Genomic DNA, 144,179 nt, shown 5'->3' with positions numbered 1-144,179 from the left:
ATTAGATCATCCATATTTCTTTAATATCCACTGAGCAAGATAACACATATCACAAAGACATTGGGATGGTTGTTTATCATTTCTGTGTTTGTAATCTGCCCATAATTTTCAATTCTTAGCAAAACTGAAAAAAACAAATACAATCGAAAGCCAAATATTGTCTATCATGTCATGCACGTGCTCCCCATTTACATTTTTTTTTTCTTTTAACTTTCTACCTGCCAGCATTAGCCAATTTCTGGGTCATTATAACTTCAATTGGGGACAATTAAAACCACTGTATTCTTATACCATGTTGTAGTAAATCCTTGGTCATGTAATGGACTGGTAACCAGAAACATGTTACTCAATTACCTAACCTAACATACACATCATGGTAAAAAGGGGATGTTACCTGGAAAGGCTTGCAGTGACTGGTCGAGCTACAGGCTGGTGAGAGCGAAGAGCAGAGCTAGAGATTCCTCGTCGCTTGGCCTCCAACAGCGATGTCATGCGGGCCTGCTGCTCCTCCTCCTCACTGGTCAAATAAATACCGTAAAGTAGCTTAGTAATTAACATTTTATGCTCAGATACTTACTTTTATTGCAAAAAACAATTTGTATCACACATCCATGCTGTATAGCATCAAAGCATGCTCACATTATGCGGAAAGAATTTCAGTGTATAGGTAATATGCACAAGTTATCTTACCGATCCACAAATGGATCCAGGTCAAATGGATCTCCATAAATAGAGAGGGATGCAGCTCCTATGTCAGATCGCATGTTGCTTAGCGTATTCTCTGATGGCCGATATACTGTGGGAAGCGAAGAGCTCTTCTTGTCCTTTACAATTCCTAGATTATTAGCAATACGGCCTCGAGGAGTGACTGTCTTTTTCAACACCTAGTGGGAAAAATACAGGTATAGATTTTATCTTGAGAGAAAAGCATCTTATGACTACAAGACAAATAATACAAAGTAAATATTTATGATTCATATCAATTCATTATTAGAATATAAATTAATTATTTGTGGCTCAAATTCATTGTTAGATACATCTTATGCAACTTTTACAACCAATCATTTAAATGTCATGACTGATGTTTATGACACACTCACCAGCTTTTTTCTGGATTTTGTCCTCCTCCTCACTCTCCGCTTCCTCCTCTTCACTCCTGTACTTGCTACTTGACCAGTTTTACCTTTAGCAGAAGATGTCTTCTTGCTTCTGACCTTTCTGTGCTTTCCTGTTCAATCAAAAAAGTCACTCCTAATCACAAACACATCAGGATATCCTTCTCATAGCTATCTCTTGTTTTTCCTTTGACTAGATATGTTCGGGTGTGTGCTTGTGATTATGTTAACCTCCTGTGTTGAATTTGTATGTGTGTGCTTACTTACGGGTCTTGCGCCTGCGGCTAGGTGGGACACGAGATGTGAAGTTCCGTATATACACAGCCGTGTTGAGTCCAGCCACCACAGCATTAATAGTCTCATCCAGCCAAGTGGACTGAATCATATACGTGGGAGCCAACTAATAAGAAAAAAATTGCCTTACTCCATTGGTTCACTTCAACAAATCACTGTTTCCTAAGTGCATGCACTGCTCGTTAACACAAGCACTTCAATCACAAATCACACAATAAAAAAAAATACATGCCATCATTTCTCAGTAACACTCGAGTAACGTAAATTTACCCAAACCTGCGACTAATTGAGTCAGAAATGTTGCTGAGTAAATCTAATCTACACGATAAGACATTTCTGCAAGATCCAGCCTGCCTAAATTAGAAAGTAAGCCAAGACTGAAGCGTCACGCCTCATGCCAAACCTGTGATGTGCGTGCCGTGCGTGCCGTGCGTGCCTGTGTGATGCGATGCCGGTTGACATTAGCTCGAACCCTCTCGCTCTGCTGAGTTCGGGCGATAGCTCTGGTGGGACCTGCAGCACCGAACTGGGAGCGACTGGTGGCAGAATAGGCAGTAGAAGGTAGGCTCTCTGTATCACTTACTTCTTCAGCTGGACGTCCTGGGTCAAAAAGAGTTAAATGTCTGACTTTTAAAAAGATGCTAATGAGTGCAAACTAATCTTAAAACATGGCCACTTGTAATACAATGAAGTGAGTTAAAGGCAAATATGTAGATTTGTAAGAGTCAAAAAAATGAGGAGCAAATCCACAAAGAAAAAATATAAATCAAAACAAAACAAAAACCATGGTAACATTTTCAAATTACATCAACTTAGTGAAATGAGTAAAATACTGTATATGAGCTGAAGGAACATTCAGAGTCCTGTCTGTACTCGATTACCAAGTCCAAAATATTGTTGAGCAAGTAGAAATTTAGGCAAATAACGTAAAGGCTTACTGGATTGACGGTTGTTAGCTTCACACTCAGGGCAGAACCACTCCTCCACAGGAACAGAGTCAAGAGGTGGTGTGAGACACTCCATGTGATACCTATGGCACATAAAGGCTTACAGTTTTGTATCTGATGATTTAAGGCTGTAATAAAGGCAAAAAATTTCTTTCAACACACTAACAGGGTTCCTACACATTTTCCATTTCAAAATTCCATACTTTTCAAGACTCAAATTTCCAGATTTCTGAGGATTTTTCAGTCAGCATTAAACATCTGAATAACAATTGTTAGATGTTCATATGTAAATAAATGCTTTTAAAATCCAACTTTTAAGACGCATATTAAATTCTGACTGTGTATGCAATTATGTTGCCAAGTAATTAGAGACATTTTTACCAACGTATTGTAGGTCATAGTGCCAATACAGTCAAGTGAATGAACAAACCGAGACATGTTCAATGCACAGCATTTTATTCAAGCTAAATGCCAAAAGAGTAAAATGAATAACTGTGTACGTAAAAGAACACATAAGTCTTTTCTTGGCTATCAGAAACATACAGTATTTGTAAATAAATAGAAGTAAAATAAATCATGAATAAAATGTATGGAAAAAAAATCAATAAATGAGAATCGCAGTCACATGGTGAACGGTAACCATGGTAACCCAACACCATTCTACAGCCAGCTTGATTAGTTTCATATCATCTACAGGTCGGCTATGTTGTGTTAGTAAACTTGTTTTGATTTGTACATATTAATATATTTCATTTTAGAAAGTGAGATTAATAGTCTGGAAACTAAACAAACATTTTTCCAAACTCTTTTCCCTTTTTTCATACTGATCCAGACCTGGAAAATTCTCCAATTAAATTCCACACTTTTCCATACTCCGTAGGAACCCTGCACTGAGAAAGATTATTTCAAACATAAACATCCATCTCACCCTGCATCACAGCCATCGCAGAGCAAGAGGCGGTCCTCACGGTCACTACCCCCACACACCTCACAGCTGGTCTGTTCCAGGTCCAAATCTACTGTTTCCTCGACCCCTTCCTTCACAGGCTTTTGTACTGTGATCTGAATGAAGGAGACATCACGAAAATGCCACATAATAAAATTTAGTCCACACAACATAAATGTATATAGAGTAAACTGGGTTAATAAATGTTCCGGAAGTAATTCTACAGAAAACTACCACACTCACCATTTTCTTCACTTTGCCTCCGAAACATTTTCTTAGGTATATGCTGTTGAAGGCAATGCGGTCTACAGGACAGGAGTTTGCATTCTAACCAGCAGAGAACAAAAACGTAGGAAATTAGCCATTCATTTTCCTCTACTACTGATGCTTTTTAGAGCATATACAGATGATCAGAGGATATAGCATGCTCTCTAAGAAAGTGCTTTGTGTTCACACAACATGAAGTCGGACCCACCTTTGCCCATGCAAGGATGCAGTCGAGACAGAAGTAGTGCTCACAGTTCTCTGGTGTGGCAACAGGCTGGCTGCTGAATGAGTTCAGACAGATGGGACACTTCTCTGCATCCTCATCCGAGCTCATTACTGTGAGGTCAGTAGAGGTCGTCCCAAAAGCTCCATCCTTGGCTTTAGCATCTCCCTCCTCTTCCTCATCTGACCAAAGTGGGTGGAACTCTAATGAGTGAATATACTATACATACTATATTTATGCAGGATAGTGCAGAATAACAAAAAGTAAAAGGCAAATCATTTTAAACTCATTTCATGCCATACGTGTGTAGTGCAGGGCAGAAGCTTATATTAACTCTTTCAACTCTACAGGATAACTAAGACTTCTTAAATGATAAAAAAAAGTCCAGTTTTATGTAGGTTGGATTCGAGCATTTAAAAGTGACAGACTACAGCATTTTTTTTGTAATTAAACAAACCTCAAATCAGATAAGTTGAGCAAAGAATGATTCTACGATAATCTTGTAAAGTCAGTCACTATTACCATCCTCTTCATTCCCTTCTTCTTCTTCTTCTTCCTCATCCCCCTCCTCTTCCTCCTCCTCCTCTCCATTTAGGTGATCCTCCTCTTCTCCCTCACCACTGTCAGATTCTCCTTCCTCAGACTCCGCTTCAACACTGTCTGAGTCATCTATGAGGAACACAAATGCATGAGGCGTTACAAGCTTTTAGGTATGTTTTGTACTATACTCTCATTGAGGAGAATGCAAATTGCTGAAAAAAAATTACTCATTCATTCGTCAGCTTATGATCTTATAATCATAGATCATAAACATATTAAACAGGCTACCTGAGATGGCCCACAACGCCGGTCTTTTCCCTTTGCTGTGGGATGCGCTGCGGTTGATCAGCTCATCTTGGCTGTCATCTTCATCCATGGTTGACCATCAGAAAAACCGCTGAACAATATCTCTGACAGCTTTTCTCTAAAGGAGTCGTTAGAGGATAGACCAGAATTGCAGATGGCGTTTGAATAACAAAATCTCCAGAATTTTATTGTACACAAGTTGAAACAATGACACAATTGATTCGACAGACTGAATAACTGAGTGTGGTGGTGGCATGTGAGCCTCGATGATGTAAACCAATCTACTCACTGAGGACAGGACATGAATGAAAGGTATTCAACCAACTTTATGTAATGACATGGTGATATGTTTGCCTCCTTAAGCAGATAGGGATATTGATGATCAAGCAGGTGCTCTTGGTCCATATGTGATGTAGCAATGACTAACGTCACCGTGAACAGAGCAAGACTGTCTTAACTAACCACAGTGACATTTTGGACGTCGCGAATCTTTCAAAACCTACAATACAGCAGATTTAAATAAACCGAAGTTGTTCTTTTACTTGTTTTGTTTGCAGACAAACTGTAAAAGCTTGACTTACATTAGCTTTGCTGGCTAACAGCAGCCTGCAGTCTATGTTGCGGCTACATTTGTAAACAAAGAAGGAAGCTCGGCACCAAACAGAGTGTTTCGTCTACGCCTCAGGTCAAATATGCACGCACCGTATATGTCCATATATAGATTCAATGTGTATGCACTGACAATACTATGGGACTAGCCTGTTATGCTGTTCTAGATGAACAAATGACGCTAGTAACATTAGCTTCAGTGTAGCGTGTTAGCTAGCCTCAGCAGAGCTACATTTAGCCAACGTCAAATAACGAGACACGCTTCTTCAGACTCTGCACTGAAACACACACACACACACACAGTCAGCGAGGGAATTAACAAAAATTCCTCCTTTAATCCTATTGACTGCAATGTCATATTCGAATATTTAGTAGTTGTTTCAAACCTACCCTATTCAGTAGTGTGAGGTATTTTTTGAAGTACTATCAAGTCCCCACGATTGTTGACTGACACCACCGGCTGGCGAGAGACGGAAAAGGCAGAGTGCACTCAGGCAGCCATGACTCTTAAAGTGACAGTACTCCTTTATTTACTTGTATCAGTTAACATGCATAGGCGTGTATAATATTAATATTAATATTAATATTAATATACTACCAATATCCATCTCTGCTCAAGGAATAACAAACACATCACCTTGTCATTCCAAAATGTAATTAATAATATAACTATAGAATAAAAAGGCCAGACTTGCCTTTTCTGAGGAGCATGTTGTGTGGACAGAGAACTGCTCCAGAGGGACTTCAATGATGAGAGTATGTTCAATTTATTTGTGTCTGATGGGAAACATTGTGACCAGCGTAGGACTGGGAAAAGACTGAATCCAAAGTGTTTAAAGAAGTGTCATGGTTTGGGGGATATTTTCTGCAGCAGGAGTTGGGCCTCTAGTACAGCTACATGGCAGGGTGAATGCAAAGGTTTGTGTGAACCTCCTTCAGCAACATGCAAAACCTCCACTGCACATGTCTCCCAATCAGCTGCAATTTTCATGCAAGAAAAGGCTCCCTGTCACACTGCAAAACTGGTTAAGCAGTTTTTTGAAGCTAAGAATATTGAAACAATGAAATGTCCAGAACTAAACCCCATAGAGAATCTCTGGAAAATCCTTGGCAACAAAGTAATGTGTAAGAAACCCACTACAGTTACTGAACTGTGGAAGAGACTGAAGAAGAACGGACCAAGATCAAAGCAGACCAGTGTGAGAAACTAGTGATGTCCTGTGGGCGCAGATGTGCTGAAGTCATTCAAAGCTGTGGCCTCTACACTTCCTTTTTTTTTTTAATCCTATAGCCTGAAGAAAACACTGTTTTAATCTTCTCTTCTGACACAATGGTTACTGTTCTCCAATTTTGATCACTGTTTTTTTTTCTCAAAATAAAGGTTTTTGTTTATTCTCTCATTTTTATCACACACACACACACACACACTCTCACACACACGCATGCACACACACACACACCCACACATACACACACACACACACACTGATGACCAGTCCATTCTGTTTATTTATCACTTTTTGTTTTTTACTGTCACTTTACCTTTTTTATTCTCTTTTTACAGTTTTTAACTGTTAATTGTTTTTTGCTGTGTGCATAGGCTTTTATTAGATCTTGTATTTTGCATTTGTTGTTGATGCTTTTGATATTTGCACTATCCTCTTTTGCTGCTGTATCCCCCACTGTGGGACTAATAAAGGATTTTAAAAAAAATCTTAACTTGTTTCATCTTATTCATGTCTATTAGATCATGTCTAATTGAGGTATTCAAACACACGGTCTAGCACGAGATAGAAACACGAACTAATCAAATGTTTTGTGGTGCTATTGTTTTTAGTTAGGTCAATATTTTCTATACTAAAATTATATATTTTTTCTAGCTGATTAACATTTCAACTTTATAGTGAATATAGGCCAAATATGATATGGTCGGAAAAATACTGAAGGAAATTACTGAAGTTTGAATAAAGTGCCCTCTGAGACGCATGTGATCGTGAATATTAATGTGCTAATGAGGCTATTTATGACATGACAATATTTCACATTCAGTACCAATCATAACATCAAAACACAACCAAAAATCTCAGTAGGTTCACAAGGGAATAACACTTATTCCCTTGTAACAGGCACCTGTCACAAGCCACAAGCAGCCACACAGTAAACACAGGGTCACTATCGCCCCCTGGTGGTAACTGACTAAATTGGCCAAAAAAACAGCTGTTACATAATCAAATGTAATCCTGATTTGTTACTTTATGTCATGGGGTTATGTGTATCCTGGCTGAGAATAATCTGACAGGGCTTTGTCAGTCTATAAACTAATCAGAAGAAATCTATATAAAGCCTCCCTTAACTCTTAAAGTTTGATAATATCCAAGACACAAAGAAAGAACATCATGTTCCAGCTGACAGATTCAAATAAAAAGGGGGGTGGTGTGGAGGGACAATTCAATAAGGTGATTTTTGTTCATGGTGCAGCGTCTTTTATGATTAATCTTAATGAAAATTGTTAATAATAATAATAATATATACATGGTGTTGCTATTTACTATGATAAGGTTGCAAACTGCAATTATATAATCGAGAATTGCATGCTTCTGAATTGATGGTTTTCCATATGATGTTGAAATTTAAAGGGTAAACACACTCAAACCCAAATTGTAGTTTTACAACTTGACACTCTACAATGTATTAATATTGCCCTGGAGTCCTAAACTCTCACTTCGTTAATAATAGAGTGTGCATCATCATCATCATCATCATCATCATCGCCCAACTCTTCCTCCTCCACCTCCTCGCCGTCATCATCAGATCAGCCTGTCATGCTGCATCCTTGGTACGTGCACAGCCACACTCTGCTCATGGCAACACTGTACACAAGTGAGCCGAGTGCAACCACTTCACACTGTAGGGGTAGGGGCGTCCCTGGCCCGCCAAACCGCCTTAACGCACCCTTATCTCACCTCCAGCAGCGGCCGTCGCATCACGCAACGTCTATTTAAAGGTCAACACATTTATGTCGCGTTAATGTTTGCAAAAAAAATGGGCCAGGAAGGGAAGCAGTTAACAAGTGAATGGTTTATCCCTAATGTACGACGTGCAGAACTGAACGCGCCGCACCCCAACTATAACTCTCGTAGTCAACTGAACGTGCTGACCTCACAAAACCCACCTCAAACACATTTTGATTGGTCAATAAGCCATAATGGGCGGGGCCTTAGACTTCAATTTGGCATCCCATTGGTTGCGCACCATGTCAGTTCGTTTGAAATTTGCATAACCAGGTCGGGTTGCAGATGCAGGGGAGTGGGCAGGGTAGGGGTAGTACAAGTGAACTGAACTTCTGCGTCGGTGTAAGCTACTATATCTATAAAATGCACCTAACTTTCACCATGCACAGGGATTTATTTTAGAGGAAAAAAACACAAGGATAGTTGGAGTGATGGTTGGTAGGGTCCTGTCAGGGACATTTAAATCTGTTTTTCTTTTAAAATTAATCCAAAAGAAAACTTGGAGACTGGTAAGTAGAGCTCCCTTTATCTGCCACTATTCTTCATTCTTTATTCTATATGGTGTGGGTGGGTGGGTCGCATACGACGTGTGATTCAATGTCCTTTTTCTAGATATTTTTTGACAGTTGTCAGATGTATTTATTTTATTTCTAGAACTTTTTCATGACAATTGAAATTGTAAGCATTTCAATAAAGGCGCAATAACGTTCTCTTTTTTTTTTACTCTGCAGTACACTTTGTTACAGCGTTGGGACGAAAGGGGATTTAAGAGATTTGTCGATTTATTTGAATTTCTATCTATTTAATTTAATTATGTGCGCATTCATTGAAATAACGGAAAGTGATGTGAACAGAATAAACACCACTAATCCCCACTGTCCACGTTGACTATGTCTAATGTATGTATTTGTTACACACTCTTTGTCTGTTACTCCACAGATTGTGTTCATGGATGCCAGTGTAATAATCGAGGTCTAAAAGCAGGTAAGCCACTGACTAACGCACATTGCGCCAGTTGTCAATTCCACTGTGCGTGTGACAGCGGCTAACCTGGTTTTGGGAACACTTCATATCTATTTCTCTTTGGCTCGTCCAAAGGCCAGCCACTCCCGGACCAGACAAACACCCACAGATCTACACGCAGTCTTTTGATCGTGTCCTGTGCACATTGCTGGGACAGGCCTGCTCAACACGACCGCCCTCCCAGCGGTGTCCATGTGCACTGTAGCCTACTTCCTCCTCACTTCACATAGTGTTCCTTATTTAGGGCCAGTGGCTTTTGCATGACCTCCTATAGAGCCGATCCCTCTAGCCCCACTGTCAAGACTATTGGTGAGTTTTTTCTTTCAGTTTCTGTTTTATCTGGGAAGTTCATCATCATCTTCATCATCATCATCATCATACTGGTTCCCATTTTGAGGTCAGGGCGGCCCTCCAGGGACTCCTGAAGAGGCTCATTAGGGGCCCTCCATTAACAATGAGCATTAAAGACACTGAACTTGTTTTGGGTTTTTTTTAGAGCTAAATGGATAGAGAGAAAAAAAGAAAGTAATGTGTCCACCCATTTACACTGGTAGAAGCAGATTTTCCTTATTTCTTATTTACAAGTTTGTTCCCAAGTAAGAAAATCTAAATCTAAAGTCCATATTGTGTACCATGTGTGTTTGTAAAAAAAGGTATCCCTTAAGTGAGAAGTAAAGTTTGTACCCAAATCAATTGTGGCATCATGTATCTTACTTTCTGTTTTACTATATAATGTGTTTCTTGGTACCGGTGAGGATGTTCCATTCCCGTCAGTGCATAATGACTAATTATGTGACACAGCTGAATAGATAAGTGCAGTATGTCAGACTCATTAACTCGTGGCCCACATTCATCATCATAATGTGGACCTGCGGACGGTCACTCTCGTCCAACAACAAGGAGATTCTTTCATTGCCTGTTGTAAATGTGCAGCGATCAGTTTTCATGCAAAAGTGGTCAAACGCTGAGCTTCGCAAACCTCCTTTTACAGTCATCCCACGCCTTCCTAAGTAGATTTGGAATGAGTTCATGTGGAGTGCCATTGTACGAGCAATAATAATTCCCCTCGGCGTGGTGTCCTAAAACATTATCATAATCTGTTAATGTCCCGTTTATGGGATCCAAGTCCTCTGGGTTTAGATTTGAAGTGGGCGAGGTTGGATATATTTCACTTTGCATGAAGAATAATTGGGATTATACAACAATGTCCTGAGGTCAACTGAAAATAAGACCTTAGATCTTTAGATCTAATCCTTAGATTTAATGATTTTCTGAAATATAACTTTTTTTTCCCCTTCACTATGAGAGGTCATTATGTCCAGCGTGATGGTAATATGTGGGAAATACAAATATTTAGTATTTTGACTTTAGGTGTACATACAGTAGCCTTCATGTCCACAGATAGGTGTCAGCTTTGCACCATGCACTGGGCTTGTCCAGACAGTGGGAACTAAACAAGGATTTGCAGCTTATCTAACCCCTGCCAAGCCAGACAGCTCTAAATCTGTTCAGTAATATCTAATTTGACATAATATGCAAACTGGGCATCTCACGTACTTGAGCGTGAACAACAATGACAAAAAGTGGAAATGATTGTTGAAAAATGATATTTTTGATTCTTTTTCATATCAGAATGTGTGTATTTCTTGAAATAAAAGAAAATATGCGCATTCTTGGGATAATACCTACAAGGCCGACCAGATAAGAGTATTTATAGAAATCCATAGGGTTTCGGTCAGGGGTTAGCCAAAGCACAAGAGAAGCTCACGTCACTCTCTCTGTGTGTGTGTGTGTGTGTGTGTCTCAGCCAGAATATTTACTCTCCAGGGTAAACAAACAGGAAAGGGGTGGAGGATAACATTGTTGTGCAGAAGCCTGTGGTGGAAAATAACAAAATACATATACTCAAGTATACTGAAGTACAATTTTGAGGTACTTGTATTTATGCTACTTAATACTCAACTATATTTAGGAGGCACATATTATACTTGTTTAACTCCTCTAGGGTAAGAACATTGATGCTGAATGTAGATAGCTCATACATTAGTATGTAGTATTAGAGGTTAAGATATAGATGATTAGAATTACCTTTACCAGCAGCTGCAACATTACATCGATGAACACATTAATGCATCACTTATTATATCCAATAATATACTGAAATGGGTAATTTTGCTTAATGAGTACTTTTACTGTTGGTACTTAAGGTATATTTTAATGCTAATTCTTGTGTACTTTTATTTAAGTAAGAGGTTTGATGCAGGACTTACAGTATACTTGTAACAGTATTGTTATACAATGTAGTATTGCTTTACTTCTACTACTGGCAGAAGCCATCTTAATCCAACTGAGTGTTTATCCTACCATGCCAGGGTTTGATTTGTAAAAACAAAGGATAGAATATAACAAAATAAGGAGTTGTTTTGCTGTCAGCAAATTGAAGAGATTGCGAGAACATTTATCAACTTTAAGGAAAGACCACAATGTTCTCAGATTTCCTCTGGTGCTAATAAAATAAGACACTATTCCTTACTTGTAACATAAACACACAATGAACTATCAATAAGGTACTTAGAGCTAAATAGACTGATAGTCATCTCTTGCGAATGATCTCAGCTCTGTAGTGCCCTCGTGCCTTTATGGTCACATGTCTTGTAGATACACTGTGTTACATCATCCATATCAGCAGAGGTTGTGATACCAGGATGTTTGCCACATTTCCCTCTGGAGCCAAGGATGCACTTCTTGAACTTTCAATCAGCCACCTGTGAATACCGCCTTTTAAGCGCCCAGAAATTATGCGTGCATCATAGGACCCATGTACCACAAGGCATGAGTAGAGCATGCATATTTCAGTACCTATAACATATTCATAATGCATTTCACATGAGCTTCATTGCAGTGTAATTTTTAGAAAGTGCACACTGGTGTGTTAATTATTTACGGCAGGGTATTCCAGATGCACTTCACCTCCACTCCTGGTTACTGTAGTTGCTAGGATGATTAGAATAAAATGTAACTCCATAAACAGGCCATAAAAAAACATTCACTCAACAAAAAAATGTATCTAAAACACAATGCACATTTTATTATATTTAAATACACAATAATAGTAATCATTGCTCTAAGTAAAATGTTTCTAAATTATTTTTACATTTCATACAGATACTTTGCAGTGTTTACAGTAGCAAAACTCTGTAAATATATTTGTCTTATGTATATACAGTATGTATATCATGGTCGATTAAATAAGGAATTATAAAGACGGGTTAAATAAAAGGTGACGGTGACAGAACAGTGTACAACTTTTCCTTTGGCCCTGCGGTCCGTGTTTTATCTCCATGACGACTCTCGGGATGTCAGGACTGCAAGACACACAAAAATAAGTGGGGATGATGATCCCTTTGTTTTGAAAAAACAGTTTTCAGCTAAGACACAGCAGAAGAGACCGGGGTCAATCCAGATATTCACACATGCCTATGACAAGCACTAGCTGACACAAGACCAGTTATTGGGTTAATTAATTTACCCATAGAAGGTTATGGACTATGACTGAAGTCTTGCAGTCAGAGTAACAGTTTGGGGCAGAAGTGGTTTCTCTAACAAGCACTGAGATAATTGTAGTTTCCCAAGCAGTTGTATAATCCCACAAAGAAAACACCACACAGAGAGAGTGCACACTCAAACACACACCACTTTGACCTGTCAGCATAAAAGAGATACATAATAAGATGCTAAGTGCTGTAATAAAGTACATATTGGTTTAGGTGGTTTGGATGGTCATATGTGGATAACAGAAATGAAGACAGCCAAAGCACTGAAATACAAAAACTTCCCTTGTTCGCTTGATGTTTGTTATTGGGCCTTAGGTAAGTAAGCTCATCCTGAATTTACAGTACAAGTTATGACAGGTCAAATGTTAGGTGTGATGACAGCAAAACAACTTGGCACATCCATCCCAATGGAGGAAAAGAAAGATATGTTAACAAACCATGGCCTTGTTGCGCTACTTTTTAAATGTATCCATTATTTTAGCATGGAGCTTGACAAAAATAGCAATGAAGAGGCTATAGGCTTCTAAAAGAAATTGTTTTTAAACCGAAACATACATTTCTCTGTAGGCAAACCAGGGCCAAGGCTTCACACAGGAAGAGAATGGGACAGTGCAATACATTTTGCAGAGCCCTTCTGTGAAAGGCTCTTGCTCTTTGGAAGTCAAGCGTCACCAAAGTACAAGGCATTGTATAGATTCCCCCCACTTCACCTAACATATAAATAGTATCCATACATGAAAGCCAAACTGAAATGGCATCGGTTTCATATCTTTCCATGTCACAGTATAAAAACAGCGCTACAATCAGAATGTCTGCTACAGTCATTCCCAGTGCGATCAATGTGTTACATGGAGATATGGTGAAAAGCAGCTGTCGGTAGACGACTGTGGACTTGAGGGTGGGAAGGCTGTTCTGTATCACAGGGGGGCGTTCCCATATGTATTAAAGTATTATGAAAGCAGCTAATGTTAGTCCAGAAGCAAACAGTGAGAGAGGAGGAGGACGGGGAGTAGAGACAACAGGACAGGATAGACTAGACCCACAGAATTAAATTAGGGATACGTTAGAAAGGGGAGGAAGGAATGTGTTAAGTAAGCTGCAAAAAGTTAGAGACAGGAATCAGCGGAAGATTGAGAGTAAGGCGCAGGAGAGAAGTCTTTCAGCCTTTTAAAGGTAGAACACAGGGAAGCTGCTGAGAAGTAGCCAGGACCTCCACCATACAGATGATCTCACCAACCAACACCAAATAACAGCAGCTGTAGCCTTAAACCCAATCAAGCTGGGGAAGAAAGTAATGGGGGGGGGGCAAGGGGCTCTGGGACCAGGGAGGAGAGGAGCAGAGCGGGATGGACTTGGGAAGCAGCAGGGTCTCACACATACACACCCTCAGGGTTGAGACTGGACACTAGAGGGTTTTGCAGGTTGCGTGGATGTCCCAGGAACTGTTTGGCAGTGGGGCGAGGCGGTGATTCCACTTGAGTTAGACTGTGGCCTAATGGAGAGAACAAGACATGTTTAGAGGGCAAGTCATCTAAGTTTTTACAACCGAGCATACAATGTCGAGTTTGAATATTTATTTTTGTTTCCATACTTCCATTCTTGTATCCATCCTGCAGAAGATGCGCAAGTTCTAACTGCTCCAGTTGCTCCTGAAGATCTGTGCGTGAGTGTGTGTGCGCCGGCAGGACACCGGTCTGTTGGATAAACTGCTGCAGGTTACACTGCCTCAGCTCCTTATTCAACTCCTCCAGCTCCTCCTGTTTCGACTGCGATGGAAAAAGAACACGGATCAGTGAGGAAAGCAATGGACGACTGAAAGCTCACATCAGTCAGTGTAGACTCACTGAAAACTGACACCTTGTTTGCTTGTAAATGGGCGCAGCAAACATGAGATTAGTTAAACATGCCTGTCAATCAGTAGATTCTGTTCTGCATGATTTGATGAGAACTGTAATAATAACACACGGCAGAATGTATTATTGTATCCATACGGCAGGACTGCTGTATTTGGCCTTCAGGCCACTTTACTTCTACTGTACTGTAAATGCCAAACAATGTTTCACCATAGGGGGGCAGCAGAGTCTACAAGTTTAGTCAGTCACCTATCACCCATCATCAGACCATTCAGCTGCAATGGATCATTAAAGTCCCACAACTACCATAAGCATGTTTTCCAGATTCTATCAGATTCTAGCAGCCTGAGGCATACACTTCTACAGACGGACCGTTAACAATGCTCATTTGCCTGCTGCTCCAGTTATTGAAAATGTGGAGTTCATAGATGCTCAATCGAGACAGTGGCACCACCTTTGCGCCCACAAATTAAACTGTGATGCACGCACACACACAGGCCAGTCAATCAGTCTTAATCGACTATGCATTTGTGCTTAGTCAGGGTCTGCACACAGTACAGGAAGCAGCAGAATGCCATAGTCCCCAACCCCAGCGCCTGTGAGGGTGTGTATACCCGTAATTGATGTTTGACTGAGGCAGCGGGCTGAGGCAGTTCACACCTGCAGGTCTGCCTCCATTAGCCTGATCATCACCAACACTTAAACACTCGGCTGGCAGCCTCAACCTGTCAGCTGACTGATAATTGACACGGCCAGACGTGCACACCTTTACATTACTATGGACTGAGCTTTATTATAGGGTATTAAGTTGCCCGTATTATGTTATCTAGAGGAAATAATGGCATCCTCCAGGTGATAATTGCCCCGAACTGCAAAATGTCTCTGTAGTTACATTACACATTACATTACACTCTTGCAGTCCTGTTATGAAATGGTGGTTCATAATTTACCAGTATGTATGAAAAACACAACAGCCTAATACCTCTGTTATGCAGCAGGATGCTTTGTATATAATTGGCAAATTGATCATGACACACTGCCTCTCTGTTCCATCAGTTGGGCACTTCATCAGACATATCCCCAGGAGGATGACTGAGTGAAAGACTGAATGAGCTCATCCTTATGTTTGAATCCGTTGTGCAGCTAGTTTGCTAGTTATTACTTGTAGCCCAGTGGATTGAGAATGGGACACAAAGTCTGTCATTCTGGCTGGTCTTTTCTAATGAAGACATGGAAACACGAGACTACAAATGTTTTCAGTATGCTCCATTTCCTTGTGGCATAACATTCAAAATGCCATCTACCCTACTACAATAAAAGAGGAATTTCATTCTTCACTCCCCCGGCTGGAACTATTTTGAATGAGCTCCATGAAGTGGATGGTTCAGCTCTGGGGTTTCATGTGGATTACGAGGAAACTTGAGTTCCGCATGAAACTGGGTTAGGCTTTTATTGATACAGGTGCATCTATGACAACCACCAAGTAAACACACAATGACACCACAAACTACCTGAAGTTGAGGCTGAGTTGATCCAATAAAATGGGCTTTTGTTCTAATGAATCCTCTTTAATCTCATTATCAATACAAAAAGTACAAGAATATGTAGATACTGGTAATGTAATATAAACACCATTAGTAACCACGTGTTCAGAACATGCATACAAGATGATACTTGCCGAACCAGTTCAGCTAGACTGTAAATAGTTCTTCAAGCAATACAACATTTTCATACAAGGTAGGATGAGTGTACAGCATTCATGTTTTGTAATTTCTTGAATAATTATTTGTATATAAAAAAATGCCACAATAAATCATGTGTTCCAGTGTCTCTGCACTCGTTTGTCTGCTGCAGTATGCAGGTAGGAGAGGGATACAGTTTTACAGTGCGGCTAGAAGAGGGTCTGTGCTGCACCCCTCAAACGACAACACACGGGCTGCTGTGGATTTATAGCCCTTTCTCCTGAACCGTCACCTCTCTCCTTACCTGCATCAGAGCCTCTGCCTTCCCCAGAGCCTTGTCAGTCTCAGATAGCCGCACCTCCAGCTCTGTCCCGTGATCCTCTCGGTTCTGGAGCTCTGCCTTCACGACATCGAGGGATTCTTCGGGTCTGTTGGCTTGCCCTTCTGTCTGGCTTTCCCGCTGGATCTCTTGCTCCAGATGAGCAGAGCGGACAGAGAACTCATGGAGCCGCCGTCCGCAATCGTCGAGCTTGGTGTGGAGTTCCCCCAGCTTCCTCCTCATTCCTAACTCCCTCTCCACCTCTGCCTGAAGCTCCTCCTCCCAATACTTCTCGTGGGCAAGCTCCGCCTGGTTCTTCCGGAATGCGAGATCCAGAGTGTCCATCTCTTCTTGTATGTGGGCGTCGGAAACTGGTGAAGGACATGGAGATGGATGGGGACGCTCCGAGGTATGTGACTCCCTCTCTAGGGCTTCCAGCTGGGCCTCCATCGCCTTCAGTCTCTCTTGTTGCTGAAGAACCTTCCTAAAGACCTCCTCTTTGGATGGGCCTATAGGTGGTGATGGAGAAGGGGATGGCACATGAGAGGATACAGGGCTGGGAGAAGGGGAGGGGGAGGATCTTTGCTCTGGAGAGTCCCGAGGAGACCTTTTTAACTGTTTGGTTCTAGGAGAAGTGGATGGCCCCAGGTTAAAGGTAAGTGCTTTCTTAGGCTGGCTTCGTTTTGAAGGCTCTGGCTCAGGATGCCTGGGCAGTGGGGGTGGAGTTGGTCTGTCCTGTTTTGAGCTGGGTCCGTCACTGCTACTGGGGCCAGTACGGCGCAGGAAGAACTGAACTTCGCCACCATGTTGGCCTAACTTAGCCAGAGACTCCAGAGGCTTCTCTGTGGCCAACAGCTGCCTCTCTGTATCCCTAAGACGCTGGATGAGAACATAACGGCCTGTCTGACCTGGGGACAGAGAGAAATAGAGAGTAAGTATAAAGAAATACACCTACAAACTGAAAGACAACACAAACTAACTTGCCTAAAGCACCAAAGTGAAGAGGCTGCATGACACTCATAACTCAAAACATATATCACAAAAATCAGTCATGACATTTCTTCTCCTTCAGTGCAATTAAAGTAGTTGGTTTGACTCCTCCCACTGCTTCTATGCAAGCCGTGCTAAGCGAACACATGACATCAGAGGCATTGTGATGATGCCCATACCTTTAAATCTCCGCCTCTGAGGATTGGAATAAAAGGCTAAGACTCACACAACATATAAAAAATGTTCTGAAGTTTCCACAAGGACCTTGAAATTAGGACAAGCCCTCCCCGATGACTTGGCAGGCAGCTCACTCATGGAAGGAGGAGAGTGCTAAATCTGGATTTATGTTGTTCAACGCTGCTGCAGCGTAAGACTTGAATAAAGCCGGAGGATACAGGGACAGGGAGCCGGCTCAAATCCAATCCAAATGGACACCCTGACAATCCAATACTCAATTTGGGTCAGTGGAGAATGAAAAGGTGAGTGCAGAACCAGATTGCTGCCACCTTAGCATGTACAAGTACGCTTGTTTTGTCTGCATCGAAATCTCATTGCAGGGCTTTTATCTAATCACTTAAAGGCCATAAGATAAACTGAGGTGCCAAGCAACAACAGCTTGGAAGCCGGCGCAAAAGAGTTTGATATACTCACCGATGGCCTGGGCCAGAGCAATGACTACATCCTGACAGGACGTCTCCTCGGACAGGCCACACACGACCCGCACCACTCCGTCCACCCACACTTTGAGCTCCATCTGGGACCAGGCAGGACGGGGTGAAGGGTAAGATGGTTTTCAAACCAGATCACTTCAGCTTGGCTTGACTTAACACTGCATGGCACTGAATCTAAAAGACAAGAACAGAGAGACATATTAGAAGTGTGTTGATATGATTGATGAGACACACACACACACACACACACACACACACACACACACACACACACACACACACACACACACACACACACACACACACACACACACACACACACACACACACACACACACACACACACACACACACACACACACACACACACACACACACACACACACACGCACACGCACACGCGCACACACGCACACAGGCACACACGCACACGCGCGCGCACACGCACACGCGCGCGCACACGCACGCACACACGCACACACGCACACACGCCATTCTGTTGAAAAACCAGTTTCTACACAAAACACTTGTATGTATGATTGAGTATGATTGGATTGTGAATTTCAAGACCAGCAGCTGAGGGGTAGAGCAGTGTAGCATTTTGTTAAGTTCCTAGTGGTTAGTTAAGAGCCCCGGCAGTATCTTGTGGACCTGGAAGCAAAAAATGCCAATCTGTAACCCAATTAAACGCTCTGCTGCCCTCCTTCAAAGCCGTTATGATAGCTTACTGCCGAGGGGAACGGACAGGGAAAGTGGAGCAACTCAAGTGTGTCTATGTTTGGTAGAGGGTGTTTGTGCGGGTGGAAATACATAGAAACATGGAAGGAGAAAACAAGTGTGCGTGTCCCTCAGTTTGATCCCCCTCAGCAGGACCAGAAGTGGGCCTTGTCGGACTTCAGAGAGAAGATCAGCAGGTTGCCTAGCATGGGTCTGGGAAGCAGGTTTAACCTAAATGAATATTATGTTCAGTCCTTCCCCTGTACTTTTACAGCTAAGCTTCAAAACAAGGTAATAAAATACCGCAGTGCTCATAAAAAGTGAAACGCCTCGGGCGGTAGTGGGATTATCTATAGAACTTGGCACAGTAAATGAAACTTTGTAGCCTAGGTGGTTTAAAGACAACTCTTCACCCAGAGTCAGACAGATGGCGTTCTCTTTCTGTCTGTCTCTCTGGTTCTAAATGGGAGATGTTTAATTCTGAGCCCCACCATTATCTTGCCCCTCATTCAGTGCTTGGCTCTGCTCCACTGGTTGCCTATAGGGAGCTGCTTTGGAGGAATGCACTGACTTCACATGCCAGCCGGAAGAATTCCTGCTTTCCTTAACAAAGCCCTAACCCCTTCACCCCTGCCCCTCCTCTGTCGCTGACCTGGCTGCCCTGCACCACCATTACTTCTCCGCTGTTTAGATAGCAAACACAGACTCTGTTGGGGAGCAACAGCCTATCTGATGTGGCAACAGCATCACACAGAACGGCTCAACATGACGCCGCATACGGGAGGGACTGACAGCGCAGCTCAGAGATTGAACCCGCGGATCGAGATCACAGAAGAAAAAAAAAGCGGTGCAAGATGGATGATCACATGTGGTAGGAATTCTTTTTGAGCTGTGCAAGCATGGTGATTTCTTCTGGAGAGAGCGCTGATATGAAAAAGGGAGTGCTTACCGAAATAAAAAAAAATGAATTATTTTTCTTCAAGAGGGCACAGTGTGCTGTGTTGCAATACATAATTAACCCTGGTTGAGTCAGAGTCGGTAGACAATCCCTTCAGCTGTGAGGGTTTTTTAAAACATTCACAATTGAACAAGAAGAAACATCTGAAGTCTTCAAGCCTTGTGAAGTGGAATGCTACCTTTCAGGACAGGGCCGAACTTTCCTCTATGTTAACGCACTGTGAGAAAAAGTCTTTACAAAGCTCAAACAGAGGTTGACACAACTTGCCTGCAACAGGGAAAATAGGTCATACCTAACTGGATTTGGTGTAATCTACATGTTTTCAGAATAACAAACTTGCAGGCTGTACATCACCTGGAGGTTTTCAATATTTGTCCAAGATTTCTATGAACTGTTAACAATCTCATTAAAATGGAACACAGACATCTCCCAGGATGTCACTCTCCCATGATGCTCAGTTCTCATCCCTCCTGGCTGGTGAAATGTGATAATCTGCACTAACAGGAAACAAACAGGCCTGGGAGTCTCAGGTTGCTGTCTATTCTCTTTGTCACAGGAACAACAACACTGAGAACCAGACATCCGCCTGACCCAGCTCTTTCTCACCGCGCAACTCCGGAGTCCTGTGTCAGTTCTCATTGAAACACAAACGGACGAGAGGCACTTTTTCAGTGTTTGGGACATTTAGTCTGCAAATCATTAAAACTAAAGATAGGGGCTGAAATAATGTTCTGCAGAAGCCAAACAGTCTGTCAATCCAAAAAGAAGTGTGACTCTAAGCCTACTGTAGACAGGCCGCAGACTGCTTTGCATATATTCACAGTCACTATGCCCAGTAGGGATGTTGGGATTAACCGATTTTGCCATAACAGCGGTTACATCAAGTCACGGTTTCATAACTGTAAGAATTGTAGAACCTACTATATTTATACTGTTCTGCATTGATGTTCTGGGAAAACAAATCTCGCGAGTCACGTTGTTTGTGTGTACGGGGAAACCTCCTCTTGCAAGTGTGTGAGCCGGCTTGTTTTGTGCGCGGTATAGTCATCATGCCACTAACCTAAAGCCTTAAAGAGCTATAAAAAAAATGTCAGAGGGAACTGATATTCCATTTTTAAATCTGCCAAAAATCCCCTTAAATTGGCAGCATGGGAGCATTTTGGATATCTACAGAGTGATGTTCCAACATCTTCAAGATAATCTTTCACCACTTTATCCTCAATTTAAGGTAAAAAAAAACAAAAAAAACTGAACTAGCGAATGTAATGTTAGTAAGCTGGACCGAAACAGTTTAAACTCACACAGCGTGTTTCTGTTGTTATATGTAGTAGTTACCTGCATGTAATTCCAGTTATATGAGTACGTGGGAAACCCTCTGTTTTCAATGTTACATTTTTTATTTGCAGGAAATAAAAATTAAATAAAATAATGCTTGTGTGCTGTTTTCTTCTTTAGTGTAAAATAATAAATTCCCAGATAAAGCATTGTGAAAACCGTGATATTTCCTCTGACAATAATCATAATATCAGAAACTCATATTGTGACATCCCTACTGCACACACACCCATTCTAATCTAAGGAACTTCAGTTATCTGAAACGCATAATTGCATCCATATGACAACACTCACACTTCCAGACCCCTCCCTTTAAATCAGGTCACCCGGAAAGCTGATAAAAACATCCCAGCTCCCACCTCAACCTTCATTCCAGCCCCACCCACCCCCATCACAACAGGACACAGTTTCAGTTGAAACTCTGAGCTAAAGCAAGTCGCATGTTTTCTCTGAGGAAGAACGTGTACAATTACAAAATATCGCACTTCAGGCTCAGACACAAGCAAAAGAAGTCATTTGAGGATCTTAAATTGAATGAACAAAATAGACTAGCCATACAGTATGATAATAGGCAGAGAGACAGTGAAGAAGATAGACAATGAGCAAATGAGAAAGGGAGAGAGTAAATGTGGGGGACCAAAATAAAAACATCTGACAGATACAGCGATTAAGAGCGGTAGAGAAAAGAGCAGTGATTGGAGCCATGTGCCATTCCCTCCTCTCCCCTCTCATCTTCACTCACCCATCCAGCTAACCCGCTTTGCGTCTTTCATCACCCTGTCTGTGCCTCTGCCTGTCTTTCTTCAATAACAGCCTTCCGGCTCCTTGCTGAATTTGACTCAAGGCAGAAGTGGTTAGCATCACAGCCCTGGGCATGATTCGGCTCGTCTGTGTGCCATCCTGGGTGAGCAACAGTGCTGGGCTGCGAATCGATGGGCCTTTTTGGACAAGCTGTGCACACAAAAGTGTCCATAAACCAAAAACTACAGCAACGCAGACACCCAATCTCCACTAACCCCCCTGTGTGTGGGCGGTGTGCGTGTGTGCGTGTGTGCGCGTGTGTGTGTGTGTGTGTGTGTGTGTGTGTGTGTGTGTGTGTGTGTGTGTGTGTGTGTGTGTGTGTGTGTGTGTGTGCATGAGTCATATAAGTCAAATGGTCAAAGGGTGGGTGTGCTTGCGTTCATGTACAAGCCTGTAAGTGTATTTGCAAGCACACATGCCATTTAGGCCTATCTTTATGAGATGCTGCTCTATCTCTGAAGCAACAGAAGTCCAGGGAACAATGGCAGGAGCAAAGGGCAGAGTGCACATAATGCACTTCTTCAGATCTGAGCCACAGACGGATACGCAAGCACACGTTGATACAACAAGTGTAGACAAACAGTTATCCCTATCAGTATCAACAGAGATAATAAGACCCTGGCCCTGGGCTGGTTAAAGTGTACATAATAGGTTAGACACCGCTGTTACAAAAAGGACAATGAACAGTGCAGAGAGAAGCTGCGTCCTCTGTGCCACTCTGGTCCAGGTTGGCAGAGACACACAAACACTCAAAGAGCCAGTAACACACTGGCACCGAGCAGCCTGGTCTCATCTGTAATGCAGAGACACTATTGTTGTTCTGGTTTCGCACTCAGCAGACAGTGTTGCTTCTTTTGTGGTCCCTGGCATCGCTGGGTCGTCTGCCGTGCCACACCAAGCTTTCAGTGCCATTCTGCTGTGTCCACATGTTCCCACAGATAAAACTAGTAAAGGGGAGAACAGATACTTTCTTTTGTCCTCCCTCGCCTCCTGTTTTGCATTCTTTATTCCTCCCCCTTCTTCGTCATCCAGCGTTTCAACACAGTGTAAGTGCTCAAAGACCGATGAGACCGAAAACAAACAGAATAGTCCACAACATTGAGTTGAGTACAGCACAATGATTATTCATAAAGGCAGAAAATTATCCTTTTGCTTCAGCAACTAGAACTGGTTCTCTGCGTTAATCTTGTGATGAATCACATGGGTATTCTCAGTGGCTGCTTCATTACACAGCAGCAAGAAAAATGTCAGCTTACACACTACAAATGTGTGTACCTTGCAGGAGTTTAGACTGCCTTTTATCATTTCAAAATGCATATAAACGCCACCTGTTTCTTAGGGTTCTATCATTGCCTATGTGACAATTTGGATACGTATCGAGGTGGTGCTGGAAGCAAAAAAAAAACATTATCATCATTATTAACAATGAGCAAGTTTTTACAGTCACAGCCCTAGGGTTCTGGAAAGCTTCACTTCATTGCACTTTAATGAACAAGGCTTTTTGTCACTTTGTTCATTTTATATTTCCCATTCTCTTTTCTTACATCTGAACTATTTTATATGCAGTTTGCATTGTTTTCTTTTTAAATTCACCAGTATTTCCAAAAAGTATTAAAAGATCATATTTTTTTCTAAAAGGTATAAGTTCATTTTAAAGTGTTGAATGCGCTAATCCCTGTACAAAACATTTGCACAACTTAGCCCTTGGGCAAATATAAAATATATTTGGAGTGAGGCTTTACATTCCATGATAACACTGACAGGCCTAGCCTAGCCTTATGCCTTTACCTGCTCCTGACTGTATTTCAACACCATAACTCCCATGTGCAAGTCAGTATCAGCAGGGCTCCGGTGCCTGCGATCTGAGAGTAGGGAGTGGTCCACTGGGCACATGAGGAAACCAGATCCAACATTTAAGGGCTTCGATTGGGAAATAATAATACTTGCAACTTTCCAATTTAGACATACCTCTCGTGCAGGAGATGATTTGCTTTTATGGTGTGACAAGATAGTAGAATGATGGGAAAATAACAAAGTCTGAGCTAGATGCTTTAGTTTGTCTAGGAGGTGTTTACAAAATATCAAAGGACATTCTGTTCTCTTTGTGGTTTGTGTAACTCGCTCTACTTTTGAAAAGAAAACTGGGTTATGTTGTTTATTTAGGATAACATTTAATTTGTTTGCAGGCATTACCGCGTATGTGTACATTTGTGTATTTTATTATGACAGTGACTGTGTTGCTTCTTCTTCCTCACAGTAGAGGGTCAGGCTGCAGCAGGCTCTCCAGACAAGCTGCTCGTTAATTAGACTGAACGGTTGCCTGGTTCCCCGCTAACGGAGCTTCACCGTAGCATCACAACGCCTAATGAATAATGCATTTTTTTCACATCGCATTCATTTGGCGAATATTTCTCGGAGCGAAATCCAAATGCTTGTGACCGACCTAGTCTTTGAAAATGTCCCCCGTCCGCCTGTGTCTCTCCTCTATTGACATGCTAATGACTCAGCGCAAAAGGAATCAGAAACAGCACTAATAAGCTTTAGTCGTCATATTTCCACACAGGGATATATTGCTGCAGCTTTCAGTGTTCTCCATTATAATGATTGGCTCGTCAAAGTGTGAAATCTCAATGAGAGTGGATCGCTGGTTCATTAATGCAGGGGCACCTTTGCCTCCAAATCAAGGGCAAAAATAAGCAGCGCTACCAAGTATTTACAAAAGCAGACTGGCTAGAAAAAAGATTGCAAACTCAAATCCCAGATCAGCTGGACAAATGGGATTGTTCAACTCTTTGCTGCTACATCTATTATCATACATCTACATGTAAAGTCTGTGATGATTGAGGAGGGTTTAAAGGTTGAGGTCATATACTCCTGTTGATCTGAAGCGGGCCTCATCTGGCCATCACCTGTGGCCATCACTACCACTACAGTCACACAGTGTAAAACAGCACTTAGTGTGAAATCCCAGTCATCATGAATCACGAAAAGCACTCGCACACAGACAGATGGAAACCTGGCCTGAACCACAAGCGAGAAGGAAACAGAGGTGTGAGGGAAAAACATTTTTTTTATTTAACTTAAATTCTTGAAAATGCTTTGAAAGTAGATTTTGTTATTCTAACTTTGGAAATATAAAGACACACTGGCACACTCACTGAAAGGCAAAACACTATCGCGCAATAGTTTACACAGCCCTGGCCACAACAAAACACTTCTACATTATTCATCTCACCGAGTGAAAGACTGACTCATACCTGGTTCGGCTGTAGTCATTCACTTGCTCCCTTCAATACCGGAAACAGAGCGGAGGCGAGCGTGTTAGAGACCAGGAATTTGTTTGCGCTGACTCATGGATCCAACCACAGGACAGCAGCTAATAATGAGAATGATAATACGGGATTGCACATAGCCTGTCGAAGCCCGGGTAGAGCCGGCCTCCACCGAGAGCTCAGCTCAGTGACGAGTGGTGTGGCTTCCTAAGAGTACAGGACTTTGTATTGTTGGTTGAGCCAGAGAAGAAGGCTCGTAGACTGCTGATGGGCACCCATGTGTAATTATATACTCTCGGCCTGACTCAGCAATGCTTGCCAGGGAAGGAGGACATCACTGTGTTCCCAGCCAAACTCATATGTACACAGCGCACACACTAGAGAACACAACACACACACACACACACACATGCATATAGGCTGTGCAGTGAGTACATGCACTTATCATATAGCCAAAATAATATGTTACATAGATAGACGGCAGACAGGCTGACTCAAACCTAAAGATGATACTTCATTTGGGATTCAAGTTACACATCACTGTAAAAGTGAACCCACTCATTCAAAGGATGCAATTTACACTGGATGTGAGTGGAAATTAGTAGCCTTAAAATTACCAACACATGCAATTTATGGTCGAGTTTTTTGCAGGTACATGCGTGGGTGCTCCACGCTCACTTTCCGCATATGTGTGTGTGTGATTGAGGAGATAGGAAATCCATGACCTCCAGTGTCACAAGTTTGAAGCTTAACTCATTAGTAATTTAAAGGTCGCTTCCATGTCTGCTTATATCAATTATTCACTGTTTTTTTTTTTAGTTTTCTATTTTTGCCATCTTACATTCCTGACGCACAATCCAAAATAAGGCCTCATAATATGTACACGAAAACATCATTGGGTCAATCTAAGAAACAGAATGTCATTTAAGTCGTAAAATAGAAACGACTGCGGAGTTACTGAAAAAAGGCTATTTTGACAGTGACTGAGACTGCCGTTAGTCGTTCACCATAACTAATTCCATGCAATCCATGATGCAATATACACTTGCCAGTCCTAATCTGAGTTGAAGGGAATATTGCCATTATCATGCCTGAAGAAACAAATATCTATGTGTGTAATGTAAAGACAATGGCGAGAGAGAGTTCAAACGTCTTTTACACACAGCTCAGTCTGTCACGTGCTGCAGAGATATACAAGACTTAAAGGTCACATGTTATGCTCATTTCCAGGTTCACTCTTGTATTTTGAGGTTCTACTAGATAATGTTTACATGCATTTGCACTTTATGCACCATTATTGCAGCCAGTTCGTTTCTCTGTGAAGTGATTGTTTTGATCCTTTCATAGTATATAGTACCTGCTTTATAATCGAGTCACGGACATCTCACTTTCTATAATATGGGATCTTTGAGTTCAGTCTTAGCTGCAGCAATTATCAATCGAGGACAGAGCAGGTGCACATTCTTGTGCAGGGTTGGAACGGTACTATTACAACAAAAATATATGACTCCAACAGAAGGAAAACACAGATCCATCTGCTGAATGAATGTTTTCACAGATGAAAGTGTAGGATTCAACCCAGTGTCCCCCCAAAGACATCAATCTGAGGTCACGCACATTACACAGGCAGTTCACAAACTACTACTATGGCTAATGCAATCCATTCACCGCTGTTTTTTATTAGATCCCTCTGAAACTGAAACTGAAAGCCAGAGTTTCTGACTGTGACGTTTTATGAACAACTGTGGGGAAAGTTTCAGAGAAACCCACAAGTTGTACAGATTAAGATATTACTTCAATGGGAAGGTCAGTCTGCTATGTAAAAAAATCTCTTCTCACACACCTCCCAATATTTACCTAGGGAGTTCCAACATACCTGGCTCTTGGAGAGAGGGATACTGGTAAACACAGCCATGGAGCAAAAGAGTCAGCGTGTGTGTTTGTTAGACCTTCAGGTAACCTATCGCAGCATCTCAAATCCTGCCACAAACTGATAGGATGTTGTCTTTCGTTAGCATAAGGGAGATTCATTCCACAAAAATGTTGTTGTGTGTGCTGAGATAAGGAGGCGAGTTTCGAACAGAAATACACTGTGGAATGTAGGATGTGTCATCAAACTCAATGTTTCGACTTCAGTTAATAAGAAAGCTTTTGTACTTTGATCACACTTCCAAACATTCCAAATCACACTGCTCACGCATTGGTATGGCTTTATAGTCATATTCTGAATGAACAACTCCTTTTAAGTGAAACTTATCAGAAGAGATACTGGAAAGGTTAGTTCATGCAAAAATAGCAGGAAGAAAACAAGTTATAAGTCATCATTGTATAAGGAGGCACAAAGGGACTGTTACCAAAGGTGTTCAGGCAGAGAACATCTTTTCCCCACAGTGTTTTGTTTTCTGAAGGGTGCAGAGTTTTCACCAATCAAGAATAATTACAGCATCAGTGCCAAGAATCTTGTGGGGGTTGTTTAATGTGGTTGGAAGAGGATAAAACCCTTTTAACAATGTTGTAAATGCATATGAATGCAGATATTATTTACAATCATGTAAACAATAAACCATGCCATGATAAAAAAAACTTTAATATCTTATGTTAATTAATATCATCATGTTTTTCTACATTTGACAAAAGAAGCAACAGGAACGTTGCCTCAAGAAAATACTAAAGCTAGCGAACTCTGTATTTAAATAACAATGTATCTGACCAAAGGGTGATCAAACGATCAAAGTGCTTGGTCAGTACCAAAACTAAACTAAGTGTGCTCACAGAAAGTAAAGGGTGGAATCTGTTTATGTTGCATGTGGATCACAAGGCTTAGGGTGGGCCTCTCAATAAGCCTGATTTATAGTCTGATGGGGAGGTGTCACACACAACTCTCTCTCCCTGTCATTACTCTGGGGAAGGAGCAATGATCATGCCTATCAGAGCAGTGTGTGTGTATGTGTATGTGTATGTGTACGTGTACGTGTACGTGTACGTGTACGTGTGCGTGTGCGTGTGTGTGTGTGTGTGTGTGTGTTTGTGTGTTGGGGGGTGGGGTGGGGGTGGGGGGGCAAGATGAGTAAGGAAAAGATAGGAGGGAAGGGTGCAGATTTATGGCAGATTCCCAGTACCCTAGGCTCACCTTTGGGACCATGACAGTATATCTGTCTGAGGTGCTCCTTTACTCCCAGAAAACGGCATTTCACCCCTCTGACTTAAGATCACCGTGGTGATCTTTGGCATGGATACACACATGCATATACACACAGCTTAATACTGACGAGGCTGTTGCTGTTCAGTTTACATATGAGAGATAAGTCGGCTACCCCCCGGGAACGACAAAGAGAGAGGAGGGGGAGTGATAAAAGGCGAGGCTAGACATGAAGACAGCACAAAGACGAGTGTTTGTTAAAAGGGGGAATATTCAACAGTGGGCAGACAGACACAAACACCAAGTCTGAAATATGTCCAAATGAAAGCAACCAGACAAGGCTCCGTGGTCAGTTTCACAGCGATAACTGAGGCCTATCACAAAGGACCTGTTTCATGAAGCAAATTTACCGTACTATCTGGATAACTTTGCAATGTAAGACCTGGAGCAGTTCATGTTCCACTTTTAAGATGGATCCAGGTTTTACTCTGCCAAGGCACCCAGGCAACTCAGTGAACCGGCATCTTGGAACAGGTCCCAGGTCTTAGTCAAATATTGCACCTTAAACCACAGAGAAGCGAGTAACCTGACGCTGACAGTATGTCTTATCTGCTCATCTCTACGGATGAAAAACACTGTGCACTTTGGTCATTTTGTGACTTTGTTGTGGGAAACATAGCAGTCTAATGTATATCACTCATATATATATATATATATATATATATATATATATATATATATATATATATATATGAGGTTACTTGATGAGAGCTTTTCCTGGGTGCTTCTAAGACTTGTTTCGAAAAAAAGAAAATCTTTAATACCGTCACATGCCTTCCACTCATCATGCCTTGGTTATACATCTACATTGAAAAGCTTTAATATTTGGGATATTTATAATATGACATGATATAATATTTTAGGAAATCCTATAATGTAATCTTAAAGTTATCAGAGAGACTCTAGGGAAGATTGTTATTTTGGAAATGTTCATTTATTTACTTAGGTCTACTGCATACTTCTGCTCACCTATGTGCTTTCGTGCACCAGTAACTGCCATCGAGTCATTGGTTTGTTTGGCTTCTAATGTGCTTGATCAAACACATCTGCATTCGCTGACAGGTCTAACGTCAAGCCTCTCACCGTGAGGGACGAGTCTGTCAAATCCACCTGCCTCTCCCGTCTACTGTCTGTTGATTTAGTATCTCCGAGCCCTGAGGCAGACATTTTCCCTTTTCTTGCTGGCGTCTTGACCCCCCCTTTTGGACCTGTCCTGGGCCCTTGGCTGGGGCACCATGTTATTTACTGCCCAGAGAGCTCTGTGTGCAGATAGTCAACACAGCATGGCTGGTTGAGCAAGGGAGCAACCTGCTGCTCACTCTCCCTCTCACGCACACACACCACATCCACAGATGCGCACAAATGCACAAAGTCACATGTCCGTCCCAGGGGGCTGGCAGAGATGTTTACCCACGCTACAATCACTACACATGGTAGAAGTGAGAGTCATGGAGAGAGAGACAAACATACACAGACGTCCATAACCCCAGCAACTATAACCTGCCAGTGTTTTCAAGCTGTTAGAATTGAACAGTACATGTGAAACTAGGGGATTGATGATGAGACAAACAAACACCCATGTAGGCTACAAAACCATGACAGGAAATGACAGCGTTCACTCTGTTGAACTTTACAGTCTGCTGGATTCATTTGGGAACATATCCTTAGGTGGACGAAGTTGTGCAAGGACATTCTGAGTGCAGGTGGTTTAATCTAACCTATGACCTGCACATGCTGGCTGGATGAAGAGAGATTCAGGCTAAGAATGTTTGTGCCACTCAATGACCTGAAAATATTTTAGCAAAATTGCCAAAAAAGGTTGACTGAAGACAAAAACAAGTACAATGGCCTGCAGTTGGCAACAAACCATTCCCTTAGGGGTATGTTTCTCATAACTCCAGCTAGGATCAGAAGACGTGTACATTTGTTTCTGATCGGTCCAAAAATGTGTTTTCAAATTCTCTTGAACTGCTCATGTCTTAAGATCAAAAAGCAGAGCCGCAGTGAAATTCCTTCTCCGAATCCCCCTCCTTCCTCTGAGTAATTATAGCCTCCCAGCTGACAAACTACAGGTTTGTTGTGTTTGTCTTTACCTCCTCAGATACAACAGGTGAAGTAAGGACTGTGTATGCTGGGCCGGATGCCAGTCTCTTACTGGTTCTGCTAGCCAAGTACATAATACCCTTTCCTGGTACAACAAAAACAGCTGGGGAGTGAAAGAGGAACAGTCATATTTCTTAAAGAAAATGTACTGTCCAAATAAGACTTTTTCTTTGCGTCACTAAGAACTTGTAATCTTACAACAGGCCGAGTAAAGCAAGAAAAAATCTTTATGAAACCCTGTGAGGAAAGTATGCCACATTAAACTTGGTGAGGATGATTTATTTAGACAGAAGTGCAGCTGATTTAATAAATTGAAAACTGGGTTGACTTTGGATTGGAAATAGGGGTGCGAGGGAGGATGAGGGAGCAGGGTGTGAGGGATGTGAATGTGTTGCGAGGAGGACCGGGATCAATCTTTTATCACTGCAGTGTGCTTTCATCCCTAATGGATCCGACTTGAGCGGAGCATGCACTACCTTCCGTCACATTGCACAGGCGGAGGGGGGGCGCACGGAAGAGAACTAGAGGGGAGCAAGAGAGGTAGATGGAGCAACACGTGAGAAAGAAAGACAGAGGGGAGGGAGGGAGAAAGTGGTTCAAAAACCACCTTACCATAAATAATCACAACCCTAAACATGCAAACATATTATTTCGACGACATGCTGTCATAGCGTTTCCAATTACCTCCGGCCCTGAATGCATCTGCAGGAGTCGAGAAACACTCCTGATAAGAACGGCGGGAAATTAAGTCCCTTCACAGCATGAAGAATGACTTTGAAAATTCCCATCAAGAGTCCCAAGAGATATCTCTGCGTGCATGGGTGGACTTACTTTCCTGGCCATGCGAGCTCAGTGACAGACAGACAGACAGACAGACAGACTATTCTAGAAGAAGAGGAGAGTCCATCTGTGTATTTCAGCAGTGAAAGAGCAGTAAAAATAACATTGCGGAAAACAAGGCACGACGACTCTCAGAGGACACTCTGCTCTCTCCATGCTGAGCAGGCTCATTCATGTGATAGAAAAGAAGAAATATCTAGGCAGTGAGAGAGACACAAAGGGAAGGAGAGACAAAAGAAGTGCTAACTAAACAAGGCTGGGGAGAAAGCTGAAAGTTTTATAATGTGTTCAGACTGCTGGCAACCACGTCATTATCCTGCCATCTGATAGTTGCTTTAAGTAGAATAACTTCAGTGCTTTAGAGAGAGGAGACATTCAGAAGTACATTATATCACAACTTCTCTGCTCTGTCCATCAAGTTGCCGAAGAAAACAAGCTCTACTTTCTACATTTCATTGGTTCCAAATGTACTATAAGCTAGTTAAGAAAAGAGATGTTCAAAAAATGTTTTAATTATTAATTAATGATTCCTGAACTTGTGTATTGGCCAATCTGACACCAGTGTAAATATATCTTTTATCTGCTGTATACTACTAACTGTATGCATGGGGTATGATTGCTATTGTTGAATGCTGGCTCAGGTTAAATCCTTTGTAAAACATGAACAAATACATACAGATAATGAATGCCACAGAACTTATTTTTATTATCTAGTTTGTCAGTCATAAAAGGAAAAAGAACACTACATTTTAGGGGCTAAATTACACGGTACTGGATCTGTGCACAGACTCACTTATTCACTGATACCAAAACCAGCATTTTAGTCAGTTTCTGAGGCATTTCCGATTGAAACAAATCTACTCAGGATGACTGCTTTCTTCGGGTGCATGCGGTGTGTAGAGTCAGTACCAGCACCTGACACAGTTAAAGAAGCACAAATAAAGTGGGGCTAATAAGTTTGAGCAAGGCTTACAAAGTGCGGGTACATATAACTGAAACTGAACTAGAACTAAAATAAACGAATGGGAGCCAAGTTAAAGCTCTGATAAATGTTTAAGTCCAAGTTGTCCATTTGGTTCTACAACCATTTACTATGACGACATTATCTCTGTGGAACCAAGTTCACCGTGTGAAATGCACAAACAGAGATAACACTTGAGGTATAACTGTGTAACTCCCACAGTCTGTCAGGAACAAAAATAATAGCCTCCCGTGGGGAGAGTGAGGGGTTCACAATCGATGGCCCTGATTGGACAACAAATACAGCCTGCTAATGAGCTCCAAGTTCCACTATCTGACACATACCATGCTTGCAAATGTTAAATAAGATGCTAGCCATGCATTAGTATGAGTCAATGTTTAAATAGGCTTAGAGTGGTTTTGTGCATTAGTGTTGGCATTTGAGATATCTAGCACGTTAACAGTTAAATGAGGTAAGAACATGCTGCGAGTGAGCTGAACTCTGCTCATGCCCTCCATAAATTAATCTTTAATCCTACAGCAGTAAAAGGAGCAGTCTGAGTGACGGGAAGCCTGTGCAAGAGATAGCATGCACTCGTCTCATAGTTCCAACACAGTTGCACGCAGAATAAACGTGCACATAGAGACCGGCTGGCTCTCTGACTCACACTGGGAGTACTCCAAACACAAAAAGAAAAACACAGAAGAAAGCAGAAAAAAAAAGGAAATCCAGAAGAGTGGAGTTTCACCCAAACAGGTTTGGGTCCTTTTGGAGTACTTGGGTGGCGGGTCTAGTGTCAACAGGTACATGTAACAACACAGCTTAGTTCCCCAAAGACACAAGACGAGATTCTCTTTGTTTCTCTGCCACTAACAAAAAATACACACTTAACATTAGACACACATTAATAATAATAGCTCTCTTCACCTGCAGGCTGGAACATACAGCATAGCCACAGACAGATCGGCTGACTTCAGAGAAACTTCCTGACGCTGACATTTTAAACAGGCAAGGACACATTCAAACAATCTCTGAGAGAAAGCCCTTACACTCACCGAGTGAGAGGATGATCTCCTTCTCTTCTGTGGCTTTATTTCCTGCTTTATATTCTCTCCTGTCTCTTTTCTTCACTCGGGGTTGGGGATCCTTTACTTCCACAGAGCAGCGGAGCAGGTTGTGCGGCTGGTGTGAGAGGCAGTGAGCGAGTCCTTGTGTGAGGAGCGTGCGAGTCCAGAGTCCGGAGGTCAGAGGCGGTCAGACGTGCTCGCAGAGAATTTAAAAGGATGTTGCGACTTCTCCGCTCTATCTTACTGCCTTCTCCTCACTTGCTGCCTCAGGAATGCACTTTTCCTTGGTGTCCTCACCACAGCCAAGATCTGAGAGCCTGCTATGGTTCTCTCTCTCTACACCCCTCCTCCTTCTCTCTCACCCACACAGAAACACACCCTCCCAGTCACTCCTCTATCTCTCTCTCTCTCTCTCTCTTTCTATCCCCTCCCTTGCTTGCTGTGCTGACAGATCAGGTACCTCCCCCTTTTCAGGTAGTTGAAAGTGTGCTTTTTCGGCTTTGTCGTTCTCTCTCTGTATCAATTACCCAAGTTATTCCCTTTGTATTCTACATTCCTTGATGACGCAAATGGATGTTTGTAAGACAGCTCAGAGATAAGAGCAGAATAAACTGGAAACTCTTTGCATGCATGTGTATTTACATACAGGTCTCTGCTGTTTGTACGATGTATAACCTGAGGCATTAGACATCCTGCCTCTAGCCTCCAGTCACATGAACAGCTGATTACACAAATGAGTCTGTCAGGTGATTTTCTTCCTTTTCCTGGAATGAGGTCATAGTCCAGCGGACCAGGTGCGATTGGAGAGCCAGTGTGTGTGTGTGTGTGTGTGTGTGTGTGTGTGTGTGTGTGTGTGTGTGTGTGTGTGTGTGTGTGTGTGTGTGTGTGTGTGTGTGTGTGTGTGTGTGTGTGTGTGTGTGTGTGTGTGTGTGTGTGTGTGTGTGTGTGTGTGTTAAAGCTGGACAACGCCCTGTGGGAAAATGAGAGAATGACGCAACCCAAAACTTACCCCCCCTGGTCCAGAGAGCAACACATATACAAAACAAAAGCCTAATCAATTATCACTACTTGACATTCATTTATTAAACAATGCCAAAATCCTGAACCTTTTCTCCCCCACAGCCCCCTCTCGCACACAAACACAGAGACAAGACATGCGTGACCAAAGAGTCAGGGGGAATGTCTGGGAGCCCCTCAGCATGAGGCGACCCCTTTTTTTCTATCGACACCTATCCTCTCTTTATCATCACATCTCCCTAAATCTTAAATTTGAACCATTATAAGCCTTTTTTTCTCCCTTACCATTCTTACCTAAACCTGAAACTAAGCGCTGGCCAATACAAATGGACCTGATACCAAAAAGACGCCCTAAATGTAAATACAAAGTCAGACTTTACCGTCTCACATGACGGAAAAACATAACAAATTTGAACCGGATACAGCCTAGAGTACAAACCTATACATTACAACATGTTAGCCTTCAGGCTATGTGCTTATGATAATGAATAATAAAATCATATTAATTACCTGTTATCAGCTGAAAGATTACAATGCATCCGCCATACTGTCTGTGTACAAAATGAACATGTTCATGGGAAGAAGAAACTATGATAAAGCTTTTAGTAGGTACAAGCATGTTTAATTTAGTTATAAAGTGCTTGTTAACTTGGACTTTTTTAAGCCAATCCCAACTCTGATAACCTCTGTGGATATTCTTTTTTTTTTACATAAACCTTTAACATAAACAAGCCTGTTTGATATGGATGCTCTAAACACAAGCTGACACACAAGCTACTGCATTTTCTAAACAGGACATTTTACAGCTAAGAAAGTTGTCGCTGCTCTCTGGTTGATAAACTTAAACTATGACGTCACTGTTTCTGAACTACCGCAAAAATATCTTTGGCACTCTTGTACTGCTTTTTCCTGTCACTTATCAGTCAATATATAGGCCACTGCCATATACTGAACCTGTGATAAGTAAATATTGGCTGATATATCAGTCAGGTTATTTCAAATCCAAATGTTACGTGTTGTTTGTTCTATCAACATGGCTTCTACCTAAAAGAATTGTACACAACATTCAGAGCATTAGCAGCAAACAAATATTTGCTATGTAAAGAAATCGTGAAATAATGGCGTCCTGAGAAGGAAGTCACTGTTGTTTATTTTGATAGCCGGTCTGGCAACATGTGCACTTTAGTGTATGTATGCCGTGAAAAAAACATCAGCATTTCATGTATTGGGGAAGAGACGAGTGGCTACCACAATTAAGGCCGCAACTAACCATTCATTTCATTTTCGATTAATAGAAGAAGAAGAAGAATTCCTTTTATTTATCCCACAAGGGAAATTCAAATTTTTTCACTCTGTTATTATTATTATACAGGTTACACACACACAGGCCCGAAATACACACATGCACAAACAGGACCTATATACATGCAATTAATGGAGATATGTCAGAGCGAGGGGGCTGCCAATGGCTCAGCACCCCGAGCAGTTGGGGGTTCGGAGCCTTGCTCAACAGCATCTCGGCAGTGCCCAGGAGATGAACCGGCACCTCTCCAGCCACCAGTCCACGCTCCATTCATGGCCCTCTCAGGGACTCGAACCGGCGACCCTCCGGTTCCCAGCCGAGTCACGGACTGAGCTACTGCCGCCCCTGTCTGTCATTTATTTATTTATTTGATTAATAGATGAGTTGTGTATATACATAACTGGATAACATGTCAATTTATGATGACCAAAACATTGACCCATGTGCGAGCAATGGGGATATAAGGCCATTGACAGGTAAGAGAAAGTAAACAGCACGCACATCCAAGAGGATAAGCACTGGGTGCTGGACAAAAAAAGTAGTACAAGGTATAAACAGTGAGTCTGCTCCAAATAGTGTTTAATGCTATATCACACCATGTACATGTAACGTTTCGAGCCCTTCATCATGCCCTGTTTATGCCAATGACATGTATGTCATTGTAAACAAATGTAACAGCTACCTTTAATCAAATTAGATTTCTGTTGGTTTGAACATTTTTGGAAACATTTGAGATAATGCGAGAACACACCTCAATGAAATATACAGTATAGCCTAAAATATATTTTAATGCGGAGACGTTACATATGATACCTACAGTATAATGTCCCTGAATTTTGTTCTATCATTTTGACCTTACGGTGTGTGAGCTGGGGACATTAGATAATAAATATTGAAACAAATGCTTGTCACAAAATGCGTCCAGGCAGGATATTTAAAAAATGCAAAACCCAGTCAGACAAAGGTCAAAAGAAAACGTGATACCAGCTTTAAAATCCACCAGAATTCTACTTCCTACTCAGCAGCAGAGGGCCATCAACAATACCTAGTTCATCCTTGTGTTTACTTTTCTTTTTCCTTTTTTTATCTGACGTCAGATTGTATTCTGATCAGACTAATGAGGACATGCAGTCACAGCGCCTAATAACCAGTGTGCACATTATATCAAGCAGATGTTCCAAAAATAGACGTCTTGGATTAATTGCATTAATTTGATGAATTAAATCATGCAAACAAAAGACCACTGTGAAGAATGCAGTAGCTTTTAGCCAGGCTGAGTCACAGAGGCCTGCAGAGAGTCAGTTAACATCCATGTGAACTGTTTCACTGTTCTGCCTATCGAGCAAAGCTTTTGGCACATCTAAGAGCTGTGGTATCTGACAAATCACTTGAACTACAGTGGTGGTGGTGGTGGGAGGGGGGTCCTCCTGAGGCATTGCTTAGGAACTAAAGGATACAGTGAGAAAAGGCTGAGGTGCCGAGGAGGAGTGACATTTTTAAAGCAGCAGAGAAGTAAGTACACTTTATGGATTTTGACAGACTATTAATTCAGAGTTTGTGTGCTTGTCCATTGTCGGACCCACACCACGTTTATCTACGAATTTCTTTTGTAAGACATGACTTAGCAATGCTTAACAGGCGGTGAGTCCTCCTTATCTGTTTGAGAGTCTGAAGATGGAAAGACGACAGGGCTGAAATCAGAGTGGTGGGTGAGGGTATTGTAATGTGATGTGGAGGATTATCAGTCCAAAGCCTCCCAGACTTCTCTGACACCTTCCAGGCATTCCTCAGGGCACCTCCCACTGCTCTGCCCGCCTCATCCCACCCTCCCCTGTCAAACCCCACATATCATCCTTCTTTTTCTGTGTGACTCAAACATTCTTGCAACCCCCCTTTCACGCCCCCCCCCCACACACACACACACACACACACACACACACACACACACACACACATACACACATTCAGCAAAGAAAGCTAAAGAAAAGAATAACGAGGTCCAAAAAGCTTTAAAGAAATCCTCCCCAATTTTGTACTTTTTATCCCCGTTACACAAAGGCTGAAAATGCACTCAACTTCACACTCCAAATAGCTGTCTTTTATAGCTTTCTATCACCACCTACTACAAAGTTAATACCTCGACAAGTGATCCTAGGTATCAATTGGTCCAAAGAGTGGCGACCCAGCCATAACTCAGCTCAGATGTGACAGGAAGATGGCTCTCAGGAAGAGAAATAGACTGGTTGGGTCTGGCAGCAGTTCAATAGGTTCTGTGGAGGGGAGCAGGGTGAGGGGAATACATGCTGATAGTGTCTTTGTTGGCCATTATTCACCAAGAATGAATAGCATTAAGTTGCTGCCATGGCTCACCCCTTCCCGTCTTCCCTGAGGAAACCCCCCACTCCCTCTCCTCTATTTATTCAGCCTTTCACTAAAAACAGCCTTCAACAGGTGGACAACAGGTTGGCCAAGCCTAAACCCTGGACAGTGAATGGAATGAGAGCAGACTACATTAGCTCTATTTTCAGAAGTTACAAAAATCCTGACCTTTTGTTGACACAGGTTTTCATACTCACGGTGAGCAACGCAAGGCAGTGATGCTCGGATTTTGCCAAACATGCCTAAGTATAGCATTGCTGTCTCATTATGGTCAGGCCAGTGCTGTTGCTCCAGAAATGCAGCCATGTCTTGTGTATCATTATGACAAGCGAGATTACTTTCACCAGCGAAGGTAATTGCACTGTTGAGATGTAAATATAGCACATCCCACACAAAGAACACACAAAGACTTTTGTTTTCTTCCCAGAAAACCTGCCTCAGAAGATGAATCATGTTTTGGAAGCAAAGCATGTTGCTATATCATCTCCTTAACAACAACAGCTGTACTGAAAATACATTGCTAAGGTTAACCTGAGGACAAACAGATGACTGTGGGCATACGAAGACAGGAAACGACGGTCAATCCGATCAACATATATACTGCTGATACACAAACTTTGCAATCCCCCAAACACAGAAAAAAAATACCTTAGCCTTATTGCTTTTTCTCTTTGAACACTTTTCAGATCGCACTAACGAACACACATAAAAGAATCTCAGTTGGCTTTTAGCAGCTTCCAAGTTGTCAGGACTTTGGCCGGACTCCGCAGTGTTACTTTCTCTCCCTTTTTATCCGGAACCAGTCCAGACTGGCTCAGGACTAAGTAACCACTATTCAAAAAGCACTTCTATCTATCACATGGCCTTGTGTTTCACTTTTGAGGGGCTATATGAAAAGCTAGAGGAAATCAATTTGGACCTAAATCAAAAGCTGAAACATTGTCCTTCAGTGCTTTAAAGTGGTCATGTTGGAAGGAGCCTCCGAATGTCTCATCTCCTCCCTTCATCCGCTCTAGTGAAGCCAATTTGTTTTCATCCTACTTCTTGATGTATAGTCATTTTCTGTCTCTTAAGATAAAACCGCACCATTGTTGTCACACTGTGCTGCTTTGTGCTGTTCCTATCAGTAAATGCAAATAGGCTACAGCCGGCCTGATTGGTACTGGGAGTTGGTACTGGCAGTCGCTGTGCCCTCAACTTTTCACTCATGCACAAAGTTGAACGGGACGTTGACGGTGGGCCTTTGCATAAGAAGTGCGAGTGAGCCAGGAAAAACAAAAGAGAGTCAAAGTCAACAAGACGCTACTGCCAGTGACCCCCTCCGTACAAGCTTCAGGTCCTGGATAAGCTGAAGGATTTTTCAGGACGGAAGGGGGACCCAACCCACAGGCTACAAACAAAAGCGGGTGGATGCACAGGAAATGCTAGTTAGTGACAGGGGAGCCATCAGGTAGGTGCAAGTCAGGGGTCGGAGGTGAACAAAAGCTGTGAAAGCCCCACATAGAGAGAGGGAGAGGCCCCCGGAGCCACTCACTGACGCCCAGTCTGTCTGTCTACATGCCTTTGCCTGTAATTTGTTTGTCTGACAATGTTTTCTTACATCTGTTTGTCGAGTCTAAACGCTTTTCCATTTGTCCTCCATATAGACTTAAATGCCCCCCCCTCACTTTTCTGCCCATTTATTCGAAACACTGTTAGCAATACTGGTCTGTTCCACTCAGCGTCTGGGGGAAAGGGCTATCCAAACACCTGCAGGAAAAAAACAGCATTTAAGAGCTTTCACTGCACCAGGCCTGTCATCTCTTTCCTTCAGTGGCTTTCCCGGATCAAAGGAAAGCTGTAGCTGTGTTATATTAAGAAAGTCTTTTGTAGCTACAATTATGACTTCTAAGCACACACACAAACAGAGAAATGTATGCACGCATGAGCATGCATAATCATACCATTCTAAACAGACATTTTAGTCCCAAGCAGAGGATATATGCAACCAGAACTTCAAGTACAGACACTTGAAGACCTGTTGAATTTTAACGAGGCTGGTAAGACTGCCATCACCATCTTTATAGGGGTGGTAGAGGGTCTGACTGTGTGCTGGAGTGGGTATATGCATGAGACTGAATTAATGACGTATGTGTGTGTGTGTGTGTGTGTGTGTGTGTGTGTGTGTGTGTGTGTGTGTGTGTGTGTGTGTGTGTGTGTGTGTGTGTGTGTGTGTGTGTGTGTGTGTGTGTGTGTGTGTTGGTGGATATTCCAGATTACTAATCAGCGCTTAGACAAAGACCATATGTGTGCAGATCTGTCCATCTCTCCCACATACTACCCTCCACGTCTGCTTAAAACCCTATCAGCAGGAATGTTAGGATTGTCGGGTCAGCAGTGGTGACATCATGGCAGCCCGTCAGAAGCAACAACAAGGCCTGAGCGTCAGTTTTTTCACTCGGTTGCATCAGCTGCGCAATACTAGGCTGTCTATCAATGACACACACTCCAGCCCTGCTTCCTGCTTGCTTTATGAGTCTTCAAACATTCAATACAGACGAGCAACTGGGATATCTACAAACATCACATGGTTTGATTTCCACACCATCTGCCCGTGCAGCCTTGGATAATATATATATATATATATATATACCTGCAGAGAACAAGAGACTTGAAATGGTAAATTTATGGCCTAACAAGCCCTGATGCATAACCTTACACAAAGCATGGGCTTCAATGAGATTCAAGACTCTTCACCTGCTTAAGGTTGTCTAAAGTTAACAGCCAGACATAAATGGCTTCATTGTTTACAAAAAGACAAGAGTATAGCCTGAGGGCAGGATAATTTGGTGGGAAAATGTATGGATAGCTTTTAACATTCTGCGGTTATATAAGCAGCAGAAATCAGCGAACCTAACCAGCCCAGCATGTATGACTGACTACATTATTCTTACTAGAAATCAGCCACTTCTGCTACTGACAAACTCTTCTTTCATGTGTCCCTTGTCTCTGTGAGGGGTCAAGTGTCAGCCAACAGATGCTAGTGTGTGTTTGTGTATGGTAGTGTGAGTGTGTATGTGCAAAGGACCCTTCAGGTCATCAGATAAAGTGCACCTGAGGGAGGGGCAGGGAGCCTGTTTTCAGTGTTGCCACGGTAACCCAATACAGACGCGACCACCTGGTTGGTGGAGCCCAAAAAGGGGTGCAGAGAGGGCACCCCTTCAGGACGGTAACCATGCCAGAAAATCCTCACAAAGTGGCCCGATTTACTAACACAACCCACACTGCTTCTGTGCCATGATGAGCCGAGCAGAGGGCGCACACAGCTGTTGAATCTTTCATGGAACATAAAAAAGGAACTAAGCCTACTGTGCAGCTCTTGTTACAGCAGAGAAATAACTTTGGCCCATCTTGACGGAGTTATCTACACATTGTTTTGGTCAGAAATGCAGAAATCAGTCCTAAAACGGGTTTTTTGAATGGGTTTTTGGTTAGATGCCTGAAATAAGGTCTGTCATTAACAGAAGCTAAAGAGATTTTAACGTTTTACTCCATCATAAAACATATGTCTTAAAAAATGCGGCTGCTAACAAGTGGCTTATGACGTATCATAAATCTTTGTTTGCCACAGATGTTATTTTTTTGCAATAATCCAGAATCCAATGAAAACCAGGGTGATGCTAACTTCTGGGTCGGCCAAAAATGCGCCATACCTGCAGCGCTCCTGATGGACATTGAGAAAGCCATGCCAAGCCAACCGTGGTTGTTTGAGTGCCTTACCGTAACAAATGTTTAAAATTTGTCCTGGACACACAGTCTGTTACTGATAGTAATTATAGAACACAATCATACTGGTGCTGAAAAAGATTTGTGAATGATTCATCACCAGTTAAATTCACTTAATCTTTTAACATATGGACACAGGGCTGAGCATGCCATATGATGTTACCATGGTTACTAATACTAATGATAAGAGCATTTGTCACATAAACAAAGACTTATTTATGTTTAACTTTAAAACAATAAGTCAATGCATAATAGAAGGCAAGTTCAGCCATGTGTTCCACTAGAAAAGGAACAAAAAAAGTGTTTGAAAAAAACAACAAAACAATGTCAACAAACAATGTCATTTGTTTCACTCACCTCCTGCAGTCTAATGGTCTCTGTGACTGCCTGATGCGAAAAGGAGAAGAGGGAGAGGAGGAAGAGCTACACAACCCTGTCACTGTTTGCGTGCGTCGTGCTCACGGGCTACCTGATCCAGCACAGCCTGTGGAAGAGACAGAGTGACAGCGAGAGACTCAGAGCAATGCAGAGGGGAGGAGGGGGGGCAGCTGCAGAGAAAAGTGAAGTGGTGCCGCCATTCCCCCGTCACCCGGGAAACCAACGCTCTTTCAAAGAAAATCGGCCAATGGCAAACACCGGCAATTGTGTTCGGACAAAAAGTCACATGACCGCCAAAACACCACTCCCTATGCAAGGAATGAGAGAGGAAGAAAATAAAAGAAGTATGGTGTTGGGGGGTGGGATAAAAAGGCGTGGACAGAAAGAAAAAGAGAGTAAAAGAAGTGAAGTAAAGTATTATGGAATTTGAGCAGGGAACAGGTCACTGTGGCTCACTTCATCCCGTAACTGTAACAGAAGGAACAAACTACTTCCTCACTGTCCCATCCTCACAGCAGCTTTCTACCGAACAGGTTGGCTGGAGCCTATTTCTGTTTGCTAAGAGGAACAATGCTGAGCAACACAGTATGACACTAATGGTACAGCTCTGTCTCCAGCTGGCACACTCAGACATTACAGTACCTATCTTCCATATTAGGCTATTTATGAACAGAGTGTACAAAGCATTCAAAGTTCTTTCCTACGCTGTGCTCAAACCCATACAGTATTGACTATCACTCGATAGCCAAAAGAATTTTTAAAAGTTACCTCCTCACCTTTGTCACAAGCTCTCTTTCATCACTGAAGTGGATTTGTTAGGTCAAATCATGTAGGTTGTTGTTACAGTGTTACCTCTACCAAGGAGGTTGTGTTTTAATTTTCTTGATAGTAGGGACAATTTTTAACCTTAGGGTGATAATAGAAATTCAATTCAATTCAATTCAAAAAACTTTATTTGTCCCCGGGGGGCAATTCAGGGCACACAGAGCAGCAAATAACGACAGTGCAACTATACAAAAACATTTTAACCTAACAACAAGAATAAAGTGTAAGAGAAGAATAAGTGTCAGGATGTTAGTGTGTTAGTGCAGGAAGAATAAGTGTCAGGATGTTAGTGTGTTAGTACAGGTTAGATACAGAGAACATCGTCGGCGTGAGATGTAGAAAGACATGTGTGTATCAGATGTAAGCAGACATGTGAACGGGTGTATATGATGTAAACAATGTAAACATGCCGTAGACAGTTAAGTAGACAGTAGACAGTAAAGATATATATACTTCTACAACAGACGTACTGAACAAGGAGTAGGGAGTGCCGTTTATGTACACTGTGGAAACGAAAAGCACCTATTGACTCTTGCAATACTGGCTTATGTGGTCTAACACATTTACAGAGGTGGTTGTCAACCTGCGAGTATAGGGGATGCTCCTGTCAACTCGTCAGAAGGTTGGAGGGTATTCATTACAAATACCTTGACTGATAAGTCTTTGAATTCAACAGCTAGAAAAAAATAAAAGTAAAATAGGTTTGGCAAATTAACTGTTCTGTTTCTTAGTATTGTAGCCACCGGAAGAGAGAGAGAGAAAAACTTGTAACAAACAGTGCCAACCACCATGGTGCGTGATGAAAATGAATAATGGGAAGTACAGTGCAGATTTTGATCTACATGGAAAGGCACATACGGCAAATAATATTATTGTGCGGGAGGTTATGAGTTATAACGTGAGAGTGCTATTAAATCAAGTCAATCAAGTCACCACAGACGCGGCATATCTGTGTGTCAATTAAACGGTCCATCTTACATTCACTCAAGACAGGAACCAGAGATACTTTAACTCTTTTATTTAGGGCAATGCCTTACTTAAAAGGGAACAATCCATTTTTATGCTTTCGATTTAGAGGGGCTGCCCTTCATTTCAAACGCCTGGCTTCAAACAACTCCTCTGCACAGCAGAGGTCAGAGCTCAATGAAGCCAGCAGAGGAAGCGATGCAGAAGTCCCTTTTCAGTTTGACTAATTTGATTCAATATTAGCAGACGGCTGAAGAGAGAACTGAAAATGCATGAAAATACATTTGTGTAATTATTTTCTGATCTATCTATTAATCATCCCGCCCCTAAAGTCACTCTACGACACTCAGACTGGTAAACAGTTTGAGAACCGTTAGTATGCAAGTTAGTGTCATTTCATCCTTAACAAGGCAACGAAGGACTTCATCTTCCACCTTAAGCAAAGTGATGCAAAGTCATTGCCCATTATAGACCGACACAGTTGTCATTTTTATGCCCAGCGCCCACATTGTGTAGGAGCGAATGTTCTTGCGCTCATCTGTGTGCCCATGGGTGTGTGTGGGTATTAAAATTAGGTAGAGTCAGGCAAAAACAAAAACCTGGTCTAAAGTCAAAGGCGCAGTCGTTTTATTGCTATCTAAAGGGCGCTTTATTCAGAGAGTAAGATTAGTGAATCTCGGACAGCAGTTATATCCCTGTGGTTAATCCACGGATCGGATGAACATGCTGATTAACAGTGGATGTGTGAAATAATACCGCTTTAATGAAGAAAATATCAATCACATTCTCTAAAATGTGGACAGAGCAAAACTGCTGCTCCCCTGTGTGTATTCACATACGAGGAACACTTACTTCATTATTACGGAAGCTTAAAGTTTAGTTCCGTTTCCTCTGGCAAGTTTATACCAGTTTTAATTTTGCTGCTTAAATGTCCCGCAATATTTGCTGCTGTGACTTTATTGTGCGCATGGCAACGTTTATAATAACTGAAAGCAGAATCTCTGATCATTAAAGTTAATCGCTCAAGAAAATACTCAATCATACAATACATTTAAAAAGCTAGAGGGGGAGTGAAAATAATTAATTCAGGTAAGTGGCAGGTGGACGATTTAAGCGTAAAAGTGGATTTGGATGGCGTCAGATACGATCAGCGTGTCGTGCGTCCACACAGGGACGCAGCAGTGCTCCTCCTTCTCAGTTAAAAAGGTTATCAGTGTGCATTCATTCATATGCAGTCAAATTGAGTTTTTAATGGAACAGAGGACTTTGAGACGGTGGAAGGGTTCTACAGCTTCATGCATGAGCAGATCCGTTTCCTTAACAGAAAACTACTTGTTTATTTCCCAAATCTGCCATTGAAAAACAATGCATCAACTGCAGGCGCAACAGGCATTTAAAGGGAATGGGAGAAGACAGTTGGTTTTTGTTCATGGTTACTCCCATGATTACTGAAGAGCCTAAATATAACCCCTTTGCGCTTTACTGGGCACCCAGAATAGGCGCCATCCAGTAAAAGTGGAGTTGTGCCTCGCACTTTAAACCATGCCCCGTCTAAACTTGAGTTAGGCCAACATCTTCCAAAGTCACAAAACCACAATCTCTATGAATGTGCAGTGCATCATGTTTTTACAAGTATGCACACTTGCATCTGCCCAGGCTAGTAACTAAATTACAGTGAGGCTCTCCAGCGTAAATTCCCGCCTGAACAGTGAGACAATACAGTCTCTACAAATAACAGGTAACAGTTTTATTACCCGGACTGAAATCACTCATCTATCACTTTCTCAGCAATGTTCTGCGCACTTGAACACAATCATCCGCCTTGTAATACATCGTCTGTAATAATGCCAGTAATTTGCCTTCCTTGAGCAGTGGCAGGCAGATCACATTCTCAGAAAAGCATTTACCAAGTGAAAAGAGGCCCAATTACCTCTCCACAGTGTAAATGTGACAGGATAGCTGATGAGCCAGGTCAAGAGAAAGTGACAAAGCAGACGTTATAGAATTCATGGACTGGACAGAAATGACAGGTCTAAGCCTCCATCATTGATTTTTTTTTTCCAGGTAATTGAGAGGACTACCTTAGGATTAACAATCCTATATCAGCAGCTTCTCAATAGATAATAGGCCCATTCTGGCTCCGGGCTTACTGCGGATATTTGGGATATTCTTGCAGATGGAAAATGCAACCTGAAGATTAGACCTGATCATGAAATATAACTGAAGTGAGTCTGCTTCACAAGCTTAGAGAACAATAACTTACAGTATGCAAACTGCTTTATTCACTTAACTACACTTGGCTATCCCTTCTGCTTAAGACTATCTTTATTATTTAACTGATAGAAAAAAATCAAAACAGAGCATGTGGAAATATATTTACACTCACATTATGCTAAGTCAAGACTTGATATTGAAAGACAGCTGGTTGTCTAGATGTAGTTTTTTGGCTCGTGAATCCTAAAGGGCAGATCTGGCAGCTATATTAAAAGGGCACAGTCTAAGTATGCTCGTTTGATCTATAGTGGATCTAAACTATCCTAATGTTCCTAAAAGTCACTACATTAGCATAACAGGGGTAGAAGAGGGTGGTTTTGCAACAACCTACTGTCTGCGAGAATTGTGTGTGTGTGTGTGTGTGTGTGTGTGTGTGTGTGTGTGTGTGTGTGTGTGTGTGTGTGTGTGTGTGTGTGTGTGTGTGTGTGTGTGTGCTTTTCTCAGCTGGTAGACAAGCCTTTATGTTCTCTAGTGCTGAGCAGCTGGGCAGATGAGTCACCGTGGAGGGATTTCATAGTGTGGAGGGGAGAAAGAGGTCAAGCAACTAAACACTCAACTGTTTGTCCAACTTTTCATTGTATTCTAGCATTACAACCAGAGTGAGCTGCAAATGTATTATGGGAAAACACTATAAGAAAATATAATAAAAAAATTCCGCCCGCAGAACACTAAGCCTAAATCAGTTCCCAGAATCAGACATTTTTGGCTGTTTAAATCATAGATATTTATGGTTTAAATAGTGTTTCCCCTACGTATCACCAGGCTCATTTCCAGTAGGAGTTCTTGCAAGAATTATTAGTTTGAATGGATTAAAGGAGATTTTGTTGACCAAAACAAAAATACTGCAGGACAGCATCCTTTATCCTCATTCTCAAACATTTACTCGTGTAAAATCTATCTATCTGACTTCCAAAGACACAAATAAAATATGTATGAATTGCTAATAGCTCAGACATGAAGAGGCCACAACCATTTACAAAGTAATGCTATTCACTTGTGGTCAATCTCTCACATGGAAAAGATAAAGAAAAGGGAAGAAAATAACATGATATAAAAAAAGGAAGTTAAGGTGAAGAGGTACAAACAACAGAAAAGTGGAAGAAGTATCAACAACAGACAGACAATAGTTCCACAGGGACGACCAAGGAAGGAAGAGACAAATACATGTGTTGTCAGACCAAAAACTGACCAACAGAACAGCTAGACAGACAGGTAAACAGAGACAGATATAAGATAGGCCTATAGGGTAAACAAATTGATAAATGTTCTAATGATAATGTTCTGAATGTACCAATACAAAAAGTGTTTATACTTATACGTATTTGTGAATAGAGTAAATGTATGGTAAATGAATACTCCACCCAAAAGGATGCTGCTTGAGGTGTTTTTGGGTAGAGGACAAGATCTTCAGGTTAGTCAGGGTTTATATATATATATATATATATATATATATATATACTGTATATATATATATATATATATATATATATATATATATAAACCTGACTAACTATATATATATATATATATATATATATATAGTTAGTCTGGTTTTATATATATAAACAAATATATACTTGTTAAGCTAAAATAGTAACTTTATATATATAAACAAATATATACATGTAAAGCTAAAATAGTAACTCTATCTATATGTCGATCAACAGACAAATGAATCGCTAATTATCAATTCATCATTTCAATAAACATATGTGAGGATGAACTGATGGATTTATGTTATAACGAAGTGGTAAATAAACCAATCATTAAAATAATGGGTTGTATTAAAAAAACTGTATAAAATGTTGCAGCCTTACAGTAAAACTGAAAATAATTCTTCCTCAATGTGCCAACACTCTCAGTTTGCAGTAAGGATTATGGGTGTGTTATTTAAACTGCATTGAAAAAAACAACTATTGAATTGGCAATGCAAATATCCTTGCACGGTTTGTGTTGTGGTGGTGGTGGTGGTGGTTGTTGTTGTTGTTGTTGTTGTTGTTGTTGTTGTTGTTGTTGTTGATGACATATTGCTGTGATTAAGTATTATTGTCACTTTCATTTAACTTTAGCATGATATTAGTGTCTTAAAAACTGATGCTAACCTACTAAAGTGAGTTATTAACGACAGAGTTAACAGGTTACGTTAGCACAACGTGAACGGGATTTTGAACATGTTTTTGTGTAAAGTCACTAACTGTTAAGCTCAATCAGTCATTCCCTATTTGACCAAATCAAGTTCGTCGACTAACTTGAGCTAATTTGTGTGAGTTACACAACAGTCAGAGGGAAAAGTTGTGTTCGTTTCTCGTTCGCCTCTCCTCACCCTGCAGGTGCAGCGGTCAGAGCACTCTACCACCACTTGTTGCATCCTTTACCAATGTTCAAAAACATTTACATGCCGCATTGCTCTGGCACAACATGAAACACAAGATGAAAACTACTTACAGGCGATTTACTAGTCGATAGTGATACGACGGACAGGCGGCTGCTGCATCCTCTAGTCCCCTCGTAAGAAGCGAAGTCCACCGGCGTCAAGTGAAAGTAGGAAATAGAAATGACAGCATTTCCGGTCAGCAGTTTCAAATTAAAGGCATTAGCGAGAATATTATCAAAGAGGTTATAGTTGTAAAGAAAAATGTATATAACCATGAGAGAAATGTTCACTTTTTTAAAATGTCATACAAAATTCGACGAACTGAGCGCAGGGGTCTTCAACGTTTTTAGGCCAAGGACCCCTTGGCTGAAAGAAAGACAAAACACAGACACACGAAACAGCTATGGTGCCCTAAAGCCTGTACACACAGCTTTTTATGCTGCATACAGTACTAAGATATTACAATGATGATTATATTAACATATTCATATATTCATACATCATATGTTAATGGTAATGTTAATGTTAAACATACATTTGGAAGGCACATTGAATCAGCTCAATTGTATCTGTGCATGGCTACCTTAGTGGCTACCTTGCCGTTAAGCCAGTAGGCCTATCATCGAGGTTGTGTAAATGTATTTATTTCATCTTCCACAAATTTATCTTTGCTAATAAAACGCTTAATATTTATGCAGACCCACTGCAAATACTCTGAGGACCCCCGGGGATCCCCAGACCCCCTGTTGAATGCCATAACTTTAGAGGGACAGTGACTTGGGAACTATAGGCTCTTAACATTAACTTCTATGGAAAATAAATAGGTCCCTAGGATGCAAGCAGATCGATTACACAATGTTGCATTGTTGGATTATCTATTGGCTATGTAACTAGTTACAAGAGATTACATTTGAAATCAACACTTCTTGCAGTTCCCAAATTAAATCGGATATTATCTGAGATTGGGGCGGTTGAGATCATTCATAGAGGCCAAGAGGAGATAGAGTCTGACAAAACTGATGCAGGGAGTGGTCTCTTTAAAATGTACAACATGTTGCCGCATGTGTTTCAGCTATGAGGGCTAAGTGTTAGAAGCGGAAGGTTGTTGCTTCTGTAATGATTTCTTCATCACATAAAACTGTCATTGATAAAGTTTATGCTGTTCCCTAAACAAGAGGAAGAGAACCTATCCATGTGTTAACCCTCACCGGCCTTCTCTGATCCCTTTTTTGTTGGTGTTATTGTTGAATTAAACATGTGCTGGCCAAAACGTTCTATAATAAAGCACTGAAAAGCTAAATGATTCAAAAATATTCTATATAGTATAAAAAGCTTAAAGCATATGCCCCTCAAGGATGAATTTGAAAAATGAAAATGAATGCTGCCTCAAATGTTTCACTTGTATCTTTCGGTGCCAAACTGTCCCTAAATCACTGCAACATGCGTAAAGAGTGACATGTGGCATCGCTATATTCATAAAACAAAAATAAATGCTGTATTCTTCCCACAAACTAGAACCACTGCTCTAAGACGAGAACAAACAAACAACAAAAAGGAATAACAAAGCTGAAAAAGTCAACAGCTGTTGTTCTTCTGAAATATATAAAACAAATTATTAAACCCTCAACTTTTTTCTTAAAAACAGGCCAAGATAGTTTAATATATAAATAGATGTATGCAAAATTAGCAGGCGAGAAAATCGTTTTCTCCCCTAGTCCCAAAGCATTTCTTCTCTTCCTCTTGAACAACTGGTAATCCCCAGCGCTGCTCAAAGTAACTGAACAACACATGACCTTGAGACGGATTGAGCAGAAAATGCAGAATTAGCCGCAGGACATGAGTGCTCGGAAGACTAGAAAGACGATATATGAATGTGAGTCAATTTACCAAATTACAAAACAATGTCAGAGGACGTATTGCTGATATAACCTCTCCATACTGTGTGACTTTTCGTTTGTATTTCTTTCATCTCTATCAACTCTGATTGTTTTATGTAAAAGATCCCAAAAGCACAAAGGTTCATTGTTATGTTGGTTTTTAGTTAAAAAAAAGATCCTCTTACATGTGCTTGAAGCTGCTAAAGGGGCCTCACCATGTTGAAAGTAAACCAACAGTGACAGTGGAACTCAAGCCGGTATTTGATATAAATACAAAGACAATGAAAGAAGCTACATTAAATGTATGTCTTGCATACAGATTTATCACCCTGTGTCATAGATTTAATTAAGAAAGCGGTGAATATGAAGCCGTAGTAGTCATTACATTTATGCCTTTTGTATACCATTATGGGCTGCATGTCTGCACGTGGTTGGAAAGGTGTACACAGAAAATGAGCTATGGAGCCTAAATATCCTGAATTGAATGGAATGTTCCTTCCGGCGGTATCTTGTGGTCTTATGTACTGCACTATACAGGCAGCTCCTCCCAGGCCTGTCTGGACTCATACTGTAGGTATTTCCAGGTACAAAGCCTGCTAGGAAAAGTGACCTGTCGCAAGTCAAAACAAGAAGGAAGCTTCCCATGATAACACAAAGGCAATCCCTTTTAGTCAAACAGTTATGTAATTTTGGTGTGTGCTTTATGGACATTGTGTTTCCTGTCATTTATTTACACCCACTCTGCTAGCTTCAGTTAAACACGAAGGGACCGCAGTATTGCATACAGATATTATATATAAACATTATTATATGAATGTCCTGTCGCTGATGGTTTCGAGAGTCATTTGGGGAACACAGCTACTTACTTGACATGATCGAGAATTCAGTTTAATCACATCAACCACATCTGATATTTGTTGTAGTCGTATTCACAGCATGTGTTGACATAGTTTTCTCCACTTCAATCTGACGGAAATATAGTGTTTTTACCCATGTGTGTGACAGAGAGGGGCTTATTTTGCTGTCTTATACTCTATTATCCTCATATTTGCCTTAATAACATTATCTTTCTTCTGTTTTTTATAATCATCTCTGGGGAAAAGGTTTCACAAAGCAAATCTGTGACGTGGTGGCACTGCAGCGCTATAACTGTCTTTTTAATTCGATTTTTGAATAAAAGGCCACCTCCATGGACCCTGGCTTCCCTAAACACAATGGTGTTTTATTAGATGAAGACAGAGAGACAGAGGCATGTTTTTTTTTTAGAAGAAACCATTTCCTCTATGATAAATGTGGTAACTCAAAATGCTATCAAGAAAATAAATTGTTGCTGAAAAATCACAACTATACCAAAACTTTAGTTTCACTCCATATCAGTCCTATTAGAGGAAATTTTGATTTGAAGCTTTTCTCATAGTGTTCTATCTCAAAGCCTCAAGGAAAAAACAGGCCCTTCTGGGTTATCACATCATCTGGTAATAACTTGGGAGTGGAAGAAAGCTCCTCCTATAGGCCAGATTAGGTCCCCAGTCTCGGCCTGCTGTGAGAATGAGATATTCAGAGAGAGTAGGTGGACACTATCCTACTTTTCCACCATAAAAGGCCTCTCCTTTCATTCCACTCTCCTCCATCTGTGTTTCAGCACCAATGAGATGAGAGCGTGGATGAAAACACCTGACAGGGAGCGAAGGGGCCAAGCAATGTCACAAATGAAGCAGCGCTGCATGAGGGGACAATCGAAGGTGATACAGTTACGTGATGGAAAGAGTTGTTAGAAGGTAAGAAATGCATTAACATGTTACATAAGAGCTGTCTCATGGTTGAGAGGATATACACACACTACACATTCCTGTGTCTGACATGTACATCTCTTAATCCAACACTGGGGTAAGGAGTATTAACAGTGCTTTCAAGGTTTAATGACCGCCTTGTTGCTTCGACTCGTTTATTTACATCCTGTTTCTGTGGAAATATGTGAAGCAGCATTGACAGAAATATGGGAAGTGTTTTTAATGTGTCTGCACTCACTTCAAGTATTGATACATAAATCCCGGCAAGTTTGGAAATGTTTGTGTCGAGATCAGTGTGACATCTTCAAAACAAACTACTACTCTCTGCATAATATGAACTCATAAGGTATTAGATGAGGCTGCCTCTCTGGTCCTCATCTTCCCAAATACCAACTCACAGTGACTACTAAAAAAATACTTTTGTACTACTAATACTTTTTCTCAGGACAAAATCGGTTTGAGAGTGAGTGTCCTTCATGGTGCAATGGATGGGTAATTTCCCATAGCTCTAGGAGAACAACAGTATATGTCACAGTTAGAACATATCAGCTCTAAATGGACTTGATTTGTTCCACTCCATTACTCATGTTGTGTGTCATCAGTCAATACACGATGAAACATTATCTCCTGTATTACCAGGGTCAAAGCTTGCACGCTTACTGCTTGCACATTATAAAATGCACTCTCTATGATGTAAATGTTACCTTAGATGTGGACAAACAGGAAACAGAAGGAATGAATCTCGAGTTTCAAGGTGGCATATTTGAAGGATTTTTGGTTAAAGCAATGAAATGAGTTTAATGCTTACAGATAGTGCCCTCGGGTGGCAACATGTCAGTATTACACCATGGATGTCAGGACTGTCACTGCAGGAAACCTTAGCTGACATTAGCCGTAACATTTTATTAACCATCTAGCTCAGTTTTAAACAAAGAGATTCTAAAATTGATTTAAGTTTTTTTATTGGGTAAAACACAAGGTAGAATTTTAGTTATCACATTTCAATGTTTCAACCTTAGAAATGCAGATGTGAGGTCACATCCTCTGTTTTCTATCCAGCTCAAAAAATAACCATTAGAAAACCAGCAACTCAGTGGCAATATAGGGACGATCTCAGTGCGGCAAGTCCTCTAACTACCCTGGTACTCATGTTGATTACTCAGTTACTCACACTAAAGCACTGTGAATTCATTGGATGTTGGTTTGTCCCAATATTCCTGGGAATGCTTTCAATATCTCCTGGATCTTTTTTTTCCCATCCTACTGCTCTGTTATGAAGGGTATGGAGCAGTCACGCTAATCATACTCATCACTGGACAGACAGCTAAACATCTGCCCATTCTGGTGTCAGTCTGGGTGTGAGCTCCCTCTGCAGGGCTGGTGTATGTGGTGCTGGTGATGTTTCTGCAGAGCTGCCCTGGCTGTGTGAGGACGAGTAATCGCTGGTCTGTCCAGGAGTTTGGACATCTGAGGAGTTTGAAGATGCTTGTTGCCAGACTGTGAACTGGATAATTCCATCCCTGCACTGAAAGATGGAGAACCTTTCTTTAGTCACACCCTATATGTACAATTAAGTTCAACTCAAGAACTAATCAATCATTTGAAGACTTTAATTCTAATTTTATCCCATCAAGCATTTGGAAAAACACATGGTCATGTTTCTCAAACATTCACTGATGAATTAAATCTAACTCACCTGTTTAATTCAAAATCCAATTCAGTTTTTTTTTTCTAAAAAAATGCATAGCATTTTCGAAATTAAGAACTGCATGAATTCAAACCATACAGGACCTTTAAACAGTAGAAACAGAGTAAAATCTAAAAAATCTGTTGTTTTTATAAATACATGCACACTGATATATAAAAGTATTAATAATGCCATACCATGAATCCATGAGCCCTTTACCCAAGGCACTTGCTGGAGGCGGGCGAGGTATGTGTACAGGCAGGGGCAACAGAGGCACATCGTTTCTGGCCAACTGCTGGACCCTCTGGAGTTTGAGGTCAGCGTCTCCTGCAGTTATCCCAGGGGAGCGCCCTACTCTGCCGAAATCAGGTAAATGTTCTGAGTTGCTCTGGCTGAGTCGTAGCCTACGTGCGCGGATCCCTGGTGGTTTACGGTTACCAGTTGTTAGTGTGGCACTGATCGGGGGAGAATGACACAGCGTAGTGTCTGGGGACAGGGGCGGTGGAGCCATCTCAGGGGAAAAAGCTTCTCTGTCTGAAAACAAAACAAAATCATTATGAAAGCTTTATAGCTGCCATTATACATTTGTACATATACTGTATAATATACATATTGTGGTTGTTTTTAATTTCAATATTATTATGGACCGATCATTTTCAGTTTTTAAATCCTCTCAGTCTCTCAGTCTCTTTATAAGGATCAGGAAGTAGGTTCATACAGTGAGTATTCACCTGGGGAAAGAGACTGGAAAGAGGAATATGCTGAAGCAGTATCGAGGCTGTCATCTTGCTTCTCAACTCCATGTTCTTCATCACTACTGTCATTCCTTACACAACCGAAGGCTTCTTCCTCATCGTCATCATCATCACATCCCACCGCTTCATCATCACTATGCCGGATAGCCAGGACCTGTGGTGATCTTTCGGTCCCTATTGCCTGGAGGCGCCTGAAAAGCAATGTAGAAAGATGTTAAGTTTCACTCCCCTTTATAAGGTCTGCAGAGGAAACCAGGTTTTCAGAACATTCAGCTTCAGAAAAAAAGGAGTACCTGCTATGCTGCTCCCTCCAAGCTCTAAGCTCAGCAAACACATCAAAACGTTCTCTAACATCGGGCTCCTCCAGGTCGTACGTGTGTTCTGGTACATGGATGGGCAGGTCTCGGGGGGTGAAAGTAGACCTGGTCGGTGCTGTCTGTGAGACCGAAGAGGAATGAGCATTAGGGTTAGTAGATGAAGCTAGGAAACATAACAGAATAGGGGCCTAAGAGCTGAGTACATTAATTATGGATAGACTCTGGAGCGATGGCCAGACAGAGAGGGAGAGCAAACACAAGGAGCAGACGGAACAGGAAGGCAAAGAGTGACAGCACAGCAGCGGTGTGTATACATGCCAGTATGACAGATAACATGGCGTTGGCAGTGAGAAATCCATCTGTCAAGTCGCTCTGACACTGTTGCACCCTTCACACATCCCCATCCCCATGCCCTCTCAGGTTTCTGTCCTGCTAATAATTAGCTCCTTCTGTTTATACTGACATGACATTTAAGAGATGAGCAGGTGGTGTCAGACGCCCGCCAAAGCCCATAAATCGTTATTTCTTTCAGTCAATACTGCATGCTCTACTTTATGAGAAAATAGCATGCAAGAAATGATAGGTTGGTGTGGAATAATTTGTTATTTGATGATCAGGGACCTGTATTTCCAGAAATAAGATGTTATTTCACTGATTTGAAGGAATTTTGTTGTTTCTCCTCCCGACACACACCACGTACCCTCATCTTTTCTCTTCTTGCACGAATAGCCTGGACTGGGTTTCCGCAGAACAGGATCTTGCCAGCTCCTTCAAAAAGGAACGGACAAGAGAAGGATTTCAGTGAATAATGAAACTGTTATCTGACACTAAAAGGCCTCTTGGTGGCACTGTTGAGAAAAGTGAACAGAGTGATTCTCATGAAAAGAAACAAAAGAACAGGCACTAAAATAAAATCTTGGAAGTTGGACAGAAACTTCAGGGAGAAAAACAGCAACTGGTGTGCCTAACCATGTGTCAGGATGCTGGTTTCTGCTTCCACTGTTGCTAGATCTGAGTCTGCAGAACCAGGTCTGGATCCGGGAGGGGAGAGAACCCCCGCCCTGGTCGCTGAAATAGGTCTGGAGCCAGTGAGGGGTCTGAAGCCTGCTGAAGAGAGGGGCCAGACGCAGGAGCGGCTAGAAGCAGGGCGCCTGGCCGAGCAGGGTCTGCTGTAAGGAAATGCACCGTCTGCTGTTTCCTCTACAAAGACAAAAGCGAGCGTCCCATTAAACACACAGCTGTAATTACGTGGTCTGCATTGAATCACTCAAAAAAACACATTCATGCACCGTCTTCTGTAGCTGTCTGAGAGGAGTTGCAGTCTCTGATGGAGTTTAGGAGAATGGCCCAGTCCTCTCCCATGGTGCTGCTGCAGCTCAGCCCATCCTCCTCCACTCTTAAATCGTCTAGGTAACGCAACTGAGGGACCAACTCCCTCACTGCAGCCCGATAACTATAGTCTGCTGTCTGGGTAGAAGGGAGGGAGCATAGGAAAGAGAGAGGCATGGTGAATGTAGAGGGCAAAAAGCCATGAGCGCATTATATAACACTGTTTTTTTTCTGTTAGAAAAACATCACTAATACACATATTCCTGCTGTGACCATTCTGTGGTTTCACTTTATGTGCCAGTGATAATTATGTAAAAGATTCCTTTAATGAACAGACTGCTCAGATCTGTGCTTGACAGGCTGATCCACTTAATGATGTTTAGTACTCCTGTCGGCTCCAGAAATGGAACTGTTACACTTGTAATTCAAATTATACTCCATTGTAGCTACAGAACACTGTACTTACTGCACTAGCTATATTACGTGATGCATAATACTTATTATGAATTGATGCCCCAAAGATAATAAAGAACCAGGAAATGTTGTAAAGGAGATGTCAGGTTTGGTACACGCATCACATTAGTAAAATGCGTATTAACTAACCTTCATTAATGAATCTGGGGGACTTCATTTCTTTGTGAGAGAGAGTGAGTGAGAGTCCAGTAACTCACTGAGCTACCGAGCGATCACATTAGAGCTCGGCACCCCTGCCCTTCACCAAACCACACAGATGCAGTGAATGAAAAAGAGAGTGAAGGGCTGGCAGGGAGGAAACGGAAGAGAAAAGAGGAGGAGAATGAGGGTTGGGTGAGAGGAAGTCAGCGGATGTGTGTGTCCGATGGAAAGAGAGAGCGCAAGAGGAGTGATAGTTTGGCAAGAGAGCAAACCCAAGAACCCCTCAGTCACTACAAAGCGCAGGCCTATTGCATATTCAGCTCAGCATCTTCCCTCATTGCCCTAGTTTCCTAATTAATGCTCTGGCGGTGGGTGTAAATAAACACATTCACAGTCGCCCAAAAAACTCACAGTACACTGTGCCTCGAATCAGCAGAAGGTAGAAAAGCAGCTTCTACCTTGTATATCCAGCTACACTCTATAGCCGAATAATTAGGTCCAAAGTGAGCAGGTGTATTCACTAAATAAAAATGTATTGGCAAGTTTTCAAAGAGATCAAATAGCTCTGCAAAGTAGTAATAAAACATTCTGTGTCATGATGACTTATGTTTGCTCTTTTCGATGACTCCTCCACCAGTGTCCTATCTGGTGTGTTGAAGACCCAGATACAGAGCAGTGAGATCACACAGATACTTTCATGTCTCAGCGCATGCTAATTACATTTCAGTCATTATCTGACAAAGCCATGAGGGCTGACAGCCTGCTAGCACAGGAGAGACAATAACTGAATGATACCTACATCAGAACCACAAGTCGCATTTGCAAGTTACTCTTACAACATCAACTGAATACAACACTTTCTTTTGAGGAACTCTGCCCAGCGCCTTGCTCAAGCTTTTATTCAGATTCAACCGTTCTCTATTTCTGAGATCAAGAGACAGGCACTAAACAGAGTGTTTCAGACAGGGGGTGAATGCAGGTATATTCAGACAGACAGAATAAGAGAAAAATAAAATGTTTTTTTAACATTTAAGATATAATCTGTAAGATTTTCATCTAGTTAATTGTTTGCTAAATTAGTATCTATCGAAGAGTGAGTTAAAACAATGTTCACTGATCATATGACCCACTAAAGAAAGCGCTTCTTCTTGCCTTTTTGCAAAGTATTCTAATCTGAGTTTCCTAGGCGACATTACCTCCCTATATTTAAAAAGGCCGCCATGTTAGTGACGTTGCTGACAGTGGTTGGTCTGTGGTCATTGTAATCGGAAATCGGGAACTTCCAACTTCTGAGTCAGGCTTGGAGTAAGGGCAGAAGTGTAGGAACATGGAACATGTGTGTGTGTACTGTATATGTTTAATAGGGTACCAAATAGAGGGAAGGACTAGAAGTAGAGAGGTTAATGTGTGTCAATAAAGTTAAAAAAAAAAATTAAAAACACAAATAGCGAACGTGAACCTGACAGGAGACAGGCTTGCCTGCAAATACATCTTACCGTCCAAGAGGCCGCTTGAAACAAGGTATTGCAGATCTTACGGATTATGACTTTAAAGCATATAAACATGTAATAATAATATTAATAGATCAATTTCAACAAACATTATCCTTGCATTATCATCAAAGCATCATTGTGCTTGGATGGGACACAATTGCTGATCAGAAACGATTGTTTGTCTTAAGCACAGTACAGGCAGATGCATGACTTTTCTAGCTAATTTTGGCTCTCCCTGATGTCTCCAATTCCACTGCACTCCCTTTGGAACAATGCTTATTTGTCGAATATCTGCGTCCCCTGAAAAAAAGACAAACAAGGAGCCTGACAAGAACAGGAAGATAGGTCTGGTGAAGTGAAAATTCAGCATTTGGAGTTAAATCTGATTTTTGTCACCTTATTCGAGTGCTATCTCTTTTTTTCTGGTGATGATAAATTTAATAATATTTTGTTTTGTACACACTTAGCAGAACATTTCCCTACCAGGATGGTAGTGGGGTGTGGGTGCACACACACAGGGTTTCCCTCCAGGGTGAGTGTCTGGAGATTGCCGCACAACCCGAGATACTGAATCTGGACTAGGTCATCCACATCATTTCCTTCCAGATCTAACAGCTGCAGGTTCTCCAGCATGCCAACCGGACTCAGGTCTGACACATTGTTATAGGCCACATACAACTCCTGAAACAGAAAGAGGGTGTACATACAGCATCCTGTAGTAAAGATTGGTAGAGGGGAAGAAAGGGTGTCCAAGAGCTTTTGATCTATATACAGTCAAAACCTTTAATAAAGATAATGTTAGGAAAGCATGCCACTCGTGATTTTTACCCCAAAACAATTTGTTGAACAGTCCCTCCACATATCCATTAGTAACCTATAAACTCTACCTTGAGAAAGGTGAAAGTAGAAATGCCATCCAGGTCTTGTAAGGAGCAGCGAGACATCCACAGCACACGCAGGTGGGAAAGGGTGGTCCCCAGGTCTCTAAGGGGACAAAATAGCACAAACTGAATCATGGGGTAGGCTATCCAGTCCCTTGGCCACTTGTCTCTACAGCACACCCCTGCTCTGACCTTCCCAGCTGAGTCTCAGTGTCTCAGAGTCAGTGAATCTAAAACCCCCTACCACCCTCTCCACTAGAGCTCCCACAGCCCAGGGCAGACAGCTCCCTATCTTTCTGTTTGTACTCTTGTATCCCTCTCTCTGGTAAAAATTCTCTCTACCTGTCCTCTTACCGTATAAGGTCAATTCACAATGTGTGTGTCTGTGTGTGTGTGTGTGTGTGTGTGTGTGTGTGTGTGTGTGTATGTGTGTGTGTGTGTGTGTGTGTGTGTGTGTGTGTGTGTGTGTGTGTGTGTGTGTGTGTGTGTGTGTGTGTGTGTGTGTGTGTGTGTGTGTGTGTGTGTGTGTGTGTGTGTGTGTGTGTGTCTTATCCTGGAGGTTTATTGGGGTTTTTTCTATCCGATTTTGACAACACAGCTGTGGCTGCAAACAAACTGGTAGCATTCCTCTCAAAACTGTACATATTTCCTCTCAAAACTGATACCTGAACCTGTTCTCTATGTGTATCTATCTCTAAGACTGTAGCAGCACATCTGTTGGTGTCTGGTTTACAAGTAGCAACATGCATCTCCAATGCAGAAACATTGTATCACAAGTCTTTGTTGGACAACCTTGGCAGAGCAGAGCCCTACACCTGCACTGCAACTACGCTACACTTCCCCGTGACTATTCTGCTTCAAAGCACTTCTTTTTATGGCCTCCAAGGCCCCTCCTAGACTCTTTTCGCACACATGACCAGTGTCAAGCATGACAGTAATCCCCATGTGTCCATTACTGCTCTAGGTCAAAAGACCTTCACCTGCTTGCATTGTTTCTAAACACAAGGTGAACATAAAATGGGTCATACAGCGACAAGAAGCTAGCATCAGTAGCACAAATTCAATTTTGTTTAAAGGTCCCATATTGTAAAAAGTGAGATTTCCATGTATTTTTGGATTACGAAGCAAATCTAGGTGTTATATAAAGACTGTGAAAGTATCAAAACACTCAATCCACAGAGAAATACACACAGCCTGTATTCAGAAACTGTGCCCTTAAATGAGCTGTCAGGACTTTGTTTCATCGTGATGTCACAACTATACTATATACTTGTAGAAAGGCTAGCTAAAGTGCTGTTACAATAATTCCCCGACTGCAATGACTGTACAGAGAGCACAGATGTGAAACACCCAGAGACGCTGCCCAATCAGAGCAGATTGTCTTTTTTTTTCTGAAATGCTCAGACAGAGGGTAAATACAGGTATATTTAGACAGACTGTAAGAGGAAAACAAGTGAGTTTTTTGAACATTAAAGAATGTAAACATGTTCTAATAGAAACCGAAAATACAAAAGTGTGAACCTAAAAATGAGCATGGGACCTTAAACGCTGTGTTTGATTTTAGGTTTAAGGATTAGCAGCTTCTTGAGAATCTGTAGTATGCCATGAGGTAATCGGTCAACATGATATGGGTGTGATGATGTTTCACCAGTCTGCTTTTCAAGAATACAAAACAGGAAGAAAAGAAGAAGATAGTATGTATATAACAGTAGTATTCATGCTTACCTTACTGACATAATTGTGCTATTGTTCATTTTGAGCTGCACCAACTTGGGCAAGTAGGCACCTGCAAGATGATCAGATAAGAAAGTTATAATTTCCTTAATGTAACAGTGGGGTGATTATTTTATATGCTGGCCTACTAATTCAATTCAAAATTCACCTAATTAGGCGTTTGACCTCAATTAAAACTAAGAGTACCTACCAGGCATGACTCACACATGTGCAGACACTGCTCTGTTGTGCCTCATGGCATGTGCCTACACCACTATCAGCTCAGTCATCGTGCCTTGCGGTTGGCACACCTGAGAGGAAATCTCGTACGGATACGTTGTGTACGTCATAGCAATGTCTTTATTTGTCTCTTATCTAGTTCCGGTATGTGATTGTCTATGTGGTCATTGTACAGTAAGCATCTGTTATGAATCATCATCCTCACTGTACACATTATAAAAATATTTAGTTTGAATTTAAATAAAATTACTGAGTTCTGAGTGTGTGGCCATGTTAGCACAAGTAACCCTAGTGATAATGAGTAATACCAATACAAACAACATACATTGAGCAATATTGTTACATATTGTTATTTGATTTGTGTTTGTAAAAGCCTTGATGCACTGTATATCTTACCAAAGTTACCCAGTGTGTTTTCCTGTGTGTCAATGCAGATCTCCAGCGAGGTGACGTGAGAGAGGTCCTGAGTTCCACACAGCGATTCCTGTGTGGGATGGAAATTAAGAGCATATACTAAACAGGATTTTGTCTTTACACTACATAGTGTCACCATTCAATATTTACTTTTAGTGTTCATAGAGCAGTTCATCAGGCACAGAAGAAGGCAATAACAAAAATACTTAATTGCAATAATGCACACTTAATAATATGGGATGGATGCTTACAGTAGCCTAGATGTTAAGTATTATCTCCATGTTGACATGTGCAAGGTTATCCCTCAACCCCAGCCTCCACAGACATCTTGGAATCCAGCTACATTAATGCCTCTACTGCGGCTGTTAAGCACACTACAATGAAATTGTACAATATTTCAGATAATGGAGGTTTACTTAATGCTAGCCTATTATGCACTAGTCACTAGACTAACCACATGTTTCAGACAAAGGCAATGGAGAACTGAGTGTACCAGTGGGATGAACACTTCTGCAAACTCACCAGCTTCTCTGGAGAGAGGTAAAGCTGGACCGCTGTTGCTGTTTCAGAGTCCTCACACAGTTTGGTGGCCGGGGTTGGGTTGATGTGTCCTGATCCACTCAGCTCAGTCACCAGAACTCGTGCTGTGCCAGGCCGGACGTCCTGGGCCACAGACCCATGACAGCAGCTCATCTCTCAGGGCTGCCTGAAATAATATGGACGTGTCTTACCTTAATGGCTTTTTAACAAAGAGGAAATACTCAGTAGTAACCTACCTATATCGAGCTTAAAACTAGCGTTACATTAGCTAACAAATTAGCGTTGTTGACCTAAGTAAATGCAGGAGGCAAATTAATTAATATTCCACTGTAAGCTAATTACAAAGATATGTGCTGTTACGGAAAAGTATTATTATAGTACTTTTAAATAGAATTACTATCTATCCGTTGCAGGAAACTGCAGACTAAAAGACCTATACATTTTCAGACTGAGAGCACTTTGCTTACAAGCAAAAGTTTGCTTGACAACCACATACAACTTCCTGGATACGACACTGAGAGCCCCGTTGCTCCCTGGGACATGTAGTTCACATTTAGTTAGCGCTTCAGTGGAACACTTGAGGTTACTACCACAGCTATTACAACTAACATATTATCATTATTATTATGATCAAAGATCGATTTGTAGGCATCTGTTTCTACTACCATGACCCTAACCCGCCTACGCTGGTCTGATGCTGCCTTCAAATGCCCGTTGTAAGCTCTGCCTTTGGAAATGCCATGTTAATGTCTATTGTCCATAGGCATAATTCATGCTTCCACATTATGAAGCCTATAAGGGAGAAATATAAATCGATAACTGGTTTATTAAGTTTACACAAAGAGTGAAAATGGAAACATACAACATATTCTAATAATTATAGCTATGGCATACTAAGTAATAACAAGGCAATATAACTGCTTCTCAAGCCCCAGCCATCAGGGAGGACACTGTATTGTATTTATTTAATATTTTTTGGATTACATTTCGCAATATAAGACCTCACGAACATCATATATGCTGATTCTGATTTATTTTACAAACTAAGTAAAATAAAATGAGACAAAAGTGAATAAAATGGGAACAACAAAGATAAAATACATTTTATTTGAAAGGGATTTAATATTCTCCACCAGATTTACACGTGAAGCGAGGACTGTATTACACAACAATCAGGTCATAATGAGCATTTAGGGGAAATAACATTAAGGGGAAATTTCACATTGAAAGGTAGTTTTTGTGATTTCTTAGCGAAAATGTGATTTTTTTTAAATCAGGCCACTGCTGGTTCTATAGCCAAATAATACTTCATCAGTGATCGATATCACTGCATTCAAATGTTTGCAGGGATGTATTGTCTGTCACGTTTAAGTGACGCTTTGTAAACTTTAATTTACTAGTAAACACTGGGAGTCGCCTGGTCTTCACCGCTGAGTGTCCATATTTCCGACAGGATATGAACGCAGCAGTAACATGCACGGTAACCGGGGCGGTTCTATGTTTGATAGAGCTGGGCGTGGGCTCGACACTCCTCAGCCCCTCTGCTCTGTGGAAGCACATTGTTCAACGCGGGCTCATTTTTACCCCGAACCAATGAATGCCTTTGGTGCATTTTAGCTGCTGAAAATTAAACACTTTATCGGACAGAATAAGGTGCAGTTATCTGAAGACGGCGGGAAGCGGACCAAGAACATTTTGTTTCCATCCTATTACAGCTGAGAGGCAACAGAGTTGAAAGATTTTTTCCTTCTCCTGCAGACGAAACGTCTCTCTTGTCGTTAATTAGACCTCTGCTTGTTGTAAGTATGCAGTGCACATTCCTGTGTCCGAAATGTGTCGCCAGTGGCTGCTTTTTGTCTAACGATAACCGCTTTAAAATGCTTCCACTGCTCTGGGCACCGCTGGAGATTGCGGTCCACAGTTGAAACATGTTAGCTCCAATAGCTATCCCTAACATTTACATTCACGCCGGCGAGCTTTAATGCTATCTGTCGAGCTCAACTCATGCTTGCTTTTAGTCTTGGCTACATGTATGAGTAATTACATAGGTTGTTTAGCTTACACCTCAGGTTTTTCAACAGTAATGCATTTTGATAAACAGTCTCCCTTGAGTTCGGGTGTTGCAACTTGGTCACGGAGGAATAACATTAGACTGTCGTGGATTTCCCCATCTTCTAAATTTGAAAAAAGAAACCGAAGGCGTTCAAGTGAACATAGAAATAGAATATTGGGGAATTTACTTTCTGGCGTCTGTATTTGAAGCTAATGCAAAGACATTGTTGAGTATGAGGGCTGCGCTGCCACTAGTAGCCAACAGACAAGTAACGTTGGGGTGACGCCCCGTCACACAGTGTAAAAACGGAATGTATCACTGCGGAAGTTAGATTCCACTACAAGGCATTTAGAAAGCTGACATTGAATTATTTCTACTATGGGCGCTCTATTCGAGCTGTTCAGTAAGTTTAAAAGGGAAAAGATGGCAAAGACAGTACTAGTGTTTAACTGACTATCGCTCAAATTATGGATATAGGGGCTGTTAGACTAGAGGAGAACAATGTACCCATCCCAAACTGATGTCAATCTTTGGAAGAATTCATTATACAGAGTATACATTTAAGGCAGTGCTCTCATAGAAAAGAAAAGAAAATAGTTTACTTTTGGTTTTATTGTTGGCCTTTTGGCAAATGATTGTAACTGACTCCTTATCTTTTTATTCACCACAACATCACTGCTGCTGACCAAAGCATCACAGGAGCAACATGTAACAGCCATTTATATACAGTCTATGCCAACAACCATGTAGTTTGTCCATGATCATCTACTGTATGTTGCAGTATATTGGACTACATGGGTTTTATTAAGGAGGTCCAGTAGTTGTGTCAATTTGACATCAGCGTCTGTAGTGTTCAGAGTGAAGGCAAGAATTCAGGCAGCTGGAAAACAGCTGGAGATAGTCCAGCCAGTGATAGAGGTGTGATGTTAATCTCTTGTCCCTTTCTCTGAACAGCTGTGTAGCCTTGGTGGTGCCCAGCTGCCTGCCAAAATAATTGTGACCCTTTGGATACCAAGAATTAACAAATGACAACTTTTCATACAGCTTTCATCTGGAGGTTTTTAATGAGTTAAATGTGTCAGTTTGAGACTGACAGATGGCTCAGGATATGTTCTTGTGTATACATTTGTATGCATATTTGAGCGTTGCTTTTAATGTTAAGCTCTTTCATACTCTTGACCTGATATTGTTATTTAACTTGTCTTCCTGAGTCTTTGGATCAGGGAGATTGATTCGGATTATTGTTTTCTTTAGAGAAATGACTAAACATTTGGTTGGATCTTCTACAGGTTGACTGACCCACAATATGCTTTCTTCGCAGAGTGTTTTCACGTGCAATCAGAAAGTTAAATAACTAGACAAGATTCGCTCATTCCTCTTCTTTGCAAAAAAAAGACCATTGATGAGTTTGGGTGTGTTTTGTTTGTTGTTTGTTTTTGTTTGATGATAAACCCTATGGCTCCTCTAACTGACAGGCCTTTGTGTGGAGGTCAGCTGGCCTTTTCATCTCTGCTTCTGCCTCCATCGTCTCACCCTACCCGACAAGCTGAAAGGATGACCCAGTGGGGAAAAGGTCACTGGCACTCCAGTTCCTTGAAGAGCAACTTGTTTAAGCATGCACACAGATGCACGTTGTAACTCTTGGTATAAACGTTAGTAAGTAAGAACATGTGAATAGGAATTGTTTATCAAAGAGTCTCTTTGAGCAAAGTAGTAGTTTAATTCATGTTTTGGTAGTTTCTCTTGACTTCCTACCCTAGAAGAGAACTTGCATGCATTGGGCTTTTTATAATGGTTATAGTCTAACAACTACATTTATCTTTGAATTGATATACTTCATAAAACCGCTTAAAGTCCTTAAAGTGTTCCATTGACCTCAGACAGCAGAATAGTGACTCCTCAGATGCCAGTCAACACTTATGTTTGGATGCCGTTTAGGAGGATGATGTCATTGGAGAGCAGTGGGAGGGTGCGGTGGGCTATCGAGGCTCTAAGATGGGTCTTGGAGTCTCAGTATTCGACCGTGATACCTCCCTAGAGAGGGTCTCCTTACCATCATCGCTCCATTAAAAATCTATTATCTCTGCTGTGAGCTTGTGGCTCTGCCAGTATGGATTCTTTAACCAATTAAAAACTTTAATGGAGAGAATGCATGTTGAGGTAGATGGCCATTCGTGTGCCCTCCTTGCATCATGTGTTTCTAATGATGGAATCATTTTCCAGGTTATATAAAAAGTATAAAGATGTTTATTGGCTGTAGTTATCATAGCCATGCAGCGACTGGAGGCTGAAGAATGTTGAGAGTCACTATTGATTTCTTTATACATTTTCCAGTTTCCAGGTTGACCCCTCTAGCATGTGGTTTTGTATGCCCTTGGCACATAGTAGAGTAGCCCTCTCCCTCCTTCACCCTCAGCCACTCTCCTCCCATCACCCCTCTCGCTGCTCTCTACTCGCACCCTCCGTAAACTGTCATGTAAGATTATCCTCCTGGTCCAGGCAGGGCTCTAGGGTTTCAAAACGAACTGTTAATTTCCCAGACTGGAGGTGGCAAGCTATAAATAACCCTAAACACAGACATACTGTATAGTGGTCTCTGATCAAAAAAGGAACAGCTATGCAAAGATTTGGGGGACTTGGAATAAAATGGGTCAGCAACTTGTAGATGACACAGCAGCTATAGCCTGTCTCAGAGTCATGCATATGAACAGTGGTAGCAGGAAGGTTACTCTGTTCAATTTTGATGAGTTGATGTTAGTACACGTCACATTGCTGTGGGATTATGACTTGTGTCAGACATTGTATGAAAAGTGGAACATTGTATGACATCAGAGGTTGTATGCGTGTTCTTACAGGTGTACTCTTGTGAGTGTGCAAATGTGGCTAACTGTTGCACTTCTAGGGCAAATTAGAAGATGCACTGGCAGTAATTATTGTACAATGTGGAAATCAGGATGGTAGACCAGGGCATAAAAACCACTATAGGGGCAGGATTACCATTTGTGTGTACAGAACTAAAAAAAAACTTGGGCAAAAAGTTATCATGCTTCATACCCATGTGTAGATGAAATGTATACAAAAACGTTGATGCTTGCCCTCATCTCTCCTCTATCTGCAGAAAGACCAGCTCTGTATGAGCCCCCAATGACAACAAGTGGCTCTGAGAAAGACAGAATCACTATCAATGATTAATTTTGCCATTCATCTCCATATGTATGTGTGGATTATTAATCAGCTGCTGACTTGGCCTAGTTTGAGAAGAGATGGTACGGCTGTCTGTTTTCCTTCTTCCAGTCTCCCGGTAGCGGTGTGTTGATTTTGCATTTTAGAATGTAAATTTCAATCATTTGGTAGGTGTACACTTGAGATACGGTTATGTAGAAGAAAAGCTGCAACCAACTGTGTCAGAGTCTGGAGAGCTGTGGTTGTGTGAGCGAGAGCAGGTGTCAATCTCTCTTTATTTTGTGTGACTACCTTTTCTTCTTCTGTCTTTTCTCCATATCAGTTCAGTTTAGTGCACTTTATTGGCATGAAAGTTAATAAGCGATATAGAAAAGGCTTCTGTTTAGGATTACGTTTTTATACATTAGTTATTAAACTTAGGAGTGCTGACATTGGATATTGGGTGTATACTGACTCAAATAGCTGGATCTAGTATCTTAAAGGAACTTTCCACCCCTTTGCATTAAGCTTTGTGTCGTTAGAAACCCAGTCATATTTTGAATGGTCATGCATCATTCCCTCATTTTCCCCTGAGACGGGAGAGAGCCGTATCTACCTCTCACACACCTGCTTTAACTGCCATCAAAATCATAATTTTTGTGTCATTTAAAGCAGGAAGTGTTAGAGAGACATGCTCTGGTGAAACTACAAGAACTAGTTCATAATTTTTCAAACCTGCATATGGAGGTGGGACCCACTAACGTTACAGACCTATTACAGATCAGTGGGTGGGACTTTACTTGCCGAAACTAACATTTGCCATCTTACTTGGAAGCTAAGCTAAGATACCAGGCGCTGTAGAGAAAGCTGGTGAAGTAACGATAATGGTGGAAGTTACTCAGTCTGGTATGGAAGAAGGGGATTTTAAAGATCTGATGCTCCAATCAGATGTTCTTGGCTACCCTTACGAGCCGCAATATAGTGATGAGGAGCTGAAGCTGATGAGGGGAATGGGAGGCGTCTACTGCGGCTGCTACAACCGAGGCAGAAGCTGTGCCTGTAGCTGACGAGGACGAGATGTATTATGGGAGTAGTTGTTTCCGATCCACAAGTGCCATAAAGCCTGTGTCTGCCTTTTCTCGGCCAAGATGGCGCAAAATTAGAAATTGATGTTACATTTCGACTACATATATGGCCCTCTTTCCATACAGATTAATGTTTCCACTGGTGAAGTATTCCTTGAAGTTCTTAAAGGAGCTGTATTCAACATTCAGGGCATTAATACAGCACCAAACAAATATTTACTATGTAAAGATATAATGGAGTGATGGCGTCCTAAGAAGAGAATAAAGTCGCTCTCCCTCTGTGTGTCTTGTAATGCAAGTTTCTCTGTTATGATAGGCGGTTTCGCAATTTGTGCATGTTAGTGCAAAGGCCTGTGAAAAATGTTGGTATTTCACCTATTTGGATGAGAGCCATTTGGAGGCAATCCCAACCCACATTTTTTTCAGTATTTCTAGAGCACCCCTAAGGACATTTCATTATGTCAATACGTCAAGCCAACCATTTTTTTTTTATAAAAGTCATAATCAAAAATTTGCGATAACTTGTTAACACTTAAATATGTCAACCTGAAATTCAAGACACATGTTCCGGGGTGTTTGCTATGCTTACGTTTTAAAGCACACAGCCCTTCACCTCTAGCGGGCGCCACAATTGTGAAAAGTTTATATCTTGTAATTAGCTGCATAGATTCGTACAAAATTTAGTTCCCACAATCTAGGATCATGTCTCAGTTGATGCAACAAAATTGGTAATGATTTATAAGTGTGGGCAGGACAACTAATCTAAACTCCTACAATAATACAAACGTTTGCTTCACTGCAACCCATGGTCAATCAGAAGAGTCTGCAGTGACATTCAGTGTCTAACTGCAATAGGACTGTATGCACAATATTTTTCTATCTCACCAAATGTTTGATCAAACTTCACAGAAGTATTTGACAATATGGCAGTCATACCAGGCCTGTCATACAGCTTATTAATTAAACACTGGTATCGGATCGGGACTGAAAATGTTGGATCAGTGTATCACTTATTAAAATGCACGTGTTTGTGTGCATAAATGTATCACGCTGAGCATTTGTCATTGCACTGATTTAATAGTGAAGCAGGAGCTGTAATTTCTTGTTTTTTATCATCTGAAATATCTGCCAGTGCTTATGTGTCTGTGCTAATATTAAGTGATAATGGAAATAAGTGTTAGCTGTTGCACTGCAGTCTATAATTTAACATATTTTACATTTATTTTTTGTCAATGCTGTTTCCATCACATTAAACTAGCCCGGATGTGAGTCGTCTTGAGCTTGTAGCCTACAATAACCAAAGGTGTTTGAGGACCTGTCTGCTCTGCACAAGTTTCACCGCACAGCTGCTGTTTATTTGGTTAAAGGAGGCTGTGAAGAGCGAGGCTGGCCCTGCCACAGTCTGTGTACTCCAGCCAGGGCGGCCTGCACTGTGTACCAGGTTGATTTATTTACAGTGAGGGAAAAGGAAGCTAAATGTTTGGCCACAAGATTCAGGATTCAGGATAATTCCCTTCCTGTTGTGCTTGAGAATTGAGGGTGAAGGTGTTTTTATAAGGAGGCCATTGTTGATATTAGTGACGGTGTTCAGAGCTACCTGTTCCATTAAGGCGAGCAATGGCTTACAGGATCAAGGATGCGTTGCAGGAACATGTGTGCGTCTGTGTGATTGAATGAGAGCAGTTAAATGGCTGTGTCTTCAGTTAGCAAGTCTGCCTTTCTGTCAATCATTAACATCAGTGAGCCAGTCTTGGCTAATATTAGTCTGCCCCCACATCAGCACAGTCACACACATCTCAGACCCAAATAACACAACAGAGGTGCATGCAGGTTCCACTAATACACCACCACACCCAGAGACAAATATAGTAGGTGCATGTCTGTTACTTTTGACTCCCCCACCATGAATTGACTTTATACATTTGGATACCTTTTGGTGCTTTGCATGTTGCCTTTTCATTAGACTGCCCAGATGCTGTGTTCATGTCACCTGTTACTTCTCTCTTTCTACACGTGGTGTTTAAGATTCACTCCAGCTGTGTGTGTGTGTGTTTGTGTTAGTGTGTGTGTGTGTGTGTGTGTGTGTGTGTGTGTGTGTGTGCGTGCGTGTTCCCTTGGGAGATAAACACAAGAAAGAGGGTGTGTATGTGTTCTGCTTAGGCTGGCTGTGTGAAGCGCTGATGTTCAACGCTCTGTAGTGAGCAAGGAGATGCGTAACAGAGCAGCATTGAGTGCATTTTATGTTTGGGATGTCAGTTGGTGCCCTGAAGAAGGTAAAACGGCATATGTGACCCTTGGTGCTCATGAAATCCTGACAGATTGATAACACTCTCTAGCCGGTGAGGCAGGTTAGTGATTTACTTCTTGAGCTCACTTATGGAACGTTCAGCAAAGTGAGACACTGTCGATGAAGAGGCAGAGATGTCTAACCCTGTGTGACCTTATTTTACTCTAAACTATAAGACACGAGGGGCTACTTTTGAGGAAGGATAATTTAAGTCTGCTTTGGTTCAGGGTTATGTAGATATCTTTGTCTGATGGTATATTATAGGTCCGGGCATATTGATTATGCATGACACAATAATAAATAAATAAAAAACTTATATAACTGTTTACATTAAGTGTTCTTAAGCACAATTTTAAGTATCACATTAGAAAAGCTGTGTGGAAATGGCAAAGTTGGATGAAACTTTTTCAGTTGCGCAGTTTTTAACTTAGACGCCTGTTTAAATTCTGGGTATCCCCTCCAATACTGAAGAATTTCTACTCTTGCACCATCGAGAGCATCCTGACAGGGAACATCCAGGCTTTGTATGGAAAACTACAGTAAGGCCTTGCAAAGAGTGGTTAGTTAGGCTAAACATAAAATAGGAGGTACCCTACCCTGGTCTCTGCTAAAAGTATATTTACACCAGGTGCTGCAAAAATAAGGCTAGGAGAATCATTAATGATCCAAACCACCCGGGTAACAGCCTTTTCTCTCTGTTGAGGTCAGGAAGAAGGTACTTGAGAAGAGCTTTTACCAGCCACTAGGATCCTAAATAATACCATTTAATTCACATGAACGATCAGCTGTTTCTGGTGTCTTCCCAGTCACTCCCATAATATGTCTTCATCTCTGGACAGCATGAAACATGGCCAATACTAGCTGACAAAAAAGAACAATTAAAACTTGCCCAATTGAATCCCCAAAGACCTTATTCCATTTTACTCTTGTAAATGGGTTAGACGGCCGAAGTGACTTGTTTTATTCCAGTCAGCAATCTCTACTTCTACTCCGTTTACTGCCTATTGTGCCAACCTCTAATGGCACTACGCTGTAGCCAACTGCTCCAAAACAGTTGATGCAAACGTGCCTAATTTGCATTTCTTTTTTGTCACATTTCCAAAGTAAGCTTTAAGTTTGAAAAGAATTGAATGGAAACACGGGTAATGATACTGTTCAATGAAATTCCAAGAATAAATGTGTAGTTGAGTCTTTGGTCACTAGTGTCAAACAGAAAGTGATGGTACAGAAATTCTAGTGATTTTCCACTGAGCACTGATGACATCGCTGTTTTGACATGACCGGACGACTCATTGTTGTCTTTAAGAGGCTCCTGTGGTTGCTATGGGCCTCCAGAAGACTTGTGGTTTGCCGTAGGTTTGGTCACACTAGCCCTAGCTTTTATTTTGTTTCATCCAGCAATGTATCCATGATAGCTTAGTGTCTTTCTAACTCTGACTCATCATGTACCATCATGTCTACTACAGGGGCTGCTATCAGTTCATTTCCAGGTCATAGATCTGGTAACTTTGTTGTAAAATTACATTTCAAGGCGAGTCACACACTGCCACTATGTGTTGTGGAAACACCCATATGACTACTTTTGCTACCCGAAGACTTAATATGTCTGGAATTTCACTTGCGTGTGCGTGTGCGTGTGCGCGTGCGCGTGCGCGTGTGTGTGTGTGTGTGTGTGTGTGTGTGTGTGTGTGAGAATTGGGAGTTTTTGCTATGTCCCAAGTTATGATCAGTCTTATCTGGATTCAAATCTGTATTAGTTGCTCTTCACTGCTAACCTCAACCACTTTCCAGCATCTCCAAATTGAGTTATGGGAAATGTTCGTTACAACTGAATGATTTTAAAACATCCTGTAAATAAACAATATCTTAGATGTTTAGCTATGTGAATCTCAAATGTGCATCCAAAGGCATAAAGGGTTTCTTCAGACAGAATTGTACTTTGATTTTTTTTTTTTTACCTGTCCATTTTGGAACAACTTTATTTTTCCTATTATGCTCTAAGATACACTGTACGGCCATACATTCAGGTAAAATGGATGCGTACCTGTGTTGTGTAAGTTTTAGCCTACAGAGAATGTAATATCCCCTATGTTTTCCTCAAGAGACCAACATGTTTTTTTAATAACATGCATTGATTTATAGACAGGGCAGCCCTATTACATCGACTAGACCTCTTAAGTGGGTTCAGGGTGTCCATAGGGGAAAACTGCAGGCACACCTGGAGTCATAAAATTCTCTATTAGGCCTCTCATTCTGTTGCTATGGATTGATCCCTGTGGAAGAAACGAGGCAAACCAACACATAGTTCATAGCTATAAAGCCTAGCTTTGTTAGCAAAAGTGATCGTTAAAGCTAAAAATGGTGCAGCTCATTTTGAAAGATATTAAACTTTTTACACCATTTTTTTGTTCAGTGTGTTTTTCTCATTGCTAAATTTTTATTTATTTATTTTTTTTAATTTGCGAATTTTTGCTCTGGTATCTGTCACTACAGGTTCAAAGGTAGGTATCAGTAATGTGAAGACTGAGTGATGAGGACCAGTCTGCTAGTGTTCTGCCCCTTCTTTTTCTCTCTCGCTGTCTCCCTAGCTCACCCTTTCATACACACTCTCTGCTGCTCACACACTGAGCGGGAGAGCATTGGAACATAGAGTACCTTCAGCACATTTTTCACATTCCCCTTTGAGGGTCTCAACCTTAGCCTGCACTGCATGCACACACACACACACACACACACACACACACACACACACACACACACACACTGTAAAACACAAACACTCACCCACTGGGCAATGGTTGTTGACTGCATCATGGCAATCTAGTAGCAGAAAATAGCTTGTCAAAGCTCTGTGTATGTCTCTTGTTTCATCCAAACTCAGTAATGTGTATGTTTGTCAGAGTGCTAACCTGCACCGTTCTTTCTCCCTTTCTTCTTTCCGACAGCGGTGTGTGTGGTGAGCAGCAGCGGCAAAAATGACGGAGTATAAGCTGGTGGTGGTGGGAGCTGGAGGCGTGGGCAAGAGTGCACTTACCATCCAGCTCATCCAGAACCACTTTGTGGATGAATATGACCCAACCATAGAGGTATGACTCTCTTTTACATATTACAATTGTGGGAGGCATCTTATGTAGACTCCCCTTGGTATTGTTGTGTGGTCATACCACTTTCACACCTGTGTGGTAGAAGTGCATCAATTGACATGTTTTATACGTATGTACAGTCCCATAGTCGCTGCTGAACAATGTTGTCTGGACCATACTGAGACAACAGCTCAGCCTAAATCAAGTAAATTCAATTTAATTAATCGAATGTCTGTGGCAATTCTTCAAACAATCAGGCTTGGAAAAAATTCCTAATTTTCTTTTAAGAAGAAACATTTACTCCGCCCCTCTGTAATTCTTGTATTTTCATGAAAACAAGACAAAAAGATTGCAAAGAGGAGAGGGAACCCAGTGAGAATGTTTTCTCCTCTCTTTTCTCCACTCTCTCCCTCTCTTTCTCACCACGCCTGCCTCTGGCCAGACAATGTCCTTTTTGTGTATTTGCATTCCTGGCCCCTATGCTCTAACAAACAAAGGGACTGCACTCCATGTTTTTGTGGCTGTGTGTTGGAAGGCTAAACATTGGCTCCGATACCCTTCTCCTCTGATCTCTAGATGTGCATTTGACCCGGAAGTGGACAGGGAATTAATGACAGATACCAGATGATACACATTCAGTCAACATCATATCTCTGTGTGTTTGTATATGGGTGTGCTGCTTAGCACTTGGTGGCCGACGATGTAACAACCCCAGTGACCCGTAGTTGCCTCAAATTCCACCTGAACCATCTATTTTGTGTCTGACTTTTGTTACATTTTGCTCACTTGCACATTTTTACCGCCTCTCTAACTGTTGGACTCTCTCCCTGTTTTTCAGGACTCGTACAGAAAACAAGTTGTGATTGACGGGGAGACCTGTCTGTTGGACATCCTGGACACTGCAGGTCAGGAGGAATATAGCGCCATGAGGGATCAGTACATGAGGACAGGGGAGGGTTTCCTCTGTGTCTTCGCCATCAACAACACCAAGTCTTTTGAGGACATTCATCAGTACAGGTGTGTGTAAGAGTGGGGCAAAAAAGGAGGACTTGGGTTAGGGGCGGCAGGGGCACCGCAAATCATGACATTGCTATTGAGTATTTTGAAATCTGTTGTTGCAGATGTGAGCCTGTGTATTTACTTGCCAGTCAGGGTGGAGTTCAGACATAAAATCATGTCTGTCAGTTCTCTCCTAAGGTTCTGCAGTATGTGTGTTTGTATATACAGTGTGTTGCAGGAACTACTCCCATTGGGGTCTGGATAGAGAGGGGTGTGTATACGTATGAGTGCCAGCTCTCTGCAGTAGATGGGTGATGTCATGCTGTAGTGTTTAACACGGCTAAAGAAAGCTTAGCCCACAACTGGAGGATTACAGCACGATGCCAATGAAATCGATCCTGACTCAATTAGAGGAGCGGGGAGAGGTAGCACTTTCAAGGACAGGGAAGGAGAAAAGGAGGGAGGGGGAGAGACATTCAGCTGGAGATGACAGTGTTTTCTCTCTTTGCCACATTTTGTCTTTCTCATCACATTAGACACCCACTTGCCAGTGGCTGCATTTTAACTTTCCCACCTCCTCTACAGATTTGCTGTTTTTTTTTCTTGTTTCATACACACATTTGTTTGGCTTGCTGCCATTGCAACCCAGCCTTTTGGGGGGCTGGCTTTTACACTGCTGGTATCACTGTAAAACCATTGTGCAACTTATGAAAGCATGCATGGTTCTTTAGTTGGATGTAAGAATTGGTGGTGGTGAGTTATTTTAACATCTGTTATCTACAGTAAAAATTGTGTAAAACTGCTGCCCCCCTGTTTGCACTTACAGACATGGTACCTGCTTAAGACTGTGCAGTGCATCTTGATCCCCCCAAGCACTAAGTTGATTCATGCCTCTTAGACTTGACACCTGCCTCACCAGCATATAACAAAGCGATGGTCTAAACAGGGTAACGTGTCTGGTGTGACATCAAGAAGACACCATTAGCATCGTTGACTGCAGATGGGCAGGGCTGACTGTAGCAGATGCATCCTGCTGCACTGTGGCTTGGGGAGAAGAAGGGCTGAGCTAATAGATTGATCTGACCCACTCCTCTCATTCAGTTCCCCCTGGCTGCCTGGCGTTTGGCGCTGGCTGCTGTAGTGATGAGGTAATGCTGTTTGCCGACTGCCTGTTGTCCATCCCTCTTCCTCTCCTCCTCCCTCCTTCAGCAGTGCAGCACAGCCCAGCACCAACGGGCCCTGGCTCTTCCTCAGGGTCCTAGAGCTCCCTGGGTGGTTAGCCTTCCATTGGTGGAGCTGCTGATGTTTATGAAGCAAGGAGGATCCCAGACAAGATATATGTCACTGACTAAATGCAGTGCTAGAATAGGTTAAGAAAACAGCTCAAGTTTTGCAATTAAATGTTAACTATGGTGTTTTTTTGTTTTGTTCTGCAATTCACAGGGAACAGATTAAGCGTGTAAAGGACTCAGATGATGTTCCCATGGTTCTCGTGGGAAACAAATGTGACCTCCCGGCACGCACGGTGGACACAAGGCAAGCCCAGGAACTCGCCCGCTCTTACGGCATCCCTTACATTGAGACCTCTGCCAAAACACGACAGGTAGGTAGTGAACAAGAAGTACACATGCACAATACCATAAATGCACTTGCATCATAATGTAACAAGTTATGACATTGTTCTGGTATGGGCTCTGTAGTTTTACATTTTGCACGTGTATTCAAGAACATGAAGTGAATGGCCCGCGGTATGATTTGTGTTGCTAGAAACATTTTATTATGCCGCAGGCAATGACTCATAGCCAGGTTACCTTGGCTTGAGAACAGAGCTACAGTATTTAAAAGGTTTCATAAGGACAAGTTGCTGCACAGCTCCCACTGTCTCTGACTCACTGTCACATTATGTAGGTACGTACTAGGGCTAAGGGCGAACTCGGTATGATAATTTAATTTCTTTCGATGAAATCCTTTCGATGGAATCTTATCAAGATTGAATCATATATCAAGATATCGTGATATACAACTACGCTGTTTAAATCCATTATAACAAGCACATTCTAACTCAGATTCCTCAGAATATCTGGTGTGAAGTATTCTGAGGAAACATCATTTAAAGGTTGCAGTTTTGTTTTTATATATTAGGAACGTAACGATACTCCGCAAGACAGTAAATCTGCGATACAAATGTCGGATGATTCATATGTGTAAAAATTTAAAATTAATTGCGTTACTTCACAATTTCATTTCATTATAAAAAAGGAAAGAGAAAATATATTTTGTAGATATAGGTATATATATATATATATATACCTGTATATTGTTATGGAGATATGAAAGGACCTATATCAGGATAGAAGGTATTGGCAATATCACCCAGCCCAAATTCATCCAGACCCTCACATTCATCGTTGAACTCTCAGAAAGTCTGTCAGTCAAGTAGAAGAATATGCAAAGATGTTTTTTTAGTCATCATCATTTCTTGATTAACGTTGTCTGAAATATCGGGGTTGCCATGGTGATGTTGCCAGGCCTCTGAATGGTGAGTACACCTGAGAGGTTTGCTGTCAGTTATATAGTGCATGTAGTGTACTCTACTTATGATTGACTGTTGTGTGTTTACAGGGAGTAGAGGACGCCTTCTACACACTGGTTAGGGAGATCAGACAGCATAAGCTGAGGAAGCTGAACCCACCTGATGAGAGTGGTCAGGACTGTATGAGCTGTCGCTGTGTGGTATCGTGATACAGGTGAGACTTTTCCCTAGAAATTATTTTTTCTTTTTTGACAGCTACATAGTAGTAATAATAATATTAGGAAAGTCTCTAAAAATCGGTAAGCGAAATTAAATGTGAAACCTCAGTTTAACTTCTCACAAACAATACAATGGCACTAACCTATGCCTCTCTTTTGTGTCATTTCATTCCCAGCTGACTGTTGCACGTTGAGGAGAATTGCTACATTGCGTAGTGGCAGCATGGACTTAATGATAGAAAGATAAAAACAACTCAATGATGAAATATTAACTTTTTCAAAAAGAGGATGATTGAAGCAAAAGCTCTCACGGAAACCACCAGAGCTGACTGAACCATAGACCTTCATGGAAAGGAGGATTTGGACTGTTGCCTAATTGGCTACCTGAACTAGCCCGGTCCGGCCCACTTTTTTTTTGGTCCACGCGTCGACCTGTGAGCAACGCCACTAACGACTCTTTGTCAACTCCAATGTGGTCTTGCTGGGTAGCTCAACAAGTTTCCTGCTAACTTATTGTTTTCAGTCTCAACACTGGTCTTAAAGGGGGTGTCTCTGACCTCCTCCCACCTTGAAAGCCTAATTCCATCCCCCTGCCCGCCCACTGGAATGACTGACTGACTTAAATGGAAAGGACTGAAATGGACGTTTAGTTGCCCAAACACCCCCCTCCCCGCCTTTGGTTTCTTTCAAATGGCTGTGTAGTCCCTTCATCATACTGGATACAGGGGGTGGAGGCTGACATCGGAATTACTATAATTTTGTTGTTGTGTTTGTTGTTGTTTAACACTTAGCCTAGCTGTACAAAATCTTTGATTTAGTTTTTTAATATGGAAGATTTTGTTGATGATTGCAGAATTTGAAAGTCACAGAGCAATATGTGAGCAAGGTTGTTTATGACAGATGGCACCTGGTTTGACATTTTTCACGAACTGCCTGACATAGTTGGAATTCTATTTGGCATAGAAATGTTGAACGGAGAATATAAAGATAGATGAATTTCCAGATTACAGCTGCTTTCAATTCTTACAGATGTTTTCTTTGCTAAAGTAAGAGTTGTCTTTGTGGAATAATAGTAGTAATGGCTAGTGTATGTAGGTTCTGGTGCATTAGGATTCTTAACTGTCCAATTTACACAGAGTATTTGGAATAAACCAACTCTTATTGCTAATTGTTTTTCTGGGGGGTACTGTGCATGAAAATGTAGTTGTTGTCATCTCTCAGCAGCTTCTAAAGCTGGAGAGGTGGCCTGTAGAAATAGGAGGAAGACCCCGCACTTGTACAGTTATACAATTACAGCTTATGGTTTCAGACAAAATGACCATTTGATTTTTTTCAGATTTTTCTGTATTTCATTTCAATAACTGTATGCTGTACAACTCTTATTTACTACACGGTAATAACAGCTATGTTTTAGTTTGCCAAGAATCGTTCCTTGTGGATAATAAGGCTCAGGAATTAGGGTCCAGGAAAGTTTCACCTAACAGTCCTGGAAACCAGGGTTAAGGATGTCACCTGGAAGCTTTGCAGAGTGTAACGCACAAGTCCTGCCTCAGAGTAGAAAGAGTTTTTCCACACACACACACCATACTATCCTCAAACTGCTTCTTTTTTTCTGCCACCTCAGCTCTTCAATGGAACAATAGCAGGTCAGGTGCTAATCATGTCAGAACCATATTTACTGTATATGTGGGAATATTGTGTAATAGGTGATGGATATTGGGTTATGGGAGTGCATCACTTTTTATTTCTTAATACTGGCTAGCTTGTTCTCTCCACAACTGCATTCATTTGCTGCCTGAATGAAAAAAGACTGCTTTAGGTTTGCCTTAACTGTTAGCTAGTTTGTACCTCATGTATGCAGCAAGCTCTACCTGAGACGATTGTGTTCTGTCGGCTACATTGTTTGGTTTATCTTTGATTATGTGTGCGACTTAAAAAAAAAAAATACAAGTGTGTTGAGTTTAGACATGCGCTGTAAAGACTCTGAAAGACAAGGCAAGTCCCTGAAAACACTACACTGATTAAAAAACAAAAGGGGGGGGGGGTCTGTAACGTGCGCCTGAATGTGATTCGGTTTAACAAGACTGAAAAAACAACACAGTTTTAAGAGCCCAGTATAAACCAAGTTGTTCATATGAAGTTTCATTCCCATTACGTTGGAACATGTGATGGTGATTACCAGAAATTGCTGTGTCTAAATTATACTAGAGCTCTTCAAAGAATTTGTCAAGTATGATAATGTATGGAGTTTCAGACACTACAGGCAGGTTTCAGCAGCACGCTTCAGATGCAAACCTCAAACACATCTCAGACCTCTTCCACGAAAGATGTCAAATGTTTTTTTGCCAAGGGAAACAAACTGTTTATTTCTGTCCTAATGCATTTTGTACAGTTAAAAAAATATGTTCAGTCTAGTTACTGTGTGGATGGTAGCGGTCAAGTTGTTTTTATCAGTTAAGTCTTCATGTCTCTGCCCAGAGGAAGGATATGAACTGTGAATGTGTTTGAGTCTTTAGATATTGTTTAAAAGAAGCCTCATGTTTAAAAAAAAAAATGACAATATTGAAATAATACAGGAGTTGATCCTTGGTCCCACTTTAGGGTGTGTTGTTCCTAACTTTTATTTTTCACCCATTGTACTCAAACCTTTTTAATGGAGGAAAAAAAAAGTGTGGCGTTTATAACCTGTAATTACAGTCCTGATATTATGCTTGTCCTCTACCCTGTCAATCTTTACACAGAACATCCACGATAATAATACATTGAATTCCACAAATCTGTGTATTCAAATTCCCGTTTCATTAGAATATTGACATTATGTTGCCACAGGGATACTCCAGCCAGCAAACCACAAGTATACATGTTTGAAAACCTGGCGAACATGACAAAGACTGTACGGACCATTGGGAGTTTTGCACAAGGATACAGTGGGCTCAAGGGCTTGTTTCTCCCTTGCAAACTGTTGATGGCGGTGTGGAAGGAATTTATGAAAATGTCAACTGTTTAGCTATTTAAGATGTATTTACTCTTTGAAAATGTGGCAAATGCATTGAAGGACAGGAATAAAGATGTCAAGATGAAACTGTGTCTTTGGTCTTTCAGCCATCACATTCATCAAATTTGAGATCTGCTGCCACCTACGGGCTGCTTGGTGTTTCATACGTGAGAGTGACATACAGAAGGGGGCTACTTTTTTTTTTAAACATTATATAATTTGCTGTTATTTAGCTAGCATAAACTCAGCTGTTCTTGAAAAATATTTTCCCTGTTTGATGGGAAGGATGATAATGTACGATATTGTCTGGTTTACACAATGTAGGAGAGTACAGATGAGACGAAGGTTCAAAGGACGGTCATAAATGTTGTTTACACAAGAGTCTTACCATCAGCCGTGCCATTTATGAGACATTTTAGGTCACACAGGATTTAATGAAGTGTTTCAAAGCCCAGAGCAAAATAATAAATCATTCTCGATTCATAGATAAAGTTTCTAAAGTGGTTAAGTTCTGGTAAATCCGAGTCTTGGTATCAATTCTCATATCTGCCATATTCTTTTGGTAGATATTTGCCTCACTATACAACTGATGACTGATTATTCAACTGAAAAGGGAGGAGGAGGCATGCAAGAAATACTGTCTAGTGGACTGAAAGAGAAGAGCTCAATGAACCATGGCGTAAGAATATTACTACAGTAATTTGTAATTTTACTCTCTAATTATATATACAAATATATACTGTATGTAATATATATAAATGTTGAATGCAATAACAAGTCGGACTCAGACTGAACTAAATGTGAAGATATCAGAGAACGGCTAAATCTACTGATTAATACTATGTTTATGTGCAGTATGCATTTTCAAGACTGATCATTTTCAAGGTCTTTGTATTTTATTACTGCTGGTATAGATGTTGATATTATTATGTTAACCATATGGTACCACTGGAATGACACTGGTCACAGGTCAGTATAATAATCATTATTGATACAGACCACTTTGCAAATATGAAGTGCTGACTAGATGCAAATAGAGTGATAAAGCAAGACACATGTATCAGTACAGTTGCAGGGGGTAAACTCAGTATGATGTAATGTCCTATTAAGAATCCAATAGATTTGACAGTTTCACCATCTAAACAACAACCAAAGCTGCCCTACCAATCAAAAATGATCAGTATAAATATTATGAATACATGCATCATTTTGTTAGATCACTGTTGTATTCCTGTTTTTGACTGATCAAGACATGTAGCTTAGTTACTATTTTTAGGGCAGATGATTTGCATAATTGTGGGGCTGTCCTGTCACTGGCTTTCAAGGGTCATAAAAGATAGAAGGTTATCCATTAACCAAAGACAGACAGGAAGACGATGGTTGGTGAGTGTTGGTGATCGAAGAATAGACACAGAAACGTGATATTTTCCTTTTTTATAAACCGTAATCATGCCACATTCTGAGGATATGATTAAGAAAATGCTCCCCAAGGTAAGAATTATCAACAATTGAAAGAAGAATGTATTTGCTCTTAATCGTATGTATAGAATCCATGTATATTCTTTCAGTGGTTGTTTTGTATCCTTTCCTTTGAAGAACTATCTTCGCAAACATGTGGCCAATGAAATGTACGTTGCACTGACTCACTTCAAAAGCCTTGTGCCCATGATGGATAGATACGGTAAGAGGCAAAATCGTTATTTTTAATTAGATTATTCAACATGTGGAACATTTCAACAATTGCTCTAAATGATGCAGTCATTGTTTCATTTTTTTTTACAGTTTACAATGATGGAACAACAAAGGATTTGATGAGTCTAACTGGAACCATTCCTGTCATGTTTCAAGGTGACAATGACTTTTGACGTTTGATAACCCTATCAAACTACTTAATCATTATTAGAAGTTGACTTTGAAGGGAATTATTATCAATTTGATTTAAAAATAAGAAAGATAAAGCCAATAATCTCTCAGAATATGCTAAATATGTCCTAATTTCCATGCGGGAGTCATCCCAAAGGATCAGTAAAGAGAAGTCTAAGTCTAAGTCTGAGATAGATGATGCTGAGGATGCTTCCTAATAATTGAAAGGGGAGAACCCCCCCCCCCCCTTCTTTTTTTCTTTAATTACTTTATTCACTTTTATTATTATTTACTTATTTTGTCTCATTGTACGTTAATCATTTACTTATGTTATATTTAGTTAGATTAGTTAGTTAATTACCTAGTTATTTACTGTGACTACGTCTGACATGGGTTGTTGGCAGGGATAGTGGGATTTTTGTTTTTCCTTTTCACTTTAAAGCAGCTGCTCCGACTCAGTATGCAACTGTTGTCATTTTATTTGCTTGTCTGCAAAAACTCAATAAAGAAATATGCTAGATAAGATATATTTCCCCTTTTTCTTATGCAAGACAAGACCTTCAACATCCCTGTATGCCTGTGGATTGAGGAAAGCTACCCCAGAACTGCTCCCATCTGCTATGTCAGACCCACACGTGAGATGATGGTCCTCACTGGAAAGTATATCTCCAGCGATGGTGAAGTCATGCTGCCTTACCTGGAGGAGTGGAAGAATGTGGGTATTGGAGTTGTATCTTTTATTCTTTGAAAAGGCTGCATGCTAGAGATACACAATGACCTCAGGGCAGTTACTGATGCTGGTGTACATCATGCTGATGTGGTTTACGCTGCTGTGACTTTGCCTTTCTCCTATCAGGGCGAATGTGACCTCGTGAGCCTTCTGCAGGTGATGGTTGTCATGTTTGGAGACTTTCCTCCTGTATGCATGCAGCCTCATCCAGAGCCTGAACAAGCGCCTTGTAAGTAACGCACACTCACACAGGCAGGTAGCAAGCCTACAAGTTTCGAAACAGCACTATCTCTGCCCCAGGTACATGCTGATGTTGATAACACAGATCAGAGATTAAAATGTAGGCAACAACTGATTTAGTTTGAATCTAGGTTCATCACTCATAAACCGAGGGTGAAAACACGTCTCCCCCTGTTAACATGTTTATGAATTTGTTGTGGCTGATAAGAAATCTCTCAAAATGAAAAATATATGCTTGTAGGTTGGCTGCAGTTCCACCGACAAGCAGAGGTGCTTTCGAAGACTGACGGAAGTTTGTATCTGCATTTAGCCAGCGAAGAGGACCTACCTTTCCAACAAGAAAATGAGACCAACTGTTAGTATTTTGTGGAATTCAACTGTGATTTTTGATCGTTTGTGTGTTGCCTGTGATAAAGTGTTTAATCCTGTGTACAGCGTCAGATGGTACCAATTGATTAGTGTATTAATTAATTCAATTAGGTAAATTAATTCATAATTTAGATAGACTGGCGTCCTGTCCAGGGTGTACCCCGCCTCACGCCCGATGTCAGCTGGGATCGGCTCCAGCCCCCCCCCCCCCCCGCGACCCCGACACCGGGATAAGCGGTTGAAGATGAATGAATGAATGAAAATGAATTCATAATTTATAGACAAATAACAACATGATCAATATCTATTTTTCAAATGGATTTAGACTGTCAATGCTGCGAAAATATTGACTGTGTTTGGTGTGTGAATGTGTTGTATTCTTAGTACATACATAAATACATACATATATACATATGTATACATATGTATACATATATATATATATATATATATATATATATATATATATATATACTGTATATATCAATGTTTTTCATAGGTATGTATCAGTGTTTTCATATGAATATAAACTAATCTTGAATTGCCTCACAAGCTCATAAAGCTGCACCCAAAGGCATTTGTTGTGTTCTTATCCACAAATGTTTGGACTTTTGACCAGTGAAGAGAAACGTTAGTAATTTGAATTACACACACACACACACACAGCCAGGTGCAGCCCAGTTAAGCATGGTAAATTATAGAAGGTTTATGATTCATTTAATTTTGACAGATAATATAGAACTGACATTCTGACAACTCTTTGGTTAAGATAAAAACCTACTACTTGTGTTGCATCAGACTTATTTCATTAAATGTTTCAGTGGAAGCAAAAACTTGACTTTTTGAAAATTCCCAAAGACAGGACTATTAATAAATATAACCTTTTGTTAAAAATTACTTATTCATTCTGGTATTATAAATAAAAAGTCAAAATAAACAAGTTTGTCAGTATTTTTTGTGGAAAACTTTCAATAGAATTGTACAACATAGTGTTTTGTGTAAATACTACGTACACTTTTATTATTAACATAATATTATTTTTCTTTTTTTCTTCCTTTTTGTCTTTTATTATTTTTATTATCTCTGTTTTTTTCTTTGTATAATATTTGTGCTGTTGATGTTTCTTGTCTTACCATTGTATTATGTTATGTGTTTGTATACTATCTGTCTGTATTAATAAAAAATAAAATACAGAAAATGTGTGAAAATGGGGGAAAATATTATTATTATTATTATTATTATTAATAATTATAAATAAATAAATAATATTTGTAGAGAAAAGAAAAAACTCGTCTAACTGGGACCACGCCTTCTGCACTGAACACTACTGACGTCACATGCGTACCGGAAGCAGTCAGGTGGAATACCGGAAATTCCTTTTGTTGACCATCGGATATTTGTTTTTCGGCCCCTTTTTACAACTATTATTAACTGTTTTCTATTGTAACTAAATGTATTGAATCTCGGCCCGTTAACAACAGATACATTACTCGTGTTGGACAGTGGGGCTCATAGACGCCGAACCATTGTCTTAATTGTAACGTCAGTCGGGCCCAAGGCTGGGCTAACTTTAGCCTAGCATTCAGTTAGCTTGTGTTAGCTGTCAGTGTAGCTGGCTTAAAAGTCAGCCGTTCACAAACTTAACTCATATATAAACGCGGTGAAAACAACACGTCAAAAACCATGGCAGTTGTCAACGAAGGTGTCCTAAAGAAAATGCTGAAGGTAAGTGTTGCGGCACTTGTTTGCTGACGGTAGTACGTTAGCTGACGTGAATGTTACCGATACTAAACATGACTGTCGGTAAGTGGACGTTTCCTGATATGAGAACTGCCCATTTTAGTTTCAGATTTAGTAACTTTACTTTCAACATATTGTTTTTGTAATAAAGGATCACTAATGCGTTGTACTTATCTGAAATCCTGTAGACCAAATCTTCGTGTTAACATAGGCTAATTACGTCTTACATTTAGCAAAGCTACCTAGCTAACATCTTTAATATATTAACTATAAACATGTTTTAAAACCTCAATTTTTAGTTTAATATTTGGCTGCAGGGTGTTTTTTTGGAAACAATGATTCGACATGCTAGTTACAACAGGCCACAGAGATAAAGGGGTTTGATTATCATTGTTTGTTTATTTGTTATTTATTTATTTAGATTATTTGTTTTTTCCTAAGTTCCCTTCTTTCTTTCTATTCTAAAAATCTTTTCTTTTTATTTATTTTAAGTTTTTATATTTTTAAATTGTGAATTTTTATTTGGATACTAAATATATTTAATGAATAACCCAGATTTAGGAATAAATCTCACATCTTAACCAATCTGTCTCGATCTGGGAGTAATAGCAAGTTCCAGTCATGCCTTTTTACCTTAGTGTTGAGGCTACAATTTTCACATTCAAAACACAAATTGTGCCTTTAGGACCTGATTTAAACATTATTGTATATAAGCAGACACAGAGGAGACAACTGCAAACTGGGATACACTAAAATTACTTCCTTAGTGACTTGTTTCATAGGTTGTATAATTTCTGTCTAAAATGTGTAACCTGAGTGTCAGTGATTGTGTCTAAACTTTCAATATACTGACATACAGTACATTACTTTTTCATCTTTTGTTGTCATTGTCCAGCAATACAAATACAGAGATCTGACTGTTCGGGAGATAACCAATGTCATCTCCCAGTACAAAGACTTGAAGCCAGTTATGGATGCTTACGGTAAATTGAATAATACTGATATCCTGTTTTTTTAACTGCCTTGTGTCAGTTATATATTTATGCTCATATGTTGGTAGATACTTGTTTTGCTAGTTGACATGAGAGCTTCTGTTTCAGTGTTTAATGATGGCTCCACAAGAGACCTGATGAGCTTGACAGGAACTGTCCCAGTGAGCTACAGAGGTAAATAGTGTTTATCTCACTTTCTAAAAAAACTGTTTCTCTGTATAAAAAACAAAACAAGCAAACATAGTACACATTGTGTCTCGCTCTTGTTTGCTTATTCTAGCTTGCTCTGTTTATCTATTTATCATAAACTTTTTAAAATCAACCATGTCATCTTTAGGCTCCAGTAGGGCTGTACAATGTGACCATATTTATCATATGGCAATAGAAAAATGTTTCATATTTATGTATCTTGCGGTGTCATAAATCATGCACTCTACAAGCTGAATATGAAAGGAGTCGCTCCGAGCGTTATTTGTTCAGCTATGGTGTTACTCTCTTCATAAATCGCCAGAAAACAACTGTAACACACAAACATAAACACACACACACACACACACACACACACACACACACACAGTGAAATTTCATTGAAATTTACAAATGATCGGCTAATTACGGCTGTACCGTCAGTCCCATAGTCTGACACAGCGCCGTGAAAGTGAAACTACAGTTCTTGATATACTGTCAGCTATCGTCAAAGACAGATGCGAACAAAACACATTTATGTTATAACAACAATACTTTAAATAAGATTCCCGTATCAGAAATCAGCAATATTTACAGGGTGTCCCAAAATATGTATAAACACTTTAGCAACGGATAACTCAATATATATATTATGGGGATACCTAAAAGACAAAGTCTACGCTTTGAGTCCTGCAACAGTCGCTGAATTGAGAGCAGCCATTGAATGTAAATGCACGTAGATACCAAAGGAATTGTTTCGTGATGTGTGCGATTCCATTGCGTTGCGTTGTCAGCAGTGTCTGGACCAGAACAGAGTTTACAGAAGATGTGCAATATTGTGATTTCTATTGTTATCGGGATCTGAAAATCCCTTTATTGTGATTTGAGATTTTGGTCATATCGCCCAGCCCTAGGCTCAAGTAGAGTGAGTAGCAAAGGCAAATGCCTCTTTGTGTCAGTTGAGGTGAGAATCCACCTGAACCAAAACAAATACAAATTTAGAACAAGCCGGTTTAATCTTCAAACAAACTGCATCTTGTAATGTGTTACTCCATGACATTGATCTGCCAGTTTTCCTACTTTTCTGGCATCATGGTTTAAATTGCATTCAGGAAATGGAGCATGTCTTTTGACAGATCAGTTTATGGTGAGCTTTAAGCTAAACCCATAGTTTCTCTACGCCGGGTTTGGGATTACTAACGTACATTGCTATCCTGCTTGATATAAAGACAAAGTTGCAGGATATTTTTAGGCTGTAAAATGTTAATGTGTACAATACATCATAATTGTTTTTTACCTCATGTAGAGGACCCCAATTCTCCTGAAAAAAACAATGCAGAAGTGTGCCTCGATATTACATTCATCAACTGTAAATGGTGGTTTGATGGATGTTGAGAATTAAAAACACATTATATAATCATATTATAACATAGCGTGTGTTTGTTTCCTCTAGGCAATATCTACAACATCCCAGTGTGTCTGTGGTTGCTGGACACGTATCCCTACAACCCTCCCATATGTTTTGTAAAACCTACCAGTGCTATGATGATCAAAACTGGCAAGCACATTGATGCCAACGGCAAGATCTACCTGCCTTATTTACATGAGTGGAAGCATGTAAGTGCCTTTCAGTCAATAAAACAATTTATAATTGCTTGTACTGAACTGTAATTTCTATTGCCTGTCTTGAAAAATGTACTAAATTAATAATTGACTAAGGAAAATGTCTTTTTTGTTTTTATTTTGTATTATTATAATTTTTTTTTTTTAATCTAAATCTCATTTTGTATGTATTTGTTTCCAAAGCTTATAATGTTTTATGTAAAACACTTTGAATTACCTCATTGTTGAAAGGTGCTATGATATAAGATATAAAAACATAGATTGAAAATGAATAATAAACAAACAATACAAACACTTTGGGTAATGCTGTTTAACAGGATTTTAAGGTTTCACTTCTGCAGTGACATTTTCAAAATCTGTAGAAGGGGGCTCTAACATACAATTCTGTTTACAGTATAACAGTAAGTTAAACTTTAGCTCCCTGTAATATTTTGGATGTGTGTCTATGATTCAGTCAGCAGAAAATGGTGTACTCATGAAGGCCACAAATTGTACCTATGTCTATAGATTATATTTGAATAGTGACTTGCCTGTTGATCATTTGAAATGTGTTGTCTCTCTTAATAAAACATGCCCGTCACCGTATGTCTTTCAGCCACAGTCAGACTTGTATGGTCTGATTCAGGTGATGATTGTGGTTTTTGGAGAGGAGCCTCCTGTGTTTTCTCGCCCCACCACACAAGCCCCCTACCAAGCGTTCCAAGCAGCTGGACCCCCTAACCGTGAGTGAATTCACTTTTGGTTGATCAACACGTTAATCTATTATCCTAACTGTAACAATAGTGTAAATACATAGTGGTGTAAATGCATTTTGAATTGCTGTTAATGGCACTTGACACCTCTGCAACAATTCCTGATAATTTTTTTGTGTGGGGGAAAAAGGAGGCACTACAGCTTCCAAAATATCTGAAGTTGAATAAACACCTTTCTAAAAAAAAAAAAAAAATTTGTTACACTTTAGTATTTACCTAAATGCTTTAGATTTACCTAGGTGTGCTTAAGACTGTAGTCTGTATTACTCTCAATAATTTGATTAAATAGAACTTCTGATCGTTCTTCAAATTTGTCTTTTACAATGTTTTGGCCAGTTTAGAACTGTTTTTAATTGGTATGTCACATTTTGCACATAAAGGTTAACAAAATTACAAAATGTGATACATGACACTCGGCTCCTCAAAATATTACAAATGAAGACCTATTTTAAGATCTTGTATGAACTTCTCACTTTACAGTCAAGGTTGAACATATATCTTACCTGCCACAATCATCTGAGGTTTGGCTTAGACTGTTGCATACTATTGTGTATTTTAGAGCTGAAAGGTTGATATTGTAATACACCAAACACCAGATTTAGCACAGCCATACACGCTCCCGTATATGCATTTGCTCTTTAGTTAAACTCTTTTCTGACCATGTTTTTTTCTGGTTTTTTATTGTATTATTTCGTAGTAGTTTCTCACTGTAAAATGAATGGTGTGTGAAGTTATGTCAGGGACCACAGTATTTTCATACTATGGCAGTGTATTAGTTAGTTTCACATCAGAATTTCAGGAATCATGTTCAATGATGCTGATGTATATTGGTGCACATGCCTTATTATTGCTTCATGGTTTAAGTGATGCATTTAATTCCTTGAGCACTAGATGGAGCACAGATACCACTGCAGCACACCGTGGAAAAATGAAAGTGGAGAGATGAAGATTATTTTCACCCGTATATCCACAGGTCTCATTGTTTCATTGTCTCTCTACCTCAGCTTCCTACATGCCTGGTATGCCTGCAGTTTCACCCTACGGCCCAAATCCCAACCCAGGGTAAGATGTTTGCCAAACAGATTTCCACCCTCTTCTGTATTTCCCAACTAACCGGTCCTGGCACCTTTGTTTTCACGGTTCCTTCAGAAGCATATTTATTATTAGGAAACAACAATCGCTTCTGATCCATTTATAGCAAAAAAATTAAAGTTGGAAGACTGAGATTTTAAAAAATATAAATAATTAGCATTTTCTTTATCATTTCACTTTTTGCAGAGGCTATCCGGCATACCAATACCCAGGGGGCAACTCTTACCCAGCCAATGCTGGACCTGCACACTACCCTAGCCAGACTCCAGTTTCCACAGGGGGTATGTATGCACATGTCGTATCGGGGCTGCTTTATTTATCTTATAGTTGAAAAGGGTTCATATGTTTTACAAACTGCAGAAGCACAGTAAAATACATGCACGTTTCGTTTTCTTTTTCGCCTTCATTTTTCAATTGGTGGAGAGAGATTTCTTTATTTCAACACAGATCCGATATATCAGAAGATTTTGGTACAGCTTGCAAACGCACAGAACAATCAGAAGTACAGAACAATCACTTCAGCCTCATATCATGTATGTCCGACGTCATTCAGAACCATGTGCAATCAGGCCACCTTGGAGAAAACAAAACAATGTTGTGTAAGCCTTAGTCCAGACTGCGTACCATTGGAGCCTGGGCATCTGCAAGGTCTACTTTATCTGAACCTCCAGACAGCCGGTGCCTCCTCACGTACATACATGGTGACAGTGAAGGACTCTGAAGCCGCTGAAGATATCAAATCAAATCAAGGCATGTTGACATTCACATACCCTCATATTAAATATGTTTTTAATATGATGATTCAATACTTAATTCACCCCTGGAAAAAAATAATACGTCCCCCTTTCCATGTCCCTTAGTTAACTCTGAATTAAGACATTTGGCCTTTTGACTTAAACTCTCATGCCCTTTGTGTGACTTCCGTGGCCCGCTGAGCCACCACGGAAAGGTCGTTGGTGTAACCAGAGTGGGGAGCATTAAAGGCCAAAGGGTAGGATGGGTCTAACCCACTCAGACATTGCTATATTTAGGTTGGGAACAGTAACTCCACACAAAGACAGACCTATGATCATGGCACCCATCAGCTGTCACAACATCAACTAGCAGCACTGCACTGAAGTGTTGGCAGAGCTTTAGCTGTATTCTATATTTAGTAAAGCAGAAAAAGTGTTTGCCCGTACACTACTTAGATCTCACCTCTGACATTTGTTGTGCTGACTCCACACTGCACATAAGGGGGTCCTGATTCCAAAGACAGCCATCAGTACATTTTCTCTTACAGCTTTTGAGGCTTTTGTTTGTGATGGTGTTCTATTAACTCATAACTGATGTTATTATTTTTGTAAGGATGAACCAACTGTAAACTTCTGGGCCAATACCGATGTTTAAAATAACAATTTTAATTTCATTCATGGAATACACATGTATGTATGTCTGACACATTTTTTTAAATTCATCATTTTGAATGCGATGGTTCAAAGATGAACGATTATTGCGAAATTGTGAAGAGTGTGATAATTTCCCTGAGAATCAATTCAACATCCGTTTTGATCAGCAAACCATGTGCAAGTGGTAGTTGTGAAAACTGTTGACAGTTGTATTCTTTTGCACACCTGCTAAAACACTTGCAATTAGCTTGAATTAATTATAAATGAAAATCTGTTGTGAACAACAAACTCATTGACATTTGAACTTTTGACCATTAGACTGACAGTTTGGGTCCCTTGAAAAGTTCACACCTGGGTGTCATCGTGTGATCCTGCTGGGTCACATGGCATCTTTTGTCTTTGCCATGCAGTCCGGAACAAAGAGCCGTGCAGCAGGCTTTCAGGCTTGGTCTTTTTTAAACCAGGCTGAGGCTGTTTCGTGATCAAACTGAATGTTCACATTATTCAAGAAATGAACAGTCATCTGTGGAATTCCGGTTTAACCTCCAAAATTACAGCTATGGGTCAAAAGCAAGTATATTATAAGCATATACATTTGAAACTGGAGTCACCTTACCAATCTTCTCAAGTTGTACAGTTAATTAAGTCAATCCTTTATGTCACTGTACCAGAGTTTTCACAATACCAAAAAATCAGTAGTCGGTGCCATTACCAGTGAAATTAGACGATTCTCGGTGCCCATTCGATACCATGGTAAAAAAAAGCTCTCATTTACTTAAACGTGAACTTCTTTATTAGCAAATTTGCTAAATATTAAAATGCCATTTCTATAACATACAGAATATGACATAACAGAATACAGTTCAACCATTGGTCGTAGTGCAACAACTTATGATTCCTACATTCCAGAGAATGCACACACACACACCTAATTACTAACAGTAGATGCAGTCATTTTTAAAGACATGGTGGTGGCAGATAGTTAATGTGAAATCATTACCAAAAAAATGTTTGCAAACATTTTTTTTATTAGTTGATAAGACCGACTGAACTGTAAAGAGGCGTGCTAACTGATTTGCCAAGGCTGCATTACTACGAGGTACAGGCTAACGTTAAACCTACAGCATGTATGCTATATAACACAAGGTATTATTGCAACCGGTGTGCCCGCGAGCCATCCCGAACATCATGTGACGTGTATTTCAGGAAAGGAAACGTTAACTTGTTTAAACGTTTAGATGTTGTTAATATATCAAATCAAAAATCACCTTGGATTAGTAGCTGTACCGTTACCTATCTGAACCGTCTTTATAATTTTGTTTGAGGAAAGGTGTCAGTTTTGAAAGTTGCTTGTTGTTGCGTAAACACTCAAATGGAAGTATGGCCTCCCTCGGTCTGAAGACAATGGGAGCATTGTTTGCAAAGTGGCTCCTGCAAATTGATGATAACGCCACGGTCATCTTCCTCATACGCAAAGCACTTCAATACACGCCTCTTGGTGCCTTTTACATCGAGTCGGGGCAAAGCAGTTGGTGTAGTTCACTTCCACATGGGGTTTGGTTTGTTATGCCATGTGAGTTGCCACATCTCCTTGATATCCTACTTCTGAATACAAGTATGACTGGAACACTCACTATACGGCCCCCGTTAGTTCTGGAAGAGTCACAGCACCAAAACTTATAGTGCCTCGGTTGCCTCAAAAAATAGGCATTGTTGGTGGTTGTTTTATTTTAGAATCGAAAGGTATCGCATGTATCGGTTCTCGTGACAACCCTACACTGTACAGTATACTCTAACACAAAAAGCCTTGCACAGGATATTTATTTTCAGTTTCATCTGTTCACTCACATCACTTCTTAACTTCTTCCTGTTCAGGCCCGAACAGAGATGGCACCATTGGCGAAGACACCATCCGCGCATCTCTGATTTCAGCTGTGAGTGACAAGCTCCGCTGGAGAATGAAGGAGGAGATGGACAGAGCTCAGGCGGAGCTGGACGCCCTGAAGCGAACAGAGGAGGACCTCAAGAAAGGACATCAGAGACTGGAAGAGATGGTCTCAAGACTGGACCAGGAAGTGGTGAGAGATCCTCCGCTTATTTCAAGTGCTGTCCTCTACGGTTGTGTTTCCTCCTATACCTTTTAATTTTTACCATAACAACAAAAATGACATGGTTGTAACGTTTATCATATGCTTCTTCTAGTCTGAGGTTGACAGGAACATCGAGCTGCTGAAGAGAAAGGACGAGGAGCTAAGTGAGGCCTTGGAGAAGATGGAGAACCAGTCGGAGAACAATGACATTGACGACGTCATCGTGCCCACAGCGCCGCTGTACAAGCAGATCCTGAACCTATATGCTGAAGAAAATGCAATTGAGGACACTATCTTCTACCTGGGAGAGGCCCTCCGCAGGGGCGTCATAGACCTGGAGGTTTTTCTTAAGGTGACCACATCAATACATCTACAACTACTGCATAACATAATGATGTCTACTCAGCCTGCACAGGCGAAAGCAAAATGTTAACAGAGCAGCATGATGAGGAGCTCAAAGTATGAAGACTTGCCCAATTGAAACACATTCCTGCTTTATTATATTTTATACATCATCTGGCTTTTTAAAGCCGAATAATGTATATAATATAACGAATTTGCTTGAGTTTTAGTGGAATCACAAGTTGTCTATACAGGATGTGTTCAGTCGGTATTGAGTTTTTTCAGATACCAACACAGTGTAAAAGGTCTTCGTACCATTCACACTGACAACAGTCCCCTAACGAACAGGCTCTGTGAAAGGGCCTTCTGGAATTCTGTGCTTAAAACAGAAGATACAAAATAGACCTGAAACGTAACGAATATGCTTCGGTCGCAGTTTTACATACATACATACATACATACGTACATACATACATACATACATACAGAAACGTTAGCCATTATGCAATAGGTGTAGACAGTTGTATTTATTACAATAGATGCTTATCTGTTCCCCAATTGAGATGGACAGCTAAAAAACGCGTCTGAAACGTCTACCGTTTAGACACTCCTTAAGGTATTCGTCTTAATGATTTTTATTCTCTTTTGTTATAGCATGTACGCCTTCTGTCCAGGAAGCAGTTCCAGCTTCGTGCCCTAATGCAGAAAGCCCGCAAGACTGCCGGCCTTAGTGACCTCTACTGACCTCTACACGGACTACCAGGAAACATGCTCTCGTCCTCTCTTCCTCCTCTGTTTTATTCCCTTTTTAATATCTTCTTGTAGCTGTCCTTTTTTAATCTCTATAAAAATCTGTTCTTGTCTGTCTGAACAGCAACAACAGACTGATTAAAAATGCAACATTTATAGAGAACTGGTCTGTTCCTTGTGGCCACAGTTCTTGTAGGATATAATTTGTATTTTGATCTGACCAAATGTTTCTTTTGAGATCATTATGCAGTCGTGACCCATTCGCGCCAAAATATTGCATAAAACCCACTGTGGCCACATCGGGAACCAGGTACTGTGGTTGACACAAAAACATGCTTAACACACATGCCATATTGGTAAAAGTGAGGTGGTAGCCTGTTTTGTGTTTGCCCTGTGTGTTTGTGGTATAGCTGGGTGGGCGTACAGTGAGTTAGTGTGTCGACCTGTAAACGTTGCATTGCGGGGGTCGCCCACATGTTCTGGTCGCAATCCCTTTGCCAGACAAAGTCATTTGGCGAGTAAGCTCAAATTGTTGGGGGCTAGTACAGTGGCTTTGTAGAGAGTCCAGTATGCCCACTCTCCTCATAATGAAAAGGTTAGGCTCTGACATAAATACCCCAGGGCAACCTTTCAGGATGGGGGGGGCTGAATCCTGTATGAGGTCTGGGTTATGTTCAGTAGCCACGGAGTCAAAGTGATCACTTTTCATATAGTAGAGGTGATGATGAACGTGGAAATGAACTGTGTTTATTCACTGCCTTGTTTGAGTCGCCGTAATGTGCTAAGTTTTGTGCTCCCCTGCCACTCGACCACACTTTGTATTTTCTGTTTCCTCGTCTCTCTCTACAATGGTGCGAGCGAGGTTCTTAGTGTCAGCTGCTCAGGTCTGCCCTTCAGGCTGACTGCATTAACCAGTTCTGTACAGTGGTTGTTTTACTCTGTACAGCATCTCTATTAAAGGTTGTTTACAGTCTTGGCATACTTTATTCTGAGGTATTACAAAAGGAAATGATGTTTTTTGTTTTTCTTTACTTTTCTGTTTTCCTTGTGCTGTCCACTAGGTTTTCAGTAAACACGAGGAAGAAAGTTGTGAATAAAGCCAGAGCGTTTGGAGGGTACAAAAAAAATATATATTGTACTAATCAAAAAGTTAACTTATGTAAAATTTTCAAACAGGTCTCATTTACATTAGCCTTTTACTAAATGCACTTTGAATTGTATGATAGAATATCTGCTGTTGTTTTTTTTTTTCTTGTTTCCACTTCAACCATAGACCACCTGTTCTTTTATATCTGTAGATTTATGTAAATCAGTACAAATAAAAAAAAATCTGATTTAATGGTTCATCTTTGTGATCATTTCATTCATCAGTTTTTTTCCCCACTGAATAGATTTTAAGAATTGTAATTGAAAAGTGACCGCTAATGTTTTCTGTCACACACCTATTGGACAAACCACCAAAATACTTTAACATTTGTGAGTTAGTGTAATTAATAGTAAGTAGTTACTTCTCACTGATCAAACACAGTAACCCATTTTAAAATAGTGGTATTTGTCATCAGCGGTATTTACCAGTATGTTCATCTTGCTCATTCATTCATGTGTTGACCCATAGCTCTGCCCTGAGAGTGGCTGAGTCAGCTGCCCTGTGATCACATCCAAACTGGCTTTTGCAAGTTTGGTTTGACAAACGCAAGAAAGGGAAAATGATGGACTTGTATCATCCTGGCAGATTTATTTGATGTTACGGCAAATAAAAATCAATATCCAGCTGCCGTGACAGGTACAGTTACTCAGTGAGTCAAGTGATTAATAGACCATATCCATGGTTGTAACATTAATACATAAATAGATCTTAACAGTATTAACATTTATAAATAATACCATCTTTTTCTTTCTCTTGATGACCTTTGTTGAGTCAGTTGGAGTAAAATAAATACAAAAACCCTTTGAGGGTATTTAGGGTGTGCAAACAACACCTTCAAGATCACTACCTTCTGTAATGGTTCATAACCTGCATCTAGGCCATGATTGTCACTGACTCTTTCCCATTGGTTCTCTGTTATCTCTTTGCTTAGATAAAGTATAGCAAGTCACTTTGTTAGCAACCCATTATGTTTTACAGATCTTTCAACCTTGCAGTTATTTTCATTTAGTGCACTTGTGGTTTGAGTTGTTTACAAAAGCTTCAATACCACACAGTGTAGTATGTGGCATTGCTTTTCTCAAATGATAAGGTACTTTGGTATCACAGGGTGTGGGCCCAGTGACATATGCAGCAGTATTGTAACTGTAGGTGGATAGGAAGCCCTCCTCATAGAGAATGGAATGCATCCATTATACTCCAAATAAAAAAATAAACAGATTACCAAGTGGAAAAAAACCAACTGATATCAATCACAGAATACACAGAATAAGTACCATCTACGAACAAGGAGTGTGCAGAGGAAGCAGCACAACAACAGTGCACAGTAACATACAGTACATTAAATGTATACACTTAATATGTGAAGGCCTTGTTTTAGACAGGACAACAACTAGATACGCCCTCGCTCCAGCACACGCTGAGCTCAAAGGCTAAAAGGATGTTTTTCTTCAGAAAATTCAGTCATGGTGGGACGAGAATGAGAGGGAGGGAGTTTGCAAAGGAAAATCACATCCATGTGTGAATATCTGAAGGTAAAATCTAGCTTCTACTGGTTTAGCTACAAACACTTGGCCTTTTTTTTTTGGATATTCAGAGCCTGTTGTCATGAGGGGCACAGGAGGTATGCTAGGAGGGAGTCAACCACAAAGTGTTGAGTGTGGTTTCAAAGTGGATTGGAGAATTCAGAGCAGTGCTGTTCACAGGGTGAGCTCCTTCTGTACGCCCCACAGGGTCTCGGCGCTCTTCACCAACTGCTTCTCCTCTTCGGGCTTCAGTGTCATGTGAATCACATCCGTCAGACCGCTGTTGCCCAGGACACAAGGGACGCTCAGGAAGACCTCATCCTTCACTCCATGCATGCCCTTTCAGACAACATAAGGACAGCAAGGTCAGGGTTTGTGGGCAGTTTCACAATATACGAAGAATGTACAGTATGTTTGTGTGAATGTTAGGTTTCATCATATAGAATTCATGAAATATGCCAAAAGCTTAAATGTATGGCTGGCTGCCTATCTCCTCACCTGGACCAGTGTGGACACGGGGTGCACTTTGTGCAGGTTCTTAGTGATGCTTTCCACCAGGTCAGCAACAGACATACCAATGGCCCAGGAAGTGTATCCCTTCAGCTTGATAACCTCATAGGCCCTGCAGTGCATACAAACAATATGAAAGAGTGAGAACAAGCATGTCTCCTGGGGAAAAATAAAGTCTGCTTTGGTATTTGGGACAGTGTTTACTCCCACTTTGTAATTTTCCTCTAATATATCTAGTGATTTTCTTTCCAGCTGCTTTCATCCTGCAGAGGCAGCTGTTTATCTTCACAAGAGAAGTGCAAACTGGAATGAAACTCGCAGGTTTGTTCCGGTTTATCGGAACAGCAGAGGTTTGTGGGGGAACAAACCTCTGCTGTGTTGAGCTTGATATACTCTATGTATGTATGTATGTATGTATGCATGCAAATACCAAAGTGACAAATAAATAAACCTGGTCCACGTCTTTAGCTGACTATACTTGATGAAAAAGGTACCATAAACTAAAATCTGTACCTAAATCTGCATTTCTACAGTAAAGTTTTGTAAGTATGCCTTCACAATATCCTGAAAAAACAAGGATGTCTTCCTGTTCAAAACAAATGTTAAAAAAATGTCAAACATAAAAATGGTAAGGAGCTCTTCGGGCCATGCAGATGGAGAATCGTGCATCTTTGCCGATGTTCTTTGTCCTATCCTTTGTGTACATCTGCCCCCTGTCTTTGTCTCATACATGAAATCTTTGCAAACATCTTTGATGAGTCGACTATTGTTGTGCAAGTGTGACCTCCTTAAACACCTATTGCTATTGTAAGATTAGTAAGCTTGGCTGACAATGAAATGGCACGATATCAAAGTTTACAGGGCAAACTGTTGCATCACAACTTCTTATTATAAAATACAACAACAGACATAAGTAACAAATGTGGCAATGCTGATAAGATACCACGGAGAGGTCATTTAGGATTGCATGTTATAAAAAGTGAGATTTCGATTTCTTTTTGGATTATGATAAGGTCTAGGTGCTATATAAATACTGACAACATATCAAAAAGCTCAATCCAGAGAAATGCACACAGCCTGTATTAAGATAGAGAAAGTGCTGACCAATCAGGGCGGACTAGGGATTTTTAGGAGGGGGGCTTAAAGAAACAGGTGCTAAAATGGAGCATTTCAGACAGAGGGTGTATACAGGTATATTCAGACTGAAGGGATGAGAAAAATAAAGTGGTTTTAAACATTAAAGCATGTAATCATGCACAACCCAAAATAGTGTGAACCTGAAAATGAGCATAATATTGGGCCTTTAAAGTTGTTTTTTGAGTGAACCCGTTTTTCATCAGGATTTAATATGGTTTGGTGTTTCATTAATGCACAACCGGGAGTTTGAGGCCATGCACTCTATTTTACAGCATTATATTACAAAGAGAAGCATAGCTTTTGTATTTGTACTAGCTGCCAGGCTCTAGTGAACCCTTCACACAGCAGTGCACTGTGTATACACGCCACCGCTTGCCTTTTGGCTCACAGCCCTAGCCAAATTCCTCAGCAAGGCTAGTCAGCTCCACTGGATTCAATTGTGCCTGCTGGTATCTTTTGTCATTATGTTTATAGGCAACTGTGACTGAAAGCCAAAGGTCTGTTTCAATAAAACACAATATTTATGGTTCCCACCTCTGTGCTGGACAAATGGCCTCTATGTACATTGCTGATTGTTTTGCAGATTAGATTGATAAATGTCTGACAAAAAATGTGGTTTGCAGGGGACTTGGGGGAGTTCTTTCATCTCATTGGTGGATTACTGGAAAATAAACTGTACTTACCCATCAACCACCAGTTTATGAACAGCCTTCCAGTCCTCCTTGTCACCCTCAGCCCCCATCTGTGGGTTGAGGCTCTGCAGAGAAACTCCAGCAACATTCACACCACTCCACACAGGCACTATGAGAAACAGGCGCACACACACACACGCACACAACAGTGTTAAATGAGTTAATCGTGAAGCCAAAGTCTATACACAAAGGCTATCATGGCGACATAAAACATGCAAATGATGTAGCTGCATTAAAAGGTCTGCAGCAGACCAACGAGCAAGTACAGTGGAAGAGCTGGCAAAGATTTTATTTTTAGTCAGGGCTGCATACCACTAGAGTCTCCATGCTCTCCGACGATCCAGCCGTGGCAGCTGGAAGGGTGGAGGTTGAGCTTCTCTCCCATCAGGTGGCGGAAACGGGCGGAGTCCAGGTTGGTGCCAGAGCCAATGACGCGGTGACGGGGGAAACCACTCAGCTTCCAGGCCACGTAGGTCAAGATGTCCACTGGAAGGGTAACGGGGATAACTCTTAAAATGATGATAATTTCAGCTGTGCTGAGCTACAGGTGTAACCCGTATTATTATTATTTCAAGCCAACGCCTTCTCTTCTCACATTTCCCAACCCCTCCCTTGTTCACACCCCCGCCTGTCTAACCTGGGTTAGAAACCACCATGAGGATGCAGTTGGGGCTGTACTTGACGATGTTTGGGATGATGAACTTGAAGATGTTCACGTTACGCTGCACCAGGTTAAGACGGCTCTCGCCCTCTTGCTGGCGGGCGCCTGCCGTCACCACCACCACTCTGGAGTTGGCTGTCACACTGTAGTCTGACAAATTGAGAAAGAATAATAAGAATAATATTTTATTAGTACGACTCGAGGGACAAATTATTCAAGGGTCAAAGGTTTTTAGTTGTTTTGGTGTGTTCTCACCTTTGTCTGCCACAATCTTGTGTGCCTTGAGGAAGAGGGATCCGTGCTGCAGGTCCATGACCTCACCCTTCAGCTTGTCCTCCATCACATCAACCATGGCCAGCTCATCACACAAGTCCTGATTATAGACATACAATAAGTCAATCTGAAAACTCACTACACACTTTACACAGTGCCTCTTACTAGAGCTTTGATTATCTGCCCCCAACCTGATTGGGCCCTTACAGTCATGTGCAATGTCATGAATAATGCATGTGTATACGCAGGGGTAATTCAGGTTTTTAATTGCAGCCATGGTTCTGGCTCTGGTGGGGCTTGGGCAGAAACTATGTAGGGTTCATGTAGGGTCTGTTTAACTACCAGGTATACATCGACATCAGATATCATCTCTGCCTTGGCTGTTCAGCAACATTGTTAATTGTAAGACCTGTGACCTGGTTTCTCTTTTGTTCCTCAGCTGGCACAGATCCAGCTAACTTGTGTGTGTGTGTGTGTGTGTGTGAAAAGAACAGGACAATATAAGGGAAATGCAATGTTTCCTGTTCAAGTTTGTATTATAAAAGGTAGCATGCAGGTTTTTAGTTCTACTTAGCTTACCAAGCATGTTTCTTGTATTTGGTACTCGAATAACTCAGCTCTATGAGCAATTTACTTTCAAGCTGTCATTCCATCTATTTTCTCCTCGCTAATTTCAATTTCACACACACAACCACATACATCCCTCAACTCGATCTTCACCTCAAAGTTTTCTCTTTTCTCTCTGACTCACCTTCAGCAGTATGCTGATGGCAGAGGCCATGCCCACCATGCCGACACCCACCACTGTGACCTTGTTCCTGCTGCCAACAGGCTCTTCCTTCATCACATGGCTGATCAGCTTCTCCTTGGTGGACATCTGTGGGAAGTAAAGAGGTGTTAAAAAAGCAGGGAGATAATAAAAGGGGAAGGAGGGAGGGTGCGGGTGGAAACAGAGAGGCAGTAAGGCTGTATTATGTATGGGACAGTTTGAATGTGTTGTTACTTATAGGCAGCATCACAAGGGCGTACGTGACTGCTGTCTCATCCTGACAGTGACTGAGTCGATGTTGGGTTTCCCTTCGTTTCAGCAGTGAAAGTGTGCCCTTTTCATAACCCCCCAGAACAGGATCTCTGACAACCACAAGTTCCAGTGTTGGCCTAATAAGTCTACCACTCTTATCTCATGTTCACTTCCATAAATGGTTTGAGAACAGCGCCTCTCTGGGTATCCATGGTAACCACTGCCCGGGAAAGCACTGCAGCCTGTCTACACACAGACCATCCCCAGCTGACGTCATACACTACTATTCATGTTTCCTGGTTGGGCAGGCATGGCTGAGTGTTCACAGTTGCAGCCACTTACATCACCAACATGACTAGCAGGGTTCTCTGGGATGTGCAGACAAGCACGTAGTGGAATGCCTGACAGGATTTTACACCATAATACCTTCCTTGAGAGGATATTTAAGACGTCTCCGTGGTGAGTTTGCACACAATAGTGGGATATTGTAAGTGGGACAGTCATACCTAATATCCCTTTATCCAATTATCTTTCACTCAGAGGTGAGCTAAGAACCGACCACATACCAGGACCTGACCCTGAGGTGAGCTGGGTTTGTACTTGACAAGAGGACCCTTTGTTAGCTTACAGTACAGGATTACTGTACATGGTCAATGCTGGCCAGAGTTCCTTTTCTTTACTGTTGAAATGTGCTGTACAAAACAGCCAAATTACTACTGTAGCATGACTGAATGAGGATTATGACAAGGATTATTAGTGGATGAAAGAACTTAATGCAATATAGTTAGAAAGAGAAAGGGAGATGGATGTTAAGTTTCCCACATTTCTGGGACTTAAAGTAAGAAGCTGTTACACACAACTGGACAGCTAAAACTGCCATATATAACACTTGCATTATCATATTCCTTTGTACATTATGACATTTATTTAATTTTCACCAACTGTGTGTGTGTGTGTGTGTGTGTGTGTGTGTGTGTGTGTGTGTGTGTGTGTGTGTGTGTGAGCTCTATTGGGGTGTCAGGTATCAGGCTGAGGGTCATCTTGTCTTTCAGTTCTTGTAATTCTCCTGAATTTCAGGAGTAATTTTACAAGCAGGAAAAACAAGATTTACTTCACGCTTTGCATTCATAGAATGTAGCCAATCTATCCTAATGCCACTGTCAACAGACTGCCACCCACAACACTCCAAAGTACGGCATTAGTTGGATTAATCAGAAGATGTAAGCTACTACACAATATGCTATGGCAGATCAATATTTAGAATACATGATTATAAATATGAAATTATGCACAAAGTGGCAAAAACCTGAAACAACAGCAATGAAATATGTTTTTATTTAGCCTTTATTTAAATCAGGATGTCCCTGATTAAAACATTTTTTTTCGAGAAGACCTGGCCAAGCTTTACACGGTTACAGAAATGATAAAACAGGTCTACTTAATACAAAATCGACCTTAGGTATACCTGCAACATATCTGCAGCAGCACCATCACTACTCTGATTAGGATCTACTTTCCCATGGATGCAGTGCATTTCCTTTGCAAGGTTCATTTATGGCCTAGACAGCTGTGTGAACAGTGGTCGCCCCGGGGCAGCAGAGGGCCGCTTGTGTAACACTGCGTACATTACATCAACATAAACCATCTGATGCTGTGATAGAAACAGATTCAAACCACCTGCACTATAGGGTTGTTTTAATCATCTACAGGCCTATTATTGGGATAGGCCATTGGAATATGTTCTATACTGTATTCTCTATTATCTCTTATAGTTATTATTAGCCCAACATCATTCTTAAAGCGTTGATGCAACAAGTAGGCTGTTACACAAACAGGCCTACATCCTGTTGCGTCTGCTCCTCTGTTTTACAAAAAAAACGCCATTACACAAATGGAATATAGGAGTATGATGGTGGTCTGTCAAAAAAACGGAGTTTGGTGGCAGCCTCATTCACAACCAATCAACATTATCGATATTGAGTAGCGACACGCCCCTTTTCCGTATCCTCTAAATGCGCATCAGGTTACTGAAGTCCCTTAAACTACTTTCCTCCATGTACCGACAAACGACTCAAAATAAATGGTTAGTTTCCACAGAAACCAGAAGTGTACAAGAGCCTATACAGTCTGCTGTGTAATATTTGAGGTTATCTTACCTTTAGGCTTCAGTTAAACAGGTGGAAACACGAGCTGGAATGTTATGCTCCTCCTGAGTGCAGCTTTTCCGCAGAAGTGGTGCTGCAGAGGGGGTGTCTCCCTGTATTTAAAGACAGCCTCCTCCGTAGACGCTACGTGCGCACATACTAATGAGATCGGGCGGTGTCTGGGGCTGCCTGAGCGTGCTGCTCATCACGTCCGAGGCAGGATGCGGCGGCGAAGCGGCGAGAACCCCTCTGAGTGTTACTTTTGAGTAAAAGGGAGGGCTGTCATTGTGATTCATAATGTCCTAGAATCACAACGTTACCACTGTGTACTCTTCCGTAAGTCTATCATCTGCAGTTACACAATGAAGGATGCGGATTGAAATTATCGCTGTTACCCAGGCTCAGTTCCTAGATGGGTAAAACGCGGACCGTGTCACGTGAAGTGGGAATTTCCTATGATATGACTCATGAAGATGACGCAACTTGAACTAGTGCTTTGGTAAATTCATTCAATGGCGGACACCATCAGGAAATGGTCACTCTACAGCAGAGCGTGGGCTTGTTAGGTCGTCATTCTACCAGATCATCAGCATTTTATCGCCCCCTCTTGTCTAGTTTAAGTTATTACAACACAAAGCCCCATTATTCAACCTTTTTTTATTAGAAAAAAACAAACGTAACATTGAGACAGAAACACAACATAGGTCACAATCAACAACACATATATAACACTGGATCACTCTACGACATAAACTTACACACAACAGCACGACGAAGACATGTCATCACAAATATTATCACGAGGCTTTACAACCAAAATACATTTTCATAAAATCAGGAGATCAAAGAACAACTATTTTTTGTTCGGTTACTTTGATTATTATTATTATTATTATTATTATTATTATTATTATTATTACAACTCAACCTTTAGAAGCGGAGGAATGTGGTGAGTCTGATAGAGCTGATGTGACTGACAAAAGACATGGGACTTGGTAGTTACAAGCTAGCAAGCTCACAACATAGCATTTAAACATGTGTTTGTTATTGTTATGGGCCTAAACTGGTACACTGAGACCAGCTCCCATTTATAATGTTGGCTATTACACCTTGATGTTATTTATGAGTGTATGTGAATAAATGTTCCTACAAAGCTATCTGTTATTAAAAAACTTTTACAGATTTGAGCGTTTGTGTTTGAGCAACATCAAGTACTGACTGTAAAGCCACAATGTGCTATAGGTGACAAAACCCACACTGCTTTACGATTCATCTCTGATTCTGGTTTCCGAACACACCATTGTACTCTGTATGAGAAAGTTGGACTATCTTCATCACACACCTGTAGAAGGGAGCATTGGTATGTGTTTCTTTATAAGGCTATTTTACATCAACTTCCATCCTATCTGTGTTCTCTACTGGCTCCTAGAGACACCAGAACCTGCACCACCCGCTCCAGCAGCCTTATTATGTTAAATGTTCCTGAAACCAACACAGGGTTTGGTGAAAGTGCTTTTAAATATTTAGCACCCTTATCTTGGAATAAACTACAGGATCATTTCAAACTGGAATCCCTCATCAGCATGGACCATTTCAAAAGCAGGATTAAGGACTTTTTAAATACAACTTGCACATGTACTGTCTCTGAGCACTGATCTGCTTTTTATTTTTAATGCTGTTTTATTTTGTTGATTTATCATGTTTAGTTGTGTGTTGTTTTGGTTTTAAATGTGACACTTGTATGTTTATGCTGCTGTCTTGGCCAGGACTCCCTTAGAAAAGAGATTTTTAATCTCAACGGGAATATTCCTGGTTAAATAAAGGGTAAAAAAACAAACAAAACTACCAGTAAAGGTCAAAAAAGGTCACAGCAACAGTTAAATGGGTTCTCTTGACATTTCAACCAGTAAGCATTTGCCATAATCCATTCTGTAAGACTTCCAGCATGTTTTAAAAATCTAATTTTCCAACACTAGCTTTTTGTTTAGTCCTAATGTTTTTGGTTCTAAGTCATTTAAGAAGAAAATACAAACAGAGTAGCACAGTTTGGAGATTTGCTGTAGCAGCCTATAGGATTCCCTACTCCATAAGTAGCCATCTCATTATTAGTATCAGTCTGAGGAAGAGAAAGGAACAATTCCCATTGCCTATATATATATATATTTATAAAATAAAACAACAATATATAGGCTATTGTATTTTCAACAAAACTAGTAGCCTATTTGATCATCTAGCCTACAACCATAGTTACACAAAGTAGGCTAGGCTAGTTTTTAGCTTTACTTTGTCATTCTTGTGCATCTGGGCGGCAGCCAGCACCTTGTGTAACTAGTTGTAAACGGTACTAGCTTACTTGACAATACAGTATAATTTATATATTATTAATATAGTGAGCGAGAAATTCGCCTATCAGCGTTTAGATATTGTATTATAAACCGGACAAAAAAATAGCTTTCTTGTAGAAAGGTAAGCGAGGAAGTTGAACAAATGTAACCTGGTAAGTTCTGGTAAATAATGTGTACGTTGTTGTGTTGATGGAGCAGCTATGTGAGCTCTGATCGATCCGAACCCCGCTCAGAAAACGATCATTTTTAAAGTTGTTTGCTTGTCATCTTGCGGACAAAGTTGACAAAGCATGAATTAAGAGTTTTTACAAATCGTCATCTTGATGTTATTATTTCGGCCATTTTTAAAAATTTGTTTATTGCAGTTAAATCACAGCAAAATCTGTACCTCAGCACCGGAACAGGTGTGCCCGTCAGTATGCCCGTCAGTGTGTATTCACCCTAACTTGAACATGAACCAAACCTTAGGGCCTACTCACACTGTCCTTTTGGCCGCGGCCAAAACCGTTTTTTCAGCTAAAGCCTAGTACCTTTAAGCAGTGTGAGTGGACCCGCTCCGCGCTCAACTGCGGCCAGCGGGCCGTCCACGGCGGTGGGCTTTAGCGGAGCCGTTTGCACATGTACGAGCGCGGGGGGGGGGGGGGGGGGGGGACAAGTACCCTAAAGTCCGGGTCGCGGTCCGGGAGGACAGTGTGAGTCCGCTCTCAGACTACGGTGGCCCTGAAGTGAAAATCGAAACAGCTAATAGAAAAACACAACAGCAACTCATAAAACACAACAACAAAAAAAGGAAAACACGAGAGCAAATCATAAAACACAACAGAAAATCATAAACAAATCATAAAACACAACAACAAATGGGAAAACACAACAACATATCACAAAACTCAAAGCTATCATTTTAACAGGAATTGTTTGTTCGGAATTGTTTGTTCCTCTGGGTGATGTTATTAATCCAAACATGATGGCACACTACTGCTGCTTGGACAGGTACCAGGCAGCAATAGTGGTTATTTCAGCCACGGTTGACGACGGAAAGTAGCGTTGCTGATGCCTAATAGCTCTGCACCAGTACAAGTAAACACAAACATTATTACATATAAAAGGATTACATTTCACGAGAATTATATTTTATATGTTTTTACCCGACAAGTTAATCGATTAAATAGAAGAATTTAGTTACAGTCATGGTGTATTCCAGTTGATATAACAATAGGCAAAGAAAGAAGGCTGTGTGCAATCAAAATAAAACGAGTTTGATTAATGAAGCAAGCTAAAGTTCCTGCAATTTTCTTCTGCTCCAGTCTCTTGTTGGTTTAGTTTCTATGAATTTCCTTTTATATGGCCACATATTATCAACCACTGGCTCAATACAAGCAGCTCACCAGCAGGAGGTGCTATCATAAAGGCCACCAGGCTATTCTCTACTCTGATAACATTGCCACATGAGTTGAGTTTCCATTAACCCCAAAAAGTGGCCACTTGGAAAGTTTCAGTCCGTGCCCTCTCAAATGGCCGCTAACTCGCCGTGTTTCCATTAAAAAAAAAGCCTGACAGGGATTTACGAGACTCCGGAGGTAACGTATCAATCTGAATGGGTTTAGATCGGCGGTGATCAGCTGATCAGTGATACAGCGCTGCGCCAACTTTTTCTAAGTGAGAAATACAGAAGAGTTTGATCTAAGGTGGCCCGTGCGATTCAGAAAGTCAACTTATGTACAAGTAAAGATTCAAGGTGCTGTCAAAGTTTTTGTTGACAGACAGGTTGTCACCTCACTGCAGTACTAACGTTATGGTGTGTGTTTGTATGTAAATGGGAGAGGGAGAAGAGAGCATGCAGCAAAAATGCCATGCCAGCGCATGTTTTTTGTGGTGTCTGTACTACCACATGTCACACCCCTCTTAGCGTTATCCAATCAGCAATCTCGGGGGACAAAAGAGGCCCTGCTCTCCGACAGGGCCATTTTCTACCCGGTCAAACAGCCTCCTGAGCGTCTCACATGCAAATCAGGGCGCAGTCACACTGTCCATCCTTAACGTGCCCAAGCACGTTTCACGGCTAAAGTCTAGTTCGTTTGACCAGTGTGATTGCAACTGTACCGCGCCTCAGAGTGGCAAGGATGGACAGTGTGAGTGCGCCTTTAGGGGCGTTTTGCCCCCCCCCCCCTCTCCCCCTGCGGCCCAGGCCCGTCTATACTCACACTACCTGGCCCTCGCACAAATGCTTCTTGCCTGCCTATACGTCATCACGCCGTAACACGTCACACGCATTGATTGACGTCAATAAACACTCCACCTCCGTATCACACCAAGGTCAACCTTTCGCCGCCATTGTTTTAAATGCCTGCGCATGTTCCGTCTCTCTTTTTTTCTATGTCGGAACAGGTGCACATAAAATGACGTCAGAACCCCCATAGGCCTCGTGCTCGTGCTCGTGCTCGTGCTCGTACACGTGTTTGCACGCTCGTGCTTGTACATGTGCAAACATGCTTTACAAAAGCCCACCTCTCCAAACAGGTCGTGGACGGTACACTTGCACTCACACTGGTCAAACGAACTAGACTTTAGCTGGGGAAACGTCCTGGGGCACGGTACGGATGGACAGTGTGAGTGCGCCCTAAGTCTATTACCTAAGTAACATGAAGCACTACCTAATAGTGAAGGCTGTAATAATTCTGTAGAGCGGATTTCTCATTCCATAGTGCACACTAAAATCACAACGAGGAATCTGCCTCAAATCTTTCCATCCAGCTTAAACCTTTGGTCATAACATGACTGAAATAAATTGATTCAGTTATTGATTTATAAGGACGTGTTTAATTGAAATGGAAAGTTATTTTAGGTCACAGAGTATTCATCACATTTAAAATGAATGCTGAATTATTTCATGGTATGTACAGTACAAACGAGTCCTTAAGATACTGACTCGCTGTTGTAGATAACCGTCTTATTGGATCAAAGATGAAGGAAAATTGATTTACTAAAACTGACTTCACAGTTTTTAGGTAGACTATCCTCACTTAAAGGTCCCATATTGAAAAATTGTAAAAAATGTGAGGTTTCCCCATCTTCTTTGATTATAAAGCAGGTTGAGGTGCTCTATAAATACTTTGAAATGATGAAAACACTCAATCCACAGAGAACTGCACACAGCCTGTATTCAGAAACTGTGCCTTTAAATGAGCAGTAAGGACTTCTGTATGGTTGTGATGTCACAACTAGCCTACTATACATATACTGCATATGTAGACAGTGCAGTCATTCCCCTGGTGCAGAGATAGCAAAAGCACAGATGCAGAAGACCAGGATACGCTGACCAATTAGACCAGACTGGGCTTTTTCAAGAAGGGGTCTTAAAGAGACAGGCACATAAACGGAACATTTCAAAAGGGTGAATACAGGTTTATTGAGATAGACAGTATAAAATGTGTATGTGCTTTTGAACAACCACACAGGTGATCATAATTAATGCTTCTTAGAACTGTGTGGGCGTTTAAGCGATTGTTTGAAATCTTCCCGAGTCTCCTGTTAGCTTTGTTGCATTTTCAGGACAAATTACACCTGTGCCATTCTTATTTGTCAATGGAGATTTGTGATTTCATGAATTCCCATTAAAGCCCCACCCACCTTCAACCTAAGAAGAAGTGTAATCAGCCAGAAAGTATGTAAGCATGTAAGCATGTTCTAGTAGAAATGGCAAAATACGGGTAGCAACCTGCAAATTAACATAATATGCCACCTTTAACAATAGACACTACAGTAGGCTATTACATTGCCTCAAAGGTGTCTACTTCTCCACTCAGATCCTGATTCTCCTCAAATGACAGCCCCTCGTCTGATACACTTGAAATATAATAAAAAATTTAAAAAAGTATAAAAAATGAAATAAAATAAAAAGATGTGTCTTAAAGACTGCAGGAGACAGATTTCATTAGATGTGTGTAAAAAGTGTATTTTATCTCCCGTTTTGTGTCCTCAGTTTACCTACAGCTATGTGCTCAAAACTTTCCCAGACACTGAACAACTTCTCGTCCTTGCAACCAAATTAGTTGTCTTTGTCGTCATCTTCCATCACCTCTTTCAATGGTCTCTGGAGTGTGTGCCAATTCAATCACACCTAGCCCCCCCGGTGGGATAAAGAAACACCAGTTTGTCATGTTAGCTTCCCCTCTCGCACCACAGGGTCAGTTGCCAACATGCTGTTATTGCACAGGGCATTGGGACCAATGTGTGTCTGCTGAGGGTGATATCCTACCTGTCACAGCCTGCCGTGTAATAGAGAAGAATCTAATCACCTCGCCACAGCCTCCCCCTCATCCAGCCTCTGTTTAGAAATAGAACTGAGGCTGAGGAACAAGGCCACATCAATCATAAAAGGATTCTCCGGAGAGCAGGAACACTCTCACAACTCTGTCAGAACAACATCCAGCCCACTGATGTTACCTTATTCAGACAGACACACCTTGAACCACAAACATTTAAACCCGCTTTTTTTCCTTACTAATTTGTCCTTCCTTGTCTTTCAACATGAATCAAACCGACTTCTTCCTCTTTCACTTTCATCCTGCAGTCACTTCCCACCTCCTTTCCTTTCATATCCCCCCTCCCCTTCCTTCGCCAGCTCCCGGCCCTCCCTCTACTTCCTTTTCATGGCTTCCAGTTTCACTCCATGCACACCTTCTGTCTAGAATTGATAACATCCCTGATGGAGCTCCTTTATTAGCCACCCACAGGCAGATTAACCGGAGCAGTAATACACCAATCAACAGCAATTATGCTGAGATAAACCCAGGGAGAGCTCTGCTGGGCGCAGGGAAGTATATGGCAGTTGTAGAGTGATTCGATGTGTTTTAGTACAGAATTAAAGGTTGTGTGCCTGTGCATGCATTGACATGTTCTACAAGTACATTTAATTGAGTGTACTTTGTTTTTTTTGCCTGCAGTCTTAATCCCTTTATAGGGCATGCTATTATAATCAGATGTGAAGTCAGTCCTAGTCCCCTGGTCCTTATCGGGTACTAATTGGAGTCATGATCAGGCAGGTTGTATTCTCATCTGGATAGTCTCAAAAGGAAAGCAAAGTATGAGCACAATTGAAGCAAACCAGCAGAACATATGGAGATATTAAATCAATATGCTATCATTATTCTCTGAGTGTACTATTATAATTGAAGGCATCCCTTTGCCTGTCATTACACCATATTAAAACACTTAAGTTACCATGTTGGCACTTGTTTTTTGGACGCCGCTGCCTAAACAGCAGCCTGACATTGTTATAGAGCGGCTAAATGATGATGAAAACGAATGGAAGGGTAGATATGAGTTTCCCGCCTGCAGGCATTCACGCACCAGCCAAGTCTGATTTCAAGAACAGCTGTGTGGATTTAACCTCCCCCTCCCCCTCTGTTTTTTTTGCACTCACAAACACACATTCACATGCATGCAAGTTGCATGCACAGAAACATACAAGCAGGAGCTACTTTTTTTCATGGTAGACCATAGACCCTGTTTACTTCTGTGTAACTGGGAAGACCACAAGTCTTTCAACTCCAGATCTGCTTTATACCGTCCAAACTGTGTCTGCAGATTCATCAGATGAGTCCCCCTGCAGTTGGCTTCAGAAACAATGATCCGACTCATATCAAAGAGGGCCTCTAATAATACTTTGCTTTTTTAATTTGTCTCTTTTTAAGATTCAAGCTCAGTGCAGCACAATTTGATTAATTCTTGCAATTTCCGTGTCAAAAGGCCTTGGTGTAATTCTGGAAACTCTTACACCCACTTTGTGTGGAATCTTCCTTTCACCAGTCTCCTGAAACCTTGAGCCTCAACCAGCGACCTCCAAAAATTAATCCTGGAGCAGAAAAATAAAGCAGACATTTACCGTTTCTTCGAGCATGAAATTAAATACATTTCCTTTGGCTGTCCTAGCTCTAATTATTTCAGAGGACATTGTCACAGTTATTTGTTTAAGGACAGTGTATACACTTTGTTGTAGCCTGTCCCAGGTAGCCTCACATTCTTTTACTGTCACTGGAGAAGCTTCTGTCTCCAAGTCCAGTGACCTTAACACCCATCATTGATATGGGAGGGGAGATTGTGCGTATGAAGACATGATATACCCGAGGTGTGTGCGCATGGATGCGTGTGTGTTTGAAGGGGTAAGGTTAATTGAAGTTGTTAGAGTGAAAATGATTCCCTCAGGGATGGGACATAGCAGGTGGAGGAGATAGGTGGGTTCAGCAGGAGAGAGAGACACTAACAGAGAGGGATAAAATGGAGGGTAAAGCGAAGGAGGGTGGGTGGGGGTCAAAGGGATTGCTCCTCGCCCCCAGTGCTCAGAGGCAGTGATACATGAGGACGGTGAGATGAAATGATTCGTCTAAAGGTCAGGTGTGTCTGTCCTTCCCTACAACTGACCCCTCACCCATCCTTGTTTTTGTCCACTTATCTTTGTCTTCTCATTTCTCTTATAAATTTGGACAAACTTTTTATTTTTTATAGCTCATTATTAATTTACATAGTAACCAATCTGTATGCCCCTTCTCTCTTCTCCCTGTCTCATGCTTTCCTCTCTATCTCTCGTTCTGTCTGTCCCCTCCTGTGGCCTTTCCCCTTTTCTCCCATACTAGCCTTCATTTCACAGATGACAGGTTGGCTGACTGTAATCCAACAGATGCTGGGGCGGGAAGGCCTGACCAACTGTTTTAACTCCAATCAGCTTTTATTGCTCTCCGGAGGAACCCCACACAACCCCCTGCTAGCCTGACATTTCAGAGACAAGGAGAGAGCTGGAGAGAAAAGGAGAGAAAATGGCGCGTGTATATGTATCTGTGTGTACACTTGTGACTATGTGTGTTAAATAAGGCAGGGGGCTGATGGGGAAAAAGGGTGATAGTCATTACCCCCGTGCCTGGTCTGGGTCCAAACCTCTGGCGTCAATCAGCGTAGATGTGTGTGTGTTTGTGCGACTGAGAGAGAGGGTCTGGCATCAGCAGGGATGGAGATGTCACTGGTAATGCATCTGCCACTGCTGCTCGGCCCCGACAGACTGAGCCACCCCTGCATCGGCCACGTCTGTCGCCTCCTTCCTATTCTCCATCCATCTCCCACCTCCATTCTCCACCCTTAGCCTCCCTCTGTCCCTCCCTCTGAGACAAAGACAAAAGCCACTGCAATGTACTGCAATATAACTTTGGAAGTCTTGTTCAAACAAGATGATGCTGTATTGCAGTTTGTGTCATCTTAGCAGTTTTCAGTCTTAACTGCTGTACCTAGAGTCTACCTAAATGTTGCAGTACAAATGGTTATTATCAACCATTGTGTGTAGCGTATTTACCACATTACTTGAAGTAGCTATGCCATTGTTTTTGAATTGTTAGGTACTTGAGGATCTTTCAAAGAAATAGTAGCCTAATTTCTTGGTCATTATGCAGTTTTTATTCTACCATTATACTTATCGTGTAACAACTATAATCCATTTCCATACCAAAGGTGTAGAGAGGAGTTATTCAAACTAATTTAACTGAGATTTGTTTGTATTTACACTCTGGTAATAGTGCTTTGTGGAGTGTAAATGGGAAACCTCATAGTTTATTAAAAATAAATACAAAAAACATTTCTACTATATTCTCTGACACACAAAGGTGTTCAAAGGGTGTTCACATCCTCATTTTGTACAGTTCAACAGCACAATAGCAGACTTCAATGAACCATAAGTCATTTGATAAAATGGAACCTCATTTTATCTGATGATTAATGGGGTTTTAGTGCTCTCTGTAGAGCCATGGGCCACTTGAACTCTTCAGCCTGACCTGCAGGCTATTAAAGCCAGTGACAACCATAGAAACGTTTTACTGTTGCTAACACTGTGATGTGATGTGACCTTGGCCATGACGGCTTTGTTCAAACGGGAAACCTATATCAAACATGCACACTTTCAATACAAGACAATACACAGACATGCAGACACATGCATACTACGTATGTAGTAACATGCACTAATGCACTACAATGCACATGATACATGATATGCCATATGTTTTTCTTTGAAGTTAGTCCATTAGATCATGTAGCTATAGCACACATAGAAAGGTACTAAATGCTGGAGCCAATGACATTGCCAGAAGCACATTTCAAATTGCCTAGAAAGGAAAGCGCATGTGTGTGAGTCATTTTCAAGGGTACTAAACCAGTTTATGAAAGGGAAAGGTCACCTATGTAGCCATCCCCACAAGCAACTTACTCTTAATACTGACTAATGTGTGTTAGCAAATAGTCTTTTAAAAGTGGCTGTGTTTTATTTTGTCAGGTCAGGAATCTACAAAGTATAAATAGTGTAAAGTAGGAAGTGAGGGTCAGAATAACTGGGGTTTTAATATGAAAAGTGTCAAGAAATAATTACTTTTTAGTTAGACATGGATGGTGCAGTTCATAAGAGCACAGATACAACTCAAGTAAATGTGCAAGACATTTTGGTACACCTGGTAACTGATGCTTGTCTAGAGTTCAAAGGTCCCGTGCTGTGAAAAGTGGGATTTCCATGTTTTATTTTAAAATTATAAAGCAGGTCTAGATGCCATATTAATACTGTGAAATTATCAAAATGCTTAATCCACAGAGAAATGCACACAGCCTGTATTCAGAAACTGTGCCTTTAAGCGAGCCGTCAGGTCTTCTGTGCTGTTGTGATGTCAAACCTATACAGGCAGAAAGTGCTGCTTCAGTGCTGTTACAGTCATCACCCGGCTGCAGTGGTGGTGTAGAGATGTGAGAGCACAGGTGTGAGAGACCTGGAAATGCTGGCCAATCAGAGACAGACTGAGAGCATTTCAGACAGAGCGCTAATACATTTTTAAAACAGAAGTATGCAAACATGTTCTAGCAGAAATCCAAGATACACGTATGAACCTGAAAATGAACATAATATGTCCCCTTTAAAATAATGACATAAATACAGCAAAAGATGCTGCTAATATATTCTAAGAAAGCTTACACCATGGAGCGATCACAGAGGAGGGTACTGTTATATTCTTGTACTACGACTGTATGTGTCGTGTTCCTCTAAACTCAAACTGATAATGAGCCAGAGAGACAACAGGGACCGTGCCAGCTGAATCAGTGATCAGTTTGTTACAGCTAAATGTAGTTGTTTTAGTCCTTCACCCCATGCTGCCATTAAATGTCCCTGTGATTAGTGAGGAGCACACAGCCAACTTAATTATCAAACACCACAGCCAAACCCTTCACATTATTAGAGCAGTTTGCTTCTTATACTGCAATTATGTTCTTTGCAATGGCAAAATGCTATAATTAAAGAGGAAACATTTGCTTGTTTCTGTGTGTATGTTGTGTAAATGTTCAGGTATTTAATTGCATGTATTTGTGGATGAAACCTAACAAATATGCTCTTGCTGTATTCTTTCAAAGCTAGTCCCAGTAGTCACAGCTCCTCTGTCCACCTCTTTCTGTTGTAAGAGCTTTAATGCAAAAAAAGAAAAGAAAATTGTTTTCAAGGCTTGTAGGAGCGGTTCTTAGCTATGCGGTACAGGGATGCTATTTTCTGTCACAATAGGACAGAGAAAACCAACTTTAGGTCTTTTCTAGTGTGGAACAGCACCGCAGCACTACAGAGAAGAAACTGGTAACTGGGTCAGATGACTGTGGTTGTTGGTTGAGAGGTGAGATGTGAGAAAATCCAAGACAGAGTCTCCATTGCACTCCCGAGATCTTGCCTGAAAAAAAAAGAAATGTGGATGAAATTGTATATTCTTATAATTACAGAGGAACATCAATGTTTCCTTATCATTTTATTAGAGCATTATGGATTTAGGGGTTTTGGGAGCAGCGATTGAGTGAAATATTGTAATTTTTTCTAACCAGCAGGGGGCAGTGGAGAAGCAGCTGTGTGCCTGTGTGTGTGTGTGTTTGTGTGTGTGTGTGTGTGTGTGTGTGTGTGTGTGTGTGTGTGTGTGCTTGGTCTGTGTGTGTGAGAGAGAGAGAAAGCTAGAGCGGCTCATTGCTTCTGGTGACTATTCCTTTCACAGCCTCACTCATGGGCATGTCAGTGTATGACCCGCATACTGTAGTGACATTTGAAACGAACACCAGCCGACCACTGATCATGGTACATCAACATGCTGGATGTTGGAACATATGCATGTGTGTTTGTGTGTGATCCCACTCATTTGCATACAGAAGTGCCCGGGGCTCAAGAGTCCCACACTCCAAACTTCTCCTGCAGACTCTGAGACGTGCACAAGTGTCCTCCAGTGTCTGGATAATCATGAGATTTTATCCCCGACATACGTGTGAGTACAAGACACGTTCCTGCTCGGCACATGGGACCATCCTTCTTGTGTTAACCCCAAAAGTGTTTGGATTTGGTTACCCTTTCTATTCATGATGCATATTTAATTTCTTCGAGAATAGCTTTTGTAGACAAAACTTTCAAACCTGCATATGAGTAATGGAAATAAGAGCCTCGATGTCTGTCATGTACCTCTGGAAGAGATCTATAAGGGAATATGGAAAGAGCCTGTCCTATTGTTTCCCTTGGGTGTGCCCTTCTTGCCCTTCCTCCAATCCTTTGTGTGTGTAGTGGAAGGGTAAGCTATATGTATGAGAAACTGCATCCCCTGAGCAAAGTACAAACACATTCTTTTACTTTCTCACATTTGCTGTCACCTTTTCTGTCTTTTTATTTTAATTTTTAGGGCCCTTTCTTTTCATTATTCTGTGTGCTGCATTCAAGAGATGAAATATTTGTTAGGCAGATGTCTGGTCATCGCCAAAATCCACCTTTGTTGCCCTTACATTCATTTCTCTCCCCTCCAGTTTTCTAAATATTTGCAGATGAACACTAATAGCCTCTTCTGTATGTAGATGACATGCTAGCCAATCCAGTAATGGCAAACAGCTTCTAGTATGCAGCTAGCTGGCAGTAACCAGTTTGTACAACCATGTGAGTTCCCATGTGCTGCATGTGTTTGTGTGTGTGTGTGTGTGTGTGTGTGTGTGTGTGTGTGTGTGTGTGTGTAGAAGTTGTTCCTGGTTGGAAACATTGTAATGCTACCAGTTTGTGAATTTGTGTGTGTGAGTTGTGAACGTGCACGCATTTAGTTTGTTTACAGCCCCCTGTTGAATCAGTCAGACTCTGCTATTAAGCTGCTCCTTTTATAGCGGAGATATTATTCAGTGTAGGCTCCCTCTCACCTCCGAAGGTTATTGGACTCTTGCCACACATAAAATATATTCTTGCAAACCTTTTCCTCATTTTCTCTCCCTCTGTTTTTTCCTGTCTAGCACACCTCATTCTTCATCACATCTCTCTCTAGCAAACAGATTTTTGTTGAGAAGTAAACCTGATGATAATTATCAGAGATGTTTTGCACTGTACATAATATCCCATGATGTCTAGCGCCTCATTGCAGCATTGTTTAGTTTGATCAGATGTTTGGGAAGAGACTATTCGCATGCACATCCTGTGAAGTATTGGAGGCGATTGCTATCTGGCCAATTTTAAATTTGTGTTATCTAACAGGGCTCTTTGATAATTCTTGCCTGAGTGAACAATCCACAAACATCCAGAAGACAACACGTTGTTTTCAATTTTGTTTTCCAGTTGATTCAATTTTGCAGCGTGGTGGTTCTGTGGGTTAACACACGGATGTATGCACATACACACACGTGCTCATGCGCACACTTACGCACAAGTAAAACTAAGAAGACTCATTAATTTCTTTGCAGGGAAAAGGGGGAGAGAGGGATATGGGCTGTGGAGGAGTGGAGAAGGATTGATGGGAAGCAGGGAGGTACAGGCAAGGTGATTAAAAACCCAAGCTACAGATGTTTCTCGAACACTTCAAAGTGGCGCGCATGCCAGTGCCAGCACCAGGCATGATGCATTATTGATATAGTGCCCACCTGGCACCTGGCGCTGACATCACATGCCCGGTCCACCTGGCACCACGCAGTCACGTGGGTGACACTTTGGGTCACAACTCCCCGCACAAACCCAGCTCTCAGTGTGATGAAGGGCATCAGGGGAAACGGCACACATGCTCAACTCACACCTCAAAGGCACTAAACTGGGGCATGTGCAGTTTGTAAACTTTGCTTCATGATTGAAAAGTGAGAAGGCAGGGAAAGTTGAAGCGATGCAATGCATTTACTCTCAGACTTTGCTTGTATATTGAGTAAGTAAGATGTGGTTAGGTGTGAATATTTCTCACCTACATACAGAATGTATGCCTTAGATGTAATTTTATTTCCTCACATAGCTTGTAGCTGTCTGTTTAAGTTTACAACGCAGCCCAGTTGTGTTATGTTTAAGCAATATTGTGGTTTGTCTTGTGTGCAGAGGGAAGATGAATGGAAATTAGATGATGCACTACAACAATGTAATTTCCTGTGCAATAAATTATTGAAATGCAATGACGATAATTCAATAGAGTCTGTATTATTGAGAACATAAAGCCCCGGAATCTTTCTGGAATGGCTTCGGCTTTGAAGTAGCCTACACTGTGGTGTTGATGCAATTCCTACTGCTTAATATTTCAGCAGCATCATCAACCTTGTATAAAGAATATTTAGAGGTCACGTTGTGTGTTTGTGTGTGTGTGTGTGTGTGTGTGTGCATGAATATCTGTGTGTGTTTCTCCTGAATGTGTCCCCTGACACCTGTACTCTCTCAGGGTGTGAGGAACAGACAGAGGCCAGAGCCACAGTCACAGGTCTCAGACCAGTGGGGTGTGAAATGAATCAGAGGGCCAACACACTCTCCCCCTGCTGTACACACACACACACACACACACACACACACACACACACACACACACACACACACACACACACACACACACACACACACACACACATGCAGTGTGCGGATGTGTGTTTGAGATAGAGAGAGAGCAGGGGAAAGCACACAGAAAAAGAAAGATGAGGGGACAGCAACAAGAAAACTCTCCAGCACACTTATTACTTATTCAATCCTCTGAATTTTCTGGAGAGAGGTGATGTTTGGAGTAATGTAAACGGTCAGTTTACTTCAGTTCCAAAGGCAGGATTATTGGGCAACGCAGGTAACTGCCAGACCCCCAGGGGCCTCAAAGGCTTCACTGCATGTTGATGTTGGTAATTTGATTATTTTCAAATTTGTCAGGGAATTTGCACCACTATCGTACAGGGACCGTGTTTATGTGCTTTATTATAGTATTTCAGAATACAATCACAATATATTATATGTGTTCATAATTGTGTTTAGATGGCCACAAATGAACTCAAGTGTTATGGCAGTGTAGAAGTAGAGCTAGTTACACTGCTTTTACAGGAATTCGAAGTCAACAATGTGCATACACATTGTATAGAGGCCAGTAGATTCGGAAACTGTATGCACTCAACAGTAAATGTTTGTTTCCCAACAGGTTAATCCAGGAAATGGGGCTTGCAGCGTGACACAACCAGACAGATCACATCAGAGATAACTGGGTTTTGTTTATTGTCACTTCACTTGGAAATGAATTGTGCAGAATGATGTATATGTGCATTAATTAACTAGTTTTCATCTGCTGAGGAGGAATTCTGCATTCTGTATTTTCTAATAAATTTTAAAGCGTAGCTTACATGTCATTTTAAACAAGGGAAACAAAACATCAGCCACATTTCAAAGAAAAGCATTTATATATAAGAACATCTGTGGACGAGCATTGGACAAAAGTCATTTTACTTTTTAATACTCCAGTTTGGTCTAAGATACTTATGTTAACGGTAAACCGACTTTAACGTGGGCTAAATCTATCTTGAGCACAACCTGCAACTTTTCTGGGAAAAAAAGCAACAAAAAAAAAAAAGTGCTCCAGCAACAAGACACGGGGCGGCAGCCTAGAGCGCATTTGGCTCTCTGGTTGGTAGGATTCGCTGCCGATCATCCCCCGTACGGCTCCGCAGCACCTCCCACAGACGCACAGCGGCAGCGCAGCTTCCACCGACAATGATATTCAAGGCACTTGCGGCTCGTCTGCAGTGAGAGAAGAAAAGAGGAGAGAAAAGAGAGACCCTCACCTCCTCAAACAGCGAGTGAGGTAGGGAAAAAAGAGACAGAAAGCGACACAGAGAGAGCGAGAGGAAGAGGAGAAGCTGTGGAGTAAAAGGAAAGACAACAGCGGCTTGGACCTCCAGCGAGGAGTGTTTAATTGTCTGCGCTTTATTGTAAAGTGTCTAATTTCCACACAGATTCGACATGTCATCGTCCGGTAAAGACAACAGTGGTGCCCAACACGCCAATTACGTGGGACCTTACCGTTTGGAGAAGACGCTCGGGAAAGGACAGACAGGTTAGTTGGGACAGCTTGCTCACTGCATCCCCTTTAATTGCACAATTTATTTTCAGAGCGCTCCGCGGCGAGTTGCGTTCTTGGCCGGCTGGGTGTCTGCAGGTGATAAATAACTAACCGCTTAGTTACAAACACCTGCCAAGCCTTGTGGGGAATTATTATTTCTTCGGTGAGCTGACATAATCATTGTTCACACAGTGGGACGGGAGGGGGGGGGGGGGGGGTTAGGTGATGCTGCTTTATATTGGTTTGTTGGTTGTGCGTTGGCGTCGGACTGGGTGTGTATGTATGTGTGGGTATCCAGGAGGAGAGCAACGTGGACACCGTCAAACGCCGAAAACGATGACAGTGTGATGGTCTATGAAAATGAACTTTTTGTGTCCCCTGTTTGTGTGTGTGGGTGTGTGTGTGTGTCCTGTGATTGGAGCACAACGCCGTTAATCCCGATTTGCCTGATACATTGATCTATTCTTAGTCCGCAGGCAGGCAGGCAGGCAGGGAGGCAGGCGTCTCTCCTATAGGCTCTGAATGCAGTACGTGGGTTTCCTTCGATAAGGAGTAGAGGGTCCCACCTTGACAGATTACACCATGAGCTGCTGGAGAGAGCTACACTGATCTATATTCATTTACCCCAGGGGATGTAACTGGGCTTCCTTAATAAGGAGCACATGCTTTATCCCAGCATAGACAGCAATGACACTGCACTCTGTCAAAGTTACACATGCACAATTAATGGTAAAAGAGGACTTCATTCTATTAATAAATAATGCCATGTTTGTAGGCAGTGTTTGTATGTTGGTATGGCTTGTTTTATGTGTGTGATTGTCCTATACAGTAGCTCAGCCCTGTTGTCAGCATGGGTGACTGTACGGTGGAGATCCTCTGCGGCCAGTGGAGCCATGTGAAAGGAGAGGCAGGCACAGCCCCTGTGTAGGCAGGGATGGCAGGAGTGATGCAGAATGCTCTGTCACCTCAAAAAAAAAAAAAAAAAAAAGAGAGAGAGAGAGAGAGAGAGAGAGAGAGAGAGAGAGAGAGAGAGAGAGAGAGAGAGAGACTTTTCCTCTCATCTGAGAGATCCCCCCCCCCCCCCCCCCATCTGTTATCTAAAACGTCTACAAAAGGCGTTGCTTCTCCCTACCCGGTCCAGCTGGTCACGCTGAGCAACCGTGTGTGCGCGTAAATGTTTGTGTGTATGTGTTCTTGAAACATTCTCCTCTGTCACTTCATTCACCTGGCGAGCCCCCACTCCCCAGTGGTTATAAATTGAGTTTAATGGAGTCTCTGTGCCTTCCCGGCATCAGTGTGTATGTGTGTGCCTTCATAACTGATGCCCCTCTTTGACTGTACAGGACATTTTAGGTACAAATCTCCAAAATATGAACCCCCCATACTCACATCCATGTCTCCACTTGCAATGCAATCTGTGTGTTGATCTAACAGTGTGATGTTGCAGGCCATGTTCCAGTTGGTTCTTTCATAACGAATGCAGCATTAAAACACACATGCCCTTTCTCCCGCTCCTCTTATTTAATCATTTGTGTTTACAGGAGGATGTCTCACTCACAGCCAGACTCTGCTCTCTTTTCTGATAGCTCTCAGGAGTGTCTTAATGGCTGTTTATGGTGGTATACAGCTGGCACTATGGTCTGCTGGGTACAGACGTTTAATCATATGGTGTCTCTGAGATCATCCATGGCTAAGGATGTATTTATGTGAGTGTTGAGGCAGGTTTGAATGCATTTTTTTGAAGCCTACAGGTCAGCATGGATCATGACTTCAATGTCAAGCAGCTTGGCCCTCATATGTTAAACTATTTTATCAACGATGTTTCACTTTGAGACTCATTTCTTATTAAATTATATATCCAATTGGAATGCATTGAGACAGGTTTTTCAATGACATTTTCATGTTAAAAATGGGCAGCAACAACAGGGCCCAGAATTATTATGTATGTGTTATGTTGGAAAAATCATTTGGTTACTGGCGTCTGTGTAGCTAGTCCACGCCAAACCTTGTCAGAATAATGACAGTGCATAATATCTCATTCTCCCATTAACCATTCGTTAATCTGTCAGATCTATTTCCCAGGCCCCACGGAAAGGGTTGACCTGGAAACCGTGAGCGCCCAATGGGCTGGGCTCGATCATGAGTGGCAGCTGGGACTGTCCAGTGGGCTAAATCCCATGTGAGCTTTCCCAGGCTGCGTTTGGCTGGTATTATTAGAGGAGAGAAAGCGGAAGGCCTCTGGTTGATCTGGCTGTCCTGCTCAGAGGAGTGGTGCTGTTCCGTGTTTATTAAGTGATTAGGCCTTGTCCTGACACACTCTGTCACACACACACACACACACACACACACACACACACACACACACACACACACACACACACACACACACACACACACACACACACACACACACACACACACACACACACACACATGGCCACCACAGTGGTTCTGGTTTGGCTTCCTGATTTAATCCCCTACACAGCCAAAGTCTCCTCGGCTCTCACTCTTACACTCACGTGGCTCAAAGGTAGCGTGGGCCGGCCCACTCTAGCTTAGCAACTTAGCACCTTTATGTTACCGTCCAAGTTCAAATGCTTGGAAATGGTTAAATGTACAGTACTGCTACAATGCAGAGTGCACAGTTCAAGCAGTCGTAGCATTTTGGTTTCTCGTTGCAATATATTGATAAAGTATCTGCCCAGTGGACACCATTCCCTCTTTGTTAGGTGTGAACTGGGGCCTGACTGGGTTTATAGATAGGGAGTGTCTGCATGGGTGGCTACTGATTGGAACTAAAGCCACAGAAACATTGAAGCCATTTTCAAATAAAAAAAAGACAGTTATTGTTCTTGAATAGTGGAACCTGGCCGTGGCGATGTGTCTGTGGGATGGTTCGTATAGCTCCTGTACTGTTTGACTGCGTAAATAGCTGAACATTTTCATCTTACACTGTTACACTGGGATTGTGCACTTGCAACTTCTTTTTCTATCAAACACTGAATTAGCCTCATGTGCTGCCAATCAGCTTGTATGATGTGCTATATTTGCCTCTGGAGCCTTTAACCGATGTCACGATGCTATGGCAACTTGGCAACAGATGTAACATTTCTGTGTCTCCATCACAGTAGGGTTTGGAGTAACAGCCGTCATGTGTTTCAGAATCTTGAAACCTTGTTTGACAAAGCCGAAGATCTTGGATTTGTGTTTTTGCCAGTGCAATGACTTAAGAAGGGCTGAATTAGCGCTCTGTTCCACTAATGCTTGGGAAAACACTGCCATGCTTTGCCTTTACTTTGTTCCTGAAGGCTGTTGATTAGGAATAGAAGCCTATTGTATGAAAAACAATGCCTGTTAATCCAGTGAAAGTCCCTGTTTTTTTCACGAGACTTGGATATTGACAGGCTAAGAGTTGGAGGTTGATGTTTAGGGTCCTTGATTCGTTGATTGACATTTTAAAGAGTGAAATCATCTGCGCTTCGAGGGCTTTCGTATTGACTTTTCATCTGACAAAAAGCTGCCTGTGATGTTGTGTCTTGCTCCGTCTTTCTCCATTCAGGGCTTCATTTTTCTGTCTTTTTGCTGGAGAGTTCTTGTTCTGGGTTCACCAGGCTTATAAGGCTTTAAAGACGATATCCAGCTGTTTGTTGTCTCCATGTCAGCAGTAAAGGGCTGGCCAGTTTGTTACTCTCACTGTGGCTTTCACTGTTGCAGCGTTTACTTGTGTTAGTATGAGAGAGTGAAAGAAAAGCTTTTTTTTGTCTTTCTTTGCATTTATTTAACCATATACAAATTAACTGGAGCGTTCTGGGACATTGTATAGTAATGTAAAACCTTTAATTCGACGTTGATTGATAGCTGGTGAGCTGGGCATGGTTGATTTAGATCAATGGGCACTCCCAAAGATTTCCTGTCTGGTGGAAGAGATCCATACTGTTTTGCAGCACATGATATTCCTGATGATGACAAGTGAGGGGGAAATGCTCAGTCAATGCTGTCAATGAAAACCCACTTGACAAATCCACAGAAACTACAGGCATCTGTGTGCGTTTATGTGCGTGTTGCTTGTGAGCGGTGCAGGTGTTCAAACTCTCTGTGACCTGTAGCCTCTGCGCCATTAAAATAATCTTGATACCCGTGTCCAGCTCATGCACAGGTGTCTATCTGCCCTGTGGTCACAAGATTACCCAGAAAAAGATGGCAGCTTTGACCCAAAATTGGTGAGTGAGGTAAATAAATGAAAGGCTGCAATGATAGAACCATGTTTCAGTGGGCCTCTTTAGAGATTCGAGTCTGAGAAACCCTGACCTCTGTGTTAGCAAGCTGAATCAGAGCTGTGGAGCAGGAAGCCAAGTCTGCATGGTCTCAGCTGTTTGACTGTCTGGCTAAATGACAAAGCCCTGATCCCTGAGCCCTGAAATGTATCCTAAATAGTGGGAATGTGCATACGAGTGTGTCTGTGCCTCAGCTGATGCATATGTTGTCTATTTGTAAGCTTTTATGAATGTGTACAGTTCTAATGTGCATGCATGTAGGAGCGCTGTCACATCCGTGTTACAGCCTTTTCTTTACATGGCTAAGAAACTATGCCTTAAGTAAATCGAACCGGCCTGTAGTCTTTTCACTCTCTTGTGACTTTACTCAAGGTTATATAATGATGATGGTCTCTGTCATTTAGTGCTCCTCTCCTCTCATTCGCCTCACTCCATCTCTCCCCCACGCTGTCCCTCTTCCCCTGGCCGGTCAAGATTCATACAGGGATTCAACCATGTGGTAAATCAGACAAGACCTCGGTGGAATTGCATCGATTGGGAGGAATGTATGTTGCCAACGATTTTCAGAGATTAATGATGAGGAAAGAGGTGGAGAACTGGGAGGAGGGGAGGAGAGAGGAGGATGGGGGCTAGGAGAAGGAGTAGAAGAGGAAAAGGAGAAAAAAAACCTTGAACTGTGAGAGCATGAAGCGGTCTTGAACGTTCTGACGGCTGTGGAGGTTATTAATTAAGGCGAAGTATTGATCGCTCTCTTCATTATTCTCCCCTCCCCCCGGATTTCCATCTCTCTATTGCTGACCTCCAGAGGAGAAAAGGGCTCAATCTTTAGATGGGAGGTCAGTGAATAAGTGAAGGACTGCTGGGAACAGTCTCTGTGACCGTTCATGACTGAGTGTGTGTATTTATGTGTGTATTTTCTTTTTTGGACAGGCCCCATCACATCCTATTTGGGTTTCATCCTAACTGTCAGTGTTTCACTGCCATGTTATATAGTGTGGAAAATCAGGCTAGGACGACATGGTTCTAGATTCCATTTTCCATTATGAATACCAAAACACGCTGTACACACATACACACATCCATGCTCATACAAATACAATATTTTCCCCTCACCCTGTCTATCACTGAGGTCCCCGGCCCTGCTTGGCTGCTGTGTTTCGTGTAATGTGTTATCAGCTCATGCTATTAAGAATTTCATTGTGCTATTTTGTGCAGCAGAGAGAATGCAAGCTGAAAAATAGCATTTCTCTACACAGGTGCTTCAAATTGTTACATTTATATATGACTTCACATTGTTGCTTCAATATGCTTGGTGATTTGCTGCTAGACATCTTTGTACCTGGCCTGCCCTAGTCTTTGTGCCAGTCAGTCATTCAGTTGCCACATCTCCTGGTCCTTGTCAACACACATTTAAGACGTACAGTATATTTAACGTCTGTGCACAGAGCAGTAGGCTTAATCAGCCTGTTTCTCTCCTCTCTCACCCAGCTCAGATTAACCCTTGCTGAGCTGCCTTGTCTGGCTCAGACTGTGAGAACGCTGGGTTGGTTGCCAAGGTTGGTTGTCTGGTTGTCATGGTTTCCCTGCTTCTTGCTGGTTCCCAGTCTGCCCTTATGAAGAAAGAAAGAAAGGGAATTCTCTCTCTCTCTCTCTCTCTCTCTCCCTCTCTCTAAATCATCCTCTGTTGCTTTCCATGAGTGCAAGTTTGTCTTTATCTGACTTATTTATTGTTTATCTGCCTCGCCTCTGCATGTGAGGGTAGAAATGAGTGTGTGAATGAATGTATGACTGTTTTCACATGTGCGCTTTATGTGTGTGTGCGGTGTGCTTGTGCGTGTGCTCAGACATACGGTCATGGATCAGACAGGCTTCCCCTGCACTGTGCTCTGCGCCGTGCGCTGTGTTCCCATTTAAATCTGGGAGATTAGCACATGTGGGGAGCCTCGGCTTTAGTTGCTGTCAGCTCAGCTAGCCTTGGCAGGCTGTCCTCAGATCAGGGGGGGAGCTCTATGCTCATCCCCCCATTGCTGTCTGCCCTGCTGTACCTTATCCATTAACAAATAGATGGGTGGGCCAGTGACCTTGACTTTGGTACAGTTTTCTAACTGCTGCAGCACAATTGTACAATTCACATGGCAGCACTTATAATAGGGATGCCTTACAAGATATACATTCAAACAGTAAAGTTTACAGTATGGTGAATAGATTTAGGAGTTTAAATGTAATATTTATTGACATATGGATAATATGTTGTATTCAGGAAATACACAGTAAAGCAGTTTTGATACTAAATAAATCTAATCTAAAATCAAGTGTAAAGTTGAGCCAGACCTAGATATCAGTCGGCCAATATTAATGGCAGATATTGGTCTGTCACAGAGATATCAATATTTTTTGATATTGGCGTATATATTTTCACGATATGCACGGATATGAAAACCTTTTTTGACAGAACTTAAAATACAGAAAAATGGTGTCACACAGCTATTTTTTATTTGTTATTATTCTTTATTTTAATGTATACACAAAAAAACTATCAAAGTAGTAGTAGTTTAGTATCAAAAGAGTTTACTTAAATATATATATTTAGTCAAATTGGCCATTTTACTTTCTTACTTCATTTTCAGAGTGAATGAATGACTTTTAAAATTACATGAAACAGTGCCTTTGCTTCAGCAGACCTGCTGGCAACTCCCCCTGGACTGTTTTCCAAGAAAAAGTACATGAATGAATATGTTTGCTCATTTACTGTGTGCAGCGCATTCCAGATGGCAGGGCCAGGGCAATTGTTATGCAGTCCCTGTTTTTCACTGCCACCCGCTCTGTTGTCAGCTCTTTAGGCTATGAAGTACAATGTTGCCCATGCCTGAAACACCTGAGATGTGGCTTGGCATGTCAAGTGAAGCAGACAGCCCTCAATGAGATTAGTTTAGATGAGCATGACTGGTCACAAACCAACAACCTGCGATGGCTGCTTGTCTCTGTGGCACTGACTTCTGACACCTGGCCCGCCTAAAGAGAATTAGCACTATGTTAGCCAGGTTGACTTATTTTATCTCAGCTGGGAACATCAAGGAGTCTGTTTTTCATGGAAAGAGGAAGGAGGGCCGGGTCAGTTTGCTATTCTGATGACGCTGGTGAATGTTGTTGCCAGTTTACAGAAAAACCACCTGGATCACAGGTGTTACTGCATCAGTGGTCCAGCCAAGACAAACTGTTTCTTCTGTTTGCTTTTCCTGCGTTGCCACTTCATCAGAGAATGGGTCAGTGCTCTGAATCTGCTGCCAACTCAAATAATCTGTCATCAGGAGTCATGACTATGTATTGGGATGAAATCAGATCATAGGGAGATGTCATACTACAAGCAATGAGTCCAGAGTATTTGTGTTTTCTCCTCATCTGGCCTGAATTGTAGGTTCTGCCCGTGGTACTTTTAGAGCTGCAATGATTAATCAACTAATCGATTTAGGTGGCAATCATTAAATCAATCGGCAATTATTTTGATAATTGATTCATCGTTTTGAGTGAATTTCCCCATGAATCCAGCTTCTCAAATGTGGATATTTCCTGTTTTTCTCCTCCTCTATGACAGTAAACTGAATATCTTTGATTTGTGGACAAATATAAGACATTAGAGGAACTCATCTTGGGCACACTGATCCACATTTTTTTTTTTTTACCATTTTCTGACATTTTACAGACTAATTAACTTATCAAGAAAATAATCTACCGCTAAATTGATATTGAAAATTATCGTTAGTTGCAGCCCTAGTTACTTTCCTCCAAATCTCTGGCCTTGTAGTGCTATACTGGTTTGTGAACGGATTTCAGTATAAATCTTTTAACACCACATTTGGATTTTGCCCTATTTCTGTTGGCTGACAATTCACCAGCAAACATTCAGCTTTTCTCACTGTACTGTGATGTGACCTCTCTTAATTGGAGGCTGCTGCCCTGATCTTTAGTAACTCTAAAGATCTTTAGTAACTCTAAAGATCTTTAGTAACTCTAAAGATCAGGGGCTGTATTCATTAATGTATTATGCATTATCAAACTTTTTCCACTTTACTGAAAGTTCTATAAAATCTCATGTGACCTGATCAGAAATCTTACATCAATTCACTAGTCGGTTTGAAAAACAGATGCTCGACAATCTAAAACTCTTACTCCATCCTGATGTGAAGAAGGAAGGAATAATCCATCAGTGAAACGACCTATTGGCCTTTTACGGCCCAGTGAGTGAGCTCAGCACAATTTATCTCTGTAACTTGCTGTCTTATTTTCTTGTTTTTGCTCTTTACTTGCCTTTTGCTCAGTTTTCTCTGCTTTGGTGTCTTTCTTATGCATTGCTATCTTTTTTTTGCACTCTTTCCTGACTAATGGAACAGATAATAGAGTGATAAAGCGATGAAGTAGGGGAAGGTTTCATCTCTTTATTCCAGATGGTTGACTTTTTTTTTTTTTAAATTCATCACTAAAAGCTGCTTATTGCTGGGGTGCTTTGCTGCTATGTTTTTTGCACTTGTGTGTTTGTGTGTGTGTGTGTGTGTGTGTGTGTGTGTGTGTGTGTGCTTATCTGAGTGCTAGTGTTTTACTGTGCACTACATGGTCCTGTTTTAGAGGCTCTCTGCCGATACATAACAGCGTCTGAGAGCTGTAACTCATGGGACATGGATGAACATGAGAGAGACAGAGGAGGAGGGGAATCAGGCTTACAAAAGGAGTCAGTTTCTGAGTGAGAAAAATAGTCACAGCAGTATAGCATCTCTCAGGGTCAGTGCCTCTATTCTCATTCAAATCCAGCACATACAACCACACATCCGTGTGTGTGGTTGTGTGTGCTGGATTTGAATGATAAGACACTCAGACAAGTAGACACACCAATCTGTTGATTGATATGAAACGTCATTCTGTCTGGGATGTTCATATCACTATATACCTGCTGGCATACCTCTGTTTATTTTCTTAGTATATTGATGGTGGACAATTCCAGATGAAAAGCAGGAAATCTGTTTCTTATAACCATCACATTAACGTGTGTGTGTGCGTGTGTGTGTGTGTGTGTGTGTGTGTGTGTGTGTGTGTGCGCATGCGTGCGTGTGTGTGTGTGTGTGTGTGTGTGTGTGTGTGATAATAAGTGTACTCCTGATGCCAAAATCTTCAGTTTTTTGAAGTACCGTATATATTACATGCCTAAAGTACAGTATATTGCTAACATGTAAAATGAATATCAAAGAGATCAAGTGGGTGTATTATCTACAGTTATTATGACAGTCTGCACGCCCCCGGTTTGGAGAAGCAGGCAAGAGTCCTGGCACACAAGCCAAGCAATGTACTGCTCACCTAAGATAATCCATATCAGTGTAGTATTTAGAATATTTTCACCGCTTTATCCTGCCGTCAGACAGTCTTTTCCTTTGGGACAAAAATTTCTTTACTGTAGAGCTTCCGTAACAGTTGATCTGTGGCGGTGCACGGCACTATTGAGCTTCTAGGAATATAGTTGTATAGGAATCTGATAGTTGTGCTACTATAATGCATATATAATGCCGGTTTGTGTGGTTGATTAACGGGGCAGATCAGCTCACACGCACTAGACACAGATGCCTCTTTTGCTATTGGAATGCTGGCACTCTGTGTGAAGTCACATGAGGGGTGGCTTTACTAGCCTTGGCTCGGTTCAGTGCGAATGAACAAAGCTGGCGTTACGGCGTACCTTCATGGTGCTGTTTGCAGAATCTGTGTGAAAGGGTCTACTTTCTAATCAGATCTCGATGCATTGACCATCACAACAGCTCAAAAATATTCAAGGTTTTTATGAAATTTTATATATATATATATATATATATATATATATATATATATATATATATACCGTATATAGCAATGTACTTATATATTTATATAAATGTACTCTGATCAGAGTGCTTCTTCAAGTAATAATAATAACAATAATGTGGAAACTACGTATTAACAGGATATGATATATCCTGAGGGTATATAGGGATATAAGGGGGTCGTATTCCGATGGGACTAGTTTTACCTGAGGTTTTTTTTCCAGATCGTTTTTCATTTTTACTGCCATTCTCCGGAATAATTACTATCATGGCACATTCGGACAGGACTAAAACCTGTGGTAAAAATGACCTTACTTCATGTCCCCACATTAAACTAATCCTGTCCGAATAGGGCTTTAGTGTGCCATCCATGCTGCCACCCTGTGCTTCAAGTTGGTCTCCCAGACGCACAGCTTTTCATGCTTCAATCTTTTCTGTCTGAAGCAGCTCTGAAATGTGCCTGTCGATCCGTTGGTAGATCTCCTTCACGTCATCCATCTGAATGACATGGTCTGACTGTGGTCTTTTTCTCGTTGTGAGAGAAATGTGCTGTGCTTTTTAGACTCTAAAGGAATCCCAGCTCGCCCTCTGACTGCAGCAGAGCTCCGACATCATCAGTGGAGGAAATGCACCCACAGCAGGAACAGTACGCAGCCTGAGAACACACACACATACATACATACGAAAACACACACTTCCCCATGCCTTGAGGACATTTAGGAAGCTTTTTCCTCTACCCTTCAATCCTGTCCTCTGTTTAAGTGAGAGTTTACCTGTCTGTGCAGGCACAAAAAATATTTCATACAGTCAGTAAATAGAACGCTGTATTGATGCAGTGACTTGCATATAAGTTTGTAAAAGCTGGCGGCCTCAGTGCTTTGATGTGAAGAGTCAGTAACCATAGCAACTCAGAGACACATTTAATGTGCTATTTCAAATGCTGAGGGCATGAGTGTGGCTCTGCTCAAGTAAGTTATTATTTAGGTTGGTCAGTTGTGTTTGCTGTCCTCAGTGGTGTTTTGATGTATTATGGTTTGTATAATGAGAGCATGAATGTGAGCCAATAGTGTCCATGTCCATTTGTCTGTGTCAGTGTCTCCGAGCACACAAGCCTGTGTGGGTTTTAGAAAAACTGACGACATATGCAGCCCTGCGTGTGGCACCGCATGACTCATGTGAGTGTATTATTATGATCATTATGACAGTTACTTTCTCTTGGTGTAATGCACTCTCCACCCATTTGCTTTGATGGACATGCAGTAGCAGCTTCCTCTGGGTTTATTTCGAAAACAGGGCTGTAATAAAACCCTTTTGAGCTACATTTGCTTACTTTAGGTTTTTCTGTTATTTTTTCTTTTAAATTATTTTTCTTTATTTCAGCTGAGTGCTTCTCTCAAGAAAATGTTCTCTTGATGCCTCTGAGAAACATTTAGTTCACAGCAACAGACTACATCACGCAGTAATGACATTGTTTTAGACTAATGAGTTGAGGATGAGTTACCAGCTTCACTTGTTCAATAGTTGATGAAAATGACTCATTGACATTAAAGGTGCAATGTGTAAGATATAGTCGGATAGCTTAAAACATTATAACATGAGCATTGCCAACAGAGTGTGAGAAGTAACAGTTATTACTTTATGTCAAAAACGTCTACGTATGTGTTGCAGCGATGTCTACTGAAAATGAGCATGCTAACTAGCTAGCCCAGACCTATCACTGCAGCATCCAGTCTGCCGACATGAGACCAGGTTGTTGAAAAGGGAGTGGGCGTTGGCGAGAAAGATGCTGAATACAGCAGGTTTATGCAGGGCAGCTCTTAGCCTAGCCTGGATCCCTCTCTCTGCTGGGCTGTTGGTCTTCGTGTGCTCGTCGGTCTCCGCTGGGATTTAGCTAGGCCGTTCCGGGAGCCTGCCCATTGCAACAGTCTCTTAAAGCTATGATCTACCTTCTGAAAATCAGTTGAGCCTCTGAGACAGATTTGAAAAAAGCATCCTGCCCCCCCAACCGAACCCTTACCCTCAGTGTTCCACGATTCCTCCCCCCGAGCTCGTATCCCCTCCCTCGCCTCCTAACGACATACAGAGCCAGAAGCCGGCCGGCTAAAAACACATGGCTAACGTGTTCCAACTGTGTTGACATAGCCATTTATCAGAGCGGGACATTTACAGTCATAAGCTAGTATTGGCACAGACTAATGAGGGCTATTTTTGTAACATCTACCACAATAAAATGCAAAAATGATCTGTTAAACGAAAAGTCTGCTGTCTCAGAATCTGTTTTCAGTCACAAATACTGGCGTAGCATTCTTTACCAGTCAGAAGAATCGCCAATGCTGACTCGTCCCTATGTAGGTCACATTTCTGCCTTTTCCTTGGTCAATGGTACGTTTTCTTCTAACCTTCGCTGTTGGGGCGAGCAGAGGCCGCTTGCTGCTCTTTTCCTTTTCCATGGTAACAGATGGTAACATGGTTTACAGAGAGGGAGGGGGAGTGAGAGGGGACAAGGAGGGATGGCGCGGAGCAGGTTAGACGAGGGGAGAGGAGAAGATTGGATGGAGGGTACGAGCCAAAGGGAGCATCGCGGACCGGGTGGCTCTCTTTGGTTTATTTCTATGCAGGCCTACAGCTAGGGTTGCCAACTCCCTGAAAAAAATAAGGGACACCTTATTGGCAGGGCCAGCTGGCCCGGCTGCCTTCATTTTTCCTGGCGTAGTGAATCTTTTTAGCCCTTTTTTATACTATTTTATTCAAACCTGAATTGAATTAGATGCATATTTGAGTGATATAAACACATAGAAAATAAATAATCATCAGCATTTTTTTAATGCAAAATGACAAAAATTAACAGAATAAAATAAATATCTTTTCTGCTTAACTTAAAACTGTATTAATTAATATAAAACAACCCAAAGCAGAACATAGTGCACAATTAATGCAACAAGAAAAGTGCAAACATAAAGTCTGAGCAAAACTTGTAAACAAAAAACACTTGTGCCTCAAAGGCCGTGACTGTAGCCTACAGTTGTAGTCAGTCTATTTATTGTCTTCCGTCTGTACTTCTTCTGAGCTCTTGCTGCAGCCATGAGCTGTTTGTCTTTCAGTGTCACAGAGTAAAACTCTGAGCAAGACATTTCATCATTTAGAGTGACAATGAGCTCTCCTTTAATTAATTATTATATATAATGTTATTCATCAATGTATTAGTTTGATGTATTATTTATCTACTTAATGTACTCATCTAGCAATTGTACTTATTGTACTTGCTTATTACACAGAAAATAATATTGTTATATATTTCTACACACAATTCAGACATTCATTGTACTTTCCCATATTAACCTTAACCAGAGTGTTAAAATCATTGTTTACATACCATATCTGCCTCTGGCGTTGCCTGGAAGACAATAAATGGGTCTCGGGTTCCCCTAGTTTTGGTGTCCCTTATATTTATTGTGTGCCCACTGCCCACCTCTGGAAGCCTGTCACTTTAGGTCAGTTAGTCCACCATGTGCTAAGGGAAAAGTTACAGCGCAGTGCGCTTCATAGATGTTTTCGTGCACTTTTTCCACCCATGTTTTTCTTCTAACCATTCCTCTCTGTATTTTTGCTTTCTTTTCTGTTTTTTTCTCGGAGGAGTAGTTGCATTGCTGCTAGAAGATGTACCGCCCGAGACCTGTTAAGTACTATCGGCATCACTGCCGTCCATGCTGCTTTGTTGTCTTCCGGTATCTTCTTCGCAAGCAACAATACCTTGACCAATGAGATGAGTGGGATTCTGGCTCGTCATAATCGTGTGTGAGTGTGCTGTCAGCTCATTGGTCACAGAGCAGGAGAGGCTGAGAATAAGTTTAAATTTTCTTATAAGGTGCCATTTATTCATTCATTCTATTGATATTTGACATACTACTTTTGATTCTCACAGTAATACGGGACAAAGTGCGTCCCTTTTCAGCTTAATACGTGACGCATACTTTTGTTTCTGAATACGGGACGATTCCGTTTTCCGGTTGGCAATGCTACCTACAGCTGATAGACTGAATGGATTTTTTTGGTTCTTTTTGCAATTCATATTGTGTAGATCGGACTACAGGACGATAATCGCTGTATAAGTGATGTTAATAATAATTACCAATATTCCAAACGTAGAATCTCAGTTACATTTTTGAGGACATTACAAGGTTTATTGTGTGTTTATCAGTACACCATCTTGAATAGTGAAATGCTGCCCCCTGTTTTTGAAGCATGTGCAGAGTAACTACACATTGCACCTTTTTTTTAAATGAACAATTTATTAAAATGTATTACAGAACATTTCAAGGGAAATTGTGCAAAGAAGATTGTAGAACAAAAACCATATTGGTCAGTATTCCTGTAACAAAATAGCCTAATAAACAGCAAAACTATCATTCTTTCTATAATCTTAGAAATTATCATGGTTAACTTTAATAGGCACGCCGCCACCTACTCCTAGGTTCATATCTCAGCATCTGTTATTCCTACGTGTCTTGCCACTTGGTCCCTTCTTGAGCCTCTTTCTTCTTGTTTCCTCGATTCCTATTCCCCTTTCATTTTCTTTAGGATGATTCGATCTCATTGGCAGAAATTTTGGGTTGGATCAGCCAGATTTGTGGGTCTGCACTAAAGCAGAAGAAATTCAATGAAATCTTTACATATACTCCCTTGCAGTATTCACTTGTGATTCGCAAACATGCAAGGTCTTGACACATACAGTATGCATGTACTCTCATTTCACTCGTTTCGAATTTAAAACGCATATAAGCAAGTATGAATGTAAAACATATAGATATACATACAGTACAGTAAACATTAAGCACATATACTACAGTGACTTTGGCTTTATCTGCAGGTATAATGAGCCTTTTAGTGCATAAATGGCCCCATCTTTTCTCCCAGAAAAAGAATAGCATTAAAAATAGCAAATCAAACACACAAGCACTTGTGCATATGTGTGTAAATGGTTTAATTTAATGCGAGAGGAGACTATCATAGTATGTCTAATGGAAGAAGCACATCCTGTGTTGGCTTTATGGGCTAGAGGTGGTAATTGCTTGTAAAGAGGGATTGCAGCAGAATGTACCATCATCATACTTCATGTCGCCAAACCACAGGGGAAGATTGCAATGGTAATTGGTCATTTATATCAGTAAAAAAAAGTATGTGTAACTTAATTTTTCCCATTTTATCATCTGTCTTCTTTCATGGCACTGTGTATGCCATTATTTTATTTCATAGTGAAATGCTTTTAGTATGTTTGGCAGCATAAACAGTCATGAGGAACTCCATAATAAAAAAACTGTGAAATGGTATACATGTCTACAGATTAGACAAGATGGAGAATAACACAATTGATGCATTGGTAAATGCCACCATTGTATGTATGCATGCTTTTGTTCTTGTATTGTGTGTGATTTGTCTTGTACTGTTTATGATGGTTGTTGTTTTCTTTCCCTACAACAGTCCTTCTTAAATAAGCTCAATTGAAATGGACTGAATAGTTAAATGCATTCCACTACTCCATTCCTTCTAATGGGAAATTTAGAGGGATGCTAGATTTTTTACGAGTCTGCCTTTAAAAGTTTAGTGGCACTGACGAGATGCCTTGTCTTCGGTGTTGGAAAGGGGGAACATTAGGTGTAGCTGGCTCATGTTTTTAATGCCCTTAAGCTTGTGATTGTGTCTGTTCGACTTGGGCTGATTAGACTTGCATGGGATCAGAATTTATTACTCTGTCTTCGCCAGTGTCATTATACTTCAACCTCTTATAGTCACTCCTTAATGAGACTTTATGAAATATTCAAACCTTTACCTGGAGGAGCTCAGTGCGTGTTTGTCTTTGTGCGTGTGTGTGGTGTGTGTGTGTGTGTGTGTGTTCCCAGCTCCTGCGTATCCCTGACTGTGGATCAGCACATTTTGATCTCTATTTTATCACTGACAAATACAGCTAGACAAGAGACGGACGCAGGAAGACATTAACACACACCTGCAGACAGACAGGATTTTAGTAGGCATCCTGATGTGTTATTCCAGATTTTACTATAGCGCCTGATGACGAGTCCAGGCTTCATCAGGCTCATTAAGACAGAGAGATGTTCTTGTTGGCTGGGTGTGTGTTAGCTTTAGCCTGGGCCTCCTCTCTTTTTATTTCATTCTTTCTTTCTCTGTCTGTCTCTCCTTGAGCACAACACTAAATCAAGCAGGCCATTTAATTAAAAGACACATTTTCTCTGCCCTAAATACACCATAAATAGGCCGAGGACACCAACACAAATGCACACAAGGTGCCTGTCGCCTTCTTTTCTAAAACCTATAAGGTAGATTGTATATCAGTCTAATGCAAAGAGAGACGACCTGAACTTTGAGAACACCACCTGATTCCTCATGCTCTTAATACTCCCACTTGTCCAGGAGAGGTAGTTAATAAACCCCCCTCGTCTTGTTTGACTTTAGGAGAAAGCCTTCCCTCCTACCCTTGTCCCCTTTGAAGAGGTCTTTAATGAAGTGCTCTTGTTCCCTGTGAATTATACTGTAGCAGTTTCTATGTCACATGTAAGAAGTCTCATGTATGAGGGCACAAAGATGAGAGATGAGTGCCGAGAGCTCACCGAGGCCGTCCCCCGGGGCCCAGGATGTGTGTCCAGACTACAGAGTGATTCATTAAGCCAGTCCCAGGACTCACATCAGCCCTCTTCTGGTCCACACAGAAGCCCCCTGCCAGACGTGGCCCCTGCTTTTACATGTGCCTCACACATATGTCTCTGATGTCTCACGGTGTTGCTTAGAGTGGTTGGTGGAGAGGGGAGAAGCATCCTGTATCTATCTGGCCGTATATAAGCAGTCCCATATAATGTGTTAACTGATCTCCCTTTTGGGTGCTTTCATAGTTTAATGACTAAAGCAAATGGATGGTACTCATTTCAAAATCAGCTTCTGGGCAGAATGTATTTGAAATGTATTTTAAGGCTTGAAAATAAGGGTATTGTATAAGCTTGGAAGTGTGTTGGATTTTACAGGCTTCGGTGCGTAAATGTGCTTTCAATGTAATGTGAAACACGGAGGTTTCATTGCACCCAGGGCCACTTTGCAGCCCTTGGAAAAACTCACACTCAACAATACATGCACCCATATACCCCTTCTGGTATGTGTACATGAATGCTGAGGTTTACTGTGGGGTATAATCAGAGCCAGTTTCTCGAGTGCTAAGGATCTGATGAACTAGGTGAAGCTGCTTTGGCTATAATGCCGTTTCCCACAGAGTGAGTGAGTGAGTGTGTGTGTGTGTGTGTGTGTGTGTGTGTGTGTGTGTGTGTGTGTGTGTGTGTGTGTGTGTGTGTGTGTGTGTGTGTGTGTGTGTGTGCGTGCATGCGTGTGTGTGTGTGTGTGTGTGCGTGTGTGTGTGTGTGTGTGTGTGTTTAATCTCTGAGGGCCAGAGGTGATGGGGTCAGAATGGAGGTGCCAGTAGAGCTAATGACAGTGATTAAGAGGAGGAATCTAAGGGGTTTAACCTTCATCAGGTTCTCCCCATCAACACGCTGCTCCCCTCAGGGCATCAGTAACCTTATCAGGGTTGAGGAGCGGAGCAGAACACTGCTGAGAAGAAACCATCTGACAAAGGTGCCCTAATAACTCCAGCGAACATTCTTCTCGTCTGTCCTGGAATCACTGTCTTCAGGTTAATGGCTTGATAGGATCACATTTTGACTGCATGGAGGATCGACTTTATTTCTTTCACACAATTTCTAGGAAGTTGAGCTTCTGTGTGTGTGTGTATGTGTGTTTGTGTGTGTGTTAGATGTAACAGGTTTATTTGAAATAATGTTTATCCTATAACACTACAATAGAGGCACTGTCCCAAAAGTGTAGCCCTTGTTCATTTTAAACTTGCACAGCTAGTTATTTCAACGGTCAAATATGTGGCAATTAGCAAAAGCATTAGGTGATGGATCGTCTCATTTAGCTGTGCGGTGCAATGCAGGCAAAGTTTTAATGTGCCTTATAGCCTGTGTTTGTTTGCCCTTACGCCTTTGTCATTTTGCAAGGCTGTTATTACACTTTATAAACAAAAACAAATCAAAAACAGTCTCTAGGGGCACATGACAATAGCCCACTTGTCTGTGATAGGAAAGGAAAATAGTGTTTGCATTATTTGACAAAAGCAATATTTAACTTCCAAATTTCTTCAAATGTTAATAATTTGCATGAGCGATTAGTCCAATTATAATAACACAAATAATAGCCTGCATTGACATTAGTTCAGCCAGTTAGTAAAAACAAGTTAATTAAGCCAAGCCACATTAGCCTACGAGATATTATTTTATTTGGACATGTAATAGCTTTTAAATTGCCTGACTGCTCACATATTTCCAATCAAAAATTGCAAATGATCCCCATCATATTAAAATCACTGGTAGCCTTGCTTTAATGGGGTTCCCCTGAATTCCCCAAGCCTGTAGTGATATATGAGTTAAAACCACATCCTCGGCTAAGGGGTGAGACCGAACTAAGAGCTGAGGTCTTTTTAATGGATTTTACCAACCTCATTCTTTTTTTAAAGGTGATTTTTCTTGCTCCACTCCCTTTCTTTTCTCTGCCAGTTCCCTCCTCGCTCCCCCACCTCCCTCATTTTCATCCTCTTCTTCTTTTTTTCTGCCTCCAAATCTCCCTCTCTGTCCTCAACCTCTCCCACCACTTTCCCTGTGTCTTTCAGCACTACCAGGCTATTTCCCTCTACCTCCATCTCTCTGTATTACCCTTTCTCAGCCTAATGGGATCACCGGTGAACATGTCTCCCTCTCTAGCTCTGCTCTCTTAGATATCCTCACTTATCGCTGTGAAGTTAATGAAATGGAGTACAGGAGTGACCTCTCCCTTACCTATAGTATCATCCCAGCCCCCTTTCTTTTTAATATCTCTATTCTTGTGTCCCTCCTGTTCCTTCCCCCTGACTTTGGATCTTTATTTCTTTGGGTGCACTCCTCAGAATACTGTAAGAAATATAATTTCACTCCCTTCTCTCCTGTCTTTGAATCTTAATCCTATTATTCGCACACAATCAATAAAGCTGTATATTGCAATTCTTCCCTTTCATCTGAATTGTTATCTTCCACAATCCTTTTAAGTGTTCGTATTCAGCAGCCTTACTCGGTATTGAAATGGAAAGGCCTGGATGCACATAATGTCTGCTCAGTAAGCACAAACACCACCTGCCTGCCTACTCCCCCGGCCTTCTTTAATGCTTTCTAGTCTCTCACAGGCAATATTAGGCTTTTATCAGTGACCTAGTCCGAGTGTTTTTGTAATGCACGGAGTAAGAGGAAGTCTGTATGTATATAAGTATTGTCAGGTGTGTCCGTCAGAAATGTTACACATGGTGGAGTATCCCACACAGACGGCTTTGTTAGTGGTGTGTGTGTGTGTGTGTGTGTGTGTGTGCGTGTGCGTGTGCGTGTGCGTGTGCGTGTGTGTGTGTGTGTGTGTGTGTGTGTGTGTGTGTGTGTGTGTGTGTGTGTGTGTGTGTGTGAACTGTTGAATTTGAGTAAACAAATCCTTTCTGTCCCTGTAGGCGGACACAAATAAGGACTGTATTTTTCCCATTTGTATTACATACATACATAAAGAAATGACACATTTGATTCAATTTGAAGTTCTCGATACATTCGGTGCACTTTGTCTTCATTTCCTGTGGAAGGGAGAAAGTATGCAACGTTCACAAAAACAGCTCTTTTAGAATAATAAGCTGCTATTTCCTATATTAAGGTGCGCGCGCAATTAATGGTGAAAGAGGACTTCATTCTCTTAATAAATAATGCCATGTTTGTAGGCGGTGTTTGTGTGTTGGTATGGCTTGTTGTGTGTGTATGTGTGTGTGTGTGTGTCCACTGTTTGATTGGGCTCTATGAGAATAATGCACAAATGCTGCCTGCAGCTTTGATCATGGGTTAGTAAATTACTGTAAGAAAATATATGTGTGTACTCTTGAGAAATCATCTGTCACAAATCCACTTTACAGATTCTTAATATACTCACACATAGGGCTGGGCGATATGGCCAAAACTTTCTATCCAAATAAATGTCATTTCATATCTGGATTATGATATACTGTAAAGGCTGTTATGTTAAAGCACGTTTTCTGGTCACTCAGTAAATAAATAGTCCGAAACAACCACAAGGTAAACCCTATATACTCCTGTGTGAATTAACGGATAATGCAACAAATGAGAAATATTGAGTATTACCTCACTTTATTATTAACTTTAGAGCAGGATATTAAGCCAAAATATTTCACATCGGATTTTCTGAGAAATTAGAGTTAGTATGTGCTTGTTATTATAAATTAAGATGACTTTATTGTGTATCACGACTGAGTTCATTATGATACAAGTCCTTTGAAAGACGGTAAACATATTGAATTATCGCCCAGCTCTACTCTCTCTCTCAGACACACACACACACACACACACACGCACACACACACACACGCACACACGCATGCACACACACACACGCACGCACGCACGCACGCACGCACGCACGCACGCACACACACACACACACACACACACACACACACACACACACTCTCTCTCTCTCACGGAGCACATGCAAGCACACCACATGCACTGGCACACCCGGTGAGTTCAGACAGCATGTCAGCATCTCACAGTGAGTGGTTCCAATCAAGACAGTGATGCTGAAGTCAGACCCCCCTCTGCTGATATTCAGTCACCCTCCTATAACACCCTCCCGCCCACGCAAACACACACTCCAACAAACACACATGCCGATTTACAGTATTATATATTCACATCATACTTAAGAAGAAGAAGATGCTGGTTTTTTTTTTGAGCACATGCTGGTGGGAGAGAGGGAATGCCAGTTATTTATACATGTATACTGTGTGTGTGTGTGTGTGTCTGTACCTGTTTGCTTCTGTACCTGTTGTCCACATTGGTGGACACCATCTGAGTCGCATACAGTCACCATGGTAACATACTGAATATCTGTATGGGCAGATTGCACAGAAGCTTGCTAAAAGTCTTTCTGCTCAAGACACTTTTATTGTCCCTTTTTTGGTCTCTTTCTGTATGTCTGGATATCCCCATTCTGCATTTCTCATTTCACTACTATAATGTCTACAGACTTCATTGTTTTCCCCGATTGCTGCTATTGAAGAGAGACAAAAATAGAAAGGCCTCTAGAAGAGAGATAGGTAAGGCTAATGCTCCTGGCTTTGATGATGCACCTCATTTGGAAATTTCATTGGACTTTGAAACACCGGGCCACATTACACTGGGGGACTGCTTCTAATTAAAGGGAATATTATGTCATCAAAGGCCCTTGAGGGAATGGTGCTGATTTCAAAGAAATGCAGAGAAGATCAGAATTTAGAGCTGCAGCTAAAGATTATTTTCATTATCAGTTAATCTGTCAATTATTCTTTTGATTTAGTGATAAATTGAGTCCATGGAGGTACCTTCATACTGTTTTTCATTGAGTGAGTCCTGTAGGTAGACTGAGGAGGTTTACTCTGAATGAAGAACAGTTTTAGTTGCCTGGGTTCAGACTTTTGAATATGCCAATGCCACTGAGTTCACTGATTCACCTGGCTTTGTAACACGAAACAGTGTTTTTTAAACCAAAAGAAACAATCAAGCCAATGAGCACTGCGGACAGACTATCCATTAGCCAATCAGCACCATGGGCAGAACTAATTGTTGTCAAGCTGTGTGTTTACATAGACAGTACTCACTGGCCAATTACAACCAAGTTAGTTAAACTTGTGTGTACATTATAGGCTCGGCTGTAGCCTACTCCCCTTGCTACTCTTGCGGTTGAAAAAAAAAAGTGGTGTCACAACCTCTGCAAAATTACTCATTTGGCTATCATCCTTTGATTGAAACAATCTGTAAAATATTTGGAAATTCTGGATGAGCCGCATGATGGAGTTTTTTCCCAGCATAGGGCTAAACCGGAAGCTCGGGCCAGAAGTCTCTTGTTATTTGTGAGGGAAAATCGAATCCCCTTCCTTATGGAAATCAGTTAGAGTGCAGGCAATGTCAGACTGAAGATGTTAAAGTGTAACTAAGCAATTAACAATTCTTTCTGATAGCAAAACATTTAGGAGATGGAGATATGTGCAGTGTGGTAGGAAAATATAACTTTATTTTGGGAAAGTAACTAGAAATACATGGAAAAAGAGGGAAAATAAAGAAAGAATAGATAGATAACTCATGAGAGAAAACGAGAGGGAGTTTATCTACAAGGATTAAATCTCTTTCTGGCCTGGCCCTGTGAGATTACCAACTTGCCCACTCGTGTGCTATGAAAAAGCAGGCAGATTAGGCACGCACAAGTGTGTGCACACCCACACACGCACCCACCCACGTGCATGCACATAAACACGCAAACAATATTGTGGATTAGGCTTCGCTGCTAACCCACGGGCCATGGTGAGGCAGATGGCTGCCCTTTGTATTATTATGTAACCTTACTGAGTACCAATCCACATGCAAAACAACACATTTCACTGGCACTCATCTATACAACCTCACACATATGCACACATTGTACTTGATATACTATACACTGTACTTGATTTTTGAGTTGGAAGAAAATCTGTGAGGAATGACAGAAAAACAGGATGAGTAAAGTAACAGGAAAAAAATGGAAAAGGAAGACAGACGGACTGCCAAGAAGTGGGAGAGCAGTGGCACAGTGCCAGGAGTTTTGGAGAAGTGCCAGATATGCCTGGGCCACACACACACACACACACACACACACACACACACACACACACACACACACACACACACACACACACACACACACACACACACACACACACACACACACACACACACACACACACACACACACACATACACACACACACACACACACACACACACACACACACACACACACACACACACACACTACCAAACATCTACATAAGGCACACACATCCGACAAAAAACACTCCCAGTAGGGTGGTGGGGCAAGCCAAGGTGACCTGACTAGGTGATGGGAGGGTCACCATGCCAACAGGGCTGACTGATGTCACTGTGGCAATCTATGTCAGAGGCCACTGAAAGAAAAGAAAGGGGTGAGTGGCCAGGGGCTTGTGTGTGTCTGTGTGTGCTTGGGAG

The 144,179-nt window shown here is 41.3% G+C and overlaps 7 protein-coding genes across 8 annotated transcripts in view; 3 read left to right on the top strand and 4 right to left on the bottom strand.

Moving 5' to 3' along the window:
- The window catches only part of phrf1 (PHD and ring finger domains 1), a 13,116-nt gene extending 7,399 nt beyond the window's left edge, over positions 1-5,717 (bottom strand). For both annotated transcript variants that reach the window (XM_083916581.1, XM_083916582.1), the window contains exons 1-12: positions 5,638-5,717; positions 4,621-4,756; positions 4,315-4,461; positions 3,778-3,974; positions 3,546-3,629; positions 3,285-3,418; positions 2,348-2,439; positions 1,813-2,009; positions 1,383-1,515; positions 1,101-1,228; positions 691-884; positions 395-517 (exon numbers count right to left, since the gene is read on the bottom strand). In XM_083916581.1, the coding sequence (XP_083772707.1) occupies positions 395-517; positions 691-884; positions 1,101-1,228; positions 1,383-1,515; positions 1,813-2,009; positions 2,348-2,439; positions 3,285-3,418; positions 3,546-3,629; positions 3,778-3,974; positions 4,315-4,461; positions 4,621-4,708 (1,517 nt within the window). In that variant the 5' untranslated portion in view covers positions 4,709-4,756; positions 5,638-5,717. The remainder of the gene's footprint in view (positions 1-394; positions 518-690; positions 885-1,100; positions 1,229-1,382; positions 1,516-1,812; positions 2,010-2,347; positions 2,440-3,284; positions 3,419-3,545; positions 3,630-3,777; positions 3,975-4,314; positions 4,462-4,620; positions 4,757-5,637) is intronic.
- A 6,649-nt stretch (positions 5,718-12,366) lies between these two features.
- rassf7a (Ras association domain family member 7a) lies at positions 12,367-33,875 on the bottom strand. The gene is made up of 6 exons (XM_083916552.1): positions 33,592-33,875; positions 18,331-18,524; positions 16,675-17,597; positions 14,427-14,601; positions 14,220-14,327; positions 12,367-12,646 (listed from the first exon to the last, which is right to left on the bottom strand). Exons 2-6 carry the CDS (start codon positions 18,431-18,433, stop codon positions 12,615-12,617), a joined length of 1,341 nt encoding a protein of 446 aa, XP_083772678.1. The 5' UTR covers positions 18,434-18,524; positions 33,592-33,875; the 3' UTR covers positions 12,367-12,614.
- A 20,023-nt stretch (positions 33,876-53,898) lies between these two features.
- Positions 53,899-62,688, bottom strand: lrrc56 (leucine rich repeat containing 56; the record flags this gene model as incomplete). The annotated part of the gene is made up of 12 exons (XM_083916930.1): positions 53,899-54,076; positions 54,436-54,772; positions 54,970-55,184; positions 55,287-55,429; positions 56,011-56,078; positions 56,280-56,510; positions 56,600-56,777; positions 59,231-59,428; positions 59,635-59,731; positions 61,354-61,414; positions 61,978-62,065; positions 62,518-62,688. The coding sequence occupies 12 exons, from the start codon at positions 62,686-62,688 to the stop codon at positions 53,899-53,901; spliced, it is 1,965 nt and encodes a 654-aa protein (XP_083773056.1).
- Positions 62,689-64,101: 1,413 nt separating this feature from the next.
- LOC310949543 (GTPase HRas) lies at positions 64,102-80,991 on the top strand. The gene is made up of 6 exons (XM_083917019.1): positions 64,102-64,334; positions 74,068-74,208; positions 75,044-75,222; positions 76,648-76,807; positions 77,827-77,951; positions 78,132-80,991. The coding sequence occupies exons 2-5, from the start codon at positions 74,098-74,100 to the stop codon at positions 77,944-77,946; spliced, it is 570 nt and encodes a 189-aa protein (XP_083773145.1). The 5' UTR covers positions 64,102-64,334; positions 74,068-74,097; the 3' UTR covers positions 77,947-77,951; positions 78,132-80,991.
- Positions 80,992-85,520: 4,529 nt separating this feature from the next.
- Positions 85,521-96,434, top strand: tsg101a (tumor susceptibility 101a). Its single transcript, XM_083917334.1, has 10 exons — positions 85,521-85,877; positions 86,788-86,875; positions 86,993-87,058; positions 88,524-88,687; positions 89,289-89,415; positions 90,450-90,507; positions 90,724-90,818; positions 93,801-94,003; positions 94,128-94,367; positions 95,012-96,434. The coding sequence occupies exons 1-10, from the start codon at positions 85,836-85,838 to the stop codon at positions 95,099-95,101; spliced, it is 1,173 nt and encodes a 390-aa protein (XP_083773460.1). The 5' UTR covers positions 85,521-85,835; the 3' UTR covers positions 95,102-96,434.
- Positions 96,435-96,819: 385 nt separating this feature from the next.
- On the bottom strand, positions 96,820-104,368 carry ldha (lactate dehydrogenase A4). The gene is made up of 8 exons (XM_083917335.1): positions 104,228-104,368; positions 101,802-101,927; positions 101,033-101,150; positions 100,754-100,927; positions 100,429-100,602; positions 100,108-100,225; positions 98,276-98,399; positions 96,820-98,116 (listed from the first exon to the last, which is right to left on the bottom strand). The coding sequence occupies exons 2-8, from the start codon at positions 101,925-101,927 to the stop codon at positions 97,952-97,954; spliced, it is 999 nt and encodes a 332-aa protein (XP_083773461.1). The 5' UTR covers positions 104,228-104,368; the 3' UTR covers positions 96,820-97,951.
- A 16,434-nt stretch (positions 104,369-120,802) lies between these two features.
- Positions 120,803-144,179, top strand: part of LOC310949780 (serine/threonine-protein kinase BRSK2-like) — a gene marked incomplete at both ends in the record, with an annotated part of 184,653 nt that continues 161,276 nt past the window's right edge. The window contains one exon of the mRNA XM_083917329.1: positions 120,803-120,896. Coding sequence (XP_083773455.1) covers positions 120,803-120,896 — 94 coding nt within the window. The remainder of the gene's footprint in view (positions 120,897-144,179) is intronic.

The sequence above is a fragment of the Echiichthys vipera genome (genome assembly GCF_963691815.1).
Source record: "Echiichthys vipera genome assembly, chromosome: 7".
NCBI classification, from domain to species: Eukaryota; Metazoa; Chordata; class Actinopteri; order Perciformes; family Trachinidae; genus Echiichthys; species Echiichthys vipera.
This window is presented reverse-complemented; position numbering and strand designations above follow the sequence as displayed.

Coding starts and splice junctions, on each gene's coding strand:
- rassf7a (XM_083916552.1), bottom strand. CDS start 18,433: ATGGAGCTCAAAGTGTGGGTGGACGGAGTGGTGCGGGTCGTGTGTGGC. Junction 17,598..18,330: donor TGCTCTGGCCCAGGCCATCG/GTGAGTATATCA, acceptor CTCTGTCCCCAG/GTCAGACAGGCCGTTATGTT. Junction 14,328..14,426: donor GGATGGATACAAGAATGGAA/GTATGGAAACAA, acceptor TCTCTCCATTAG/GCCACAGTCTAACTCAAGTG.
- LOC310949543 (XM_083917019.1), top strand. CDS start 74,098: ATGACGGAGTATAAGCTGGTGGTGGTGGGAGCTGGAGGCGTGGGCAAG. Junction 75,223..76,647: donor GAGGACATTCATCAGTACAG/GTGTGTGTAAGA, acceptor TGCAATTCACAG/GGAACAGATTAAGCGTGTAA. Junction 76,808..77,826: donor CCTCTGCCAAAACACGACAG/GTAGGTAGTGAA, acceptor GTGTGTTTACAG/GGAGTAGAGGACGCCTTCTA.
- tsg101a (XM_083917334.1), top strand. CDS start 85,836: ATGGCAGTTGTCAACGAAGGTGTCCTAAAGAAAATGCTGAAG. Junction 88,688..89,288: donor ATTTACATGAGTGGAAGCAT/GTAAGTGCCTTT, acceptor TATGTCTTTCAG/CCACAGTCAGACTTGTATGG. Junction 89,416..90,449: donor AGCAGCTGGACCCCCTAACC/GTGAGTGAATTC, acceptor TCTCTACCTCAG/CTTCCTACATGCCTGGTATG.
- ldha (XM_083917335.1), bottom strand. CDS start 101,927: ATGTCCACCAAGGAGAAGCTGATCAGCCATGTGATGAAGGAAGAGCCT. Junction 98,400..100,107: donor CATAAACTGGTGGTTGATGG/GTAAGTACAGTT, acceptor TATGCACTGCAG/GGCCTATGAGGTTATCAAGC. Junction 98,117..98,275: donor CCGTGTCCACACTGGTCCAG/GTGAGGAGATAG, acceptor GTTGTCTGAAAG/GGCATGCATGGAGTGAAGGA.